Source organism: Capricornis sumatraensis, chromosome 20, assembly GCF_032405125.1.
Source record: "Capricornis sumatraensis isolate serow.1 chromosome 20, serow.2, whole genome shotgun sequence".
NCBI classification, from domain to species: Eukaryota; Metazoa; Chordata; class Mammalia; order Artiodactyla; family Bovidae; genus Capricornis; species Capricornis sumatraensis.
In genome coordinates, this window is record NC_091088.1 from 67,649,611 (window position 1) to 67,768,704 (window position 119,094).

The 119,094-nt window shown below is 55.2% G+C and overlaps 6 protein-coding genes across 15 annotated transcripts; 5 read left to right on the forward strand and 1 right to left on the reverse strand.

Annotated features, from left to right (window-relative positions):
- The first annotated feature begins 200 nt into the window (after positions 1–200).
- On the forward strand, positions 201–7,154 carry DNAAF3 (dynein axonemal assembly factor 3). The gene is made up of 11 exons (XM_068993177.1): positions 201–285; positions 548–678; positions 1,031–1,124; positions 3,845–4,002; positions 4,284–4,466; positions 4,894–5,019; positions 5,111–5,233; positions 5,532–5,661; positions 6,288–6,417; positions 6,587–6,661; positions 6,746–7,154. The coding sequence occupies exons 1-11, from the start codon at positions 201–203 to the stop codon at positions 7,152–7,154; spliced, it is 1,644 nt and encodes a 547-aa protein (XP_068849278.1).
- Positions 7,155–8,840: 1,686 nt separating this feature from the next.
- Positions 8,841–12,169, forward strand: TNNI3 (troponin I3, cardiac type). Its single transcript, XM_068992709.1, has 8 exons — positions 8,841–8,851; positions 9,151–9,166; positions 9,319–9,405; positions 9,838–9,879; positions 10,158–10,289; positions 10,670–10,759; positions 11,264–11,440; positions 12,086–12,169. The coding sequence occupies exons 1-8, from the start codon at positions 8,841–8,843 to the stop codon at positions 12,167–12,169; spliced, it is 639 nt and encodes a 212-aa protein (XP_068848810.1).
- A 4,112-nt stretch (positions 12,170–16,281) lies between these two features.
- TNNT1 (troponin T1, slow skeletal type) lies at positions 16,282–26,614 on the forward strand. Of its 9 annotated transcripts, none has more exons than XM_068993467.1 (13): positions 16,282–16,313; positions 16,421–16,434; positions 16,709–16,738; positions 16,960–16,992; positions 17,810–17,831; positions 20,056–20,119; positions 20,471–20,587; positions 20,809–20,886; positions 22,685–22,798; positions 22,952–23,061; positions 25,497–25,587; positions 25,715–25,755; positions 26,569–26,614. In XM_068993467.1, the coding sequence occupies exons 1-13, from the start codon at positions 16,282–16,284 to the stop codon at positions 26,612–26,614; spliced, it is 792 nt and encodes a 263-aa protein (XP_068849568.1). The 9 variants fall into 9 exon arrangements, with proteins under 9 accessions (XP_068849568.1, XP_068849570.1, XP_068849567.1 ...); XM_068993469.1 differs by having other exon boundaries at positions 17,813–17,831; XM_068993466.1 differs by having other exon boundaries at positions 16,712–16,738; positions 25,437–25,587.
- Positions 26,615–31,699: 5,085 nt separating this feature from the next.
- Positions 31,700–50,682, forward strand: PPP1R12C (protein phosphatase 1 regulatory subunit 12C). Of its 2 annotated transcripts, none has more exons than XM_068992118.1 (22): positions 31,700–32,038; positions 35,619–35,749; positions 35,833–35,951; positions 42,496–42,655; positions 44,935–45,079; positions 45,171–45,245; positions 46,292–46,365; positions 46,448–46,575; positions 46,664–46,737; positions 46,953–47,111; positions 47,188–47,255; positions 47,811–47,948; positions 48,116–48,206; positions 48,313–48,396; positions 48,472–48,532; positions 48,643–48,728; positions 48,815–48,861; positions 48,940–49,033; positions 49,240–49,344; positions 49,690–49,740; positions 49,905–49,955; positions 50,053–50,682. In XM_068992118.1, exons 1-22 carry the CDS (start codon positions 31,700–31,702, stop codon positions 50,137–50,139), a joined length of 2,367 nt encoding a protein of 788 aa, XP_068848219.1. In that variant the 3' UTR covers positions 50,140–50,682. The 2 variants fall into 2 exon arrangements, with proteins under 2 accessions (XP_068848219.1, XP_068848220.1); XM_068992119.1 differs by having other exon boundaries at positions 46,664–46,734; positions 48,646–48,728.
- Positions 50,683–51,930: 1,248 nt separating this feature from the next.
- Positions 51,931–63,525, reverse strand: EPS8L1 (EPS8 signaling adaptor L1). Its single transcript, XM_068993001.1, has 20 exons — positions 63,509–63,525; positions 61,560–61,600; positions 61,193–61,251; positions 60,194–60,352; positions 59,813–59,962; positions 59,218–59,300; positions 58,224–58,485; positions 57,829–57,955; positions 57,527–57,615; positions 57,352–57,426; positions 57,117–57,265; positions 55,822–55,963; positions 55,682–55,710; positions 53,628–53,757; positions 53,422–53,535; positions 53,069–53,221; positions 52,927–53,002; positions 52,571–52,751; positions 52,132–52,264; positions 51,931–52,041 (listed from the first exon to the last, which is right to left on the reverse strand). Exons 1-20 carry the CDS (start codon positions 63,523–63,525, stop codon positions 51,955–51,957), a joined length of 2,256 nt encoding a protein of 751 aa, XP_068849102.1. The 3' UTR covers positions 51,931–51,954.
- Positions 63,526–76,059: 12,534 nt separating this feature from the next.
- On the forward strand, positions 76,060–89,646 carry RDH13 (retinol dehydrogenase 13). Its single transcript, XM_068992331.1, has 7 exons — positions 76,060–76,155; positions 78,443–78,561; positions 81,316–81,471; positions 83,987–84,091; positions 85,252–85,464; positions 86,211–86,312; positions 88,133–89,646. The coding sequence occupies exons 1-7, from the start codon at positions 76,091–76,093 to the stop codon at positions 88,378–88,380; spliced, it is 1,008 nt and encodes a 335-aa protein (XP_068848432.1). The 5' UTR covers positions 76,060–76,090; the 3' UTR covers positions 88,381–89,646.
- The last annotated feature ends 29,448 nt before the right edge of the window (positions 89,647–119,094 follow it).

Consider the following 119,094-nt stretch of genomic DNA (forward strand, 5'->3'; position numbering starts at 1 on the left):
CTATGGGCAGCAGTTGAAGAGGACCCTTTGGACCTTAGCGCAGCCCCGAGCAGGGAGGAAGGGAGTGTCTCGGGTTATTTGGAAGGATAAAGGTGAGGCGGGTGTGGAAGGGGCGAGAAGTCGGGGCAGGTGCGAGGGGAAAGGGTGGGCAACGGAGACTCGATGTTTGGGGATTCCCAGGTTGTCCGGAGCGCACGGCTATGACTACGCCGGCAGGCTCGGGCACGGGCTTTGGCTCTGTGTCCTGGTGGGGCCTGTCCCCGGCAGTGGACCTGCAGGCTGAGGGTGAGTTCCCCGCTCAGGATCACAAATCTTGCGACGCAGCCGCTGCCTTCACAGCCAGGCAGACAGAGCGCTAACGTTCTCGGGCGCTCCAAGGGCGCCCTCGCCCAGTGGGCAGCCTAGATGCCTCTGTGGACTCCGAGTTCCGGAACGCTTAGAGGCACAGCTCCGGTTGAAACCTAGGCCAGGGGTGCAAGTCCTGCTGAGGGTGGCTGCAGGGGACGCTCTCCAGGCCGCAAACTCCAGCCTGCTATCATCTTATCAGGTCCTCCTGTGGATCCAGATTCTCAGGCCGAGAACCCCGAGCTAAATGTCCTGCTGTTGGGTTCAGTGGATGGGCGGCACTTGCTACGGACCTTGGCCCGGGCAGCTCTCTGGCCTCGAAGGAGGTTCCACGTGAGCTGGGATTATGGGGTCTTGGAAGGAGGAGGATGAAGATGAGAGTCCAATTTCCTGAGTCCTTGAGGGAGGAGGGAGCTGGGGACCCAGACTCCCCCCTGGGGAAGGATGGGGCTGGAGTTGGGGGCTCCTGGGTTGAAGTGGGGGAAAGTGTCTAAAGATGGGGCCTCCTGAGTAGTGACGGAAAGGAGGGTTCTGAGTGCCCACGTTTCTGTGATTGAAAGAGCAGGACTGGTGCACAAGTCTCCGGGGTCCTGTGGAAGGAGGGGGCTGAGATTTTCGACTCCTGGGTTTGCTGGGAGCCAGGGACACAGATCTCAGAATTGTTCTTCCCTGCCCATCCTTTTAGTTTTATGTGCTGGAGAATAATCTGGAAGCTGTAGCCCGACACATACTGATCTTCAGCCTAGCCCTGGAGGATCCTGAGAAGATGGGGCTGCAAGGTCAGCAGAGACCCGCCATCTGGCCCCCAGCCCCTTACCCCTCCCCGCAGGAGTTCTGGCATTCCAATGGTGAAATTAAGCACGTTGCACATTGTTCCCTATTCTATGTCTTGCTCACTCACTTGGTAGCCCTTACAGCCTCAGCTCTTCCTACCTTTGAAATGGGGCTAAAAAGGCAGCTTCTGAGAATCATTCAGAGAATTCCAGGAGATAATCCACATAAAACTCTCAGAACTGTGCTTAACACAGTGTAAGCATTCAAAACCTCCTGATGAGGGAGAAGCCCAAAAGAGATCCAGGGAGTTCCTGAGAGGTCATGAGTCCCCCGGATGTGGGGACCATTTGGCTGAGCTGAGCTCTGTCTTACCCAAAGCCTCCCTCAGGCTTGAGTCTCCCCTAGTGAGAGGTATGAACCCCAGGGAATCTGCCTGGAGGAGGCATCCTTGGAAGTGAGACTATAACGAGGAAAGGGGAGGAGGAGGATTTGAGTGGGAAATTGACTGTTTTCCAGTAATAAAAACTTCAGCTTGGTGCCTAGAGCCAATTGATCCCCCCTAGACTCAGGCAGGCTGTGTTCAAATTCGACTCTGCTTGCTGTGTGACCTTGGGCTAGTGTCTATCCCTTTCAGGGCTTCTGTTTCTACATTTATAAAATGAAGATCCTAAAAGTTCTTCCGCCATAGAATTCTTATAAGAGTTTAATGAAAAAAAAAAAAAAAGCATGGCGCCTGGCTTATGATATAGACTCCACACATATTAGCGATTATTGTTACCATGATTAAGGATGGTAGGTGTCATTAACAGCCCAGGGCTTTCAGAAGACATTGTACAGATTTCTTAATGCATCTTGTAAAGGCTCTTAAACTAGAACTTATCTAACCTAACTAAAAGTATATCGTTCTCTCTTATAAGGTTCTTAAACAACTAAGTTCAGTTCAGTTCAGTTCAGTTGCTCAGTCGTGTCTGACTCTCTGCAACCCCATGAATCGCAGCACACCAGGCCTCCCTGTACATCACCATCTCCCAGAGTTCACTCAGACTCACGTCCATCGAGTCCGTGATGCCATCCAGCCATCTCATCCTCAGTCATCCCCTACTCCTCCTGCCCCCAATCTCTCCCAGCATCAGAGTCTTTTCCAATGAGCCAGCTCTTCGCATGAGGTGGCCAAAGTACTGGAGCTTCAGCTTTAGCATCATTCCTTCCAAAGAAATCCCAGGGTTGATCTCCCTCAGAATGGACTGGTTGGATCTCCTTGCAGTCCAAGGGACTCTCAAGAGTCTTCTCCAACACCACAGTTCAAAAGCATCAATTCTTCGGTGCTCAGCCTTCTTCACAGTCCAACTCTCACATCCATACATGACTACTGGAAAAACCATAGCCTTGACTAGATGGACCTGAGTTGGCAAACTAATGTCTCTGCTTTTGAATATACTATCTAGGTTGGTCATAACTTTTCTTCCAAGGAGTGTCTTTTAATTTCATGGCTGCAGTAACCATCTGCAGTGATTTTGGAGCCCCCCAAAATAAAGTCTGACACTGTTTCTACTGTTTCCCCATCTATTTCCCATGAAGTGATGGGACCAGATGCCATGATCTTCATTTTCTGAATGTTGAGCTTTAAGCCAACTTTTTCGCTCTCCTCTTTCACTTTCATCAAGAGGCTTTTTAGCTCCTCTTCACTTTCTGCCATAAGGTGGTGTCATCTGCATATCTGAGGTTATTGATATTTCTGCCGGCAACCTTGACTCCAGCTTGTGTTTCTTCCAGTCCAGCGTTTCTCATGATGTACTCTGCATAGAAGTTAAATAAGCAGGGTGACAATATACAGCCTTGACGTACTCCTTTTCCTATTTGGAACCAGTCTGTTGTTCCATGTCCAGTTCTAACTGTTGCTTCCTGACCTGCTGCTACTAAGTCGCTTCAGTCGTGTCCGACTCTGTGCGACCCCATAGACGGCAGCCCGCCAAGCTCCCCCATCCCTGGGATTCTCCAGGCAAGAACACTGAAGTGGGTTGCCATTTCCTTCTTCAGTGCATAAAAGTGAAAGTGAAGTGGCTCAGTCGTGTCTGACTCTTAGTGACCCCATGGACTGCAGCCCACCAGGCTATTCTGTCCATGGGATTTTCCAGGCAAGAGGACTGGAGTGGGGTGCCATTGCCTTCTCCGGTCTTAGTCGTGTCCAACTGTTTGCAACGCTATGGACTGTAGCCTGCCAGTCTCCTGTGTCTGTGAGATTTCCCAAGCAAGAATATTGGAGGCGTTTGCCATTCCCTTCTCCAGGGGATCTTCCTGATCCAGGGATCATCGAACCCTGGTCTCCTGCATTAGCAGGCAGATTCTTTCCTGCTGAGCCACCGGGAAGCCCTAGTTCTGTCTTACAAGATTCTGCTAACACACACAAATCTTCATCTCCATCTCTAGATAACCTTTTTTTTTTTAACCTTTCCTTTCGTAAGGCAAGAGAAACTTGAGCAGGAAATTCAGGATTGGGGTTACCTGCGGGGCGGGGGCGTAGGAATAGGCGAGGAGACCCGGGTGAGGTGCGAGTTACTCTTCATGTTTCAGCTTTTGGGATGGATGGGGAACTTGCCTGGGTTCGCCATGTTCATTACACGACTGTGGGAGAATACCATCTCTATAAACTGGTGTCGCCGTCACGGATCTCACGTGTGGACTCACCCCTCTTCTCCCTCCATTATTTTCTCCCTACTCCCCGCAGAGAGGAGCGAGACCTTCCTGGAGGTGTGGGGGAACGCGTTGCTGCGCCCCCCGGTGGCCGCCTTCGTGCGTGCCCAGGCCGGCCGCCTGGCTCACCTGGTGCCGGAGCCCGACCGCCTGGCGGAGCAGCTGCCCTGGCTCAGCCTGGCCGCCCTCAAGGTGCCTCCGCGTGGCCTCCGACCGTCCCCGCCGGGGACCCGGGTGGCGGCTGGGCTGTCCAACAGGGTCTGCGTGGATGGAGCGGCCTGAGGGCTCCCCGGCTCCCACCGGGCCAAATGGCCCAGGGGGTGGCCTCTGCTCTCGCAGCCTCGGTCCCTTCAGCGGAGAGCTGCGAGAATCGTTCCCCACGCCCCGCTGGGGAAGGGAGGGTCAGGGGGAGACGCCACGGTCCCTGCAGCCCCCTCTCCCTCGTTCTCCCCCACACCGGCCTGGCCGCGCAGTTCCGCGAACGCGACGCCCTGGAGGCCGTGTTCCGTTTCTGGGCCGGAGGGGAGAAGGGGCCGGAGGCTTTCCCCATGAGCCGCCTGTGGGACTCGAGGCTGCGCCAGTACCTGGGCTCCCGGTACGACGCGCGGCACGGCGTCAGCGACTGGGACCTGCACATGAAGCTTCACGACCGCGGGGTGAGGGCTGCGGGCGGGGCTGGGGTCCCGGCCCCGGGGGTGGAGGAGGCGGGGCTGGGGTCCCGGTCCCGGGGTTGGAGGAGGCGGGGCTGGGGTCCCGGCCCCGGGGTTGGAGGAGGCGGGGCTGGAGTCCCCCGTCCCGGGGGTGGAGGAGGCGGGGCTGGGGTCCCGGCCCCGGGGGTGGAGGAGGCGGGGCTGGGGTCCCGGCCCCGGGGGTGGAGGAGGCGGGGCTGGGGTCCCCTGTCCCGGGGGTGGAGGAGGCGGGGCTGGGGTCCCCTGTCCTGGGGGAGGAGGAGGAAGGGCTGGGGTCCCGGTCCTGGGGGTGCAGGAAGCGAGGCTGGGGTCTCGGGTCCCGGGGGTGGAGGAGGCGGGGCTGGGGCCGGTAAGTTTCACAGAGGCCTCTTTCCTCGCTCCCCGCTCTTTCCAGGCCCGAGTCATCCATACCCGCGAGTTCAGGCGCTGGAGGGACACGGGCGTTGCCTTTGAACTCAGAGACTCCAGCGCCTATCACGTGCCCAACCGGACCCTGGCGTCCGGTCGCCTCCTGAGCCACGTGCGTGCGCCCTGGCTGCTGCTGATTCTCGCGGCTGGCGAGCCCCAGAATCCGAGTTCCCCAACATTATCCTCTCTCTCTGCTTTCCCAGCGCGGGGAGCGCGTGGCAGCGCGCGGGTATTGGGGGGACATCGCCACGGGGCCCTTCGTGGCCTTCGGCATCGAAGCGGACGACGAGACCCTCCTGAGGACCAGCAACGGGCAACCAGTCAAGGTTTGAGGCTGGAGGTGCTGGGGCCCGAGAAGGTACGCGAGGCCCCGCCCTGCCGCCCGGGCCCCGCCCCCGCCTCCAGCCGCCCCACCCGCCGCCCGGGCCCCGCCCCTTGCTACATCCACGTGACAGCCCCACCCCCTCTACTTCCCAGGCCCGGTCTGGAAATCTAAGTGCGTCCGCCAGATACCTGCTCTGGGGGTGGGGGCGTGGGAAGGGGAGCGTTCTCTAGGCCTCTCCGTGCCACCGCGGCCCTGAGGTCCTAGCTCAGCGTCTGGCCACGCCCCTTCTACCCCCAAAGACCGCATGCGAGATCACCGAGCACAACGTGGCGGAGCTCTTCCGAGAGATGGCCGCCTGGGGGCACCCGAGAGCCGCCGAGGGGGACCCGGAGCAGGTGCAGGGCGGCGGCGAGGGAAGCCTGGAGCCCGGTAAGCCGCGGACCCGGGCTGTTCCCTTGAGGTGGCAAGCGGGGCTGAGGCGCTCACATCTGGGGGAGAGCGGGACCCGGACCCTCGTCCCAGGCTTCAGGCTCCGGGTATTTGAAGTACAAGTATGGACCGGTACGGTGTCTAAAGCCTGGACAAGTGACCTCCCCTTCCCAACATCCTGTCTGTTTTTCACTCTTCTCTTTGAATTTCTCTCCCTTTTCCAACTCTTGACACCGTCCTTACCATTCTGAATTCCATTAGCAGAATTAGCAGAATTGTGATCCCACGTGCAGATATTCAGGAGGCTGAGAACATTTTAACGAGGTTCTACGTTTCAGATTATACAGCTGGAGAACCCCCCGACCCCAAATCTGGTCGTGCCTCCGTCTACCCATTACCTAGGTTGGCCCTCCCGGGTGAATTAATGACTTGTGTGGCCATGGGTCACCCACTTTCTTTTCTTCTCGTGAATCTCAGTTGCCTAGTCTGTAAAATGGGTTTCTGCCTGCCAGACCAGTCTTCCCAGAATTTTCCAGGGATCTACCCAAGAGAAAGGAAGACAAAAGGCCTGAAGACGAACGAGGAGAGTCATCTCCAAGCTTCAAGTGTCTGCCTAACCCTGCTAGTCTTCCCTTCCCCGGCAGCCCCTGCCCTGGAGCCCTTCACTGTCCACTTCCTGCCCCTTGATTCTGCCCACACCCTCCACCACAAGAGCTGCTACAAGGGACAGTTCCAGCTCCTCTACGTGGCCTGTGGGTAAGAGGACCTGGGAGGCGCCCAGATCTTCCTCACCCAACCCCTCCTCCCTCAGACCCAGGAATCTAGGCCCTCAGACCCTCCTCAATCAGTGTCCAGGTCCTCAGCCTCCCTTCTTCTCTCAGAACCTCAAAGTCCGAGCCTCAGCCTTCCCCTTTTCTCTCCACAGGATGGTCCATCTTCTCAGCCCAGAGCTGGGGGCCTGCGTGGCTCCCAGAGGACGCCTGATTGTCGAATTAGCCCAGTGAGCCAGCAGAGGGCAGGGCGGGCAACTTCCAGGCCAGGGGCGGAAAGCGGGGCCCCCTAACCCGCCGCTTCCTGGTTCCAGGTTCCTAGTGGACCTGCGGCAGGAACAGCTGCAGGCGTTCTCCAGCCGGGTCGGGGAGCTAGCACAAGCGGCTGGATTCGTCCCACAGTTGGGGGGCAAGCCCTCGGACACCTTCGCGCGCTTCTACAAGGCCGGGGACTCAGCTCCCGGCCACGAGGACCAGGCTGTGGAATCTGGGACTCCGCCCCCTGAAGTCCTGGCCCCGCCCCTTGAGGCAACCGACTGGCCCTCTGAGGACCGGACCCAGCCCCTTGAACCGGAGACCCTACCCTCTGAATCCCTCAAACTGACCTCAGAGTCTCAGGCTTCACTCTTGGAGGCTTCAGTTCTGCCCACAGGGAGTCAGGCCCCCAAATCAGAGAATCAGAATGTTCCTCCAGAGACCAAGTCCCGCATCCCCGACCTCTAAACTCCGGTCATAGAAGGAGAACACGCCTCTAGAATACTCTCGGCAGTCTCACTCGGCGCCAGCGGTGTCGCTAGCATTTCGGATTCCATTCCTGGGATTCTGTATTTATTCCTAGAATTCTAGACTGTTCTCTTGAGTTCTGCCTTTCACTCCCAGACTCTGAAAACAGCCTGGAGATCTAGCCCTGGGGCTCTGCTCAGGCCCTCTGCGTGGTCCCCTCGTCTCCAGGCGTCCCATTCCTAACTGGGGGCTGGGGTGTCGCCTCTCACAGGCTGGTCTGCCCTCAGGTGGGCCAAGTAAAGAGAGCCAAGAACTCTTCTCCAGGTGTCCGTGTCTTTCCTGCCCTCAGTCTGTCGCCAAGAATGGGAGAGGGAGGGGGTGTGGGGGGGTGAGCAAGAGGTGAATTTTTATGTGCTACCTGCTGAAGCATATTAAAAAGCAGAGACATTACTTTGCCAACAAAGGTCCGTCTAGTTAAGGCTATGGTTTTTCCAGTAGTCATGTATGGATGTGAGAGTTGGACTCAGCTTGAAGAATTGATACTTCTGAACTGTGATATTGGAGAAGACTCTTGGGAGTCCCTTGGGTTGCAACCAGTCCATCCTAAAGGAAATCAGTCCTGAATATTCATTGAAAGGATTGATGTTGAAGCTGAAACTCCAATACTTTGGCCACCTGATGCGAAGAGCTGACTCATTTGAAAAGATCCTGATGCTGTGAAAGATTGAAGGCCGGAGGAAGAAGGGGGCGACAGAGGATGAGATGGTTGGATGGCATCACCAACTCAAGGGACATGTGTTGAGTAAACTCCGGGAGTTGGTGATGGACTGGTGTGCTGCAGTCCATGGGGTCGCAAAGAGTCGGACACGACTGAGTGAATGAACTGCTGAAAGCCTGGGCACCCCACACCTGTATCCTCAAGTGAATCAGCAAACTGTACTGATTGGGTAACAGGTTTGGGTCACTGAGACTGAGCATAACACGGTGAGGAAGTTCCAGCCCTCAAGGCGACTGCAGTTTAGTGAAGGGGCGGGGCCTAGACTCCTGGGTCTGAGGGAGGAGCGCTGGGGGTCTGGACCCCCAGGTCTGAGGGAGGAGGGGTGGGGGGCCTGGACCCCCGGGTCTGAGGGAGGAGGGGTGGGGGGCCTGGACCCCCAGGTCTGAGGGAGGAGGGGTGGGGGTCCTGGAGCCCCAGGTCTGAGGGAGGAGGGGCGGGGGGCCTGGACCCCTGGGTCTGAAGGAGGAGGGGTGGGGGTCCTGGAGCCCCAGGTCTGAGGGAGGAAGGGTGCGGGGCCTGGACCCCCAGGTCTGAGGGAGGAGGGGTGGGGGGCCTGGACCCCTGGGTCTGAAGGAGGAGGGGTGGGGGGCCTGGACCCCTGGATTTGAGGGAGAAGGGGCTGGACTCCCAGGCCACCAAGGTGAAGGGGTGATCCAGCTGGAGCATGGCCCGCCCCACCCCTCACGCGCCCCGTTATCTCGAATCCTGGGCAGGGGGAGGAGGGGGCAGCAGTATATTTAGTCTCCGTCCTCGCCCTTTATCTCAGTGTCCTCAGTGAGGTTTGAGCAGACGGGACGAGACAAGTCCCAGGGACCTTCAAGGTCACTCCGGACGCTCCCTCCCTGACCCTCCAAGAGCTCCTTGCCCCCAGGGTTCTGCCTCCCTCAGCTCCTGGCCTGAGACCCAGCATGGCGGACCGGTGAGTGAGGACTGGTAACCTGGGCTCTTGAGGCCGGAGGTGGGTGGGGGGTTATCTCCCGGGTCCCTGTGAGGAGTGAGAGTTGAGAGCCTGGACTCCACTCTGAGAAGGAAGGTAAGGACAGGAAACCCGGGTGTCCGAATGAGGTGAGAGTTTGGGACTCCAACCCCTAGGAGCCGAGAATGGGGAGCTGGTAGGCCGGAACTGGGGTCAGAAGGGCCTATGGGGTCCCTGGGGACACGGACTAGACAGGACCCAGGCCCACCAGTAACCAGCTTTCTTGGTTTCTCTCCCTCCAGGAGCGGCAGCAGTACGGTGAGAGCGGGCGTGGGCTGGCCCCGCGTGCCCGGGGAGGGGGCTGCGGGAAGGGCTCTAGGGAGAGAGACTGCAGCCCTGGAGGACGGCACGGAGACGGGTTGGGGAGGCGGGGTCCCCGTGGTGACTCAGCTCCGTTCCCCCAACCCCAGGCGGGGGACTCGGTCCCCGCGCCCCCTCCTGTCCGACGCCGCTCGTCAGCCAACTACCGCGCCTACGCCACGGAGCCGCACGCCAAGGTGAGGTCGGGGGGCCAGCGAGGGCGCGGGGCCGGTCGGGGGGCGCCTTGCAGGGTTTAGATTCAGGTTCTTAGGGCACTGGCGTCCTGGGGGCCGGGGCGGAGCCAGGGCCCTCATGGGACTTTGGTTGTGGGCGGAGCCCAAGAGGCGTAAGGCCTTTATGGGACGGGCTTAGCAGAGAGCCGATGTCTGATTGGTGCGAGCTTGCCTATGGGCGGAGTCCCGCCGCCTCCGCACCTGAGAACGCTTAGAGACGGTGGGCGGAGCCTAGCTATAGGCCCCAGATTGGTGGATGGGGATGAGGGGCGTGGCTTCCCGCGGGCTGGAGTTGGAGGAGGGACTTGACTTGAGGGGGCGGGATGCTGATACTCCTCCCGCCGTCCTCCTTCGGATCTTCCTCCCTCATCCTTCCTTGCTGTCTTACCCCGGCAGAAAAAGTCTAAGATCTCCGCCTCCAGAAAACTGCAGCTGAAGGTACGGATGAGCCCGCGGAAAAGCTAGGTGTCTTCAGGGGGCGGGTCTTGGACGTTGGGGTGGGGCTTCGGGTGAGCGACTGGGCGGGGCCTGGAAAGTTTGGCAGCGGGATGGCCCTGCCAGGGAGGGCTGGGGCCCGGGAATGATGGACATCAACCTGGAGGAGGCAGGTCTCTGGAAGCCGGCGTGGGATTAGAGGGCGGGGCCGGGTGAGGGTGACTACCCCGCAGCGTCCTCATCCCAGTACTGGGCCGCGGTTCCCGGCACCCCCTCCCTAGACCCTGATGCTGCAGATTGCGAAGCAGGAACTGGAGCGGGAGGCCGAGGAGCGTCGAGGAGAGAAGGGGCGCGCTCTGAGCACACGGTGCCAGCCCCTGGAGTTGGCCGGGCTGGGCTTCGCGGAGCTCCAGGTACTGGTTCTAACCAGGGACTCCGGCCCGGCCTAGGCTCCCAGGTTCCTAGTATCCGATCTTGCGTCCCCTGGGACTCAGGGGTATACTTACGATGCCCCCACTCTTCTGCTCAGGACCTTCGGGCCCAATTTGCCAATTCTCACCCTTAGGAGTTCAGAAATGTGGCCCCCAGCTGCCTACAACCTCAAAACGCAGAGACTGGTTCCTCCAGCCCAATTCCAGTCCAGATTCTCAGAACCTCTGACTTTAGAACCTCTAAAGTTCCCCAGGGTCTGACTTCAATCTACTCCTCCAGGTCCCCAACCCCTCCTCCTTCAGACCCAGGAGTCCAAACCCTGGGGTTTCTCCTCACTACACACACCGCATTCCTCCACCAGGACTTGTGCCGAGAGCTCCACGCCCGAGTGGACAAGGTGGATGAGGAGAGATACGATGTGGAGGCGAAAGTCACTAAGAACATCACTGAGGTGGGAGGCACTGGGCAGCCTGGGTCCCTTCGGGGTAGTGTGGGATGCCTCAGGCTCTGGTCTCAGCCTGGCCCCTTGCAGCTGCTTACAGCTGCAGACACCAGGAGACGCAGGACAACTCTGTGAACCTGGCAGGGAGGGGCCAGAAGGATGAGCACAATAGAGTCAGGGATGAGCACAAAAGCCAGGAGGGGACAAAGCAGGAAATATGTTTGTGAACATTTGTGGCTGGAGCCTCAAGTGTTGGTAAGTCAGCTCAAGTGTGGGCCAGGGACCTGTGAGATGCATGTAACTGGACTGGGATGTGTCGGTGGCTTTCAGAGATGAGGCCAAGGCAAATTGGGTATCCAATTACAGGATGGGGAGCTTGGATTTCATCCTGAAGGTGGTAGAAGCCTGAACTAGGGAGAGCCTGGCTAGGGATAGGAGAGAAGTGTAGGGTGGAGAAGTGAGGTAAGCAGGAAGAGGAGGGGGGTCTCCACCTCCCTTTATGGCTTCACCCAGATCGCAGATCTGAACCAGAAGATCTTTGACCTTCGGGGCAAGTTTAAGCGGCCCACTCTGCGTAGAGTGCGGATCTCTGCAGATGCTATGATGCAGGCACTGCTGGGCGCCAGGGCTAAGGAGACCTTGGACCTGAGGGCCCACCTCAAGCAGGTGAAGAAGGAGGACACGGAGAAGGTGAGTGTGGCTCAGTCCAGGAAAGGGGGTGCTTAGGGGAGGAGATAGTGGGCAGCAATCCTAGGACCCAGCCTGAGGGCGGGTGACATTTGGAGTTGTGGGGAGAAGTATCTGGTAAGGGTCCTCCACAGGAAGTCTAAGAGGGGCACAGGAAATGCAAGAGTAAGATAGGATGTAGAAGAGAAAGACAGGGAGTGCGTTAGGGAGAAGGGAAGTGGCGAAGAAGCAGGAGGTACATGAGGGAGACAGGAAGTCCAAGAGGTAGACAGGAAGTACATGAGTGAGAGAGGAAGTGCAGGAGGGAGACAGGAAGTGCAGGAGGGAGACAGGAAGTGCAGGGAGACAGGAAGTGCAGGAGGGAGACAGGAAGTACATGAGTGAGAGAGGAAGTGCAGGAGGGAGACAGGAAGTGCAGGAGGGAGACAGGAAGTGGAGGGAGACAGGAAGTGCAGGAGGGAGACAGGAAGTACATGAGTGAGAGAGGAAGTGCAGGAGGGAGACAGGAAGTGGGGCATATTGGAAAGGATTGTCTGAGGGGACAAGAAGTATTCCAGAACCAGACCCTGGAATGGGCATCTGGAACAAGTGACCCAGCGGGCGGGAGGGCAAGTGGAAGACATGCTAACCTCTGACCCACCCCCTCAGGAAAACCGAGAGGTAGGAGACTGGCGCAAGAACATCGACGCGTTGAGTGGAATGGAAGGCCGCAAGAAGAAGTTTGAGGGCTGAGCTGGCTGCCCACTGCCCTGACCCTGGCCTAGAGGATGACCCCGAGGAATAAAGCTTCTCTCTGAGCTGGGGGTGGCTGTCTGTCTACTCCTGGGGGCGGGGCGGGCGGTTAGGTGTGAGAGAGGCTGGAGGAATCGGGGCGGGAGTGGTACCAGAGCACAGCAGGAGCAGAGTTGGGTCTCCACGTGGGAGGACACAGAGGTGCCGAGACCAAGGAGACCAGGGCCCGGAGACAGATACCCAGAGGCACAGACAGATGGAGTCAGCGGCACAGCCAGAGAGAGGCAGGCAGAGCCCCAAAGGCACAGGGGAAATAGACGCGCAGGAAGAAGTGCGCAGAAAGAGGGGATAGAGAGACAGATATACACAGTGAGACAGAGATGGGCTTACCTCGGAAGAGAGAAATAAGGACCCACAGAGAGAGACACAAAGAGGCCACACACATACACGCACGCACAAGAGCTGGGAAGCTAAAGACAGACACACAGCTGAAGACAAGGGGCTTCCTTGCTGGTCCAGTGGCTAACACGCTGTGCCCTCAATGAAGAGGGCGCAGTTCAATCCCTGGTCAGGGGACTAGATCAGGGGACTGAGGGCAGTCATACACATAAATTAAAAGAAGAGGAAGAAGACAGGAGCTGAGTCACGGACAAGTACAGGGAGACCTGTGGGACACAGACACCCCCAGACGGACACAGACACCCACAGACACAGGCTGGAGTGCAGAGACACCCACAGACGAACACAGATATCCCCAGACACAGGCTGGAGTGCAGAGACACCCCAAGACAGACACACACCCACAGACGGACACAGACACCCCCAGACACAGGCTGGAGTGCAGAGACACCCACAGACGAACACAGACACCTCCAGACACAGGCTGGAGTGCAGAGACACCCCCAGACGGACACAGACACCCACAGACACAGGCTGGAGTGCAGAGACACCCAGAGACGGACACAGACACCCCCAGACACAGGCTGGAGTGCAGAGACACCCCCAGACGGACACAGACACCCACAGACGGACACAGACACCCCCAGACACAGGCTGGAGTGCAGACACCCCCAGACACAGGCTGGAGTGCAGAGACACCCCCAGACGGACACAGACACCCCCAGACGGACACAGACACCCCCAGACACAGGCTGGAGTGCAGAGACACCCACAGACGGACACAGAGAGGCTGGAGTGCAGAGACACCCCCAGACGGACACACACCCACAGACACAGGCTGGAGTGCAGAGACACCTCAAGACGGACACAGACACCCACAGACGGACACAGACACCCACAGACGGACACAGACACCCCCAGACACAGGCTGGAGTGCAGAGACACCCACAGACGGACACAGAGAGGCTGGAGTGCAGAGACACCCACAGACACAGGCTGGAGTGCAGAGACACCCAGAGAAACGCAGAGAGAAGAACCAGCAGACAGAGTGAAGAATTCAGAGACACAGAGGTGCGGAGAGAGGCGGAAGAGAGCCCCAGAGTCAACCCCCGAGAAATAGGGAGACAGAGGCACTGCGAAGCCCAGAGGAACCCCTAGAGTTCAAGGTCGCGGCTCGCCTGGGAAAGGGGAGGGGGATACCAAAAAAGATCAGTGTCAGATGGAGGTTGGGGGGGTGAGGCCCCGCAGAGTCGGGCACCGCCCTCCCCCACCCCCTCACACACCTGCTGCCCCGCTTTAGCGCCTGTTGTCACCAGTGTGGAATCCCGGTGGCAGACAAAGGGATGGGGGTGGGGAGGGGGGACAGAGGTGGGGAGAAGCTGAGACGGACCCACACAGACCAACATAGGTGGAGAGTCACGGACACAGAGAGACAGACAAGAAACTGTGTATGTGAGGTGACTGCCCAGAGAGAGACAGACAGAAAGGGCCCCTTTCATGGAGGAGTAAAATCTCCCTTGGACTCCTTTCGTCAGTGAACCTCTTCCAAGGACCGACTGTAGGGCTGAGCCCAGTGGCTTCAGAGCACGGGGTGCCGGGGCCCTGGGAGGTGAGGAGTCCGAGGGTGACCTGACCCAGCCCGGAGTTCCTGGACAATGCTTTTGGGATGAGGGAGAGGCCTTGGAACGGCCAGGAGGTGCCTGGAACCCTAAAGTGGAGCCAAAGCGGGGGGTGGGGGTGGGGGCGGGCAGGGCCACCTCAGAGCTGGGCTGAGACTTTGAGGAAAGGAATCCTCTCCCCCTTCCCCCTCCCTGGGGCGGGGCTCAACCTCTGGCTATAAACCGGGGTGCTTCAGCCTGCACAGCAAGATTTCTCCCCACCACTCTCTCACACCTCTGCTGACCCAGACTCAGGTAACAGCCCCCCGCGATCTCCAGGGGTGTCCTCGGGGGAGGGGGCAGAGGGATGGGAGGCATGAGAGGTGAGGAGAGGCATGGAGGCACATCTGGGAATGCGGGGGGCCAGGCTCCCGGGACTGGGGATGGTGGGGCAATGTATGAGGATTTGGGGGTCATAGAATCTAGGGGTGCCCGTGTTTGGGTATCCCAGAATAGAACACCTTAGGGCCTTGGAACTCTGAGTCCGAGGGAATCTCAGAAATTGAGAGTCCCTGAGCTTGGACGGCAGACAGTCTGAGTGTCAGGACTGGGGGTCGGTGTCTGTGGATTTAGGGCTTAAAATCACAGAATCTGAGGCCTCATGGCTGGAGGTAATATAATCTGTAGTGTCATATTGGGGGTAGCAGCAATCAGGCCTCTGAATTTGGGTGTACAGATTTTTGGGGTCTCATAATCTTGAGGTTTCAGAATTTAGGTCAAGACCTAAGGGATCAAGATTTTAGAGTGTCTGGGCTCACAACCTGCAGGATCCACAGTTGGGGGCAGGGGTCTCAGAATCTGGAGATGAAAGGACTTGCTGGTTTTCAGAATTCGTCAGTTAGGATCTGTGTGTATTGGGGTTTGGGGAGGTCTCACCTGGGCACCTTGGGGATTTCAGAGATGGGGGTGCTAGTATTCAGGGCTCAGGATGAGGCCTGGGGACAGAAGCTGCTCTTGTGTGTCACTGCCCCCTCCGTGGCAGTGGATGAAGGTGAAAGGAGGTGACAGGTGGGCAGATAACCCGCCAAAGGGGAGGGGGCCCTGGGAGTGGGAGAGGACAGCGGGGGTGATTAATTCTCCCGGAACCCCCACCCCCGCCCCGCCCTCGGATACTTCTCAGGAGATGTCCTCTGTGTCACCCGATGTGACATCCCCCCAAAATAGACCCAGGGGGCGGGGCAGCTATTGTCTTCAGGCCACTGTCCCTTCCCAAATACCTTCTCCTAATCCAGACCCAGATCAGGTTCCCACGGACTTGTCATAAGACAAAAGGGGACAGCTGTGGAGAGGGGCGGGGCTGCAGCCAGGCTCGGCCCCACCTTACCCTCAGTGCCCGGATCACCGGATCAGTAGTTTGAGGAGGTGGGGGGCCAACCCCTCCTCCCTCAGACCCGGGGGTCCAGGCCCCCGGCCCCTCCTCCTCAGACCCAGGAGTCCAGGTCCCCGGTCCCTCCCCCTTCAGACCCGGGGGTCCAGGCCCCCGGCCCCTCCTCCCCAGAGCCAGGGTCCAGGTCCCCGGCCCCTCCTCCCCAGAGCCAAGGTCCAGGCCCCCGGCCCCTCCTCCTCAGACCCAGGAGTCCAGGCCCCCAGCCCCTCCCCCCTCAGACCCTGGGGTCCGGGTCCCCGGGCCCTCCTCCCCAGAGCCAGGGTCCAGGTCCCCGGCCCCTCCTCCCCAGAGCCAAGGTCCAGGCCCCCGGCCCCTCCTCCTCAGACCCAGGAGTCCAGGCCCCCAGCCCCTCCCTCCTCAGACCCTGGGGTCCGGGTCCCCGGGCCCTCCTCCCCAGAGCCAGGGTCCAGGCCCCCGGCCCCTCCTCCCCAGAGCCAAGGTCCAGGCCCCCGGCCCCTCCTCCCCAGAGCCAGGGTCCAGGTCCCCGGCCCCTCCTCCCCAGAGCCAAGGTCCAGGCCCCGGGCCCCTCCTCCTCAGACCCAGGAGTCCAGGCCCCTGGCCCCTCCCCCCTCAGGCCCGGGGGTCCAGCCCCCCAGCCCCCCGCCCTTCTGGACCGCACCCCATTCGGCCTGTTTTCTGCTGTCCGTAGGTCACACCAGGACCCCAGGATGTCGGACGCCGAAGAGCAGGAATATGAAGAGTGAGTGATGCCGGCGGGAGGGCTGGGGGCCTGGAGCGGCGGAGGCCCCTCCCGCCTCCAAGGCTCCTAATTCCCTCCCTCCCTCTTTCCTTCCCCCGGGTCCTCAGGGAGCAGCCTGAAGGTGAGTGGGGCGCGGGCTAGCCTTGGCGGGGGTGGGGTTGGGGGTGCCTTGCAGCATCTGAGCCCACTCCGCCCGAGGCCCGCGCTCCTGGTTCGCACAGCCTGTGCGTGGGAAGCGCTCTCGGGTCCATTTGCCGCGGAGGCCCCGAGGGGCCCCCCTGTCGGTCTCGGATCGGACTCGACCCGATCCCGGTTCTCCCTGTGCCCCCACCTGGCGGCCCCCACCCGTCCCCGGGACCCCTAACGCCGCGCCCTCTGTGCCCTACCCCTTGCAGAAGAGGAGGCCGCCGAGGAGGAGGAGGAAGGTGAGGCGCCGCACTCCGCAGGTCGGAGCCGGACGCAGGGCCGGGGCCGGGGCCGGGGCGGGGGCGGGCATGCTCGGCCGGGGCGCGGGCGGCCGGGCGGGCTCAGCCTCAGCTCCTCTAACAGCCTCTCCCCTCTCTCCTCTCCCCGCCCCCCGCGCCCGCGCGCGGTCGCTCCTCTCCCCGGGCCCTCAACCCCTCGCTTCTCCTGCGCCCCCTCCCAGCCCCCGAGGAGCCGGAGCCGGCGGCAGAGCGAGGTAACCGCGGCTGCTTCGCTTCCGGAGAGCGATCCCGGGGCCTCGGGGCCCCTAACTCTGCGAGGACCCGCTCCGCGCCCCGCCACCCGCGCCCGGCCCGGCCCTTTAAGCCCGGAGCGCGCTCGCGCCCTCTGCTGGCCGCGAAGGGAACCAGCCTCGCGGAGGCTTTAACCCGTTCCCTTCCGTCTTAAAGGGACCGACACCCAAGCCTTCTTCCCCAGACTGGAGGGACACGCACAGAAGGGTTGGGTGTTTGCGGAGAGGCACCCCTCCCTCCCTCTCGTCTTCGCCTGTCCCTTACTTTTCTCCTTCATATACATTCAAAGGTTGGGGCCTGGGTTGCTGTAGGGGCTAGCGGTGGTGGTGGGGTCTGGATTCCTGCGGGGAGGGGGCCGGGGACACAACTCCCGGGTCACCGAGCGAAGAGAGGGCGTGGGGCCTCCCTGCACTGCTAGGTCCTGATGGAGCAGGGTAGGAGCTCTGGGTGTGCAGGACGAGGGGCGGGGGCGGCGGTTGTCTTTTCTTTTTTTTTTGGTCTCCTTATGGTCTGGAGGTTTGGACCCCTGGGTTCCCAGCGATGGGGGAGGGGGATTCCCCCACACCAGTTCTGAATGTATATATGATGCGTGTGACCCTCTCCCTCCTAAAGGCCACCCCATTTCCCTTATCCTTTTTTACCCCCCCAACCCCTCCCCCGGAGCTGCAGGAGAAGGGAACTGGGCTTGTGGGAACCACGGCTTGGGAAGGGGCTGTGGATATGTCATGCCCACCCACTCACGAACTCTTGCTAATTATCTCTTTGTATCCCCCTCACCAGAAGAGGAGCGCCCCAAACCAAGGTGAGATCCTAGGAAGGGTGCGGGTTCCCATCACACCCCCTTAAATATATTCCCCGCCTCCAGAGACAGGGTGCAAGAGAGGCAGAGAAGGAGAGTGGGGAAACGGAAGCATAGGAAAGGACCGTGATTTCTGCAAACATTTCTGTGGAACTTTCCACTTTGGTGTTTGGCCAGAGGCAGACTCTGCCTGCCCCGTTGGTGAAATAGACCCAGACCCAGCGACTGTAGCACAGTTGTTCGATTGCTCTTTGCGACCCTGTGGACTGTAGCCCACCAGGCTCCTCTGTCCACGGGATCCTCCAGGCAAGAACACTGGAGTGGGTTGCCATGTCCTCCTCCAGGGGATCTTCCAGATCCAGGGATGGAACTCGCATCTCCTATATCTCCTGCATTGGCAGGTGGATCCTTTATCCCTGAGCCACCCGGGGAAGCCCATGGTAGCACAGAGGAGGGGACTGTCTGTGCTCTAGGCAATCAAGGAAGGCTTCCTAGGAGAGGTGATGCCTGAGAGACAAGGAGTTTGCTAGCTGAAGGAGGTATAAGGGAAGTGAGGAAGCGAGTGGTGTGTGCAAGGTCCTGTGTTTCAGGGGAGAGATACAGACACCGGAAGATCCAAACTAGGAGACCAGTGGGGCCATGAGAGCTCGCGGAGGGGAGAGAGGTGCCCTGGGGGGTGTCGTATTGGGACCAAAGCTTGGCAATCCAGGACTTCCCTGGCAGTCCTGTGGTTTTAAGACTACGCTCCCAGCGCAGGGAGTATGGGTTTGATCTGCTTGGGGAATTAAGATCCCCCGTACTGTGTAGTGCGGCTAAAAACTGAAAAAAAAAAAAAAAAAAAAACCCAAAGCTTAGAGGTGCACGGAGGCAGCAATCTGAGCATAAGAAGCAGAAATGCTTGGGGCCTCTGCGGACAGTGCGTGAATTTCACTGTGGCTATAGAGGGATGGGGCCGTGGAGGCCAGGGCACCGGGGAGCCAACGGAGGGTTTTGAGCAGAGGAAGCAGAGGGTCAGATCTGAGTGAGAGCCAGGCGCACAGGAAAGCGCAGGTGTGCTCCAGCCTCAGGAAGCCTTGTTTGAGCAGGGAAGTTCCCAGGGGTGGGTGCGGGGTGGTGTCTCAAGGGAAGGGTATGGCAGGCAGGGCAAACAGCATGTGCAAATGTCCGGGGGCATTGGGGGTGCATGGCATGGCCAGGGAACTGTGGCACGAGGTGAGGCCTAAGCTGGGGCAGAGGGCTTAGGGTAGAAAGGGACCACCCCCGAGAGAGCCCCAGGGCTCGGTGTTGTTTCGCCGTGGCGCGTGGCATGTGGGCTCTTAACTCTGAGACCAGAGATGGAGCCCCCAGCTCCTGCAGGGGGAGCAGAGGGGCTTAAGCACTGGACGTCCAGGGAAGTTCCGAGAACCCCAGGTTGGTGAGCTCAGTTAGGGCAGGGTTTGTGCAAAGACGGGAAATGTTCAGGAGACATCTGTTCACTGGTGTCTGGGGTTTGAGAAAGAGTCTGTACTGGAGACAGAAGCGAATCCTCAGTAAATGACGGCAATTAAAGTCACGGGAATGAATGACTGACCTATGAATGAATCGAATGAATCGAAGAGCAAAACTCCCACCAGGGGACAAGGAGACAGAGATGGGACAGGCAGAGAAAAGAAGCAAGTCAGGAGAAGGTACTGTCTTAGAAACCAAAGAAGAGGGCATTTCCCTGGTGGTCCGAGGGTTAAGATTCTGCCCTCCCAGTGCAGGGGGCATGGGTTCAAATCTTGGTCAGGGAACTGACCCACATACTGCACCATGCAGCTTAAAAAAAAAAAAATTAATAAAGAAAATTCTAAGAACCAGGAGAACCTCAGGGCTGGAAATCAAGGGCAGCCCCTCATAGCAGCACCACCCAATACGAATACAACGCAAGCCACGTATGTAACTGAATTATTATTTTCTGGCTAGCTGCATTTGAAAAAGTAAAGTGGGTAAAACGAATCCCAATAGCATATTTTACTCAACGCGTTGTATCCGAAATCGCATCGTTGGGACACTAAGCCATATAAACGTCCTTAGTGAAACATTTTACATTCTTTGGTTCCACCGAGTCTGTGGAACCAGAGCGTGCATCTCACTGCAGCCTGTCCGATTGGGACGGGGAGCACGGCAGGCGCTCAGGACCCACGTGAGGCTGATGCTGCCCCGCGGGAAGGTCAGGGCACTCAGCGTTTCTCTTCTGTCCGCGCAGCCGGCCCGTGGTACCTCCTCTGATCCCGCCAAAGATCCCAGAAGGGGAGCGTGTGGACTTCGATGTAAGTAACAGAAGCCCCATCCCGGGCGGGGCTGCTAGCCTGTAGGGCGCGAATTAGGAAGCGGCGCCCCCCTCTTCTTCTTCTTTTTTGTTTTTGGTCTTTTTCCTTTTTTGTGCTTGCTTTTCTACTCTCCTGGAATTGCGTCCTCACGGCCCCCTAGCGTCAGAGCAGGGTGTTCGCTGCCATCTGCTGGACATCGAGCGCACGGGCAGCCGCCTGTCCCCCGGTCAATCCCGCCAGCTCTTGCGGTCCAGGGGTCCCCCTCCTGACGCTTCTCAGAGGTGCTGCGGGGCTGGCGCCTTCTCGGGGTATCACCTGGGGATGACCAGGCTCCCGCCCCTCGTCCCCCAGGACATCCACCGGAAGCGCATGGAAAAGGACCTGCTGGAGCTGCAGACGCTCATCGACGTCCACTTTGAGCAGCGGAAGAAAGAGGAAGAGGAGCTGGTGGCGCTGAAAGAGCGCATCGTGAGTGGAGGGCGGTGGGCTTCCCCCAGTTCGCCGCTTGCCTCCCAGCCTCTGGGTCCTGGGAGATATGCAGCACGGTCGCCGTCCAGTGCAGACCCAAGGCTGAAACTTTACGGATTGCACCCAAGTTGATGCTCGTCTCCACTCCTGACCTGACCTGGGAAGGGATAAGGGGGTGCGTGGTGGTCCCTGCACCCCCTCAGCCCCTCTGCCTCCTCCAGGAGCGGCGCCGGGCGGAGAGAGCCGAGCAACAGCGCTTCAGAACAGAGAAAGAGCGAGAGCGTCAGGCCAAGCTGGCGGTGGGTGCCTCCTCTCCTCCTGGGAGCGCTTTTCCATTCGTGATTTTCTCTGTGACCCCAAGAAAGTCCGCATGCGTTGAAAGGGAGGGAAACCCCAACCCCAGCTGAATTTAGCGGAAAGAGAATTTTATTGGCTCATATAACTAAATTGCCTAAGGCAGGGGCTGCTTCAGGCATGGCTGAATCAAGGGACTTAAATACTATCACAAAGACCCAGGTTTTCTCTTTCCATCCTTTGGCCTATATTTGTGTGCACAATGTGTCCAGGAGGGTGCCTGGTATGTTCCTGGTCTGAGCCTTGAAAATCCTGACTCCCGTCAGTCTTAGGCAGGAGTGACCAAGGTCCAGTAGCAAGCTTGGCTTAAACTCCTCTTTCTCTCTGGCACAAATCCTAGGATGTTTTCAGGTTGTTTACCTGCCTTTGTGGAATGAATCACTGGCTGGTTGGGAGAGAGTGAGTAGAACGCTCCCATTGCTTTAGGCCTTGGAAACATGACCTGACTTGAAATCAGGAAAGACTCACTCAATTCTTTTTTTTTTTTTTTTTTTTCGCCGCACCTCGAGGCATGTGGGATCTTAGTTCCAGGGTTCAAACCCGTGCCTCTTGCAGAGGAAGCGCAGATTCTTAGCCACTGGACCACCAGGGAAGTCCCTCAAACCACTTTTAAAGAACAGGAATTGGGTGCTGTGGTAGACAAAGCACTGGTCTCCCGGAGGAAGGGGACCCGAGCCAAGGGATGCAGGCAGCCCCGAGAAGCTGGAAAAGGCAAGGGAGTGACTCTCCCCTCACGGCCCTAGAAGGAGGCTGTGTGCCTCGTGGCTTATCCCCCGAGACCCACTGCAGACTGACCTGCAGAAATACAAGGTGATAAACTGACATTGCTTTAAGCCACTACGTTTGCAGATTACAGCAGTTAGAGGAAGCTCATTCAGGTGGGGAATTATGGGCAAGCCCCACGCCTTGCCTGTCCCTCCAGTGGGGAAGGGCTTTGGTCGGGGCGAGCCTCTACAATGCAGACTTTCCGGATATGGTCACGCCTCAGTGAAGGCATTCTGGAGCCCCTTCCTCAGGCTCAAGGTCAAGAGCCTCTTGACTCTGCCCCCTCCCCGACTCCCATGACCAGTTACCCTCTTTGCCTCCCTGAGGACAGTCATTCTCCTCTCATGAGACTAAAGGAGAGTGAGTCTCAGAGAGGGCAGGTACCTACACGTAGGTCACACAGCAAGATCACCGCTGGCCATTGCAGGCTGGAGCATGCAGAGAAAAGCAAGCATATCCCCACCCCCACCCCCACCGCCGACCCCGCCAGGTTAAGTTTTCCTGGGGGCGGGGGCAGCATATTAAGGCTTGGAGAAGATGAAGGACTGGCCGGTGGTCACACACCCAGGCCTGGAAGGGGCAGGAGGAAGTGTTTGCATCCTTGTCTGTTCTGATATTGACCTTGTCTCTCGTGAGCTTCCCTGGTGGCTCAGATGGTAAAGAATCTACCTACAATGCAGGAGGCCGTGGTTTGATCCCTGGGTTGGGAACATCCCCTGGAGAAGAGAATGGCAACCCATCCAGTGTTCTTGCCTGGAGAATCCTATGGACAGAGGAGCCTGGAGGGCTACAGTTCACGGGGCTGCAGAGAGTCGGACATGACTGAAGCGACTAACACTCACTTTCTCATGCTTGAGTCTGATCGACCCCTGATTCACTCAGTGCAGAATCGGCCTTCCTGATGCCCCCTCAGGCGCCCTCCCCTCTCAGTCCAGCCGGGTGGGGGAGGCCCAGGGATGAACCCCATTCTTTCCACAGGAGGAGAAGATGCGGAAGGAAGAGGAAGAGGCCAAGAAGCGGGCCGAGGACGATGCCAAGAAGAAGAAGGTTCTGTCCAACATGGGTGCCCATTTTGGGGGTTACCTGGTCAAGGTGAGTTCAGCCTGCTGGGGCCTGAGGTCTGGGGTCCCGGGGAAGGCAGCTGGGGTCTGAGGAGGAGAGGCTGGGGGCCTGGACCCCCAGGTCTGAGGGAGGAGGGGCTGGGGAGCCACCCCCCACCTCATGGTGCCCCCTTCCCACCCTCAGGCAGAACAGAAGCGAGGGAAGCGCCAGACGGGGCGTGAGATGAAAGTGCGTATCCTGTCTGAGCGTAAAAAGCCTCTGAACATCGACCACATGGGAGAAGAGCAGCTCCGGTAGGCGGGAGGGGCCCGGGTGGCAGACAGGCAGATGGGCGGCCCCTGGCCCAGGTCTGAGTGGGCGGAGGCCCCGGCGCTGTGTGCAAGCGTCTCTCCCTCTCTGGGCCGTTCCCCTGTGGAGTGTCACTGATGTAGGACCTATGTTTTTGGTGCCAAGACCTGTAGAATCTGGGAGATGATAGGAAACCAGACCACAGGGCTGACCAAAACTGAGGCGATAATGTTGTTTTGATGGTGTCCCTTGGGAATTCCAAATGGGCTCCATCTTCTGCCTGAATTAAAGCCAGACACACTGGCAGCAACTTCCCAGGCAAACCTTTTCTGGTGGGAGCTCCGTCTCTCCCTTCACAGCTCACTCGGGGCACAGCCTGCCTCTCAGGATAAGCCCTCAGAGGGAAGGCCAGGGAGGGTTTTCCCTGGGGGGCCTCCTCTGTGTCTGAAGCGCCCAGGCACGCCCCTTAAAGTCAGAAACACCTGCCACCCCAGAGGCGGCGAAGCGAGGGGACTTGGAGCTCAGTACCGGAGACTGCTTGCCCGGGGTCAGAGCCGGCTCCGCCACTTAAGCGATGTGACCTCAGGCAGTTGCTGACCTCCGCTGAGCCTTGCTTTCCTCCCTGGTAAAAGGAGGCTGTGATAACAGTCTACATCACAGAGCAGAGCTCTGTCAGCGAGCAGTAGCCCCGTGTGGAGGGCTTGCAGCTCCGCGAGGTAGATGCCATTATACTATTATCCCCTCAGGCTGGAGATAACAAACCAGAACGTTAAAGCAACCAACAAACAAAAAAGGGCACAGAGGGGTTTAAGAACCTTTCCAGGGTTGCACAGCTTGCAGGCACAAGAGTGGGGATTGGAACCCAGGAAGTCTGGGGTGGTAGTCTGTGTTCTTCATCCTGTATTTACGAAGAGGCATGGTGGCTCAGACAGTAAAGCGTCTTGTCTACAGTGCAGGAGACCTGGGTTTGATCCCTGGGTTGGGAAGCTCCCCTGGAGAAGGAAATGGCAATCCACTCCAGTACTATTACCTGGAAAATCCCATGGACAGAGGAGCCTGGTAGGCTACAGTCCATGGGGTCTCGAAGAGTCGGATATGACTGAGCGACTTCACTTTCACTATGATGGTAAATGCTTCCCAAGTGGGTCTCCAGAGGCTAAAAGTCCACATCTCAACGTCTGCTCATTTCCATGGTGTAAATGCTCCCAGGACACTGATTTCAAACCCCTGCGCTCAGAGTTGGGCATGGATATTCAGAGTTGACTCCAGCCCCCTCCCTCCCAGGAAACATCGCGGGGCCTGGACTAAATAGTGTGTCAAGAATGTTCCTTTTTTTCTCCGCTCTCCACCCTACACCACACGTCTGCTCGTTGTTTGGGTCCGCTGATATTTTTGGAGGGTGTCAAGTTACTTAAGTTTTATTTATTCAATAGAGAGCGTATGATGGTCTAGAAAAATTTAAAATAAAATGCACCACAGAAGAGAGAGCATTTGAAAACCATTAGCTGGCAAAAGAAAACCATTAACTGGAAAAAGAAGACACAGAATACTAGTAAGAATAAAAAGAGTCGTAACAACTAGCTTATCAGGTGTTTACTATGTGCCAGGCACTTTATACCTGTTCTCTCATCCTCTAATGGCTCAAGGCAGTAGATTTTTTGTCAGTTCAGAATAAGCTTAGCCTTTGATAACTGAGATCCGACTATAGCAGCCTAAAACATAGAGGTTTGTTTCCTTATGTAGAAGAAATCTGTAGTCCACAGCGGGTGTGGCAATTCTACAAAACAATTCAAGACTCAGCCCCCTATTTTTCTGCTCCACTACTTTTACTCCAACATCCATCTTCCAAATCACCTCGTGGCCCAATGTGGCTGCTGGTGCTCCAGCCAGCACATCCAAGCAGCAGAAAGAAATTGCAAGGCAAGACCCACAAAGGCTCACCTGGAAGCTCCACTCAATGACCTCCTTTCATCCCACTGGCTGCCCTACCTGCAAGGGAGATTGGGGAGAGGAGTAAGAGAGCCTACTGCAAAAAGTCCCAAGGAAGAAAGGGAGAAGGGACACAGAGGGGACAACCCAGAACTTCTTCACCATTTTCTTTCTGCATTTTTCTGGAGAGGGAAAAAGGATCCTCGGGGGAGTCACTTGGCCATAGTCACAAGCCAGAGAATTCCAGATCTGGTGTTTGAACCTATGCTTTCTGACTCCAGGACTGGGGCCCTTAGCCATGCTATCATTGTCCCTTAGAGAGACAGGGACACGGAGCAGCAGGCAGAGATTTAAAGACCCCCTGCTGCGACCTGCTTTGCATATTAACAAAAGGGCCCCGAATTATTAACACACTGGCACCAGTAAAGCCAAACTCAAAGGGTTCCGTCAGCCCCTCTGGGCCTGGGGCCCGGCCTGGCTCCCTTCCCCAACAGCCCTTCTGTCTGGCCAGGGAGAAGGCCCAGGAACTGTCGGACTGGATCCACCAGCTGGAGTCAGAGAAGTTTGACCTGATGGCGAAGCTGAAGCAGCAGAAATATGAGGTGAGGCCCGTGTTTGCTGGAGGCCAGGCAGGGCTGGGGCTGGGGCTGGGGGCTCGGCTGGGGTTGGGTCGGGGCAGGGGGCGCCTCTCCCTCCAGCTCTGCCAACACGTTCCTCTGGTCTCCGCAGATCAACGTCCTGTACAACCGCATCAGCCACGCCCAGAAGTTGTAAGTGTGAACGAGCCTGTGCCCGCCACCCCTCCCTCTGACTCTCTCTCTCCTGCTGCCCTTGACTCTGAGTTTCAGCCACGACCACCCTCTCCTGGGGGCTCTGTCTTCATCCCTCTTTCTCTGGAACGTTCTCATAACCTGTCCTTTTCTCTCCATCTCCGGTTCTCTTCTGGGGTCTCAATCCCCCTTTCTATGTCCCTCTTAATCACTGGTCCTCCGGGCGGGGTGGGGGGGTGGTCTCCCCCTACACACACCCAGGGGACATCAGGGGATGTCTGGAACACGCTTGGGGAGGGTGTCCTCCTGGCCCCTGCTGGCTGGAGCTCAGGCGCTGGCTGGAGCTCAGGCGCTGGCTGGAGCTCAGGGCTGCTGTTCGGTGCCCTGCGACGCTCAGGACGGTCCCCACATGTCACTGGTCTGACGTCGAGAAGCGTGGCTTTTGCTGTTTGTTGCTCTGTCTCCCCGCCCCGCTTCCCTCCCTCTCTCCATCTTTCTGCTTCAGTTTCCATCTTTCTCTCCGCCACCCCCCCCCCCCAGCCTCCCTGGCCCTCTCTCTGTCACTGTCCCCTTCCTCCCCCCAGCTCTGTATCCATAACCATTTATCAGTGCCCACGTGAATATCCCGAGCTGGCCCAGTGATATCACCTCCTGCCTGTCCATGGGCCGGTGACGGCTAATCGTGCCACCCCAGGCAGCGAACCCCCACAAGAGCAGGCAGTGGCGGGCCTCTTCCCCTGGCAGGGAGGGCGGGGCCCATCTCAGAGGTGGGTGGGGAGGCACTCCTTCCTGACACCCCTCCTTCTCCTGCAGCCGGAAGGGGGCCGGGAAGGGCCGCGTCGGAGGCCGCTGGAAGTGAGGAGCTGGGCACAGCGCCCCCGGACCCCCTCGAGGCACCTGGGAGCCCTTGGCCTGTGTGTCCATCCGGGCTGTGCATCCATCTGGGGCTTGAAATAAATGCTCCCCCTGCAGCACGTGCTGAGTCCTGTGTTATTATGAACGCCCGGCTGGCCGTGGCGAGGCCACCAGCTCACAGCGGCTGGAGAGTCCTCTCACCAATCCTGAGGACCGTGTGTAAGGCTGACCCCTCACCCACAGCTGGTGGTCATGCAACACGGTGCACCTGCTCTGGAAAGGAGTTAACCATGTGTTACCATTTGTCATTGTTTAGTTGCTCATTTGTGTCTGAGTCTTTGCGACCCCGTGGACTGTAGCCCGCCAGGCTCCTCTGTCCATGGGATTCTCCAGGCGAGAACACTGGAGTGGGCTGCCATTTCCTTCTCCAGGGGATCTTCCTGACCCAGGGATCAAACCCACCTCTCCTGCATTGGTAGGTGCAATTCCGCCCCAAGAGAACGGAAAATCTATAGTCTCACGGACACATGTACAGGAATCTCAGCAGCAGCATAGCTCAGGATACCCAGGAGGCAAAAACAACCCAAACGGCCATCCACCGGTGAACGGATGCTAGGGAACTCTATTCAGCTGTAAAAAGGAATAAGGCTCTCACACAGCCTTCAGTGCAGATGAGTCTGCAAATCAGAATGAAGGAAGCCGGATGCAAATGGCCACACGTTGCGCGATTCCATTGATGTGAAATTTCTAGAAGGCAAATCCACAGAGGCAGGGAGCAGAGGTGGTCTCCAGAGATGCAGGAGAAGGAAGGAGTCGGGGAGGGTAATGGCTAGAAGGAATGGTGCTTCTTCTGGGGGTGATGAGAGCGTTCTGGCATTACAACCTTGTAAATAGACTAAAAATAAAACAAACCCTCTGATCACATTACTATTAATATACATATAAAGTATAACCAACAAGGACCTGCTGTCGAGCACAGGGGACTCTGCTCTGTGTATTGTAGTAGGGCAGTCCAGTAGTTAGGACTCCCGGCTGGCACTGCCAGGGTCTTGGGTTCAATCCCTGGTTGGGGAACTATGATCCCGAAAGCCACACGATGCAGCCAAACCTAACCAACCCCAAACTAACAACCTACAAGGGAAAAGAATCTGCTCGGCTTCCACCTGTGAGGTCGCAGACTGGTCCCGAGATGATTTCTGGAGCTCTGCGCCATCCCATCCGCTTCCCAGAAGGAAGGCAGGAGAAGATGAGAAGGAAGACACGGGCACCTCTTGGCCGAATCAAACCACTTTCCAAAGCCTTCCTGGACAGCCCCCACCCCGCCCTAGTCGGGCTCACTTACATCTTATCTCGACCCCGGATCGCAAAGATGACTAGGTCTCCTCTGGCTCTGGAGCCAGCTGGGTGCTTTGCTGCTCCAAACAAAAGCAGGCTTCTTGTGTTTGAGGAAGGACGCAGTAGTGATGGGCAGGCATTTGGCGGTCTCCGACCCGGTCTCCGGCCACCCACATATAGGGTCCCCGTGCCTGGAACACACTCCCAGGCTCCCCTCGGATGAAAGCCCAGAGTCTTAGGGAGGCAGATCAGCTTTGTCTGTTGGGCTTGGGTGTGTCTCTGGGTGGCTTGACATTATATAAATACAGACATAAGCCCTCCCTCTCTACCTAACCATGGTGGTGGAGACGGAGCAGGGCCACTGTAATACTGGTAATATAGAAACAAACCTCCCATGTGGGAAAGAGGAGAGAGAGAAGCACGCTGAAGTCATTGGGGAGCAGCAGAGATCTTAGGTACAGGTCTGGAAAATCTGGAAACCTGGTTCTAGATTTTGGATAAAATCCATTTTTTATAAGCACCGTGGTCCCTGACACTGCAAGGGGGAGGGCTTCTTTCCGGGCCTGTGTCCTCGGATAACCTTTGGGAAGATGCCATTCTTGAGATGGTTGTCAATTTCAAAGCCCGTTGGCATGAGTTTAAGGACACGGTGTATATGTTCGTGTGTTGAAAGTCACAGCAGGTCAGCCACGGGGTGCCTTTCTCAATATAATTCTCTCTCTTTTTAACAATTAATTAATCGGTATTTATTTTGGTTGTTCTGGCTCTTGACTGAGGCATGGGTTTCTCTAGCTACGGTTCGTGTTCTCAGTACTTGCTGTATGTGGGATCTTAGTTCCCCGACCAGGGGTCGAACCCATGTCCCTTTCACTGGGAGCATGGAGTCTTATCCACTGGACCACCAGGGAAGTCCTAACAATATTATTCTCTGTTAAATGTAAAAGGTTCCTTTGTGCAAAAACCTCTTTCAAGGTCGGTTAAAATAGAAATGAGAACTGACTTCTACTATGCTTACCCCTGTTTTCTCACAGAATAGAGGAGTCGACTTGATACTTTGTGAATGTCCTGTTGCATCCCTTTATCCAAACCATCTTTATGAGGTCAGTTTTCCTGCCTCTTTCAGCGCAAAAGGGAACATGTTATCTTTCCAAGGCTATTTTCCCCAGCTGTGAGGTTAAGCATCAACATTCCAGTGCTACTATTGAGAGAAAACAGCAGGCTTGAGAAGTGAAAAAAAAAAAAAAAGCCTTCACCGTGGAAAAGAGAAGGGCAGAAGAGAATTGTAATGAGTAACATATAAAAAGGCCTGTACAGAGCCAACGTCTGCCTACGAGACAGGCCAGGTACACCGTTGCAACAGCTCCTGGAGGCAGAGATGAAGAGATTAAGCCTAGGTCCTGGATCAGACCCCACAGTTAGGAAGTGTCAAGAGACAAGATCAAATCCAGGAATGCCTGTACCGGAGCTGGGATTCTTATCCATTGCAGTAGAGCAGAATGTGTTAAACAGAGGGTCAGGTCTAAACGCAGCAGTCGACCTAAAGATCGCTAACGAAACTTACAGTGGGAGCATGTCCCATAGTAGGTTGTGTGGGTTGAGCAGATACTCTAAACTGTGTCTCCTGTAAATAAAAATCATAAAACTATAGACATATTTACATCCCAGCTTACAGACACAATGAACACAAGCTTCCAAAAACAGTATACACCGGGCTACAGACACGACCACAAAGACACACATCACAGTTATGCACAGGTCGGGAAGACCCTCTGGAGAAGGCAGTGGCAACCCACTCCAGTACTCTTGCCTGGAGAATCCCACGGACAGAGGAGCCTGGTGGGCTACAGTCCATGGGGTTGCAAAGAGTCGGACACGACTGAGCGACTTCACTTTTCACTTTAGAGAGACACAGATAACCGAAGACACCCTAACAACATACACACCATTCAAGCTGCCTGGAGAAGAAGGTGGCTGTATACGTTGAATGGGAAGTGTGGGATTGAAAGGGCTACATATCCCCAAAGCCACCCGAACTGCTATCCCTTTTGTATCCATCCCAGTGGTCTCCAGACTTCACGGGATCTGTCCTTTATCTCTTAGCACAGGCCCAAGAACTTTAGAGTGGGTAGAGCTGATCTGACATCCCTTGGAAAACAGAACTCTTGCCTCTATACTTCAGAGCCATTCTTTGTGATTTTCGGAGAAGGCAATGGCACCCCACTCCAGTACTCTTGCCTGGAAAATTCCATGGACCGAGGAGCCTGGTAGGCTGCAGTCCGTGGGGTCGCTAGGAGTCGCACACGACTGAGCGACTTCACTTTCACTTTTCACTTTCATGCATTGGAGAAGGAAATGACAACCCACTCCAGTGTTCTTGCCTGGAGTATCCCAGGGACGGGGGAGCCTGGTGGGCTGCCATCTACGGGGTCGCACAGAGTCGGACACGACTGAAGCAACTTAGAAGCCGCAGCAGCTTTGTGATCTTTATAGGTCTTTTCTCTAGTCTCAGAGTGTTTGCTTCCTTCCCAATGAAGATTAAGGTGCAGAGTACTTAAGACGAGGCTCACATCGTGCTTTATGATGTTATGTATGAGCCAACTCCCCCTCCACGTCCATTAAAAAGTCCTCGCCTTGGACTACAAATCCCAGCATGGCTTGCGAGGACGAGCAGCCCGGACTACATTTCCCAGACTGCTCCACGTCCCAAGATGGTAGCGAGTAGAGGGGAGGGCCAGTGAAGGCTCTGAGGAACTGTTATTGCGGATCCTGCCTCTTGGGTTCCCTTCTTGATGTAATCCAGGGGTTCCATCAGGGACTTAGGGTGCTTTGGACCAACCGTACCTTTAGGGTCGTGGCCCCGAGTACTACGTTTCCCAGCGTGCCCAGCGGCCGATTGCCGTGAGCTTTGTACCGTAATTTTTACTTCCCAAGGTGCCCTGGGCGGTCACCCAGGGATTTTCTTGGTGTAAGGGTTGAGGACTCAATTTCCCATAGTATCTGGAGGTTCTCAGGACCTAGGGAATCCATTCATTTATTCATTCATTCAAAACCCTCTTCCCGATCGCGTTTTATTAGGTCTTGGCAATGGGAACAGGGATACACAAGACGACAAAAATTCCTGTCCTCCAGGGGCTTATTTCTAGTTGAAGGGATAAGACAAACCCAAAATAAGTAAGTCACATGGTATGAGGAAAGCGGTAAGGTGTATGGAAAAATGAGTTCTGTATTTTTTAGGACTCCCGGGTTATCAAGTCCGTTTCCCGCTTGGGTTCCTTGATACTGTGAACTACATTTCCCACATGCCCCGGGGCACATATCCGGCCTTTAGACTACATTTCCCAGCACCCCCCAGGGGGCATCCTCTTAATTAGATTTCCTTTTGAAACCGCTGAGCCGCGAATTTCCCAGTGTGCCTCGGGGCAGATCGAGGCCGGAATGTGGCCGAGACCGATTTCCGCTTGTGGACTCCGCTTCCCAGAGCGCCCCGCGGCCTTCTCTGAGGCTGTTGCCACGACCTCTCCCGACTGCGGACTCCATTTCCCAGCGCGCCCCGGGGCTGCGTGGTGACGTAGCGCGCCGGGCGGGTGCCGGTAGATCCTTGGGCGGCGCGGGGCTGGCGGCAGTTCCCGGCGGCCCGGGAGCTGGCGGCGGCGGCGGCGGCAGCGGCAGCGGCAGCAGCAGCAGCAGCAGCTTGGGGCTCGGTGCTCGGCGCTCGCTCGCTCGCTCGTTCGCTCACGGGCGGGCGGGCGGCGCGATGTCGGGCGAGGACGGCCCCGGGGCGGGCCCCGGGGCGGCGGCAGCAGCGGCCCGCGAGCGGCGGCGGGAGCAGCTGCGGCAGTGGGGGGCGCGGGCGGGCGCCGAGCCGGGCCCCGGGGAGCGGCGCGCCCGCACCGTGCGCTTCGAGCGCGCCGCCGAGTTTCTGGCGGCCTGCGCGGGCGGCGACCTGGACGAGGCGCGCCTGATGCTGCGCGCGGCCGACCCCGGCCCCGGCGTAGAGCTGGACCCCGCCGCAGAGCTGGACCCCGCCGCCCCGCCGCCCGCCCGCGCCGTGCTCGACTCCACCAACGCCGACGGCATCAGCGCCCTGCACCAGGTCAGCTCCCGGGTCTGCGCCGCCCGGAGCACCCTCCCTCCCCGGCCTGGAGGCACCCCGGCCGGCCCTGCTCTGCGCCGTCGTCCGCGGCGGACCCCCATTCCCCTCCGTCCCACCTGGGGCTCCCCTCTCCCGACCCTGAGCCGCTGGAGCTGACGCTGGCTTTTGCCAATCTGAGCCGCCCTTTCCTGGCCCCGAACCGTCGCTGCCGGCCTCAGCCCGGTGCATCCCCGTCTTGTCACTTCGCTGTGCTCTTTCCCGACCTTGGGGGCTCTCTGCGAGTCTCGCCCGTGCGATCGCCACCGGTGCCACCTCGACTCTGCCATCTAGAGTTGGGCCTCTCTCTTTCCTGAGTCTGTGCCCCTTGCAGCCCCACCGGTGCCTCCTGTTCCCCCATAGGTACCACTGCCCCACCCTTCCACCCCCAGCAGCATAGCATCGCCGTCCTCCCTGCCGCCCGGCCTCTCTGCGTGGGGCCGCCTGTCATCCCGGCCCGTGCCATCTGTTGCTCTCTAAGGGTGTTCTTTCCTGAGCCCCTGCCTTCGAGGCTCTGTACTCCTGAAGTGGGTGCTTCCCTGGCCCGGGTCAGCTCAGGCTGTCTCCCCTGCCCCCCTTTACCCTCATGCCCTCTGTCATTTCTCTTTCTGGGGCTGTGCCACCTCTTGCCTCCCAAGGCAAGGCCTTCTCCCAAGGGTGTCTCTCCTCCAGGAACTCCTCTCTCTCTCCTGTTGCTTTGGCCAGGCCTGCAGCATCACCCCCCCTTTTTTTCTGGGCTGACTCGAAGCACCCACCTCTTCCTGGCTTTGGGCTGCCTCTCTATCCTCTGGTCACCTTGCATTCTCTGCCTGGATCCCCTCCTGTGAATCTGGGCAGCGCCTCCCTCCCGCAGAGTGTGTCCTCTCTCCCAGCCCCCATCTTGTCACCTTCTCAAGAGATCCAGAGCCAGGTTACACCCCTCTGTCCACAGCCTGGGCCCTCGTGCCTTCCCCAGACGCGCCAACCACTGCCTTTGAGCTTCTTCTGTTCCAGAACCAGGCCCACCGTAGGCCCCACTACCAGGGTTCCCTCTGATTCGGGGTGCTCCTGTCGCCCCCCCACCCCACCCCCCTTTCTTTAGTGGGGCCATCAGGCACAGTTCACAGAGGACCCCTGTCCCCAAGGCTGTCTCCCTCCTAGTCTCCTCGAATTGGTCCAGTCCCCAACCTTCTCTTCCCTGCCGGAACCCCTAGGGTTTGGTTACTTTGGGACCCAGAGAGGACCCAGGGAAGGAAACCTGGGCAGGGAGCAGGGGGCTGCGGAGGAGGCCGGGAGGGCCCACGTGCCAGCTTCCCAGGAGGAGCAGCAGCTCAGGAAGGTAGGCCAGTCCTGAGTTCTGATCTCGGCTCCTCAAGTGAGTGGCTTTGAATGCGGGTCTTTTCTCTGTGCCTCGGGCTTCTTGCCTGTGAATGGGTTGGCAGGGACACCCTGCAGGAAGTGCCTGACGTCCAGTTGGTGGTTGCAGCCCCTGGTCCAGGTGCCATCTCTCCCCCACCGGCACCCCCAGGCCCGTGCCCTGCAGGAGCCCCAGTGTAGAGGAGGGTCCCCCTTCCTGAGGTCCCGCAGGGTCTCAGAGCTTGACACGCCCGGGACAGGGGCCTCAGGTTTCCGAGTCCCCTTCCTGCACTGCCGTCCCTGCCCCGCCTCCCCGGGGCCTTTCTGAAGGTGTTCCTGGCCCTGCCTTTCCTGCTGGGCTGCGCTCCCCAGCTTGTCCCTTGGCCCAGACCCTGCCCGGCAGAAGGCCACCCTGGGATCCCTCTCGGCCTCCTGCTATAGGCAAGAGGAAGTCACTCGCCAGGGCTCTGCGGGAGGCCTGGAGGGGATCAGGGCATCCATCTGAGGCGCAGAGAAGGGGAGTCGCCCAGCCAGTGAGCGAGCAGGGGAGCGGGGCTTTGGGTCTGGGTGTTTGCTGACCAGCTTGTGCCAGTTTGCCCAAGACTGGCCTCGTTTTAGCTCAGAAAGTCCCAGGTCCCAGGAAACCCCCGGACAGGCCCGCGGGATAGTCGCTCATGTTGTCTGGGCGAGTCCGGCAGCCGTGGTTTCTGTTCCCCCTGGAGCAGGTCCCCTGGCGTCAGCTCCCTGCTCTGGCTGTGACCCCAGGAGGTCTCACATCCCAGCCCCTACCCCTCGACAAGGTGACAAGGCCGGTATAGGCTGCCTCATCCCCAGATTACCTGGTAATTAGCAACTGGGGTCTGGGATAGGAAGGACTGTGAGCCAGGATTCTTAGGTGTAAATAGGGAGGGGGTCGGAGAGTCTAGGTTCCCTGGGTCTGAGGGGGGAGGGGCGGGGGGCCTGGACCCCCAGGTCTGAGGGGGGAGGGGCGGGGGACTTAGACCCCCAGGTCTGAGAAGGAGGGCGGGGCCTGGACCCCCGGGTCTGAGGGGGGAGGGGTGGGGGCCCTGGACCCCCAGGTCTGAGGAGGACGGTGGGGCCTGGATTCTTGGTCCCTGGCGCCCAGGACGCAGACATCTTTCGCACGGATGCCTGTGCCCGGCCAGGTCCTTGAAAGGGAAAGGCCTGTCTCCCTCCTCGCCCCCCCTCTCATCACCATGGCAACTGGTGGAAATAAACGGTGCCCAGAGTTCATCCCGTTCCCAGGGCATGTGTGGCCCCCCTTTCGCAGCCTGAGTTTCCATGACTTCATGCTCTTGGCCCTCGTAGCTTCCTCCCCTTGCTCCAGGCGGCCGGCCGTGGAGAGGTGAGGGAGTCGGAGGCTAATTCCCCTGAGGACCCAGGAGGCCAGGTCCACTCCCGTCCCTCAGCCCTGCTCAGGCCCAGTGCCCACCGCGTGTTCGCACGCGTCCCGGGCGAAACCCTTTCTCTGGCCCCGGCCTGCTGCGCTAGCGCGGGCAGGGGCTTTGGTCTCCTGGGGCTGGGATCTCTTCCTCCATCAGAGGGGATCCTGACAGCCCTCAGAGTGGGAAAGGTGCCCGTGGACGCCCCATGATGGGGGGCCCTGTGCCTCTCCTCGGGCCCAGGCCTGGGCACACCCTCTCTCAGCCGCCTTTCCCAGTGTCGGGGTCCTGGCCAGGGCCCTCACCACCGCCCCGCCCCCCCTCCCAGGTTCGCAGGGACCTGTCGACCCCGCGTGGCCTTGGGCCCCAGGGTCTGGCTGTCTCCCTACCAGGGACACGGCAGGGCGGTGGTCAGCTCTCCTGGAGAGTCTGCTGGGTCTGAGGGGGAAGGCCTGGGTCTCTTCCCTTGGGTTCAGCTCTGGGGTCCCATCCTCCATGGTGACTGGGGTGCGTCTCGTGAACAAGCATGGTTCGGGATCCCTACAGCTCCTCCTCTCTGGCCAGCTCCTCCTCTCACGGTCCCCAGTGAGCCCCAGAGGCCTGCCTGGCCTGGCCGCCGGGAAGCCAGGCTGTGCAGGGCTGGGGGTGCCCTGCGGACATGGTGCCTTCCAGGGCCCTTGGGGTCTTCCTCTGGAGCCTTGCTCGGTCGGCCCTGGGTCCCCCTCGAGGCCCTGGCAGGGTCCTGCCTTGCAAGGCACGCGGAGGGGTCCGGGGTGGTGAGGGTGACCCCCTGCCGTGCCCCCCAGGCCTGCATTGACGAGAACCTTGAGGTGGTGCGCTTCCTGGTGGAGCAGGGTGCCACAGTGAACCAGGCGGACAACGAGGGCTGGACGCCCCTCCACGTGGCCGCCTCCTGCGGTTACCTGGACATCGCCAGGTGAGGTGGGGAGGGTGGGCGGCCCGCTGGGCGTGCGGCCCGGACGCCTCCGTCCTGACCGCGGCCTGCCCCCGCCTCCCCAGGTACCTCCTGAGCCATGGGGCCAACATCGCCGCGGTCAACAGCGACGGGGACGTGCCTCTGGACCTGGCCGAGTCCGACGCCATGGAGGCGCTGCTGAAGGCCGAGATCGCCCGCCGAGGTGGGCCTGGGGCGGGGCCGGGGCTCCTGCCGTCGGGGCCTCCGTTGCCAAGGACCTGGACCCCAGGGTCTCAGTGTGGCCTGGACCGTTTAACCCGAGAAGTCACTGAGGCAGGGCTTGGCTCGTTCTCGGGCTGACGGAGGAAACTGAGTTTGGCGCTTGTCCCGGGTGATGGTGGGTCTTCTCAGGAGTTGTGCTGGGGGGTGGGGGGCAGTGGAGGAATGCCGAGTCTCCTGGGGGTCTGGTCTGCTGTGCTGGGGATCACTGCGCCCCAGGGTCCTTAACGGGGCCCAGGACCCCCTAAACTCTGTGCCTGGCCACGCTCAGTTTTCTAGGGGGAGCCTGTGTGACCGCTGGCAGGTCCCCACCTTCCCACGCTCCCTCTCACAGTCACTGATGCCCAGACTGTGGGGAGGACTCGCCCGGCTGCCCTGCGGTGGAGGGCCGGGGGGCCGCGGGTGGGAGACAGTGAGCAGCCTCGCCCCGTCCCCAGCGTGGCGTCCGGGTGGCCGTCTGTTCCTCTGAGCGGGTCTGGTGACCGCACTGCATCTGTGAGGAGGTGTGAGCGCGGGGCCGGGGGGGTCTGGAGGGCCACGGGGGAGGTGCAGGGAGGCTGCTGAAGAACGGCTGAGTGTCCGAGGCGATGCCCAGCTTGGCTGGGGCTGGGAGGGACGAGGCTCTGCCCTGGGCAGGTGGTGTGCCGGGGGCCGCGGGAGTCCCTCGAGGCGCCGCTGGTGGGCCAGCCGAGGTCCAGAGCGCTGGTTTGCTTCAGATGTAGGGAGCGAAGTGAAGCAGAGACAGAGCCGGGCTTTTCCTGCCTCCGCTTCTCCACGTCCTCACCTGGACGGCTTCACACGCTGAGCCAGGCTTCACTGGCAGTCCGATGAGGGCAGCCCCCACTGAGGCTCACCGGGGTTTCCAGCAGCCTCGTGTAGGCGCAGTTGTCTGCGTGTGCGCTTCCTTCACTCTTTAGGCGTGTGTGGGCTCGTGTTTTCTGTTTTGTCTTTTTTAGCGTAGTCACACTGAAGCCTATGTGTCTGTGAGCACATTGAGTTTGGATGATTCTGATCAGCCCCAAAGAAACCCTGGGCTGTGACCCCCAACCTCCCCTTCCCCCTCAGCCCGGGGGCCACCCATGGGCTTCGTGTGGGGGGTTTGCCTGTCCTGGACATTTTCCGTAAGTGGAATCCTGAAGTGTGGACTCCGAGTTTCCAGCTTCTTGGCGTGATCGCTTGTGCACCTCCCTCTCCGCAGGGATGGGCCTGCCCAGGTTCCCTCCCCTGGCCCCGCCGGCTGCACAGGACCAGCCTTCACCCCTCCCCTGTTTACATGGCCCCTCAGCCTGGACCTGATTGCTTGTCAGTTCTGCAGGTTTGGCAGGAACTTGCCAGCAAATTCTGCGGGGAGACGAATTCCGTCCGCCCTCTTACTGGTGATGTTAACCTTGAGCCTCATTCAGAGGACGCCCAGGTGACTCTGCCATCAAGGCATCTTCTTCCCTTTGTTGTTAAAAAGTAGCCTGCAGGGCGATGCTTGGAGGCCACTGGGGCTGGCTGATCTCTCAGGCCTCTCAATTCCTGCCAGAATTGCCCAGAGCTCTCATCACCTTCTCACGAGGGCCGAAGGTCGCGGGGGGTTGGCTTGCAGGACCAACCAGGCCCAAAGGCCTGTGATGCTACTGGGAAGACCGTCCGCTGCACTGCTGCGGGTGGGGCACAGCTGCCTCTGAAACCCGGAGGCTTCAGTGACGTGGCTCCACGGTGCCTGTCCTGATGTGAGGCCTCAAGGACTGTGCTGGGCAGAATCTGTGCTTTACCACAGTTTTAAGCAGAAGACAATTCGTGGGCCTCTGTAACTGAAGTCTAGGAGTTATGTGGTCTTCAGGCATAGCTTGATCCAGGGGCGCAGACACGGTCAGAAGCCTTCCTCCCATCTCTCTGCTGAGCTCTGTGTTGGCTTCCCTCCTAGGCTGGTTCTCTCGGTGAGGCACTTAGCGTGGCTCCCAGCAGTGCAGGCTGACCCCCTGGCGGAACTAGAGCTAGACTTCTCAGCAGCCCCAGCCCCAGCCCTCTGCCCTTAGGGCCGCCCTGGTCACAGCCTGCCCTGAGCCAGTCGTGTGGCAAGGAGGACGGTCAGGCCTGGTGACGCAGCTGCCCTTGGAGCCGGGCTGTGGGCCCCTCATGTTGGAGCCACGTGGGGTGAGGACAAGCAGGGAGGGGCCTGGACGCTGGCAGCTCCAAGCGACAGCTCCTCCCCAGACACTGTGCTCACAGCCTGGGCCTCAGGGGCCAGCCGGAGCCCAGGACCCCCTGGCCATTTTGCTCAGAAGGGCCACGGTCAGACCCACAGGGACTTGGAACTGGGCTGGAAGGAATCCCGACATCAGGACAGGGATGCGGGCTGGTTACTCTCAGAGCTGGGCAGCTTTGACAGGCAGTTCCAGTCCTGGCAAGGCCCAGCCACGGCGCTCTTTTCTCTGGCTGGCAGGCACGTGGGTGATTCTAGCCTCCGTGTGAACAGCTAGATGGACGGCATGGATTGTAGCTGGAGATCCTCACTCCCGGTGCTCCAGCAGTTCCACACCCTCCCCCTCGCGCTTCACAGTGTCGAGAGGCTGTCAGTTCAGTCACTCAGGCCTGTCCAAATCTTTGCGACCCCAGGGACTGCAGCACGCCAGGCTTCTCTGTCCATCACCAACTCCAGGCTTGCTCAGACTCATGTCCGTCGACTCGGTGATGCCATCCAAGCACCTCATCCTCTGTTGCTCCCTTCTCTTCCTGCCTTCACTCTTTCCCAGCGCCAGGGTAATTTTAAATGAGTCAGCTCTTTTTTTTCTGTTCAGGTGGTCAGAGTATTGGAGCTTCAGCATCAGTCCATCCAATGAATATTCAGGGTTGATTTCCTTTAGGATTGACTGGTTTGATCTCCTTGCAGTCCAAGGGACTCTCAAGAGTCTTCTCCAACACCACAGCTCAAAAGCATCAATTCTTTGGTGCTCAGCTTTCTTTATGGTCCAACTCTCACATCCATACATGACTACTGGGAAAACCATAGCTTTGACTAGACGGACCTTTGTTGGCAAAGTAATGTCTCTGGTTTTAATATTCTGTCTAGGTTGGTCACAGCTTTTCTTCCAAGAAGCAAGTGTCTTTCAATTTCATGGCTGCAGTCACCATCTGCAGTGATTTTGGAGCCCAGAAAAATAAAATCAGCCGCTGTTTCCCCACCTGTTTGCCATGAAGCAGCGGGACCAGATGCCATGATCTCAGTTTCTGAATGTTGAGCTTTAAGCCACCTTTTTCAGTCCTCTTTCACTTTCATCAAGAGGGTTTTTAGTTCTTTTTCACTTTCTGTGGTAAGGCTGGTGTCATCTGCATGTCTGAAGCTGTTGATATTTCTCCCGGCAATCTTGATTCCAGCTTGTGCTTCAGCCAGCCCAGCATTTTGCATGATGTACTCTGCATATAAGTTAAATAATAATAATAAGAAGTGAAATCGCTCAGTCGTGTCCGACTCTGCGACCCCGTGGACTATAGCCTACCAGGCTCCTCCATCCATGGAATTTTCCAAGCAATAGTACTGTAGTGGGTTGCCATTTCCTTCTCCAAGTTAAATAAGCAGGGTGACAATATACAGCCTTGACGTACTCCTTTTCCTATTTGGAACCAGTCTGTTCCATGTCCAGTTCTAACTGTTGCTTCCTGACCTGCACACAGATTTCTCAGGAGGCAGGTCAGGTGGTCTGGTATTCCCATCTCTTTCAGAATTTTCCATAGTTTGTTGTGATCCACATAGTCAAAGGCTTTGCATAGTCAATAAAGCAGAAGTAGATGTTTTGGGGGAGCTCTCTTGCTATTTTGATGATCCAGCGGATGTTGGCCATTTGATCTCTGGTTCCTCTGCCTTTTCTAACTCCAGCTTGAACATCAGGAAGTTCACGGTTCACGTATTGCTGAAGCCTGGCTTGGAGAATTTTGAGCATTACTTTACTAGTGTGTGAGATGAGTGCAATTTTGCGGTAGTTTGAGCATTCTTTGGCATCGCCTTTCTTTGGGATTGGAATGAAAACTGACCTTTTCCAGTCCTGTGGCCACTGCTGAGTTTTCCAAATTTGCTGGCATATTGAGTGTAGCACTTTCACAGCATCATCTTTCAGGATTTGAAATAGCTCAACTGGAATTCCATCACCTCCACTAGCTTATTCGTAGTGATGCTTCCTAAGGCCCACTTGACTTCACATTCCAGGATGTCTGGCTCTAGATGAGTGATCACACCATTGTGATTATCTGGGTCGTGAAAATCTTTTTTGTACAGTTCCTCTGTGTGTTCTTGCCACCTCTTCCTAATATCTTCTGCTTCTGTTAGGTCCAGACCATTTCTGTCCTTTATTGAGCCCATCTTTGCATGAAGTGTTCCCTTGGTATCTCTCATTTTCTTTATTATTATTATTATTAATTTTTTTAATTTTATTTTTTTACTTTACAATACTGTATTGGTTTTGCCATACATTGACATGAATCCACCACAGGTGTACATGAGTTCCCAACCCTGAACCCCCCTCCCACCACCCTCTAATTTTCTTGAAGAGATCTCTAGTCTTTCCCACTCTTGTTTTCCTCTCTTTCTTTGCACTGATCACTGAGGAAGGCTTTCTTATCTCTCCTTGCTATTCTTTGGAACTCTGCATTCAGATGGATGTATTCTGAGGGAGCTCCTCTTTCAGCTGAGAGGGTGAAGGTGGGCCAACACCAGATCCAGAAGGGATCAATCAGCAACCTGTAGATTAGTGATCGGTGATAGGCGAAACTGCCAGGGGGATATGCAAAAGAGTGGGTGTGGTCATTAGCCATTAAAACTTTATTTACAAACATAGGCTCTGTCCAGAAGAGGCAAACCCGCAGTGTCAGGAAGCGGATTAGTGGTTGTCAGGCCCTGGGGAGGGACTGCTTGATGGGGTAAGGGGTTTCCGTCTGGGGTAATGAGAAGGTTCAGGTACAGATAGATAGCGTTGATGGCGGCACATGGTGAATGTCCTAAAAGCCGCTGAATCGCAGGTTTGGTGAAGTAGATAAATCTGTGTGAACTGAACAGCTTGCTGCACGCACAGGTGCTGGTTTGCCCCCCTCCATCAGGAGTTCTGTTTATAAACACGGGCGAATCTCCACAAAAAGCAAAACTGCAGAAGGATGCATTTGAACAGGCAGGACCCTAACTGTGGCTGCAGAGAAAGGTCTGCAAACCCTGCCTTTCCCTGCCCGCGAAGTGCCTGTGTCTATAATAGGACTGAACGTAGGTGATTCCCTTTAAGGAGGTCGGGCGGGAGGGGGCGGGTCTCTGAGTCCCGAGCACTTTCCTGGCCTGCGGGTGAGCCTTCACCAGCCAGACCTTCCTGGAATAGTCCCCCTGGGACTCCCTCAGCCAGGGCACCCTGAGGCGATCCCAGCGGAGTTGAGTCCCAGTGCCCAGCTGCCAGACCCCGACAGGGTTGGCAACCTTGTAGTAAGGGTGTGCCAAGGTTCCTACTCCTGCAAGCAATTTCATGAAGGCGGCTAGCTCCGGGGCCCCCTGGTACTGCTGTGAGCTGAGCGCCGAGCAGGTGCTTCTCTGCCCGCACTGTCCAGTGGGGAGCCAGAGACAGCCACACGCACAATCAAGGATTTCCAAGAAGGCACTTTTAAAAATAGAAACAGGTGAGGTTCGTTTTAGGAGCATGGTTTACTGAACCCGAACGTCCAGGGCACTGTCATTTCTGCGTGCGATCAGTGTAAGGGACTATCCGTGAGCTGCTGCCTGCTCTTTCTACGCTTGGCAACCCGGCACGTTGGCCGTCTGCAGCCTGGCTCAGCACCTGCTCTTTGGCTGCACGGCTGCCGACCACATGCAGGACGGCTCCGCCCTCGGCCACACGTGGGCAAGTGAGCAGTTCCGCAGTGGGAAAACAGCAGACAGGAACAAAGCTCCCCGGAGGAGCACACGGCCCCTAGAGGAGATGCCCGTTTCTGACTGCCATCTCGACCGCTCTTAATGGGCAGACCACAGATTCTCAGTGATGGCTGGAAGGGACTGTTCCGCCCTCAACAGGGCTGCCTGTTCTCAATCCAGAATCGACTTCTGTTTCATGTAAAGCTTCCCCTTACCCTCGCATCAGTGAGTTCAGAGCACTTTTCCTGAAACCGAGGAGAGAGGAAGCATGCTGGCCCCTCCCCAGACGGTGCAGGGGGTGGCTGGTGAGAACGTGTCGTCGCCCCAGTGGCCTGGGCATCCTCAGTGGCTTCTGCTTGCTTTGTCCTCTCGTGAGTGATCCACGTGACAAAACACAGGAAGATGCCGGGCTAAGGATCGTATCAGTAGTGAAAGGGGAGGTGAGACCCAAGAGTGCCCCCCAGCCCCAGCAGGGACCCTCAGTGGAACCCACGGCTGCCCGTTGCGGAAGTGGCAGTGCTGGTCCCAGCTCCCCGGGGCCCCAGAGGAGCTCACACAGGCCAGGTGCCGCCCCGGGTCTCGCGGGGGGCACCCCACCTCTTACCGCTTCTGGTCCTCCCAGGTGTGGACGTGGAGGCGGCCAAACGGGCGGAGGAGGAATTGCTGCTTCACGACACAAGGTGCTGGCTGAATGGGGGCGCCATGCCCGAGGCACGGCACCCCCGCACGGGCGCCTCTGCCCTGCACGTGGCCGCCGCCAAGGGTTACATCGAAGTGATGAGGTGAGCCGGGCCTGCTCCCCTGCCCTCGCACCCGGCGCCCCGTCCCTTGTCTCCATCGTATGCCTTCCTGAGGGTTTTGTCTGTTCCCGCCCCTTTCTCACTATGCACTAAGGACATGCAGCCTTAGCTGCCCCCACCTCTTGATGTGCAGGGTTCCCACTGCCCTTCAGTTTAAGACAATTTCCAGCGTGTAATCTTCTTTGACCCAGAGGTCATTTAGAAGCGTGTCGCTAATTCACAAGTACACGGGGTTTTCTAGTCATGGTTTCATTAGAGCCGTGCTTCCCCTCATTGCACTTCGCCAATAATATTTCATTTTTTAACAAATTGAAGATTTGCAGCAGCCCTGCATTGTCAGATGACGGTGAACGTTTTTTTAGCAAAATGAAGTGTTTTTTAAGATACATACATTGGGTTTTATTTCAGACAGAATGCTATTGCACACGTAATAGACTTAAGTTTTACAGGCACTGGCGAACCGGAACAGTTCACGTGACCTGCTGTATTGCAGTAAAGCCAGCTGGTTGTCTGGAGCCAAACCCCCCATATTCCCGAGTCCCCCGTGCTCATTTCGCAGCTTAATCTTGCTGTGGTCCGGGAGCAGGTTCTCTGTGAGTCCTGATTCCTGAGATCCGTCGAGGTTTGCTTCATACCCTAGTCAGTGTCAGCCAGGAAAGAAGTGTGCTGTCAAGGACAGCGCTGTATGTAGGTTATTAGGTCAGCTTTGTACTCATGCTGTTTGAATCTTCTGTATCGCTAGTGATTCTTCCTTTTCCCATCTGCCGCTGCTGTCAGTCGCTGTGAAAGAATGTGGTGAAATGTGGTGGAATGTCTCACCATGCCTGCGGGGCTTTCCTGTCTCCCCCTGTCTTTGTGTCAGATTTCGCGCTGCAGGTTTCACGGCCGCCATTCGGTGCGCACATAGTTTAAATTGCTGCCCCGCGCGCTCCCTCTCTCTCATCCCCACCTCGGTCTGGTCCCGTTTCTGACCGCCTCACCCTTTCCTGTCAGAGTAGCTGGTTCTGCTGCTTGTCAGGCTCCCCTGCCCTCTCTTTATTTTCCCTTTATATTGAGTATGACAATGGAGTTCCGGCGAATCCCTCCATCTCTGCTCACTTCTGTGTTAATGAATTTTTAGGAAGGTTTTCCGGGGGAGCTCTTTGGTGGACTAGTGTTTAGGGTTCTGGGCTTTCACTGCTGTGGCCTGAGTTCAGTCTCCGCTCAGGGAACTGAGGTTCTGCAGGCTGCACGGAATGGTTGGAGAAGAAGGGAATGTTTTCCAGTAAGATGACCCCTGATAGCTTGGGGCTCGGCTGGCTCCTCTAATTTGGAGGTAGGGTGCCCCATCCTCTGTAGTTCCAGGCCCAGGTCCTATATGCTCTGGGCACCTGTTCATCCCAGGTCTGATCCCTGTGGCAAGGAGGATGGGACACTGTGAATGGTCAGGCCTGGTAGCGTGGCCAGCCCCGGAGGCTGTGCCCTTTTCTGCCCGAGACTTCCCCTCCTGAGTCTCAGCTGGCTGCTTCAGCTCCTGCCATTGCATCTGCATCCCACGCAGCCAGCAGGAAGGAGGAGGAGGGCCACAGGAGTGAATGTCCGTTTCTTTTAAGAGAACAATCCAGAAGTGATATACACACTTAGCGCTGACATCCCCATTTGCCAGACCCTACTCAGCTGGCCATTCCTAGCTGTGAGAGAGATTCCAGATCCCGTGGTCCATGGTGGTGGTGATCTCCTGGGAAAGGACCCTCTAAGCCGGGGTTCCGTCTTGGCACTGGCGTTTGGTCCTGATCGGTCCTTGCTGGGGGGCGGTCCTCTGCGTTGTGGGAGGTTTTGGGGCATCCTCAGCCTACCCACTGGTGCCCCCGGCACCGCCCCTACGTTGTGACGGCCAGAAACGTCTCCAGACGCCCCCTGGCGGCAGCGTCGTCCTGGCTGAGAACCGCTGCCCCGAGCCAGTGGGCTCCTGGAACCCTGCTGCCCCCACTCTGCCTTTCTCTACGCTTGGGCACTGGGGAACCCCCTCCTCCACCTCCGCCGGGGGTATTCCCGCACAGGGGAGGTGTCAGGAGTCGAGCGCTGAAGGTTCAGGGAGCAGGGTCCCGGAGGCCCCGTGATAGGCTGGGGAGGGGTCAGAGCCGGTGGCAGGAGGGTCTCCTTGCGGAGGGGCGCCTCAAGGCCCAGGCCTGTTTTCGGCCCTGTCACAGCTGGTTCTCACCATGGCCCCTGGCCCCGAGCCCCTGTCTCGGCCCTTGAACCCAGCCCTCCCCGGCCCCCAGGCTGCTCCTCCAGGCTGGCTACGACCCGGAGCTGCGTGACGGCGACGGCTGGACACCCCTGCATGCTGCGGCCCACTGGGGTGTGGAGGATGCCTGCCGCCTGCTGGCGGAGCACGGCGGGGGCATGGACTCGCTGACCCACGCGGTGAGGGCCTGGCCTGGCTCCCCGGGGCCGCAGGGCAGGAGGGCCCCCACCTCTGCCTCCTCCTCACCTGCCTTAATCCCCGCCCACCCAGGGGCAGCGTCCCTGTGACCTGGCGGACGAGGAGGTGCTGAGCCTGCTGGAGGAACTGGCCCAGAAGCAGGAGGACGTGAGTCTCCATCCGCAGTCGGGACCCGGGGCCCCCGCGGACCTGGGGAGCTGCCCTTCCCCGGCCAGTGCCGGGGCCCAGCGGGGAGCTGTGATAAGCAGCACCTCGGGGTGCCGATGGGGCTGGTCATCCCTGGGATGTCCCCGCACCAGCGCTGGGCCAGGCCTTGTCGCTGGAAAAACTCAGAAGGAAGGGGCGGACGGCTTGGATTTGGGATCTGAGTCCCAGCTCTGCCCGTGATTTGCTGCGTGAGCTCAGACCAGTCCAGTAGCCTCTCCATTTTCTCAGGAAAATGGGCAGAATACTAAACAGCGCGTGCACTTCATGAGTTACACGTGCTGTTACATGGAACATGGTCTTGAAATGAGCGGCGTATATGTTACTGACCAAAAGCATTCAGAACCCCGCCTGTCTCATAGCGCTCTGAGGTAGCAGGAATCATCTGAGGTCTCCCGGGTCAGATCCCTGTTTAAAGCTTGGCCGCGGCGACATTGAGGGAGAAGGTGGTGTTTCCGGCTTGGTGGGCTGGAGGCGCGGGGGCACGCACGTGTTGAGGGAGCTGCGCTGTGCAGAGGCTGGGAGAGGAACCAGATGGTACCCGGAGTTGGGGGGGCGGGCGGGGACAGGGGCAGACCCCAAAGGGCCTTGAGAGCCAGGCAGGAGCAGGTGAGGGGCCGGGGGCCCCCGTGGGGTTAGTGGGTGAGGCAGGGTCTCTGGGCGCTGAGGGCACAGAGGAAGCCTGAGGGCGTCTGGGGGACCTGCAGCACTTGAGGTTTGCTGAGAGGAGAGGCGGAGCCGCGGGGCCGGCTCAGGTGTGAAGACTTGGGCAGAACGCCCGCCCAGAGCGAGCTGTCGGGGAGGCAGCTGTGTCCGGGTGTGCCGGGGGTCCCGGGAGGCGGAGGCTCCAGAAGTACTCACTGGAGACCCAGGGCGCGGTGCAGACGAGTCCACAAAGCACCCGGTCCACCCCCCAGCACAGCTCTGTGAGGGACCCAGGAGGGTCTGCCCGTCCTGCCCCCCTCCCAGCAGCCCCTTCCCCCTTGCAGCTTCGGAACCAAAAGGAAGCTGCCCAGAGCCGGGGCCCGGAGTCCCAGGGGCCCTCCAGCAGCAAACACCGAAGGTAGGGAGTGGCGCCCTGCGGGAAGTGGGCTGGAGGCCCCCCAGGGCTTGGGCCCCAGCACCCACCCTCCCCTTTCCACCAGGAGCTCCGTGTGCCGTCTGAGCAGCCGCGAGAAGATCTCCCTCCAAGACCTGTCCAAGGAGCGCCGGCCTGGGGGTGCAGGGGGCACCCCCATCCGGGACGAGGACGAGGGAGAAGAAGCCCCCTCAGGTGAGGGGCCGGGGGCCTGGACCCCCGGGTCTGAGGGATGAGGAGGGGTTGATGCTTCTTCTGAGGTCTCCGTCTTCCCACCTCACAGAGCCACCCCCTGCAGAATGCAGAGCCCTCAACGGGGTCTCCTCCCCGCTGCCCTGTAGCCCTGGGAGCCCCGTGGTGAGTGGGGGCCTGGGGGTGGGGCGGGGTTGCCCCGAGCCTACCGTCAGGGCCGCGGGGTGCAGACTGCGCGCCCAGAACCCTCTGGGGCTCCTGCGGCCTCTCCCTGGCTGTTCCCGTCCCCGGCGGTAGTTTGCTGTGGTCCTTCTGGGGGCAGCATGTGAAATTCTTGAGAAGGGCCCTGTCGTAGTAACGGAGACCTTTCTCTTCTCCAGACCCCCGAGGAGGCCGCCTTCTCCAGGCGCTTTGGCCTCCAGAAGACGGGCAGCTCCGGGGCTCTGGGGCCCGCGGACTGGCGCGGAGCCGAGGGTGCTCCGGGGGCCGGGCTGCAGCGCTCCGCGTCCTCCTCGCGGCTGGAGGGTGCGTCCACTCAGGTGAGCACTGCGGGGAGGCCCGGGGAGCAGATCCTGCCCAGCGGGGAGAGTAGCTGCCTGTCTCCTCTCTCTGCAGGGCCGGGAGCCCCGTCTTGCCAGAGTCCCCCCCACCCCCTCCCAGAAGGTGCCGGAGCCCTCTTCCCCGTGAGTACAGCGGGACAGCCCCTCTGAGGTGGGGGGGAGGTCGGGGTTCCTGTCTTGTACCCGGGGTTCTCTGGGGTCTGCTCCCTGGCTCCCACCACTCCTGGCCTCAGTTTCCCTTTTGGTGCTGCAAGTAAAAGCGCCCAAGGCTGCGGTGCTCTGGCTTCCCGGGGGCCCCTGCCCCCTCTCCCGCCCTCCTCTCTGACTCAGGCCCTGTGCTGCGACCTCCCCCTTCACACCCACAGGGCTTCCTTCCTCCTGCTCAGGTCTGTTTAAATGTCAGCTTCTCTGGGAGGCCCACCACCTGCCCTGCGCTCACCCCCGCAGCGTGCGGGCACACCTCCAGGCTCCGGTCCTGCCTCGTTTTTCCCCAGACTAGCTTATCCTCTTGACATTGTGTGACCCTGTCTTCTTGTGGTTATCGTTCACGTTGCATCGTTTCTGCTCAGAGTTGACTCATGGGGCAGAGATTATTCGTTTCCTTAGCTTGCTTTGTGTGGGTGCCCACCACGTAAGGCGAGCTTGAGTAATACTTGCCAATTGAATGAATTCACACAGGTCTGAGATCTCCAGGCCTCCTCCTCCCTTGGGTAACTCCACTCCTCACCCCAGGACCCCCGAGCCCGAGTCCCCGGTGAAGCCCCATGTCCCCGTAGCCTCCGCAGCGCCCCCAGCGGACTCCCGGGACCGCCGGAGGTGAGGCGAGACCCCTGCGATACCCAGGAGTCCGGAGCTGGTGGGGGTGGACCTGGGGAAGCTGGTCTCAGGGTCCTCTGGCTGAACTCCACTCCCCCTGGGGGTGTCGGCCGTGGGACAGGACAGGGTCCAGAGGAGCCCGCTCTGAAGTCGGGCCCCTCACTCAGGACCTACCAGATGCCAGTGCGGGACGAGGAGTCTGAGTCTCAGCGGAAAGCGCGCTCTCGCCTCATGCGCCAGTCCCGGAGGTCCACGCAGGTGTGGGAGGGGCCGGACCCCGGGTCTGAGGGAGGAGGGGCCGGGGGCCTGGACCCCATCCTGAAGGGGCTGGCCCCCCCATCCCGACTGCCCGCTCCCCGTGCAGGGTGTGACCCTGACGGACCTGAAGGAAGCAGAGAAGGCCGCTGGAAAGGCCCCGGAGGCAGAGAAGTCGAGCGTGCAGAGCCTGGTGAGAGGGGTCAGGTGACCGGTCAGTGGGTGGGACGAGACGCCCTCATCCTCTGACCCCGGCCCCTCCCCACAGGACCCTTCCCGGAGACCCCGAGTCCCTGGGGTCGAGAGCACTGACGGCCCTGCCCAGAGAGGTGAGGCTGGTCTCTGGGAGGTCGTCCTCCTGGCCCGTGTTCGGTTTTCCTGGGGTTCGGGCCCAGGGACCCCTCGCCCTGCATTGGGCTGATTCCTGCCCCTCCCCCAGCAGAGGCGCCCGACGGGCAAGGGCAGGGGCCGCCCGCGGCCAGGGAGCCCCGCAGAGTCGACAAGGAGTGGAGGGGCCCTGCCGAGGTGAGGGGTGGCGCCCAGCGGGCCGCGGGTGGGCCTGGGGGCGGGCCCAGCTCTCCTCCCCGCTGAACCTCACCTCCGCCCCGCAGGGGGAGGAGGCGGAGCCAGCGCCAGCCGACCGCAGCCCAGAATCCAGGTACGGGGCGGGCAGGCCGGGTCTGGGCTGTCATGGGGCCGTGGGCGCCCCATGACGGCCTCCCCGCCCCCACCCCAGCACTCCCGAGGGCGACCCCTCATCCCGCAGGCAGCGGGATCTCAACCCAGACCCAGAGCCGGAACCGGACGAGCCGGACGGAGGCTTCAGGAAGGTTCGCGACCCCACCGTGAACGGAGTCCCCATCACTCGGCTTTGTATCCCTGCCCCGCCGTCCCCTGCCCTGGGGCCCTGCCTGACCCACCCGGGCACTCTGCGCCCTTCCGGCCTCAGCCGGGCCGCAGCCACCCACCCCCGCCCCCGCAAGTCTGCCGCGTCTCCGCCGGCGAGCCTGACGCCCTGTCCCTCCTGGGCCCGCAGCTGTACGCCGAGCTGCGCAGTGAGAACGAGCGCCTTCGCGAGGCCCTGACGGAGACCACCCTGCAGCTGGCGCAGCTCAAGGTGGACCTGGAGCGCGCCACGCAGGTGAAGAGCCGGGGCCCTGGAGGCGAGGGGTTTGTCGAGGGTGCGGGTGCCGGCTCCGGGTCTCCGGGAGGGAGGACCAGCCGGAGCGCCCAGGGCTGAGGGGCCCAGAATGGCTGGTGGGATCCTTGGGGGGAGGAGTATGGGCCACTGAGGGGGTTGGGGGCGGGGCCAATACCCCAGGGGCGGGGCCAGGGCCCGGAAGGGCAGGGCGGGGCCTGAGCAGTGCCGGGCGGTTTGAACCCGCCGCGAGTCCCGGCTGCCTTTACCCTCCTCTACTGGTCTCCCCTTTTGCCCGTGGCCTTGCGGCTGCTTGTATAACTCCCGCTCTTTTTCTGTCCTCCCCAGAAGCAGGAGCGCTTTGCAGAGAGGCCTGCCCTTCTGGAGCTGGAGAGATTCGTGAGTACGGCTGGCCAGGGTGGGACTAGAGATGTCCCGGCCTTACGAGCCCTTACGGTCTGGAGGAAGAGGTCGGCATTGACCTCTGCCCTTTCCTCGCCCCTCTCCACTATACTTGACCCCCAGTTCCCCACCCCCCCCTCACCTTCCCCTGTTTATTCCAGGAGCGCAGGGCCCTGGAGCGAAAGGCAGCTGAGCTGGAGGAGGAGCTGAAGGTGAATGCTAGCGGGGAGCTGAGTGCAGAGAGCCTTGGTCGGCCGTGGGTTCAGCCTGCCCAGGGCCACCTGGCTGACCCGTCTTCCCACCTCACAGGCCCTGTCCGACCTTCGGGCTGACAACCAGCGGCTCAAGGATGAGAACGCAGCCCTGATTCGTGTCATCAGCAAACTCTCCAAGTGACTCCGGAGGAGCCCCTCCCCTGCACCCATATTTATACAGCTGCTTCTGCCACACGCACCCCTTCCCCTGCGTGAGCACTAGTGACAGGGCTCCCGGGGGAGTCTCTGAGAAGCCATAACCTCCCCTCGGGACCTTCAGGCTGGGAGGGGAATACAGAGAGCCCAGGAGCCAAGGGGGGCCCATCAGAGGCCAGGATGGAGGCGGGAGGCCGAGCCAGGTAGGGGGACGTCGCTGAGCAGGGACTGGGGCTGGAGGTGGGACCAGGAAGGGACCGAGGACCAAGAAGCACCGAGACCAGGAACCAGGACCAGAGTGGCCGCCCAGAGGTCCCCCTCTCACGTGTGATGTCACCCTCACCACCCCTCCCGCTCCGGAACAGGGATCCGAGAATGTGCCAAGAGCCCCGCCGGCGTCGGCCAGGTGGGCCTGTATATAGGGTCCGCGTGCAATAGGGAGGGATGTCTTCTATTTTTTGCAGCCCCCTCCCCACCCGCCGTCCGGGGCAGGGGGAGAAGGTATTTTCGAGACAAAGCACAGGCACCACAAATAAAAGTCGTGAAGTTGCCACTCAGTGACTACGTCCTTGGCTGGAGGCGGGGCTCCGCTTCCTGCTGACGTGCTGCCCAGACCACAGGACCGAGCGGGTGCGGTGCTGAAGGGCGGGAAGGGGCTTCAAGAAGAGCGCTCAGTTGGAGCAAAGGCTCCCAACCAGAGCTGACGTCGTCAAAAGTTGGGTTGGCACGAAGCAGGCAGGGTCAGTCAGGCAAGGGATAGGGGCTGCGATTATTGGGCTGGGGAGCTTGGCTCTTGCCATCAGTTTTTGAAACAAATTTGCATCAGTTACCAGCATTTAAAGTTTGGGGATTAGGAATCTAATAGTACAAGCTGTTCAGTTCAGCGTGGCAACAGTCGGCTGGAGCCCAATAGGAGCCATCCTCTAAGGTTGGGCATTCATTCATTTATTCACTTGATCATTTGGGGTCCTGTTCTTGCCAGGCCCTGACCTGCCTATCGATGATGTAGTGAATGAGACAGGTAAAGATCCGATCCATTTTGGAGGAGAGTCAGGAGGCATCTAGTAACAAGTGTGTTGCACTTGGTGGTGCTGAGGGGGGAAGCAGGGGCAGCAGGGGTTAGGGAGGCTGGTGTGCACGTGGGTGTGTGGAGACGGGCAGATCCAGGATGCATGGGGGATGAGGGAGTGAGAGATGAGGTTGGAGAGGCAGGGACCAAACCATTCAGGACTAAGACGGTGACCGGGAGCCAGAAGAGGATTTTGAGCGTGGGGCGCACTGGGACACTGGATGTTCGGTCCCTCTGGAGTGAACTCAAGGACAACCCGGAGGCTGGGAGGTCAGAAGTCTGAGTTGGGCCCCCAGGGAGGGAGAGGAGGATTCAGAGGAAGAAACCAAGGAGAGTCGGGACACCTCCTGGATTCCTTTACTGTGAGGCTGTAGCTGGTGTTGAGGGGCAGGTTGGTGGCCCCTGATACCTGGGTGGAGAGAGGACAGCCGTTGACACCGCCTGCTAAGAGGAGGCTGTTTATAGACTGGGCCACACATCATAATGCACAGGGCTCCTGAACACAAGCACATCCCCTGAATTGTCTCTAAAGCCAGCTCTCGGCCAATCCGAGAGCACTCGCTCTGGAGACTCCAGCAAGGACGGGCCTCTATCTACCCGGACCGGGTAAGACCACGGCTGGAATAGCTCAGCGATCCCTAGAGGGATCTAATTCCATTGGCAAGCGCAGTCTGCAAAGTCTGATCTCCCGCGGGGCTGCCTCAAAGCTTTGAGCGGAGGGGAGGAAAAGGATCAAAAGACTTCCGTTTCCACCTCGTTTTCCATTCTCTTCTTTTGCTTCTTCATCACTGCCTCCAGTTCTGACACATTCTCTTTGTCCTGGAGGAGGGGGTGGAAATCAGGACCGTAGCCATCAGGGTCCTCAGCGCCCTCCCCGGCCCGGACCTGGGGACGAGGGTTCCGGCTCACCTCCAGCAGCGAGCGCTGCACCGTAATCTGGCTATACACGCGCGCCCCCTCCTCGGGGCTAAGCGCCCGAAACTTCTCCTTCGGCAGCGAGAATAGCTGGGCGCCACTCAGTTCTCCCAGCACCGCGATGGTCCTGAGCAGGGGCATCGAAGACATGGTCAGGCCTGCCGGCCAATCGCAGCTCGAATGTCAGCCCCACCAACCACGTCACGCCCTCCCCTAGGCCTTTGTCCAATCAGCTGCCGAAGGTTCCTGAATCCCTCTCTACCAACCATAGCGCGTCGTGGGGGAGGTTTCCGTGGTGACTCCAATCGGAGCCTAGGAAAACAGGCCAATCACAGCCTGACACCCATAGTTGCGGCCCCCGTCCTGGGCCAATCCCAGACCCCCGTGGTCTGCCACTCCCACTGGGCCGTTAGGAGTGCTTCGCCACACTCACCCTGAACTGAAGCCCTTGGCCTGTAGCCAGGCGCAGACCTCCGAGGCGCTGGAGCGCGGGTTGAGCTGCGACTCCGGGGCGCGAGGCCCAGGGGCTGCGCGGCTGGGGCCCGTGAGGCCCTGGGCCAGGCGTGCCTGCAGCTCCTCGTTGATACTGAGCATGACTATCGGGGAGAACTTCTCTACTGGCGGGAAACCAGGAGGGAGGGACGACTCAGGGCGAAGGGCCTAGAGGGTCAGGGACCTCCAGCGTTCCCGTGATGGGTCGTCGGGAACCTCCTTTTCTGAATCTCCTTCCCTCTGTCTGGAAAGCGAGGACAAGGACCGTTCCCTCGAAGGGGTGCCCCCACCACTCACCCTTCTTGCCTGAGTCCAAGTTGTTGAGGTTCTCGCAGCTGTCCCTGGGAGACCGAGCTGGAGCTGGAGCTGGAGCCTGGGTCTGCGCTAGTCCTGGAGGCAGGGCTGGCGCTGGTGGCGGAGGGGTAGCCGGATCCGGAGCCTGGGTCTGCGCTAGTCCTGGAGCCAGGGCTGGCGCTGGTGGCGGAGGGGGTGGGGGCGGAGGGGCCGGGGCCGAGGCTGATGTGGGAGGAGCGGGAGGTCCTGGGCCCGGGGCCGGTGCTGGTGGTGGAGGGGGAACGGCCATGCTCTTCTCCTAGAGAGGGGAACAAGAGGGAAGCACCTGGATCAGAGAGAGGACTGAATCACAGTCCCTACTCCTGGAGGTAAATGTCTGAATCCCCATTCACTTCCTCTTCCAGAGATTTTGACACCTTAACCCCCACGCCCCTTGTTCTCAGGATCTGACCCCCTAGTCCCTCTTCCCTCAGGACCCAGGAGTCCGCCCCGGCTCACCAGACTGCGGCCCCCCCGCGGCCCCGGGTGGGGTGTCAGGATATTGTAGGGCACGTATCCCTCCTGCCCCCTCTGGTCCTGAACCTTCCACCACTTGCGCTGGTCATCTAGGACCTGGAAGAGGTACAGTGGAGGGTTCAGAGGCTGCGTCTGTAGCGAGGGTTGGGTGGACCCCACCCTCTCGCCTCCACCGCTGCCCCTCTAACCTCCAGTATGTCCCACTCCTTGACGGACAGCTCGCTGCTGTTGCGCGCCTGGAAGTCATAATTACACAGGACCCACTTTCCCGCCGGCTCCGGCCCCTGGGGCTCAGCTTCTGGTTCCTCGTCTGGGTGACTGAGGAGAAGGGGAAGAGTTGAGGGGTAAGGAGGCAGCCAGCATCACTCTGCTGGGCCTTAGGGGTTGGTGTGAGCTGGAGTTAAAGCCAAGCAGGGGGTCAAGGCTGAGGGGAAGGGGCAGGTTAATACTGTTAACAGAGGTTTGACATTGGAATGCCAGTTTGAATACACTGCGCTCCTTTCATGCTGGGCACCATGCAGTAAGCACACGATACTAGTACTAGCATCAGCTCCGTTTTCTAGACGAGAACATTCGGGCTCAGAGAAATAAAATCACTTTCCCCAGATCATACAGCTAGAGACAGCTGCTATTTATTGAGCATCTCCTATGTACTGGGCTCATGCATAAATGATAACTCCTAAGCATAATAACAAGAGTCAACATGTACATAGCACTTACTGTATGCCAGAAACTATTCAAAGTCTGTTACATACACTAGCTGACTTGATACTGAGACAGCCCTTGGATGAACGATGAGTTTGAACCTCTTAGTGGTTCCTTCCTCCTCCCAGAGACCCAATTATTATCTCCACTTTACAGGAGAGAAACCGTGATGTAAAGGTCATAGAGAAAGAAAGAGGTATAATTACACTGGGGACTCGGGCAGGCTGGCCCGAGCTCATGTCCTGAGGAATTCCATTCTATTCGGTTGACCAAACACTGCGTTCAGGTTTTTCCACACTTTTGGGTGAACGCAGTACTTGCACTCGCCTGGGTGTGAACCTGAATGCTCCCATGACCCTAAGCTCTTTAACTGCTAGCCTGTACCACATCACAGACTTCTCTCTCTTTCAGGGAGGGATTATAGTTCTTTCCAGGTCCCCCCACAAAGAACTTAAAGTGCCAAAAAAACAAAAAAACGGTGAGTTAAAAGCTGGGGGTGTCAAGATTCAGAAGCGTAGGGAGAAGGGGATCCGCTGGACCAGGCAGCTGGCGGGAAGGTGAGCAGACCTTTAGCTCTGACACCCCAGTTAAAGGCACCTCAGCCCCATGAAGCCTACCTGTGCAAGGGAGAAGGGGATCTTCAGGGCCGAGGCGCCCCCCGTGTGAGGCTGGCAGCTCCCAGCACGCCGTCTCTGCTGAGACTCTTGCCCCAGCCCTACCCAGACCCGCCTCTGCTCCTCCACACCTGCTGCTTCCCTCTTCACATCTCACCTGGCTTCCCTCACACCTGCCCCCAACTTGCTCAGGGAATCCTGGCTCCTCTCGGCCCTTCTTCCCTGGGGGCCCCAAGAGCCTGCACCCCCACTGCTTGTTGGAACTATGGACCTGCACCCCCAGTCCTTTTCCTCCTCTGGAGACCTAGGAGCCCAGATCTCAAGCTTTAATTTCCTAAACTATTTAACGTTTAAAAGGTCTGACAGCCAGCAGGAACTAAGACCATTGCTTGAGAGCCTTGGGAAAGCGAGGGTCCAGCCTCCCAGGCTTTATCTCTCTCAGGAGCTCGGAAATAGTACCACTTTCCAACTTGCCCAGAAACTTGCCCCTTGGCCCCTGAAGTCGCAAGTCTGCTTGCCTGGCTCTCCAAGGTTCCAAGCACCAGATTGAGCTCTTCTTCAAAACCCAAATGTTCAACTTCCCAGCCCGTTCTCTCCAACACCTAGAACTCTGTCCTCATGTCCTTTCCAGGCCCTCGGAAACCAAGCCACCTTCTTCCAGATCTTTGGGGATTCAGGGGTCTCTCTCAGATTTACCCACTCCCAGCACCCTCCTCCCTTGGACCCAGAAAACTGGGGCCCTCTCCCTCCCTCCCTGATTCTCCCCCCTCTCCCTGCCCCGCTCCCTGCCTCATCACCACCTCACCCACCTTTGAAGAACCGGGAAGACAAAAAGAAAAAAGGGGGAGTGGAGTCAGCACTGGGAGCCCGCAGGACGCACCCTACCTGGACCCCACTGACCCGACTCACCCACTGACACTCACCCATTGACAGCGACCTGGGGAGCGCTTTGCTGCAGGACACGAGAGCAGTAAGTCAGGTGGGACCCTGCTTGCATCCCCGGAATTGCTGGTCTTGACCCCTACCCCCATGTCACCTGGGGGAGCTTAAGCTTTAGCCTCACCTGCTGGCGCCGTCGCTCATGCTGTAGCTGTTTCTCTACTGGGTCCTTCCAGGCACGGCCCTGTGGGTCCATGGCCGGGGGCTCCCAGCCGCTGTAGAACTCAGGTCTGTATGGGGGCCCCTCCTCTGGGGGTAGGTCCACCCTGCAACCAAGGGAGGGCCGAGGGCTCAGGGATCCTGAAGGTTTGACTTCAGACTGTCAGTCACTTCATGAAGTTTTTCCCCTTCCCTTTAGCCTTGTTCTAACCCAACAAATGTAACCTTACCTGCCCCCTCCATTTTTTTTAACTAAGACCTGCCCCTTACTCTAAGCTGCATCCATGATGTCAACTATATTTGTAAATATCCTGATTACACTCTCTTGAATTTCACCTCTGATTCCAAACTGGGTCTTCCACCCCTTTCCCCTAAGTCCAGCATCTAACTTTGCACCTGCTCCCATGAAGATGCCAGCTGTGCCCCCTTTCCAAATCCACAGACCAAACGTTTCCCAAGCCTACCTCCTCGCTATAGCCCTGCCCCATTCCTGGAAGTCCTGCCTTTTATTCCCGTTCGAGCTCTGGTTCAGTCTTTTTTTTTTTTTTTAATCATGCTACAGAAAACCTAACTACCTAACTTTAAGATTTATTTTTGCAACTTTTTTAAACAGAGAAAACAATACGCTCCTTGGGGAAAGGTGGGGGGATTGAGAATACAGGTCCTGGGTGCAAATTATGACCCCAGACCTGGAGTTGATAGGCCTGCCTAGGAGAGAAACCACTGGGCACTGCCACACCGCCAAAGGGGACAGCTGCTGTCTGAGGCTCAGCAGGCTGTTTCACACGACACTCAAGAGTTTCCTCCAATCGGATCGCGGCATTTGCCCTAGTCCCACCAATACTTCAGTTTCTTTGAAGACACCCTCTAGCTAAGCCCCACAACTACCCTTCTCTGCCAAACCCATCTTTCCAACAGCCACGCCTCTTCTTCCCAGAGCCGCCCCTAAAGCACCCCGCCTAGCCTGTCCTTCCAATCACCACACTGTCTACCTCCCAGCCTCGTCCCTAAATCACCGTGCCTCCTGCCTCCTAGCCTGTCCCTCCAATCACCACACTGTCTACCTCCCAGCCCCGCCCCAAAATCACCACGCCTCCTGCCTCCTAGCCTGTCCCTCCAATCACCACACTGTCTACCTCCCAGCCCCGCCCCTAAATCACCACACCTCCTGCCTCCTAGCCCTTTCCCTCCAATCACCACGCCCCGCCTAGCCCCGCCCCTTACGTGCCACGCCTTCCGCCCCCCAGCCCTGCCCCTTACCCGGGGTGGGTCCAAGAGTCCCCCAGCGAGGTCCAGAGCGTATTTTCACGTTGAGTGACATTGTCCCGCAGCAGCTTCACAGCCTCGGAAGTCAGATGCGGCCGCCTCACGCCGCTGGCCAACTGCGGGCCGCCCAAGGTGTCTACAATCTGGCAGGGGCGCAGGAGTGGGCAGGCAGTCAGACGGGCCTGAGGTGGACTCCTGTGCTGCAGGGCTGAGGCCGGGGGTGTCTCACCATCTGCAGAGGTCCGAACAGGAAGTGCAGCAGCTCCTGGGAGCTGGGGTTGGCGATGTTGCCGCGCAGCCGGGCCTGAGAGCCGAGGAGGTGCTGGTGTTAGTGCGTGGACAGGTGCGACTCGCTATTCCTCTCGCCCCGAGGCCCCGAGGTCCCGAGGTGGGTGCGTGCTCACCAGCAAGCTGAAGGCGTACTTGATTTTCTGAAGTATGTCAGTGTACTCGGCCCCTGAGGGTGGCTTGGCCCGCAGCTCCAGGAGGCTCTCTGTGGGTAGGAAGGCAGGCGCAGTGACGGGGGACGTGCAGACAGCATTAGGCAGGGTCAAAGAGAGAGACAGAGACCCAGTGAGGTCGCGAGGGGAAGTCAGACTGGCAGGGGGTGCAGGGGGAGACCCGGGGAGAGGGAGGATATTTGGGAGTGGCCCCGGAGGGCCAGGGAGGGGCTGTTCAGAACTGCCGCTGGATGGCGCCCCCTCACCCCCGGCCTCCTGGTGCCGGGTCCTGCGGCTGCGCTCTCGGTGCTCCAGCACACGGGTCGCCTCGGCCGACTTCTGCAGCCTGGATACGAAGCTCTCCACGTCGTCGAACACATGGTTCAGGATGTCCTGGGGGCCAGGGCAGGGGGATGCATGGGACCCCTGAATCCTAGACCCTCATCCCGCCCCGCCCCACGTCCAAAGTCCCACAAACCGAGAGCACTGGGGCACACTTAGGCCAGGCCACACCCTCCGATGCTTGACCTTGCCCCATCCTGTCACCACTGGCCACATCCCCAGAAGTCTGACCGAGGTCCCAGGACCAAGCCCTACCCCCTGACAGAAGATTCACACCTATGGTCAGTCCTGCCCCAGGCCCTCGCCCCGCTTCGCTCACCACGTCCCGCTCTGCCTGCAGACTGGCCAGGTCCGGGCCGCGGGGTCCCAGGTCCGGGAAGGCCGAGTCAGAGCTGGGGCAGACCTCCTCCTGGCTCGGCCTCCGCGTCTCCTCCGCCTCTGGGATGGGCTCCGCCTGGGGTCGCCCGCGGCCCGCGGCCGGCTGTACGGTGTGAATCGCTGCGCGGAACATCGGGCAATGCGGCAGGGGCGTGGCCTCGGCGACGGGCGAGGGGTGCTGTCGCGGCTGCATTCGCGTGGCCCTGCAGAGGCACAAGGGCAGGCAGGCTGGGAACACCGAGGGGTCCAGCGAGCAGAGAATTTCGGGGCTTCAATCTTTCGAATTGCGGTGCTGGAGAAGACTCGAGAGTCACTTGCACAGTAAGGAGATTAAACCAGTCCATCCTAAAGGCAATCAATCCTGAATATTCTTTGGAAAAACTGATACTGAAGCTGAAGCTCCAGTCCTTTGGTCACCTGATAAGAGCCGACTCATTAGAAGAGATGTTGGGAAAGATTGAAGGCAGGAGAAGGGGACGACAGAGGATGAGATGGTTGGATGGCCTCATTGACTCAAGGGACGTGAGTTTGAGCAAACTCCGGGAGACAGTGAAGGACAGGGAAGCCTGGCGTGCTGCAGTCCATGGGGTCGCAAAGAGTTGGACACGACTGAGCAGCTGAACAATAGTCCGAAACACGGTAGGCCAAAGGGGTCAAACCTAGATTCACAGCGGGAGGGGGAAATCTGATATATGGATTGGGGGGATGGGGAGCGTGCCTCTCTGGGGGGAAACTGAGGCAGAGGGAGGAAAATCCGAGGGGAGGGTAGTGCACTTGTCTGGGAGGTATAGGCGACTTGGAGAGTGTTTGACTCTAAAACTGGCTCTGCTCTAGGCTAGTGGTATCAACCGATTTCTCAGATGGAGAGACTGAGGCTCAAAGAAGGGAGCCGGCCCTCCAGAGACCTCCCCGTCATCTCTTCTCCCCTGCTTTACCTGAGTGCCGCCGCCCTGCGCTCCCCGCAGCCCGAGCGGTAGTTGTGCAGAGCTCTCTGGATTTCCTCTTGGATGGACTCCACCTGCCAAGCGCGCCGTCAGGCCACGACCCCGTCCCACCCCACCCCACCCACTGCCCGCTCAGCGCCGTGCTCCGGGACGATCTCTTGGCTCGGCCCTAGATCACGGGTAGTCAGCGCCCAAGCCCTGGGCTCACGCCCCTGCCCTAAAACTGTCCCTGCCCTCGGCCACGGCCCGCCACCACGGAGGCCCCGTCTGGGTGGTACCTCGCGCCTCGACCACACCCACACTAGTTCCGGCTGCTCTCCAGACCCCTCTCTCCGCCTTTGTGTCCGCGCTCTTAGCCTCGGTCTCCGTTCTACCCGCACCTTCCTTCAGTTCAACCTGACCACCTCCATTACAGAATTTCTTTCCAGGCCACGCCCCTTCTGGGCCCCGACCCCGCCTTTGCCCCAGGCCACGCCCCAAGAGTAGAGGGCCCGCCCCATTGGCGGGAGGGCTTCGGACCCCGCCCCCGGAATCCTCCGGGTGCCCGCCGCGCCCCGGGCTCTGGCCCCCGGTCCGGCTCGCTCACCCCGACACTCCGGCCCTGGAAGAAATGCACGTCGGGCTGCGCGCGCTCCGGCTCCTGGCACACGAGCAGCAGCAGAGGGCGTTTCTGGCCCGGGGGCCTCACCGTGTCGCACCGCACGATGGCGCTCACAGGGTAGGACTCCAGCTCCTCCTGCAGGGGTGGGGCAGCGGGTAAACTGAGGCCCAGAGCCACAGAGACTTCAGAGTGACAGGACAGCGGTGCCGGCAGAAGTAGGCGCTGCGCAGGGCAAACCCCTTCTCCCCCCGGGGGTAGGGGTCACAGATGAGCTAGTGAGGCTCAAAGAGGGGGCGACGCCCCCGGACGTCCCTAGGGCTAGGCTCTCGGTCCAGCCGTTCCTTCCACCCGTGCGCCCCGGGGCACCTTGGAGACCGGGTCCAGCAGCGTGACGTGGCTGGGAGACACTCTCAGCAGCATGTCCTGAGCCCAGATGCGGCCCTGGCTGTCCATGAGGGCCAGCTTCTGCGAGGCGTCCTCCACCGTGTGTATGGCATCCTCACCCAGGCTGAAGGTCACCAGGTGCTGGCAGGGGCCACGAAGGAAGCAGTGGGCCCCAAGATGAAGCCGGGTGGGCTGAGGAGCCCCCTGGGATCGGCCTTCCGCCCCACGACTAACCACACCTCCTCTGGGAGGCCTTCTCTGGGCACCTGCTCCACCTCCCGCAGTGCCCTTGCTGCGCCTCCCATCGGAATGACTAACACTCGGGTCTAGCTCTCCCGCAAGACCGCTTGAAGGCAGGGAATGGTCTGGGTTATATCCCATTCCTTCTAAGCACCTCTACCCCCATTAGAGCACATTTTGCTGGTACTTCTGGACCTTGTCTGACTCCCTACTTATCCAGGATGGCACCTGACTTGTCCCCACGGTCCAGGTGTCCAGCACAAGAGCTGGTCCCGAGGAGAAGTTGGCAGATGAAAGTGGAATTGAGCTCTTCCACTGAAGCTCCAGTACTTTGGGCACCTCATGCGAAGAGTTGACTCATTGGACAAGACTCTGATGCTGGGAGGGATTGGGGGCAGGAGGAAAAGGGGACGACAGAGGATGAGATGGCTGAATGGGATCACTGACTCGATGGACGTGAGTCTGAGTGAACGCCGGGAGTTGGTGATGGGCAGGGAGGCCTGGCGTGCTGCGATTCATGGGGTCGCAAAGAGTCGGACACGACTGAGCAACTGAACTGACCTGAACTGAACTGTAGACCCACGTCTGAGGCAAGGTAGAAGAGGTCCACTTTGCAGAGGAGTAAACTGAGTTCCCCAAGTTAATGCTGCTTGGAGGTCAGCTGCTTTCAACACCCCCATCTCCTCAGGCCTGCCTTTCCTCCCACAAGGCTACCCGCGGCAACACAGACCCCAGACTCACATTGACTGCATTGGTGGAAAAGTCGGACATAACCTCAGTGGAGTAGCGCTTTCTCTGTTCTGTAGGGGTGAAGGGGAACGGCTGCAGGAGACCCAGCCCCCAGCCCCTCCCCCAGACCCGGGAGACCCAGCCCCAGCCCCTCCCCCAGACCCGGGAGACCCAGCCCCAGCCCCTCCCCCAGACCCAGGAGACCCAACCCCCAGCCCCTCCCCCAGACCCGGGAGACCCAACCCCCAGCCCCTCCCCCTGATCCAGGCGGCCAGCCCCCAGCCCCTCCCCCATCAGACCCAGGGGTTTGGGTCCTCAGTTACCTCGTCCCTCAGACCTAGTTTCTCCTGGCCTAGGGTTTCCTGGCCCCTAAACTCACCATAGAGAGACTTCGCACTCTGTTTGAGAGAAGCTTCTGGGCTGTGAAGGAAAAGAGGGGTGAGAGGGGCTGGGGGAACGCTCAGCAGATCGTGGGGGTTCTGATTGCCAGGCAGAGAGCCTGCGAGAGCAGTGGGGAGCTAGGGAGGATTTTGAGCAGCAAGGCCGAGCCAGCGCTGGACTTTAATAAGACAAGCACGGCAGTGGTACTGGGTGGTGGGCGGGTGTGTGGTCTCTACTGTCACCCAGACCTGGGTTTGAATCCCCTATCAGCTCCTGCTTTACCATAAGACCCTGGTTGGGGTGAGGGAGGTGGGGAGACAATCTCTCCTGCCTCAGTTTCTCAGGGGTCAGCTCCCCACAGCCTCCATCCAGTAGGGCTGCTGGGTGAATTCAATGAGATGATGCGGTTGGAGTGTTTTGCAGACTCTCCTACAGTCGGACAGCACAGCACACACGCACTGTGTCAGTAAAGACCGTGTTCCTATCATTATTGTGATGATGCGAACGGCTTAACACACAGTAGTTGCTCAATGTTTGTTTTTTTTTTTAAAGCTGTCCTATATCACATGGCTTGCAGAATCCCAGTTCCCGGACCAGGGATTGAACCCAGGGCTTGGCAGTGAAAGCACCAAATCCTAACCACAGGCTGTGGCCACTGATGCAAAGAGCCAAGTCATTAGAAAAGAGGCTGGGAAAGATTGAGGGCAGGAGGAGAAGGGGGCGACAGAGGATGAGATGGTTGGAGGGCATCAGTGACTCAGTGGACATGAGTTGGAGCAAACTCCAGGAGTTGGTGATGGGACAGAGAGGCCTGGCGTGCTGCAGTCCATGGGGTCATAAAAGAGCTGGACATGTCTTAGTGACTGAACAACAGGTATTGGGAGTAGCTGGGAAGTTATCTTCTTCCCCTCCTACCCCCACGGGCCCTTTCCAGCCAAAACCTGTCCTCAACCTCCTCTTCAAGGTCACTTTCTGCTAGAAGAATTCTTGAATCCCCATTTCCCCAGATATAATAGAAGCTCAGAGCTTGATGGGAGTCAGGGATGAGAGCTGAAGGATGAGAAACGCTTTCAGTCAAACCTCTGCTCCTCATCCTGCTCTGGTCAGTCAAATCTCCCCACAATTTGATTACCTCTGGGCTGGAGAAATCGTTCCCTTACATCTCCCAGACACCTGCTTCCCTGCTTCTCTGTCTTTCTCCCTGGTCACTCCAGGAGACTTGACCCTTCATTATAAACAGCCCAGGGCTTCCCAGGTCATCACTTGGTAAAGAACCAGCCTGCCAATGCAGGAGACACAGGAAACTCATGTTTGATCTTCTGGATTGGGAAGATCCCCGGGAAGAAGAAATGGCAACCCACCACAGTATTCTTGCCTGGAGTATCCCATGGACAGAGGAGCCTGGCGGGCTACAGTTCATGGGGTCACAAACAGTTGGACATGACTGAGCATGCACGAACTAGGCACTAGGTCAATATTTAATAAGATAAGAATTGGGAATTCCCTGGCAGTCCAGTGGTTAGCACTCAGTGCTTTTACTGCTGGAGCAAGGGTTCAATCCCTGGTCGGGGAACTAAGATCTCACAAGCCACGCAATGTGGCCAAATAAGTTAAAAAAAAAATCAGGTTAACAAGAGCAGCCATAGTGGTTCCTATGAGCTGAGCACCTGCTGTTGATTAGACAGCCAAGTCTTGCACGTGTGTTATCCTGTCAAGCTCTCGAAATCACCCGTTTCACAGAGGAGGGACTGAGGCTTGAAGAGGTGATGTCTTTTGTTGGGGCCACACCACTGCTGAAGGCTGGCAACGGGCTTTGAACCCAGGTCTGTCTGATTGGCAGCGGGAGGGAGGCAGCTCAGAGGCTTCTGAGTGTCCAGCCCTGGGCTGCTGTAAATGCCACCTGTGGGTGTGGAGGGGGCTGGGGGCCTGGCGGACAGGGGTACTTACCCAGGGGTGGTGCTCATGGTGCTGAAAAAGGGGGCTCCTGACACCCGGAGCCCTGGAAGCTGGCAAAGGGATGAGGGCTGACGTGACCACAGGACCTTGGAATCCCGGCCTCAGCCCCTCCTCCCTCAGACCCAGATTCCATGCCCCCAGGCCCTTGCCCCTCAGACCAGGAATCTGGGCCTACAGGCCCTCCTCCCTTAGACCAGGAGTCCAGACCCCCGCCCCTCCTCCCTTAGACCAGGAGTCCAGACCCCCGCCCCTCCTCCCTCAGACCGGGGGGTCCAGACCCCCGCCCCTCCTCCCTCAGACCCGGGGGTCCAGGCCCCCGCCCCTCCTCCCTAGGACCGAGATCTCTCCCAGGCCCCCTCACCTGCCGGTCCGCCTCTGACAGGCCGAGGCGCTGAGCTCTGCTCTCCCTGCGGCCTGTCCTTCCTGTCCCTCCCAGGCCCTCCCCCCTCCGCATACCTGAGCACTCCCTCGGCACAGCCTCCTGGAGCGGCCCTGGGCGGGGCCGGGACTCCGGGACGGCGGCGGGGAGCCGGCACTCTATCTCCATCACAACAGGAGAACAGCCCCAGCAATGTGGCGTCAGAACCCCCCCTCCGACTTCTGGTGTCTCTGTGAAGCTAATCGCCACTTGCTCATGGTCAATGCGCAGAGTGGGCTTTGAACCTGGGGCCCGCCTTTCTAATCCCAGGGCTGAGGTCCATCCGTGCTCCGTGCTCACCTCCTTCTGGGGTTTCTGTCTCCACCGGTGCCCTCAGCCCCCTTCCCTCTTCGTCTGAAAACTTCCCTCGATAATTCCAATGACGATGATAGCTAAGATTCAGTGCCCAACACGACTCCAAGAGTATCACAAAATTAACAGACTCCTCTGGCATGAAATCTTTTCCCTCTGTGCCACGGTCCCCATGGACTGAGTTGTACACCCACTTCTTCCCCAAACCCAGTGAGGTTCAGTGCTGGGGTGGCTCCATTTCACAGATGAGAAAACTGAGGCTCACCAAGTCTCAGAGACTTGCTCATAGTTATGCATGCAGCAAGTGTCTTCCTAGCGTCTTGCTCCCTGCTCTGGTCTCCATGGACAGATCCCGTAGATGCCTGAGTCAGCTCAAGTCACTCCCCTCTCAAAAGACTTGGGTGGCTCCCTGTTTCTCTGGTTAGAAGAGAAGACTTTCTAGTACACCTTCTTTTGAGCTTTGAGCACCCAGGTGCCATTCTGCCTCAGGGCCTTTGCACGTGCTATGCTGTTTTCCTGGAATGCTTTTCTTGTATCCTCAGGGCTTACTCTCCCACCTTCTTCAGGTCTTTGGTTGAATAAGGTCACATCAAAGAGCCCTGGCTGGCCAGCTCTGACCCCGCCCCTCCTTCAGAGTCTCTTCTTCCTAGACCAACACTTGATTTTTCTCCAGATCATTTATCACCCTCTAACACACTGTATTGAAGTTTTTCAGTTGCTAAGTCATGTCCGACTTTTTGCGACCGCATGGACTGCAGCACGTCAGCCTTTCCTGTCCTTCACTATCTCCTGGAGTTTGCTCAAACTCATGTCCATTGTGTCAGTGATGTTATCTGACCATCTCATCCTCTGCTGTCTCCTTCTCCTCCTTCCTGCAGTCTTTCCCAGCATCAGAGTCTTTTCCAAGAAGTCAGTTCTTTGCAGCAGGTGGCCAAAGTATTGGGGTTTCAGTTTCAGCATCAGTCCTTCCAATGAATATTCAGGACTGATTTCCTTTAGGATGGAGTAGTCTGATCTCCTTGCAGTCCAGTGGACTCTCAAGAGTCTTCTCCAACACACAGTTCAAAAGCTTCAATTCTTTGGCATTCAGCTTTCTTTATGGTCCAACTCTCACATCCATACATGACTACTGGAAAAACCATAGCTTTGACTAGACGGACCTTTGTTGGTAAAGTGATGTCTCTGCTTTTTAATACTCTGTCTAAGTCGGTCATAGCTTTTCTTCCAAGGAGCAAGCATCTTTTAATTTCATAATTAAAAGATGAAATTAAACACACTGTATTACTTGCTCATTTTGTCTATTTTACGTCTCCCCCCGTTAACATGTAAACTTCACGAGGACAAAGCCTATTGCATGTTCAGTCCCCTAGTCTACCCGCTGCTTATAGAATAGGGTTTTGTGTGTAGTAAGTGCTGGAGGGACATTTGCTGAATTAATTCACTTTTACATTTGGTACACTTCTGTGCATTATTGCTCCAGTGAACGCATGCTGACCCCACAAACTATACTAAGTGAGGCTGGAAAGCAGAGACGGCACATCCTTGTCCTGGATTGATGGGGAGGAAATAACAGAGAGAAAGAGAGATAATGCATATGGTATTATGGTAAAGAGCCCAGTTGGGTGTGGATTCCAGTCCTGCTCTTGCCACTTACTCATTTTGCTAATACTTACTGTGTGCTTATATCTTCTGCTGAGTATGCAGTGTGGGTTTGTATAAACCTCACAACATCTTATGAAATGGGTTTGATCATCTCCATTTTATACAAGAAGAAACTGAGGGATATTCAAGTCATTTGTCTATGATCCCGCAGCTAAGTGTTGGAGATGGTTGAACTCAGACCACATAATTTATTTACCTTTTATTTATTCCTTTCCTTCTGGCTGGGCTGGGTCTTTGCTGCTGGGCGGGTTTTTCTCTAGTTGTGGCAACTGAGGGCTTCTCTCAAGTTGCAGTGCCTGGACTTATGTTGCCGAGCCCCAGCTCCAGGGCTCACGTGCTTAGCTGCCCCAGGGCGTGCGGGATCTTCCTGAAGCAGGGATCGAACCCGTGTCCCATGCGTTGGCTGGCGGATTCTTAACTACCCGACCAGCAGTGAAGTCCAGACATACAGTTTAGACCCGGCATCCTTTGCTGTTACTCTGTGTCACCAGCTCATGGTCTGGCCCCGTTTTAGCTGTGTGGCCCTGGGCGAATGACCTAGCCTCTCTGCGCTTCAGCACCGCCCCCACCCCCACCAACTGTAAAATGGGGATCACAGCTTTGGGAGGATGTAGGGGAGTTATGGAGAGCTCTGAGTGCTGCACCCAGGGTAAGAGAAAGGCGAGGAAGTGTTTGCAACCACATAGGTGAGGTCTTTCTTCCGCAGGTCCTACAACAGCGACGCTGAGGGTGACTTGGGAGCCCAGGAGAGGCGGTTCAGAGGGTCAAGTCAGGCTTCCTGGAGGAACGAGGGGCGGGGCGGGCGGAGCCAAACCTGAAGGGCAAGTTTGGCAGCCCCAGGTGGTCTAGAGGGTGAGGGCGGGGTGTCCCCGGCCGGGAGCCACCGAGGGGAGGGCTGACTCTCCTGCCCGCGTGCCGGCCGCTGGTGGGCGCAGACGAGCCGGCCGAGTGCGACCCCTCGCCCCGCCGCCCCGCACGCCGGGTGCCGCCGCGGGAGGGGCCCTGCACTCTTCAGTGCCCCCCTTCTGTCACTTTGCGTCCCTGCACGTCCATGCCACAAATGTTTTCTGAGCTTGGCCAGCTGTGGGGGGTGGAGTGGGGGCAGGCTGGGACTGGTGCCCCACTGATGGGGAAGACAAGTGTCGGAGTGGGGAGGCCACAGCCCCAGGTCTCAGTGGCTCTGGGCCAGGACCGACGCAGACCTGGCCGAGCCCAGCCCCTTTCTTCACGTGCAGCTGGAGGACAGTGTGGCTGTGTAGGCATTCGGCGGGGGCTGCAGTTCTGGGTTGGGGAGGACCGCCTAAGGGTCCGGACTCCCGGATCCGAGGGAGGAAGGGCTGGGGGTCCAGATCCCCGAGTCTGAGGGAAGAGGGGTGGGGTCCTGGACCCCCGGGGCCGAAGGAGGAGGGGCTGCGGCCCTGGACCCCCGGGTCTGAGAGAGAACGCGCTGGGGGTCCGGATTCCCGGGTCCGAGGGGCAAGGCGGGCGCTGCGCAGGCTCCCCCAGGCCGCCCGCCCCCCCAACCGCAGCTCCTCGGTGCTTGGGAGCAGCAGGTGAGACAGAAACCCGAGCTTCCGCCCCCGTTCAGGGCCCGGGGCCTCTTTCCTTCTTCCCCGGCCACAAAGAAGGCGCCGCCCTCTCTCCAGACCGGGACACGTGGTTCCCAAATACCATTGGACGCTCACACCCCGTCATCATCTGACTCCGTAAGTCCTGGGAGAGCCGGTGGGGGCCCTCACCTGGGGAATCCCAGAACCAAATCAACAGTGCAGAGCCTTTTATTGAGTGAGCTTTCGGGCTCTGTGGCTCTGAACTTGTCTCTGTCCCCGAACGGGGGTCGCTTGGTCGCGGGGCAACTGGACTGTTGATTGTCTCCGTTGGGTGATCCCGGAAACCAGACAGAACGCGCGCCGCAGCTTGTTAAGCCAGCATCGTCTGTCTGTGTGTCATCTCAGAAGCCACCCCTCTCTCTTCCATCACCCTCCTCTTCCATCACCCTCCTCCTCCAAGGCACGCCCCCACTTCTGTCTACCCGACGGGAGGGTTTGCCGGTGAATCCCTAGGACTAGAAGGGAGGCCAGGAAGTGGGGTCCGGCAGATTGCTGGGGCAGGGCTTATGAGTAAGATAGGAGCTGGTTATCAGGGAGATATATTTAACTTACATATTTATTAATTTACTCATTCAGTAAATGGCCCCTGAAACCCAATTTGTGCCTCACTCTTTGCCCTCAGGAAGACAGGCTGGTTGGGGAAATAGACCCTGCTGGCACTCACAGTAGGGATTCACAGTGACATACACTCTAACTGAGGCATCAACAGGGCACTGAGTGTCCCTGGAGGAGACCTTTTATTTGAACCTGTAGTGGGCATGTGAGGAGGTCAAAGAAGACTTCCCTGGTGAAGTGATAACGGGATGGGGTTCTGAAGGATGAATAGGAGTTCGCCGAGGCTGATGTTGGCAAGGATTGCTATTCCAGGCTTGGGAAGCAGCATGTGCCAAGTCCCCAAGTCATGCAGGAGCGGGTACTCGAGCACCAGTCTGGTCCAAGCACATTCTAAGTGGGGACCAACAAAACCCCTCCCTGCCTTTGTGTTCTTGTCACTCTAGTGGGTGTGGTGGGCAGACAGAAGATAAACAGGTAGGGACACACATGTGAATAAGCCTTTCAGATTGTGGGAGTCTCCGTGCAGGAAGTGAAACAAAGGTGAAGAGATGGAGTGACCCGGGGCGGGCAGGAGTGGCGACTCCTGGTGAGCTGGTCCCAGGTGGCTTCTCTGAGGAGGCGGTGCCTGGACTTGAATTTCAGGACCCAGGAATGCAGAGAGGGTTTTGGGCAGAGGGAACGCCTCGGGGAGGCTGGGCAGGTGGGGGCGTGGCTGGCTGGAGGAGATGAGCCTGGAGACAGTGTGGAGGGCTGTCCTGATGTTGGTGTTGACCATGACCGTGGCAAAGGACAGCGCGGCCAGACTCCAGCTCGAATGGGTTTGCCCCAAGCCTGAGTTTCAAGACGCTCCCTCTCTGGTTGGGGAGGTGACATGAACATGGGCAGCCCCAAAGGTGCCATAGACGGAGGCCACTCGGGCAGGGTGGCAGCTCAGAGGAGTTCTTCCCGGGGCCTAAGAGCTAAGAGGTTAGGGAAGGTTTTCCCTGAAGCCCCTGTGAGACCGGCTAGCCCACGAGCAGGGGGCGGGGAGTGACACCCAGAGGGCGAGTCTAAGAACTGCCCTCACTGGAGGAGGGAGGCTGCTGGTAAGCTGTTTATTCTCTGGGAGGGATCCAGGGTGACTGGTCTCCCGAAGCTGGAGGAACTTGGCTCTCAGGCTGGGGGGCTGGGGCGGGGGTCAGGGTGGTGATGGGAAAGGACTCCAGACAGAGTAGAGTTGGGATCTTGGGTTGGAGCAAGTGACTCCAGATTGTTCTCATTTCTTCCTGGCTACGAGGAGCATAAGCCCTGGTTGCTGCAGTAATGGCTGCTGGGAAGATGAGGTGTGAAAAGGCTTAGAACAGGTTCAGTGCTCAGCCAATGGATGGGTGTGATAGACAAAGGAATGAATCAATAACTACATGGCCGGATCCACATCCGTGACAAGGACTGGTTCTGCAGAAAGAGAGCTCTGCGCCTGCTCGCAAGGAATGGGCAGACTCAGTCCTAAGCTTCTGATTCGGGACACTTATCCATTCATTTGACAAATGGTTCTGAAGCATCTGCTCTAACCAGGCGCTGTGCCAGGGGCCAGGGAACTCAACGGCCCCAAACCTGCCCTCGTGGAGTCTACATTCTGGAGGAAAATAAAGACTTGAATGTGCAGAATGTCAGATGGTGGTCATAAAGCAGGGGAGAGGGTCCAGTGGGCGTCTCAGGGGTTTTATTGGTTGGGGAAGTCCTCACCGAGACTGTGCTGTTTCAGTGGAGACCTAAAGGGAGTCAAAATGAAAGTGTTAGTCGCTCAGTCGTGTCCTAGCCTTTGCCAGCCCACGGACTGTGGCCCACCAGGTTCTTCTGTCCGTGGGATTTCCAGGCAAGAGTACTGGAGTGAATTGCCATTTCCTCCCCCAGGGGATCTTCCCGACCAGGGACTGAACCTGCGCTCCCTGTGTCTCAGGCATCGCAGGCGGATTCTCTACCTGCGGAACCATCAGGGAAGGGAGTGAAGTGTGAGGATATCTGGAGGAGGATCTCCAGGCAGGCGCAAGGGCCAGTGCAAAGGTCCTGCAGCGGATGCTCACGCAGCAAAGCCAGTGTTTCTGGGGCAGAGGTGTAGGGCATGAAGTCAGAAAGTGATGGGGGTGCACTGTGGGTTCTCAGGATCACTGTGGGAGTCCGAAACTGACAGGTGCTAGAGTGGGGTTTTGATCAAGTTTTTATTTTTTTTTTAATTGACCTGAAATTAGCCATCTTAAAGTGAACAACTGAATACCATTTCGTACACTGACAGTGTTATGCAACCATCATATCCATCTATTCCTAAACACTTCTATCCTCTTCAAATAAAGTCTATACCCTTATTTTTATTCAGAAATTTTTTTTTGGCTGCACTGCGCAGCATATGGGATGTTGGTTCCCCAACCAGGGATTGAACCCATGTCCTCTGCATTGCAAGGTGATTCTTAACCACTGGGCCAGTAGGGAAGCCCTTGCCGTTTTCTGAGATCCCAGGGAAGTCCTCCATCTGAGCTGAGCTGTTTGTATGGTGCCTGTCTTGCTCCAGGCAAACTCACTAAGTCTCTCCTTTCTTGCCTCCCTTCCTTCTTGTCACCATTAACTCGAGTCCATGCTCCGCTCCTCCGCCCTGCTTCCCTTCCTTCCTCCAGATTATGGAGCCACGAATGTGCTGTGCTGAGCACCTGTACTAAACCAATGAAACAGGACCGATTGTCCCAGTCACTATGGGCATGTAACAAATTGCTCCAGGACCTGGTGGCTTCAGACAAGGGCCACGTTCAGTCTGTGGGTGAATCTGCCTTCTGCACAGGGCTTGGTGGCGGCGGCATGCAGGGAAGGAAAGTGAAGTTGCTCAGTTGTGTCCGATTCTTTGTGGCCCCATGGACTGCAGCCTGCCAGGGTGCCTCCATCTCCATGGGATTCTCCATGGAGCCTCCATTCTCCAAAACAGCCTCCATGCAAGAATACTGGAGTGGGTTGGCATTTTCTTCTCCAGGGGATCTTCCCCACCCTGGGCTCGAACCTGGGTCTCTCGGATTGCAGACAGGCTCCCGTCTGAGCCACCTCTGCTCTATTTGGTGAGGGTGGGGGTGGATTTGGAAGCTGGGGCGGCATCGGGACTGGAAGGACGAGCCTGGAATCATCAGGGCTCCTCCACCATCTAACCTTTTCTCTATGTGGTCTATCCAGCATGGTAGCCTCAGGGTCGCTAGACCTGTTTCTTACATGTCAGGTAAGGGCTTCAAAAATGTGCGGATAGGAAGAGAGGAGAGAGGGAGAGAGGAAGAGAGGGAGGGAGGAAGAGAGAATGAGAACAGGAATAAACTGGGTGTGATAAGCCTTCTGATGGGGGAAGCGTTCTCTCAGTACCTGGGACAGCACCCAGCGTTTGCAGGGATTTATTAGCAACATCAACAGTGATAAACGGGTGCATAGCCTACCTGGCAGCAGATATTCTGAACTCCTTGGCGCATCTGGGGATCAAACAGGAGCTCCTCAGAGGAAAGAACTTGCATGCGCTGTTCTCTTAATAATAACAACGCTACGGCCAGCAGTGCTCTGGTGTTTCCTGTGTCCTTGTCATGAACTACTTTCTGTCATCCTGCCAAACCCTGTGGCAGGCCAGCAAAATGTAGCCCAGCGCTTGTTCTTATAAATAAAGTTTTATTGGAACGCAGCCCGGCTCATTTGTTTTCATATCGTCTGTGACTGCTTCCCTGCCATAATGGCAGAGTCGTTGCAACAGGGACTGGATGGCCCCAAAAGCTGAAATTATTTTCTCTCTGGTCCTTTGCAGCAGATGTTTGTCAACCCCTGCTCTAGAGGTGGACGACATTAGGAGACCAGTTTATAGAAGAGAAGAAAAAGGGCTCACAGAGGGCGTGTTTATTAGAGGTTGAGAGAGCCAGCATCAGAACTTTTTTATTAAAAATTTCCCCCTTATTTTTAATTGTGGTAAGCTGTGCACACCATGGAATTTGCCATTTTAACCACTTTTGAATGTACAATTCTATGGCATTAATTGTGTTCACATTCTATGCACCCATCAACAAACACCATCCATCTCCAGAATTTTCTTCATCTTGGAAAATGGACAAGAACTCCAGAACAAGAAAATGCAGATGAACAAAAAGAAAAAGAAAAATCATCCTGCCTGGCAGAGATGCCAAAGGGAAGAGTAGTTTTTTAAAAAAAACTAAAAAAATATACACTTTGATATTTAAGCTTAAAAAAGAGAATCTGATCTCCCTGCCTCCCCCACCCATTGACATTTAAGGAAGAAACTCTGGATGTTGGTAAACATTTGGACTTCCTAAAGCTGTAAACAGAGTCTATCCAGGGACACGTACAGATGAATTAACTTGTACTGATAGATGTACAGGTTGATTTTATCTCTGCCAGTGTCTTGCTATTACAGAGAGACAGGGCAATGAGGAACATTTCCCCATGTGTTTCTTTCCCAATGACCTATTATTCTCGTAGCCTAAATTCTTCCAAGGGGAAGAGGTGGGTCAAAGATTGGTGTGGGTGGTTTTGCCACATATTACTGAATGACCTTTTAGGAAGGCTGTACCAACTGACACTCCCACCAGCAGGTAGGTGTACCCGTTTCACCACACCCCTGCCAACACTGGGTATTATCATTGCTTTGATTCTGCAATCTGATAAAATAGTATCTTGTCATTATCCTGATGAGTTTCTTTGATTCCCAGTAGGGCTGAGTAGTTTTATGTGTTTGTTAATTTTCTTTCTTTGCAAATTGGCCCTTATATCCTTTGCCTATGCTCCCCCCTCTTTCTGTTAGAGGTGAGACTTTTTTTTCTTATTGATTCATTAGAACTCTTTACATATGAAGGATACTAACTCTGTCACTTTGGTGGGTAAGAAGAGACAGAAGTTGACAGAGGGGAAGTCACCGCTCAAGGTACACATCTAAGAAGAGGTGGAGCAGAAATCTGAAACTAGATCTTTCTAGATCCATGCCTTGGAGTGTGTACAGCCTCTGCGGAACCTTCCCCTCTCCCACATCTTGTACACTCCATGATTCAGGAACTCTGAGTTCCCACAGTCTCAGGAAGGGGAGAAAACTTTTGCCAGACACAGCTACCCTTGCAATGCCCCAGCAGCAAACCTACACTTTGATTTGCTGTGTGGATTAAATATTTGCACAGACTAGACACTTGGTAAACAGTGCTGTGCCGTGTGTTCCACACAGCTGCTCAGTCGTGTCTGACTCTTTGCGACCCCATGGACTGTCGCCCGCCAGGCTCCTCTGTCCATGGAATTCTCCAGGCAAGAAGACTGGAGTGGGCTGCCATTTCTTTCTCCAGGGGGTCCTCTCCACCCAGGCATCGAACTCATGTCTCTTGTGTCTCCTGTATTGGCAGGTGGATTCTTTACCACTGTGCCACCAGGGAAGCCCGCACTTAATAAACAAAAGCTGGCATTATTGCCTTTTTTTTGTTTTTTAATCTTCTCTTCAGCCACATGTCTTGCCAGCTGCCTACCCCTTCAAGTCAAACCTCCTACCATCCCAAGGAACTTGCCTCACAACTTCTCATGACTCCAGTCAGTCCACTTGAACAACTCCTATTCATCCTTCAAAACCCTATTTAGGTTTTGCCTCCTCTAGGAAGTCTTTCCTGACTCCTAGCCTGATTCGCCAATCACAGATCCTGGATGCTGGCCGTAGTGTTTTCTTTGGATGCCCTGTTGTGTTTCCTGTGTCCAGTAGGGTTTTCATGACTCACTGTTGGTGCTGCTGCCCCAGAACTGCAAGTCATGTCAGCCCTCTGTGTCATAATGGAGCCAAGAGCTGATGCTTCAGAGTTTCTAGATCTTTCTCCACTCTGGCATCCCCATCTCAGAGACCAACCTGGAGCTTGCTGTCCAGGTGCTTTCATCCTGTTCCCAAGAGTTCCTGCTGTTGTTGGGGGTAGGGGCCCCCACCTACAAGACTGCTGACCTCCGGCTCCTCCATCCTGAGTGCCCTATTGACCCCCGAGCCTCTCATCTCCAGCCTTGTACATTTCTGCCACGTCCTACCCCCACTCACCAATTTTAGCTAAATAGGCATGTTTTGTCTTGTTAACAAAAAAAGGAAAAGAAAAAAAAGTTCTTGGGACATTTGGAAACAATTTATTAATCAGCTATTTGTCATTTTGAAAGTGTTCTAAAGTGTGTCTGTGGATTATTGACAAACTCAATCCAATCATAAATCAGAGTTACTTGGGTGATATACTTTTTGAAACTAAATTATGAAAATCTTTTCTGTATTTTTTTTTTTGCCTTTTAATCAGTTTTATTGCAGTGTAATTTACATGAAATGCGTGCATGCTAAATCGCTTCAGTCGTGCCCAACTCTTTGCAACCCCATGAACTGTAACCCGCCAGGCTCCTCTGTCCATGGGATTCTCCAGGCAAGAATACTGGAGTGGGTTGCTATTTCCTCCTCCAGGGGGTCTTCCCTACCCAGGGATTGATCCAGTGCCTCTTACATCTCCTGCACTGGCAGGTGAGTTTTTTTTTTTTTTTTTTTTTAATCACTAGCACCACTTGGGAAGTGTCTTACATGCAATAAAATTCAGTGAACATACTGATGAGACTTGACGAATGTATGTTGTCATGCATATAAATTCCTGTGTAATCAAGATACTCTTTCCAAAACTCCCCAAAGGTTCCCTTTGCAGTAATCACTTCCCCCACCCCCTTAACCCTTGGTAACCACTGGTCTTCATTCTCTCCCCTAGACTGTCATGTAACTGGAATCATACATATTGTACAAATAGCAATAGATCATTCCTTTTTATTAAGAAAGAGTCCGTTGTCTGAGGAGAAGGGAATGGCAACTCACTTCATGCCTGGAGAATCCCAAGGACCGAGGAGCCTGGTAGGCTACAGTCCACAGATTGCAAAGAGTCGGAAAAGACCGAGCGACTTCACTTTCACTTTCTTTCCATTGTCTGAATTTACTATAAATAACTTATTCCTTTAGCTGTTGATGGACTTATCTATTACAAAACTGGATTGCTTCCCACTTTTGATTATTTTAAGTGGGATGAGTTGAACTGCATCTCCCTTCTACCCCCACACATTTATAGATGTTGAAATCCTAATGTGCAGTAGACCTCAGAATATGATCTTATTCCGAAATAGGGTTGTTGCAGATGTATGGAATTAGGGTGACCTCATTTTGAATTAGGGTGGGCCTCTCCTCAGACTCAGAAGTTCACGCCTCCAGCCCCTCCTGCTTCAGACCCGAAGTCCACACCCCCGGCCCCTCCTCCCTCAGACCCGAAGTTTACGCCCCCATGACCTCCTTGCTCAGTACTCCAGGAATCTGGGAACCTCCCAGGCTTGCAGGTCTTGGATTCTGAGCATTGAATTTATTAAATTGTCCCAGAAAATCGACAAATAACTCGTGTATTTATGCCACTTATTTATTTGTTTTCATTGAGGTATACTTGATTTTCAGTACTACATTAGTTTCAGGTGTATAACAGTGATTCAAATTTTTAATGGATTACATTCGGTTTAAAGTTTTTATGGAATACTGGCTGTCGTCCCTGGGCTGCACAATATCGTCTCGCAGCTGTTTTGTTTTATACATAGCGAGGTCGTAGGCACACGTATTTTTAGATGAGGAAACAGGCTGATCCATTTGAAAGACAGAGGACCCAGATCCGGAAGCGACAGCTGCCTCGCTGGGATCCTGGGGTCCCTACTGCGCGGCGCTGAACTTTTAAGCGGAGCGAGTGTGACGTCATCGGAACAGCGCCTAGGCCCCGCCCCCGAGGCCCCGGCGCCGGAAACTACCATTCCCAGCAGCAGCAGCGCTCGCAGTCCGTCCCCATAGGTCTCACCCTGGAGGCCCCGCCCCGCCCCGCCCCTTCCGGAGGCGCGGGGTCCGGCGGCGCGTGCCGTTCCGCACGTGGGTCCGGGGCGGCGCGCTCCTGGTGCAGGCTCCGGGGCTCGGGGGTGCGGGCGGCTGCAGTGAGACTCCCGCTCCGGCCAGGCATGAGCCGCTACGTTCTGCCGCTGTCCGTGCTGGGCACGGCCGTGGGCGGCGCCGTGCTGCTCAAGTGAGTGCGCGCGGGTCTCAGGCGCGGTAACGGCGGGCCGGTGGGCTTGGACGGGGAGGGAGGGCCGGGTGGAGACGCCAGCTCCTCGCCCACCCAGGAGTCCTCCAGTCCACTCATCCAGCAGTGCTCCCAGAGAATGCGGGGGCAAGCCTGGGCCCCGAGCGGGCAGGTCACGGCCCAAGGTCGGCCAGAGAGAGGGGCGGATCCGGGCCCTGGTAAACGTTTTGGTCTAGTTATTTCCGGACTTTCAGTGCATTAATTCATTCATTCAGCAGATACCTACTGGGCACCTCCCGTATGTCACGTCCTGGCCCAGATGCAAGGAACGTGTATGCCATCTAAGCTCTCCTTGTCCGGAATCAGAGAAACAAGTTAGAGTGGTCCAGCTCAGTCAATGGAAAGATCGTTACTGCGTGGGATATACACGTAGGACAGTTCTTCCCTGTGGTTCCTGGGCTAATTCACTAAATAAAAACAAGACAGGGGGCTAAGGGGTGCAAACTGTTAGTTATAAAAGAAACCACAAAGAGATATTGTACAACCAGGGGAATATAGCAACTCTTTTACAGTAGATATGAATGGAATATAACCTTTAAAAGTTGTAAAGCATTATGTTGTACACCTGTACCGTATATAATATTGTATACCAACTATTCTTCAATATAAGAATCCCCCCCCCGCCCCCAACTCCAAACCAAAATACAGCAACCAAATATTCTACAGCAGCACCATTCAGTAGAACTTTCTGTGAAGATGGAAACCTTTTACATTTGCCCCGGCTATTATAAGCCATACAGTGTGACTGTTGAGCACCTAGAAATATAACCATGTTATGCTTGTAGTAACAGTATTATACTGTACACTTAAAAATTTGTTGAGACAGTAGACCTCACATTAAGTGTTCAGGATTAGCACTACGTAGTTTATTGCAGTTACACAAGAGCTGGGAGTTAGGCCAGAAAGTGATTGCAATATTGAAGTATCTTTTTTTTCCCCTCTCATAAGGGGTTGAAGGATAGACTGACTGACTGTTAATCTCTTTGCATATATACGTTTAGGCTTGTTCATCTGCTCTGTGATGAGGGTTCATTTTGAAGTTGTTCCTCCTGATCCAATGAAGTCTTTTTTGTGTAGCCGGCTGCTATCTTGTTTTTTATAAACTCCTGCTTTGTAAATATCAACCGCCTTTTTTTGGGAAGCTCTAGGAAATGGAAATAATTTTTCCTTATCATAGAAATCATTGGGAAATTCCCTGGTGGTCCAAGGGTTAGGGCTTGGCACTTTCACTGCCGGGGCCTGACTGGTCAGTCCTTCGTTGGGGAAGTAAGAACCCTCAAAGCAGAAGGCATGGTCCCCCAAAAAATTCATTGGCTGCTCTTTTTATTTTTATTCATGCTGATGTCTGTTAGTTCTGAAAAAGCTTAAAAATAATAATGAATACCAGCATGGGAAGAATAAAAGCAAGCTGAATGCCCTGGTTGGGGACAGGGAATATGAATATTTATTTTTAATTAAAAATGACCCTCTTGTCTGGAGGGGACACTGTTTCTCTGGCCAGCTTCCTGTTGGGGACATTTAGTTGTTTCCAGTATTTAGCCTCTGGAATATGGACATAGTAGCGGAATAAGGCCCTCCTGCCCTCTCCTGCACATCCTAATGGCCAGAACCCATGACTGTGTTTCCTTACTGGTCAAAGGGGACTCTGCAGATGTCATTAAGAACCTCCGTAATGGGAGATGATCACCAGGTGGCCCCAGTGTCATCACAACGGTACTCACAAGAGGGAGGCGGAAGAATCAGAGCCAGACACTTAGTGCTGCTGTTGCTGACTTTGAAGGCAGAGGAAGGGGCCACGAGCCCAGGGAGGCAGGTGGCCCTTAGAATCTGGAAAAGGCTCGGGAAGAATTCTCAATTCTCCCTTGCGCCTCCAGAAGGAACACAGCTCTGCCGACACCTCAGTTTTATCCTGTGAGACCCGTCTGGGACTCTGACCTGCAGACTCTATTGTGTGGTTTTAACCCACTGAGCTGGTGAAATGTTACAGCAGCCGTAGGGGTCGGACACGGGGTCTTTATCAGCTAACGATGGTTATGACGAGGAGGCTTCCCCACACCAGGCGGTGCTGAGTAACTACAGGGCTCCCTCGGGTTGTGTGATACTGTTCCCATCCTTCCGCTGGGGGAGCACAAGCTCAGAGCGGTCGCTTGTCTGAGATCGTAACCGCTGGGGGCACCTGCAGTGAGAGTGGACAGACAGATGGAACTGACCTCCCGTTTCCTACCTCCAGGGACTTTGTCGCCGGCGGGGCTTGTCCCAGCAAGGCCACCATTCCCGGGAAGACTGTCATTGTGACTGGTGCCAACACGGGCATTGGGAAGCAGACCGCCTTGGAGCTGGCCAAAAGAGGTGGCGTCCCGTTGGGCACCTGCTTCTCGGCGCGGGGCTCAGGCCCGAGACCTGGTGGTGGAGGATGGGATTCCCCAGGGGGGGTTAAGATCTGGTGTTAAGACCTGGTGGTGGACGGTGGGATTCCCCTGGGGGGATTAAGATCTGCTGTTAAGACCTGGTGGTGGACTGTGGGATTCCCCAGGGGGGGTTAAGATCTGGTGTTAAGACCTGGTGGTGGACGGTGGGATTCCCCTGGGGGGATTAAGATCTGCTGTTAAGACCTGGTGGTGGACTGTGGGATTCCCCTGGGGGGGTTAAGATCTGCTGTTAAGACCTGGTGGTGAACGGTGGGATTTCCCTGGGCGGGGGGTTAAGATCTGATGTTAAGACCTGGTGGTGGACGGTGGGATTCCCCTGGGGGGTTAAGATCTGGTGTTAAGACCTGGTGGTGGACGGTGGGATTCCCCTTGGGGGGTTAAGATCTGCTGTTAAGACCTGGTGGTGGACTGTGGGATTCCCCTGGGGGGGTTAAGATCTGGTGTTAAGACCTGGTGGTGGACGGTGGGATTCCCCTGGGGGGTTAAGATCTGGTGTTAAGACCTGGTGGTGGATGGTGGGATTCCCCTTGGGGGGTTAAGATCTGCTGTTAAGACCTGGTGGTGGACTGTGGGATTCCCCTGGGGGGGTTAAGATCTGGTGTTAAGACCTGGTGGTGGACGATGGGATTCCCCTGGAGGGGTTAAGATCTGGTGTTAAGACCTGGTGGTGGGTGGGAGGGGGTTTCATGTTTGGGAACACATGTAAGAATTAAAGATTTTAAAATTTAATTAAAAAAAAAAAAAAAAGACCTGGTGGTGGACGATGGGATTCCCCTGGGGGGGTTAAGGCTTCTGATTCTTCCAGTTTTGAAAGTGGCAGAAACAAATGCAGGCTGGCATAAGCCCCAAAGCCTGGTGTCCTGGAAGGGGGCGGATGGGTCCAAGGGCTCAGAGGAGCCCATGGACAGTCAGCAGTTTCTGGTTGGCTTTTTCTCTGCATCGGCCTCGCCCTCTCCTATGCTGGTTGGACTCAGTCCTGGTGACTGGGTTAGGGCCTGGGTCAGAGGTTGGGAGTAAGACTTGACTTCAGGCTCTTCCAAGCTTATTGACCAGGTCTTTAACAGGAGGAATGGCCCCTTCGATTTGGGTCTGTTTGATGTTTTTCTCATTGTAAGAGCGGGCTTATGGAGAAGTGCCCTCCTCAGCACACAGATCTCTCTGTTTAAAAAAAATTTATTTATTTTTGGCCCCACTGTGTGACATGCAGGATCTTAGTTTCCTGACCAGGGATCAAACCGTGCCCCCTGCACCGGAAGCTCGGATTCCTAACCACCAGACCACCAGGGAAGTCCCCACAGAGCTCCCTTTTGAATTTAGAATCAGTGGGGTTTCTGGGGGGACAGGCATCCCGGTTTTTGTTTGAAGAGCTGGAAGACTGGAGTTGGGAGGGAGAGGCCGGGGCAGGTGTGAGGGCTGGGGGAGGCCAGGACCTCTCCTTGGGGGGCTCCAGACACGGTGGCCAGTGAATGCGTCCCTGCTGGATCAGCCAGGCCTGAGCTGCATGTTCGCCCCGAGGTCAGAGTGATGGGGGCCGTGATGGGTGGTCCTCTGCCCCTGTGCCTCACCACATGGGATTTCCCCCACGTAGGGGCAGGTGTTCCTTTCCGGACCTGGGAGACTGGAACTTAGGCCAACACACCTACCACCATCCAAGGGCGGGCTGGCCCTGCGAGGATGGATGGAGCCCGGACTTGATGAGCTCTGTCCTGGACTGTGTGATGGGGCAGCCAGTGTGTAGGAGGCGGCTGGTCCACCCCAGGGGAGCCCCAAAGACCCACACAGCATCGTGGTTGCCCATCCTTTTCTCAGACCCTGTTTCTCCTCACTTCTCTAATTTGAAAAAAAAAACAGTTATTATTTTTTTTAATGGGTGTATTAAGATTTAATTCACACATTTAAAAATACACACTTCTGTGATTTTTAGTATATTCACAGAAATGTGCAACCATGCCTGCTCCCCATTGTAGAACATGTTTCATCACACCCGAAATACAACCTGGGTCCTCTAAGCCATCGCCCTCTTAATCTCCCATCCTCTGCAGAGCTAGGAAGCCACTGGTCTTCCTTCTGTGGATTTGCCTCTTGGGGGCGTTTCAGATTAATGGAATCATACACCGTCCTTTTACATCTGCTTTCTTTGAGTGAGCATCGTGTTTGTGAGGCTCATCCGTGGTGTAGATGTTTTGGGATTTCCTTCATTTTCATGGCTGGGTAATATTCCACTGATGCATGGACCACGTTTCCCTGAATAATTTTTTAAAAACTATTGGAGTATAGTTGATTTACAGTGTTGGGTTAGTTTCAGTTGGGCAGCAGAGTGATTCTGTTTTAAACACACATGTATCTATCCTTTTTCAAATTCTTTCCCATTCAGCTCATTACAGAATATTGATCAGAGTCCCCTGTGCTCTCCAGGAGGTCCTTGTTGGGTATCTATTTTATATACAGTAGAGTGTATATGTTAGTCCCAAACTCCCACTTTATCCCTCCCCCTCCCTGTTCATTCTTCCCTCGGTGGACATTTGGGGCGTTTCTACCTCAGCAGTGCCTCTGTGAACGTTAGAGTACATGGTTTTGTATGGACTTACTCTTCATTTATCTTGGGTACATACACTTAGGAGTGGATCTTTTTTATGTTTATTAAAAAACTTTGTTTCTCGTCTGGCTCTTTCAGGAGGCAACATCATTCTGGCCTGTCGAGACATGGAGAAGTGCGAAGCGGCGGCCAAGGAGATTCGAGGGGAGACCCTTAATCACCGCGTTAACGCCCGGCACCTGGACTTGGCCTCCCTGAAGTCCATCCGAGAGTTCGCGGCGCAGGTCACTGAAGGCAAGAGAGAGGCCGCTGGCCTTGTGAGGGAGGGCTTGCGCGGCCGGGCCGTGGCCGGGGACCGCACCGGGCAGGCCCTGGAGCCGAGTGTTGCTCACTGCCTGGTTCTGTTCAGTCTTTGGGTGAAGATTTTACACTGTTTTCCTTTCTGACATTTTCACGTTTGCATATTTGTCACTTTTGCGTGTGGGAAAGAAAAAAGAATAACATCTCGCGACATGTGGCTTTTATGTGGAATGCAGACTGTGCTTTGTTCTTTTGGCCACACTCCGTGGCTTTTAGGATGTTAGCTCCGGGCCAGGGACTGAACCTGCCCCCTGGGCAGTGAAAGCCCAGGGTCCACTGGATCGCCAGGGAGTTCCCGGAATTCAGATTTTAGTTTCCCTAAAGGTTTTTTTCTAGAAACTGAAGTCTGATTGTTTGCAGCGTTGTGTGAGTTCCTGCTGTAGAAGAATGTGAGCCCGCTGTACGTATGCATGTATCTCCATAAAGGGTCTTTCCTGGTGGCTCAGTGGTAGAGAACCCGCCTGTCAGTGCAGGAGATGTGGGTTCGATCCCTGGGTCAGGAAGATCTGCTGGAGAAGGAAATGGCAGCCCACTCCAGTTTTCTTGCTGGAGAATCCCATGGACAGAGGAGCCTGGCGGGCTACAGCCATGGGGTTGCAAAGAGTCAGACACCACTGAGCGACTCCACAGCAACAAAATCATCTCCGTAAAGTTTTGTTGACGCACAGCTGGGCCCATCGACTTCCATATTGTCTGTGGCCGTTTTAGTCCTTCAAGGGCAGGATTCAGTGGAGACAGACCAAATCGCCTGCAGAACTGAAAGTATTTGCTGCCTGGTCCTTTACAAAAGAAGGTGACCGAGTCCCACTCTCCAGGAAAACCAAGTCCTTCTGTCTGAGCTGGGCTCCTGGGAGAAGCAGAGGCCGGGAACGGGTTTGATGTGTAGGAGGCAGAGGAAGAGTTAACCAGGAGGAGAAGGGCAGAAACACCGACTCACCCACCGTTTGCTCAGGCTCTCTGGTGCTGAGGTGACTCCGGGGACACTGACCTGAGTCAAATTCAGGCTCTGTCTCTGGAGCGCCTGGGGCCGTGTCGGCCGTGAGGACCAGTGACTCACAGGGGCCCCGCAGGCACGACGCAGAGCACCAGGAGTGCCCGCCTTCTCTGCTGGGCATCTCCTGCAGAGCCAGGCGTGAGGCTGGCGTTCCCTTGCACTTCCATCTCCTTGATGGCTGACTCACTCTTCCTGCTGCTCGCCACACGGTCTCGGAACCGCTTACATATTTATTTACTTTTCGGACAGGAGCAACATTTGCAAGCTTAAACGTTCAGAAGGTGCAAACGGGGCTACAGGGAAGCATCTTCCTGGCGCCCCCGCCCCTAGCTCCCTGGCTGCTGTCCTCAGACGGGCTCACTGCTTCCCCTGCTGCACGTCCTCTGGGGGGCCGTTTATGCGGGCGTAAAGCAGACGAGGGGATGCAGCTTCCCTCGGGATTTTTGTATGAACCGCAGCCTGATACACAGCCGCTACGGCCCCTTGCTTGTTGTCCCCAGCTCTCTCCTGGAGGCCCGGGCGGGCAGGGCTTTTTCTTTTATTGCTGTGGCTGTCTTCTGTGTGTGTGTTTCTCTCCCTGCCACCGTGGGATTTGCAGGGTCTAAGTTCCCGACCAGGGGTTGCGTCCATGTGCCTTGCTGTGGAAGCGTGGGGTCCTGACCACTGAACTGCCAGGGAATTCCTGTGTGTGTTTTAAAATTTTTATTGAAATGTAATTGACTTACAACGTTCTGTTAGTTTCAGGTTTATAGCAAACTTGAATTCTGGTCTAGTTATATACACACGTGAATGTTCACAAAAATACATTTTTTTTAAGACTTTTCTATTATAGATTATTACAAGGTATTGAGTATGGTTCTCTGCTATACAGTAGGTCCTTGTTGGTTATCTATTTTATATAGAGTAACGGGCATACGTTAGCCCCAGATTCCTAATTAATCCCTCCCTCTGCACCTTGGTAACCATAAGTTTTCTGTGTCTGTGAGTCTGTTTTGTAAATAAAGTCATTAGTATCCTTTTTTTTAGATTCCATATATAAGTGAGAGGATGAGATGGTTGGATGACATCGTTGACTCAATGGACATGAGTCTGAGCAAACTCTGGGAGATAGTGAAGGACAGGGGAGCCTGGCGTGCTGCAGTCCATGTGTTCGCAAAGGCTCGGACACAAACTTAGTGCCTGAACAGTAACAACGTATAAGTGATATCATGTAATTCTGCCTTTCTCTGGCTCACTTTACCTAGTGTGATCATCTCTAGGCCCGTCCCTGTTGCTGCTAATGGCCTTATCCATTCTTTTTTATGGCCGAATAATATTCCACTGTACCGTGTCTATTTATCTGTTCCCCTGTTGATGGACACTTAGGTTGCAGAAAGTACTTTTTGAGTGGATCATAATGAAGCCGTCCTACCTGGCAGGTAATGTTACCCATTTGTCCTTACCCCCATTTTCCAGAGGAGGAGCATGTTCACATCCTGATCAACAACGCGGCCGTGATGCGGTGCCCCCACTGGACCACCGAGGACGGCTTTGAGATGCAGCTTGGCGTTAACTACCTGGGTGAGGCTGCGGGCTGAGTGGCATCGGCCCGGGATGTGGGTGGGGGCCCCCCATGGACCAGACGCAGGCTCCGGGAGGGGTCTTCCTCCGCTCTCCAAGGTGGCCGTGCGTGGGGTCACCTGGCAGCTCGGGGAGCCCCCTGTTCGTGGCTGGGCCTTCAGTCCCGGACCTTTCCTCAGCCTCTTGGCCTCTTGTCCCTCTGTCTGTCTGTCCCCCAGTGTCTGTCTGTCCTTCACTTGCTGGGTCAGTCTATCTGTTGTCACGCTGAGTCCGGCGGTAAGGCTGAGGGACGCTGGGTAGGCATCAGTCACAGGATTAGGGGCACCCTGATGACCTCGTGTGAACTTTACCACCTTCCTGTAGACCCTCTCTCTAAGTAAGGTCGCACTCCGAGGTACTGGAGGGTAGGACTTTTTTTCCCAGGGGTGTTTGGGGGGTGACATGGCTTCCCTGGTGGCTCAGGTGGTAAAGTATCTGCCTGCAGGGCAGGAGACCCGGGTTTGATCCCTGGGTGGGGAAGATCCCTTGGAGAAGGGAATGAGCAACTTAAGCACGCCCAGTTCGCCTGTAACACACATGTGCCTGTCTTCGTCCGCTGCTGGCTGGGACTGAGTCATGTGACCTGGTGGAGCTGCAGGGGAGACTGGGAAATGTAGCGTTTACTGGGCAGTCTCATGGGTAACCCAAAATTCTCACTAGAAAAGAAACGGAGAAAGGATTTTGAGAGACAGACAGCCCTCATAGAGGGCTATCACAGGACTTGGTGATAATTAGTTGTGGGGACTGTTTTGTGCATTGCAGGATTTTGTATTTTTGGGGTGCACCACAGGGCTTGTAGGTACTGTGCAGGGATTGCACCCAGGCTGCAGCAGTGAGATCCCAGCATCCTAACCACGAGGCCCCCAGGCAACTCCTGCACTGTGGGGTTTTTAGCTGCATCCCTGGCCCCACCCACTAGGTGGCAGTAGCGCTCCCATTCGGTCCTCAGCTCTGATGATGAAGATTGCCTCCAGACTTTGCCAAATGCCCCCTGGAGGGCAGAGGGGGACCTTGCTGAGAAACACAGGTTATGGAAGGAGGCCATAAGGTGATGTTCTCAGTAGGGTCCTAGCCCGGGACAGGAACTGGGGGAAAGTTGTCTTTCTGTTTCCTTCTTCCAGGCCACTTCCTTTTGACGAACTTGCTGCTGGACAAGCTGAAAGCCTCCGCCCCCTCGCGCATCATCAACGTCTCGTCCTTGGCCCACATTGCTGGGCACATAGACTTTGAGGACTTGAACTGGGAGAAGAGGAAGTATGACACGAAGGCGGCCTACTGCCAGAGCAAGCTGGCCGTCGTCGTCTCCACCAAGGAGCTGAGCCGGCGGCTTCAAGGTGCGTGTGGCTGAGCCTTGCTGGGCTCCCCTCTCCGGGGGCTCCGAGCCTGAAACGGTCCTGCCGTGACCCTGGGTGGATGGGAGGTCGAGCGGTAGCTCCAGGACAGAGCAGGCCAGCCCATGACACACTTACCACCCGCTCCCCGCCGGTGCCCGACGCGGACAGACAGTCGATGTCCGCCCTCTGCTCCTCCCAGCAGGCACCCGAGCCTTTGCTGTTCTAGGCCAGTGGAGCTTTGGCAGTATCTGGAGATGTCTGGGGAAGAGGGGCGGTTTGGGAGATGTTCCAGGCATCTCGTGGGCAGAGGCCAGGGGTGGTGCTCCACATTCTACAATGCACAGGATAAAGAATGATCCCAGCTCAGCGTCCGTAGTGCCAGAGCTGAAGAGCCTGCCCTTGCCCTTGCTTCTCAAAGAGGGTCTGATGACTGGCAGTGTGGGCTCACCTGAGCGCTTGTCATAACTGCAGCATCTCAGACCCCTCCCTGACCCACTGCTTTAGACACTAGCGGTCTGGGCTTCTCCAGCCCTCCAGGTGATGTTTGCACACTCAGGTTCAGAAGCTTTGCTCTGGGCAGCTGTGAGACAGCTGCCGTGCAAGATAAAAGCATGGATGTGAAGGTTTCAGAGCAGGAGGGTGACGGAGACTTGGGGGAGCCCCAGAGCCCAGGGCGGGCTGCACCAGCCTTCTGGGTAAGGGGTGGACCTGCTGTCTGCTTGCCTCACTCTTCCCTTCCGTCCCAGGCACGGGCGTGACTGTCAACGCCTTGCATCCCGGCGTGGCCAGGACAGAGCTGGGCAGACACACGGGCATGCACAGCTCCGCCTTCTCCAGCTTCACGCTTGGTAAGCCCCTTCTGGCCTGGGGTCCCTTAGCTGAATCCCTGTCCTCCCAACCTGGGGCCCAGGGCCCTTCCTCAGTGTACTAGGGTTCTCCAGGGACACTGAACCAAGAGGATATCCGGGGGTATTTAGAGAGATTGACTAGGAGGCTTTGGCTCATGCGTCTGTGGGGGCCTGATCTGTGTCGGAGGCCTAGGAATGCTGGCCCTGTAGTTCAGCCCAAACCCAAGGGCCTGAGGACCAGGGGAACCGCTGGTGTACGTCCCAGGCTGACTCGAAAAGCCGAGAGGGGTGGATGTCCGGGCTCAGCGTCTCACTCCCAGTTAACTTCCCAGTGCCCGCCCACCTTGGGAGGGTGGATTTCACAGACTTTACACGCACCCTCACAGACACCCCGGAAACAGTATTCTCCCTGCTCTCTGGGCATCTCGCGCTCAGTAAGCCCACACATATATTTTCTCTCTCTTTTACCTCTTGGCCGCCTTGCACGTGGGATCTTAGTTCCCCGACCAGGAATCAAACCTGTGCCGCCTGCATTGGCAGCCCCGAGTCTTAACCACTGGACCATCAGGGAAGATGCCCACACGTGAAATTAACGTCACGCTCAGAGTCTGTCTCAGGGACTATTTCTGCTTTACCCTGCATCTTCTTTTTCCCCTGAGTCTTCCCTGACTTCCCCGAAAGTCACTTTTATGTGTCTGCCCAGCCTGCCAGCCTCAGAACACCCTGGGAAACAGGCCAGAGCCTTGTGTGGTTCAGCTTTTCAGTTGTGTCTGACTCTTTGGGACCCCATGGACTGCAGCACGCCAGGCCTCCCTGTCCATCACCATCTCCCAGAGCTTGCTCAATCTCACGTCCGTTGAGTTGGTGGTGCCATCCGACCATCTCATCCTCTGTTGCCCCCTTCTCCTCCTGCCTTCAATCTTTCCCAGCATCAGGGTCTTTTCTAATGAGTTGGCTCTTCGTGTCAGGTGGTCAGAGTACTGGGGCTTCAGCTTCAGCATCAGTTCTTCCAATGACCAGTGAGAAAAGTGTTTCATAGGGGGAGGTCATGGGGCTGACTGCTTAGAGTCCAGCCATGCTTGGGATAGCTGCAGTTTCATCCCAAACTGGCTGGGCCACCCAGGGAAGGGACTTCTTTCCAAATCCCTATTTCCCTATCTGCCCAGTAAGGCTCATAGCAGTACCTGTCTCACAGTGGGGAGGACTAGATGAGGCCGCCCTTAAAAGGATCAGCACAGTGCCTGGCCCAGATTTAGGCTGCATAAATAGTGAGAGCTTTATAACTAGTGTTTGTTATCCTGGTAGACATTTTAGTTGGTGGCGGCTAGGTATCAAGAATCTTAAGCTGAGGCTGGCACTGGAGATAATACATAAAAGTTAGTTTAAGGAAAGATCGGGGTGGTGGGGGTACTTCCTTGGTGGTCTAGTAGTTAAGACTGGGCCTCCACTGCAGGGGCCACAGGTTCAATCCCTGGTCGGGGAACTAAGATCCCATATGCCATGCATGGTGCAGCCAAAAACAAAGCAAAAAGAAAGATCGGGTCAGGTGAGGACGTGGACTTTCCATTTTCCTGGGAAAAGCCAGGGGGGCTTCCTGGAGGAGGCAGCTTTCAGGCTGGTTCCTGCATTTGGAGTTGATTTGTCTGGGCAGTGCCAGGGAAGGGAGCTCCTGTGTAAGGAACCAGAGTGGCAAAGGCCTGGAGGTGAGCTCTGTGGGACTCCAGGGACCCTTCTGGCTTTGGTGGGCCCTGAGCAACCTGGGGTGAGGTGTACCTTCCTCTCTGAATGTCTGGACTGAACTCTCTGTGGACTGACTGCAGGGCCCATCTTCTGGCTGCTGGTCAAGAGCCCCCAGCTGGCAGCCCAGCCCAGCGTCTACCTGGCCGTGGCGGAGGAGTTGGAGGGCGTTTCTGGAAAGTACTTTGATGTACTCAAAGAGAAGCCTCCGGCCCCAGAAGCTGAGGATGAGGAAGTAGCCAAGAGGCTTTGGGCTGAAAGTGTCCGCCTGGTGGGCTTGGAGATCTCCCATGGATCCCATGGGGAAAGGGGACAGCCGCTCCCCAAATAACCGCTGGGAACAGGCGTGGAGGCCACCGGGCAGGCAGAGCCGCCAGGGTGGAGCAGCTCACCAAGCCTAGCTGTCATGCCCGCAGCATCCACCAGGTGGCAGTATTGACAAGGGTCCGGCTAGCCAGCGCTATGGTTTTCTCAGTAGTCATGTTTGGATGTGAGAGTTGGACCATAAAGAAGGCTGAGCACTGAGTCTTTTGAACTGTGATGCTGGAGAAGACTCTTGAGAGTCAACCAGTCCATCCTAAAGGAAATCAATCCTGAGTATTCATTGGAAGGACTGATGCTGAAGCTGAAGCCCCAACACTTTGGCCACCTGATAAGAACTGACTCATTTGAAAAGACCCTGATGCCGGGAAAGATCAAAGGCAGGAGGAGAAGGGGACGACAGGATGAGATGGTTGGATGGCATCACCGACTCGATGGACATGAGTTTGCGCAGACTCTTGGAGACGGTGAAGGACAGGAAGGCTGGTGTGCTGCAGTCCCTGGGGTTGCAGGGTCGGACCCGACCGAGCGACTGAACAAGTTGCCCGAGGGGCACTGACTGCCACGCCTGCGGCTCCCTCTGGGTGGTGGCGTTGCCTCTTCTCTGGACACGGGGATTGGCCCCAGCTGAGCCTCTGGCCCAGGGCTGGCTGGCACAGTGTGCCCTGCTGCCAGCAGGTGGGCTGGGCCAGCGGACGCCTCCTTTGGGAATCCACACCAGGAGTTTGGGGCGGTGTCACCTGCCTCTGGTGTGGCCCATGCCTGAGACAGGATGCCTGTGGGCAGGTTTGTCCGATGCCGTCGAGTGGACTCGTGGTCCGCCGCGTGACTGTGCGCACCTCCGATCTCCTCGCTCAGCCTTGGCTTCCCCAGCTGTTCGCTCATCGCGTGGGGCCGACTTCCCCCTGGCTCGGAGAACGGCAGCTGCACCCTCCCTGCTGGTGGATCTTTACTGACGACCTGCCACGTGCCAGACCCCAGCGAGGTGCTGGAGACGCCCGCAGGAACAGACCCTGTTGTCTCCGTGTCATGCTGGTGGCATCACGGGGGGTGGGGGGCAGGGAGGAACCACTGAGGAGCCCAGAGGCCCGGGACCGCGACCACACAGATCCTCCAACTTGCTCTTTAATAGGAAAAGAAACCCCAAAACTGTAACTGAGTCATTGGTTTCACTTTCTTCCTTTACGTGTGTGTGTGGCGGGGGGAGTGCTAAGGACCTGGCCCGAAAGAACTTGGATTTATTACATTTAGAAAATGGGCTCTTGACTTAACTATCAACAGGGCAGTAAACGGCTCAGAAGTTCAGACTTTTGGGGACTAAAGGGGCCCATTCCTCCTTTCACATGGTGACCGTCCTTGAGGTCTGGGTGCCTTGCGAGTTAGAAGCGGGGCTGACGCTCCGCTTGGGCACAGCATGGAGGGGACCCCACAGAGCTCAGTTATCGAGGTAAAAAGTCTCTTAACGTTAAAATGTCTAATACTTGGGAGAACTGTGCAGGCCACATCGTACGATGCACAGAAGGGCAGAGAAGGACCCTGTCCTGAATGCCATCAGTGCCGAGGGGGTGGGTGGGGAGGGGCCGCTGAAGACGCCCCAGTGCGCCATGGACACGGCGAGTGTTGCTCCTGTTCCCACGTCGGGTGGACAACGGCTGGAGGACTGGTGCGGGGTGACCAGGCCCCACCTCCCCGTCTGTGCCCGCTGTCTTCTCTGTGGGCTGCACCTGGACACTCCTTCTTTTTTTAAAGACAATGGGATTAAAAAGAAAAAATTTGGTTGTTTTGGCCTCTTTCACTTGGGAGTGAGGTTTCTCTGCCGTGGTTGCTCCGTGGCAGGTGGGATCTTAGCTCCCCGACCTGGGATCAAACCCACAGCCCCCGCTGTGGAAGCACAGACTCTTAAGCATTGGGCCACCAGGGAAGTCCTTTCTCTCGTTTTTTAAGGGCCTCTTGATATCGCTTGGCCCATCCAGACAATCCAGGATCGTCTTCCTCCTCTGACACTGGCTGTTAGGAACTTGAGCCCATCATGCCCCTTTGCCCTGTAAAGTAGAAGGTTCTGTGGATTAGAACACCTTGGGGGGGCACCCACTTTTCCACCGACACTGTTCTTTTCAAAATCCTTAAGCAAAAATCCTTTCTGCTTAAATTAAGAAGAATCAGCTTCACCAGGGTTGTTGGCAAGCAAATCAATGGAAAAAACAGATTTTTAAAATCACAATCTCCCCACTATCTGCTTTCAAAAAAAAAAAACTTGGGGTGTGTTAGCAAGAAGAGGGGTTGGAATTCAGAGTCTGATTCTACAGCCCACTCTCTTTCTGGGGGAGGGTTATAGGTCCAAATGTCCATGAGAACCTCTGACCACACGAGGATTTGTCTGTTACATACAAGCAAGCAACGTGCGGCCCACAGCTGATGCTAACCACAAACCTTCCTTCCTTTCAACCAACATCCACTTCCTTTCTGAAACTGAGAAACCCCGAAGACCACAAGCGTGGAGTCACACATCAGCTTCACCTTTGACTGCTTCTCTGAAGGCTTTGAGGTGGTTCACAAACCCAGCTACAACCTTCAGATGGACGGAAGACGATCAAACCGATCTCCAACAAGACGGCGCAAAACAAAACCCAAACCCGCAGAAGCAGCCCAGAGAGGAGGTGGTGGCAAAGTCGTGCATGGACCCAGGGCGCATCGTGGAAGGGGTGCTCGGGTGGGCTCTTCACCACGAGAGACCAGGCCGGGGTCACATCCTTCGTGCTGCCCTTTGGGCTTGGGGATTCTGTCAAGTTGGTTTGGGCTGCTGATCACAGGACATGAAGGCGTTAAGCTGACCTGACGAGTGCACACGTCCATGTGTAAAATAGATGGCTACTGGGAAGCTGCTGTGTAGACGGGGAGCTCAGCTCAGTGCTCTGTGATGACCCAGAGGGTGGGATGGGGGTGGAGGGAGGTTCAGGAGGGAGGGAATATATGTATACACATGGCTTCCCTGGGGGCTCAGCTGGTAAAGAATCTGCCTGCAATGCAGGAGACCTGGACTTGATCCCTGGTTTGGGAAGATCCCCTGGAGAAGGGAAAGGCTACCCACTCCAGTATTGTGCCCTGGAGAATTCCGTTGCAGAAAGTCGGACATGACTGAGCAACTTTCATTTCACGTGGCTGATTTGTGTTGTACAGCAGAAACTAACAAAACGTTGTAAAGCAATTATATTCCAATTAAAAATGAAACCAAACGGAGTTTAAGCTGAGCTGACCTTCACCCCAGCAAAGGCAAGAGGAATTCCATTTCACAGAAGTACAAGCCCAAGGGTGTGGCAGGCTTTGGGTTCAGTAACATCCTGAGGATTCCTCCTGCAAGACGGGGTCCAACAGTTACTGACGTCATCACAAGGCAGGGCTCTGGGGCGGGTTGAATGGATGTGCTCCCCCTAAAAGATATGTCCAGTCCTCCCCCCAATACCTGTGAATGGAGCCAATTTGAAAAAAGAGTTTAAGATTTTTTTGATGTGAAGCATTTTTAAAGTCAATGAGGAGTTCATGATCTGAGCCACAGTCAGCTCCTGGTCTTGTTTTTGCTGACTGTGTAGAGCTTCTCCATCTTTGGCTGCAAAGAATATAATAAATCTCATTTTGGTGTTGACCCTCTGGTGATGTCCATGTGTAGAGTCTTCCTTGTGTTGTTGGAAGAGGGTGTTTGCTGTGACCAGTGCGTTCTCTTGGCAAAACTCTATTAGCCTTTGTCCTGCTTCATTCTGTACTCCAAGGCCAAATTTGCCGTTACTCCAGGTATATCTTGAATTCCTGCTTTTGCATTCCAGTCTCCTGTGATGAAAAGGACATCTCTTTTGGGTGTTAGTTCTATGTTGTAGCCACGTGTTCCGGGAAACAAACTCACTCAGAAGGCCAGTGCAGGTAGTGGAGTGCAGTTCGTTACGCCGGCGGGCCCAAGGCAGGGCTCCTCTTAGCCAGGGACCCCGACCAGTTTTTGTGAAAACCTTATATACCCTAAGTGTACGTGCTCAAATCCACCTCCCCAAATTCCTTGAAACTAGTCGGGACAAGGTAAAAGATACGATCAAAGTTAGCCCATGGTTCATGTGTCACAAGATAGATGAACAGTGGACATTTATCAATCGGCCTGTGGTCATATCCCGATAAACATAGTGGAATTTACCCCTTTGTTCTGTACAGAGATAATTAGCATATTCTTTTAGGCAACGGAGAGTCCAAGTACAAGTCCTGGGGCTCTTTTATCTGGGGGTCTGGTTTCCCACTGGTCTGCCGCTTCTATAGACACCGGGCACAAAGTTCAGAGTCCACTGGGAGGGTGACCGTGCGTGCAGCCCAAAGTTTGCAGCCTGGCCTAGGGTGGAGTCCAGCTCTGCCTGTTTCCTCCTTCATCCCCCCCTCCTGATGCTCTTAACTCATATTATGAGCATCACGCATAGGGGTATTTTGCACCCTGGCTCTCCGACTGACAATTTGGGAGAATGACATCCACCTTCGGGTTACAGAGTTCATAATCCCTTGTAAAATTCAGGGTCTGCAAAGCAGAACTATCAAGGCAACTATGACAGTGGTGAATATAGTTTTCCACCCATCGCCCTTCACCCAAGATGGGACCGAAGTCCAGACAGGAATGTTTTCATCTGACAGTGGTTTTACCTGGCTTCTCATGTCATCTAAAGCAGCTGATACATTGCCAGTAAGTCAGGAATGCATACACAACATTGAGCCTTAGTTATAGCACAGGTCCCTCCTTGAGCAGCGGTGAGTGTGTCCAAAGCCATTCTAGTTTGAATTCCCGCTTTTCTCATTTGGAGTTGCTCTTCATTTAAGACTTGGACGGCTTTTGTTCTATCCAGGAGGGCCTGTTTTGTGAAATTATCAGGAACTTACTCACGATATCTGTTGTCCCTATGGAGGGCACGAATAAGGCAGCAGTATACTCATGCCACTGAAACACGGATCTTGTCCACCTGGCATGTAAATAAGGTAGATTTACCAGGGCTTGTAGGTTAGGCTTTTGTTCCACTGGCATTTATATCAGATGTAACCCCATGACCCAAGACTGTTGACTGTAGGTCTGGCTTACACCCAGAGAGCAGGGAGAGATTATGATTGTGTCCCAGAAGAGAGCAGAGTGGTTTAAAATCTTGGCGGAGTGGTGACAGCCACCAGGGAAGTCCATCCGTCACAGACAGAAGCAGAGCCCCACACGCCCAACAGTTGGAGGTATTGTGGAAGTTGGCGTAGGAATTTGCACGTTGATGAGACCAAGCAGCAGGAGTTGGTTGTGTGGCTTCATCCTCAAGGGGCTCGTCCGGGATCTTCTAAAGGATGGTCTTAGTCTCTCGAGGGTCAGCGGGGTCCCTCTGTGCAGCCCACTCCACGTTTTCTGGGTCTGCGTGGCATGCTCTCTTCACCCTCATATGATGGCTCCAAGGGACAATACCTGCAACTCTAACTGCAGTAGGGGTAGTTAGAATAACATAAGGGTCCTTTCACCAAGGGGCTAGCAAATCATGTTTCCAATCTTTGACCTATACTTGGTCACCAAGCGTAAACTCATGAATCTGTTCCCCAAGGGGGAACGGCACCCTTTCTTGTACAAACTTAGTTACCTGATTTATTACCTTACCCAGTTCCATCTGCTGTGAAATCCTATTCCCCCTTACCTGAGGCAAATTTGTTGACACCTGTTTTATTATGGGAGGGGGCCTCCCACACACGATTTCGAATGGAGAAGAGCCATGGGACTGTGGGGTCATCCTGAGTCTGAGCAGAGCCGTCAAGTCCGCCCAGGAGCAGTCAGTCTCTGATCCACTTGGAGAGTCTCTTTAATGTCCAGTTGGTTCATTCCACCATCTCAGAACTCTGGGCCTATATGCAGTGTGCAGTTTCCATTTAAAGTTTTGCTTACTTGTTGTACTAAATCCAGTGGTCATGTATGGATGTGAGAGTTGGACTGTGAAGAAAACTGAGCGCCGAAGAATTGATGCTTTTGAACTGTGGTGTTGGAGAAGACTCTTGAGAGTCCCTTGGACTGCAAGGAGATCCAACCAGTCCATTCTAAAGGAGATCAGTCCTGGGTGTTCTTTGGAAGGAATGATGCTGAAGCTGAAACTCCAATACTTTGGCCACCTCATGCAAAGAGTTGACTCATTGGAAAAGACTCTGATGCTGGGAGGGATTGGGGCAGGAGGAGAAGGAGATGACAGAGGATGAGATGGCTGGATGGCATCACCAACTTGATGGACGTGATGAGTGAACTCCAGGAGTTGGTGATGGACAGGGAGGCCTGGCGAGCTGCAATTCATGGGGTCCCAGAGTCGGACACAACTGAGCGACTGAATTGAACTGAACTGAACTGAATATACATGTAATAATACATGCACAATCACATACACCTTTATATATTTATGTGCAATTAATTATGTGTACATATATTTACATGTAATTATATATAATTTTATATACAATCAGATATATGGACTTCCCCAGTGGCTCAGCAGTAAAGAACCCACTTGCTAATGCAGGAAGTGTGGGTTCGATCCCAGGGTTGGGGAGATCCTCTGGAGGAGGGCATGGCAACCCACTCCAGTGTTCTTACCTGGAGAATCCCACAGACAGAGGAGCCTGGCGGGCTACAGTCCATGGGGTCGCAGAGAGTTGGACACGACGGAGCAGGCACGCTGCTGCTGCTGCTGCTGCTAAGTCGCTTCAGTCGTGTCCGACTCTGTGCGACCCCATAGATGGCGGCCCACCAGGCTCCCCCGTCCCTGGGACTCTCCAGGCAAGAACACTGGAGGGGGTTGCCATTTCCTTCTCCAATGCATGAAAGTGAAAAGTGAAAGTGAAGTCGCTCAGTCGTGTCCGACCCTCAGCGACCCCATGGACTGCAGCCCACCAGGCTCCTCCATCCATGGGATTCTCCAGGCAAGAGTACTGGAGTGGGCTGCCATTGCCTTCTCCGGAGCAGGCGCACACATATATACAATTACATATATTTATATGCAATTATGTATAACTGTATATTGATTGTCTTTTGAACAACATGGGTTTGAATGGCGTGGGTCCACTTACATAAGGATTTTTTTAAGTTGGGGACATTTTTATTTATCTATAGGCAATTAGTGTATCAAGTGGCTAATTAATGTATCAAGTGACTGCCAGGTGCCAAATCCCATGTGAAACTCCAGAATAGTCCTACTCAATGTCACTTATGTCTGTGGGAAAGAATTGATGATCAAAACTGTAGGAATGGAATGAAGATCAATGCTTCCTTTTTCTCTCTTTTTTTCAAGAATGAAGTCTCAGCCTCACTGTCTGTTTCTTTGCTTTTTCTTTGAGTTTCTTTCACTTTGAATATGATATACCTAAAGTTTAGGACTTGTTTTGGGGGTGTTTTGGGCATTCATTTTTTATTGAGGTATAATTGACATATCACATTATATTACATTCAGATGTTTTTCTATAAAACTTTTTTTTTCTTTATTTCTTTCTCTGACTTGGCCGCATCTTTTCACACTCACCGTTACTGCAGAGAGTCCATATCGTACGGAAGAATCGGTCTTCCAGGCCTCTTCCCGGACCCTCCCACACTGCTCTCCATCAAATTCTCAGGTCTGATGAAGGTCGGCAACACCATCCCTCATAGTTTCCTATATCAGAGTCAGTCTTTTCTAGTTGCGTGTGACCTCCTTTTTCTGGGGGAGGAGTACAATTTCTCCTTAGATGCGTGTGTGTCGTCAGTCGTGTCCGACTCTCTGTGACCCGGTGGGCTGTAGCCCCACCAGGCTCCTCTGTCCATGGGATTCTCCAGGCGGGAGTACTGGAGGGGGTCGCCATGCCCTCCTCCAGGGGATCTTCCCCACGCAGGGATCGAACCCGCGTCTCCTGTGTCTTCTGCGTTGCAGGCGGGTTCTCTCCCCGCTGGGGACGCCCTGCGGCAGAAAAGCACGTCTTCATGGCTGGGAGACCACGGCAGGGAACCCGCAGGTGACTCACGCCCAGCCCGGCGTCGTGGGGAGGGTGGAGGGGCACCGTCTCCGTCTTGTACAAGCAGCGCTTCCCCTTCTGCCGGGAAGGCGATGCGGTCAGTCGGCGGCAGGAGGTCTCCGGCCCGGGCGGCTCGGTCCGCGGTGCAGCCGTGCCGGGCGGGCTGCGCGCCGCGGGCGGTGCGGGCGGTGCGGGCCGGGCATCGCCATGTCCCCGGGCGTCCCTCTTCTGCTCGGGCTCGCTGAGCGGGCCGTCCTGTGGGAGGCTGGGGAGGGAAGAAGGCGCCGAGGAGGGCTTCGTAAGCGGGTTCCTGTGCTGGGACTCCCCTCTGTGAGGCCCCGGGACGGGGAACTGCAGAGGAGTCGCCCGCGGGCCGCGTTTCCCCGGTTCTCGGTGTGGATGTCACGCCGCGAGCTCGAGGCGTTTGGGTGTTATCGGCCGACCTCTCTCACCAAGTGTTTCTTTGTTTCAGTGTTTTCCTGGGACCAAGGGATTTGGGCACAGACTGGTGAGTGGTGCCTCCCTTCTTCTCCCAGAGAACTCCGAGTTGGGCTGCGTGGACGTGGGGGTGAACTTGTAGCCTTGTCAGAACCTCAGCCTCTCACCTGCACCATCCCCGCCTCCACACGCTTCGCTTTAATTTATTTTTATTTATTATTTGGTTGCACTGGGTCTTCGTAGCTGGGCGTAGCCTTTCTCTAGCTGCAGTGAGCGGGGGCTCCTCTCTAGCTGGGATGCTCGCGTCTCTCTGCGGCGGCTTCCCTGGTTCCCGGAGCACAGCCTCTTGGCTGCCAGGCTTCAGCGGATGTGGTCCTGGGCTCTAGAAGCGGACTCTATTTGTGGCGCACGGGCTTAGTTGCCCCTTGGCATGCGGGATCTTGCCGGACCAGGGGTGGAACCGACGCCTACTGCATTGGCGGGCGGATTCCTTACCACTGAGCCACCAGTTGTTTAGTCGCTGGGTCGTGTCCGACTCTTTGTGACCCCGTGGACTGCAGCACACCAGGCTTCTCTGTCCTTCACTGGAGCTTATTCAAACTCATGTCCATTGAGTCGCTGATGCCATCCAACCATCTCATCCTCTGTCTTCCCCTTCTCTTCCTGCCTTCAATCTTTCCCAGCATCAGGGTTTTTCAAATGAGTCAGTGCTTTGCATCAGGTGGCCAAAGTATTGGAGCTTCAGCTTCAGCATCAGTCGTTCCACTGAATGTTCAGGGTTGATTTCCTTTAGGATGGACTGGTTAGATCTCCTTGCTGACCAAGGGACTCGTAAAAGTCTTCTCCAACACCACAGGTCAAAAGAACCAATTCTTTGATGCTCAGCTTTCTTTATGGTCCTTTATTCATCACTACTGAGCCACAGGGAAGACCTTAATTTATTTTTTGTACTTTAATTCTTCAACATTTTGCCAATCTTCGGTGGAAAACCTCTTCCCCTCTCTAGAAAGCTTCCTGATCTCCAGCTATTCCCCATCGGCACAGATGAGTCAAGGAGGAAATGCTCAGGTTTTCACTCAATGCAGAAAGAGAACACAGCTGTGGTCGACATTCAGAGCGCAGACTCAGGGGAGCGGGGACATCTGCGCAGGCCCAGGTCCCCCTCTGGGTCCGGGAGTGTCACTTGCTGGGGGTACTGTGTGTCCTCTCCATCACCTGCTTCCAGGTGGCTCAGTGCTAAACAATCTGTCTGCAATGCGGGAGATGTGGGTTCGATCCCTGGGTCAGGAAGATCCCCTGGAGAAGGAAAAGGCAACGCACTTCAGTGTTCTTGCCTGAGAACTCCGTGGACAGAGGAGACTGGTGGGCTGCAGTCCACGGGGTCGCAAAGAGTCGGACATGACTTAGTAACTAAAGAACAGCAACAGTGATTGCTTCTGGCTCTCTCAGCTATGGGAGCTCTGCTCGCAAGCAAGGATCAGGAGACAGACTTGAAGTAGAATGAACATCACGATTTGCTGGTTCTGTGACCTTCTGCAAGTGATTTCCTCATTTGAGCCCCAGGTTCCTTCTTGCTGTGATGAAATTACCGGAGTTCTCTGGAGGTCCAGTGGTTAGGCGCCATTGCCATGGCCAGGCTTCAATCTCTGATTGAGGAACTGAGATCCTATAAGTGGTGCAGCACAGCCAAAAAAAAAAAAAAAAAAAAAAGAAAGAAATAATAACAGAGTGTTGCATCAGCTAAGATCCGATCCTGTCAAGCTCAGACAACAAACTTACTCAAAGTAGGCATTGTTGTTTAATGTTAACAGTTGCTAGGTAACATGTGTTGAGGTTTTCCCATCTGCCAAGTGCTATTCTCAACATTCGCACATATGATCTCATTTTAATCTTATGAATCTATCAAGGGGTAAGTTATTTTTTTCATATTCTAGATATACTGAGCCCTGGTTGTGACCTCAACATAGTACTAAGTGTTCGGCATAGGTTTTTAGTAAGTTAATTGAAATATAATTGAAGTACAATATTATAGCAATTTCAGTTGTGCCTGGTGGCTCAGCTGGTGAAGAAGTAGCCTGCAATGCAGGAGACCTGGGTTCGATCCTGGGTTGGGAAGATGGGAAGATCCCCTGGAGAAGGGACCGGCTACCTACTCTAGCACTCTGGCCTAGAGAATTCCATGGACTGTATAGAAGAGCTGGACACAACTGAGCAACTTTCACTGCCACACTGTATGATGATTGGACATTTATATGCCTTATGAAGTGATTGCCAGGATGCGTCTGGTAGCCATCGATCTCATGTAAAGCTATTACGTTGTTATTGAGCACATTCCCTGCGCTGTGTATTTCATCTCTGTATCTTTCTTTTATTCTGTAACTTAAGGTTAGTACTTCTTAATCCCCTTCAGTCATTTTGGCAGCCGCCGGGGTATTCTCCGGTTCTGTAGGTCTGCTCTTGTTTCGTTTCGTTCTTTAGATTCCACACGTGAGAGCCGGTGGCATTTGTCTTTCTCTGACTTATTGCACTTAGCCAAAAGCCCTCTAGATCCACCCATGGTGTCACAAATGTGAAACATTTTATCTTTATGATTACCTTTGGAAATGTTAGCTCATTAACCTCGGTAGTGTCGGGTCTCTGCCGCTGTGTGAGGCTTTCTCTTGTCGTGGAGCACGGGCTCTCCAGTACTGGCAGCTCGCAGGCTCAGCTGTTGTGGTGTGTGGGTTCTGCTGTTCCGAGGCATGTGGGGTCTTCCTGGAGCGTGGATGGAGTCCATGTCTCCCGCACTGGCAGGTGGGTTCTCAACCACTGAGCCACCAGGGAAGCCCAGGTGTTGTTGCTGTTCAGTCGCTCAGTCACGTCTGACTCTCTGCGACCCCAGTGACTGCAGCACGCCAGGCCTCCCTGTCCTTCACTATCTCCCGGAGCTTGCTCAAACTCGTGTCCATTGAGTTGGTGAAGCCGATCCATCTGTCTCATCCTCTGTCATCCCCTTCTCCTCCTGCCTTCAATCTTTCCCAGCATCAGGGTCTTTTCCAATGAGTCAGCTCTTTGCATCAGGTGGCCAAGGTATTGGAGTTTCAGCTTCAGCATCGGTCCTTCCAGTGAATATTTTCAGGACTGATCTCCTTTAGGATGGACTGCTTGGATCTCCTTGGAGTCCAAGGGACTCTCCAGAGTCTTCTCCAACACCACAGTTCAAAAGCATCAATTCTTCGACGCTCAGCTTTCTTTATAGTCCAACTCTCACATCCATACATGACCACTGCAAAATACAGTACCTAGTTTTGTGTGTAATCTATCTCAATATGCACAAGAGTAACAGCTGCTGTGCACTGGCTCATGTGTCTAGATTCTGTTATTGCCTCGGTTCACCAGTTTCCAAAACATCCACTAAGTTGCTTGTATATGGAAGGAGCACAGTGCTTATACAGTAAATACAATACCTGTGTCCTGAAAGGGTGACTTGGTCCAGCCAGAGACCAACCACAGATCTGTGCTGTCCTCCAACTCCTGGACCTACCTGAAGTCTACCAAAACCCTCCTGAAGAAAGATCCCTCCCCGTCGTGGCTGGGACCTCCGCCATCGGGGTCCTCCCTCTCCTCTTCCTCCCCCTCTTTTTTCTCTGCTTGCGCTGCTTTGGAGGCCAACACGGTGTGTCCTAGAAGGGGAAGGGTTCCTGGACGGGGAAGGGGTCACTGGGTGGGGGGAGTGTGGGGAGGGGCTTGGTGGGTCCCCTGCCAGGAGGGGCTCTCAGCACCGCCTCTCCGCAGGTTCCACTGATAATGAGACCAAGAGCCAGCTGGATTTTAACAGGTAGGAAAATCTGGACTCTTCCCAGTAGAAAGCGCTGTTTCTGTCTCATTCCTCAGACCCACCTTAATGCGTCTATCTCCTTTCCCTCAGCTCCAACCCTGGCATGGACTTCTCAGAAGAAAATCCGGGTAACAGGAGTGAGAAGGCAGGGGAGCCGGGCTGGGGGAAGGATGCCTTCAGGGGCAGATAGAGGCATCCCGGAAGACGCCTAGAGGCTGGGGCAGGCCTTACCGCGTGTGACGTCACTGCCCTTCCCCGCTTCCAGTCATCCATCTGAAAGCAGCTGGTGTCATTCATGGGGGCTCTGAAGAGCTCTGTGCCACTGTCCTTCCTGTCTCAGTGCAGAGAAGAAGTCAGTGAGCGTGAAGTGGTAGATAAGAAGTGATTTACTAGAAAAGGACACTTGCGAGGCTTGCAAGCGGGCAGAGAAGGGGGTACCACCCCCGAGAATTTCCTGGGCTGCAGTTTTATAATCACAGGAAAAGTGGGGAGGGGGAGAAGGCCTTCTTTGACTTTCTTGAGTAGACGTCACAGTTCCATCATCAGCTCCTCCTCCAGGTTGAGCAGGTTCCCCCGACCCCTCCCCCAGGTGCCAAGCAAGGTCGGCAGATGATTGTTCTTGTTTAATGTGTGTGGAGAGCATGTCCCATGGGTCATTAACTCCGGAGCTCCCTGGGCAGGCTGTGGGGCTCACGCCACCGCTGGTTCATTGCTGGGGGCAGCTCTCCTGCTTCTGGTGCGTGGTTCTGTTGCCAAGCAAGCCTGCTTTCTGGAGCCATCTGCTCACAGGGGTCTCCGATACTGTTTCTACCTACAGTCCCCTGGGGGACTGACTATTGAATCACCTACTTGCTCCGCTCACTCCGCCCTGTCATGGCTCTGAAATACAGATGGCTGGACTGGGTGACCAGAAGGCCCTTCCTGGAAGCCTGTCCTCTCCCCCTTCCTTGCAGACGGTGTCTCGGTGCACCTCCCGCCAGAGGAGGACAGGCAGACGGACATGCAGGTGCGCCTCCCCGGCCCCTCCCCCAGGGCTCGCCCCTCACTCTGCGTCTCCCAGGTCCACCCCGAGGAATGCCCGTGGGGCTCTTCTGAGTCCTCCGCTGAGCCGCACCAGGATTCCTTCACGGAGAGTGAGGTTTCACTCCCGTCTTGCAGCCCTGAGGATTCCTCAGTATAGCCCTGCATGGACCCGCCTTCACCTCGTCCAGAGAGCGGAGCTGGAGCTGGCTGTGTGCACTCCACGGCGCAAGGGCCCCTTAAGGAGTGTGTGAGTCATCACCTTGTGTGTGAGTGTGTGTGTGTGTGTGCACGCGTGCACCTGCCTAGCACATCTGTCTCTTTGCAACCCCATGGACTGTAGCCCACCAGGCTCCTCTGTCTACGGGGTTCTCCAGGCAGGGATACTGGAATGGGTAGCTATTCCCTTCAGCATTTCCTCCTCCAGGGGATCTTCCCAACCCAGGGATCGAACCCAAGTCTCTCGCTTTGCAGGCGGATTCTTTTACCACTGCGCAACCTGGGAAGCCCCAGTCCTCATTTTGGAGCTCCCCGAAGACTCAAGAATACAGAAGCCTTGTCAGCTGTCAAGAAATTCTGGGATATGAGAGATGGGACATTTCTTGCCGTATCAGTGAACAAAGGGTATCACAGTCACGAGCAATGACGGCCACCGCGGCTGCTGAGGTGGTGAGCCCTGAGGGCACTCAGGAAGGAAAGAACACGGCCGTCTAGCAGCCATCAGACTGCTGCCACACTGAGGGTGAGCCTGGAGCGAACTCGGGATGTGAAAACAGCAGGATCCTGGCCCCAGACAGCTGAGGCGCGCATCGAAGCAATGATTTCAGCGAGCCCAGATGCGTCCATCTTCCCATACGAAGAAAAGCGCTAAATTCCCTAACTTGGGATAGCTGGTTTTCTTTAACTGGCGGTAGCGTTCGAGGTTCAGATTATCTGCCTTTTGTTTCGAAGCTTCTTTATTACCTGCCCCCTCCCCTCGCCTCCTCTGAGCAGTTCTCTCAGGGTTACTTGGGATGCTGCTTCCCGGGCTTGAGTCCTAAGAATATCTGACGAATAAAACAAAACTCTCAACGTTTAGGCTGCGTGTGTATTTTTGGCAGACAGATGCATCACACAACTCTCAGCAGATTCCTGGTTCTCACTAGAATGGGACTAAGGAACACCTGCCTCTCAGACTCCAGTGAGGGTCAAATGAGGGCGTGCTCGAGCAGCGGGAAGCAGCTGTGCGCTGTTGTTCAGTCGCTCAGTCGGCTCCGACTCCGCGACCCCTGGGCTGCGGCACGGCAGGACTCCACTATCTTCCAGAGTTTGCGCAAACCCATGTCCATTGAGTCGGTGATGCCGTCCAACCACCTCTGTGGCCCCCTTCTCCTCCTGCCATCAATCTTTCCCAGCATCAGGGTCTTTGCATCAGTCAGTTCTTTGCATCAGGTGGACAAAGTATCGGAGCTTCAGCTTCAGCATCAGTCCTTCCAATGAATATTCAGAGTTGATTTCCTTTAGCACTGACTGGTCTGATCTCCTTGCTGTGCAAGGGATGCTGCTAAACCTCTAATGCACGGAAAAGTCCTTTCCCCTCTCTTCCCCACTCCAGCAAGAACCATCTGGTCCAAAGGAACCTATTTACAAAACAGAAATGCTCACATGGAAAACAAACGTATGGTTACCAAAGGGGACAGCAGGTGGGGGGGCGGGGATGAGCCGGGACTTTGGGATTAACATATACTTACTACCATCTATAAGACACGTAAACAGGGACCTCCCTGGCGGTCCAGCGGTTAGGGCTCCACGCTTCCACTGCAGGTGGCACAGGCTGGATCAGGGAACGAAGATCTCACATGTCACACAGTGCAGCCAGAAAAAAGGGAGGGATTACAGTAAAAAAATTGGTAAACGAGAAGGAGCTGCTGTACAGCACAGGGCACTTGACTCAATGTCCTGTATTAACAACAACCTAAAGGAAAAGAGGCTGGAAAAGAATATCTGTGTGAATATAAGAATGTGTATAGATATGCATAGCTGAATTGCTGTGTGTACGCCTGAAACTAACAACATCGCAGATGAACTATGCAAAAAGAGAGATGAAAGTGTTAGTCACTCAGTTGAGTCTAAAACTTTTCAATCCCAAGGACTGTAGCCCGCCAGGCCCCTCTGTCCATGGGATTCTCCAGGCAAGAATACTGGAGTCAGGGTGGTTGGGGCGGTTGTCAGGAAAAGGAGCTCAACTGCAAAAAAAAAAAAAAAAAAAGAATACTGGAGCGGGTTACCATTCCCTTCTCCAGGAGATCTTCCTGATCCAGGGATCAAACCCTGGTCTCCTTCACTGCAGGCAGATTCTTTACCACTGAGCCACCAGGATCCTTCAACTACACACACATATGTACTTTACATGTTTAATTATATATGTTTATAATTATAACAGAGTGGAGAGTCGCCTCTCAAGGCTGGTGCGTTCTGCCCCCGCCCCTGCAGCCCGCAGTCAGGGTTCTGCTCAGCTCATTCCAGCCATGCCCATCTTTTTCTGCTCACACTTTCTGGTTCAATGCCAGGCTCTTTCCCTCTTTGGAGCTTTAGGGCTGAATGTCTGCCCCACATCATTGCTCCAAAGAAAAGTTCACCGAAACAGTTTCATTACAGAGATCTGTCAGGTAATACTCCATATAAGCAGCTTGTTCAAAACACTTCTCCAAGTTTCCACGCATTTTACCCCACAGAGAATCTAAAATGGCAGTGACGCCCCGGCCTCCCTTGCTGAAGCCCCTAATAACTCCCGGTGTGCTCTCTGTCTCTATGAACCGCCTGCTCTGGGTGTTTCTTATAACTGGAATCGTGCTATGTATGTGTGGTCTTCTGTGTCTGCTTATGTTACTTCCCTGGGGGCTTGGACGGTAAAGAATCTGCCTGCTACGCCAGAGATCCGGGTTCAACCTCTGGAGCAGGAAACGGCAACCCACCCCAGTATTGCTGCCTGGAGAATCCCATGAACAGAGGAGCCTGGTGGGCTACAGTCCGTGGGGTCACAGAGAGTCGGGCATGAGTAAGCATATCTATCTCTCTATCTAGGTGATTCCTTGTTATAGTTTTGATTTGCATTTTGATAAGATTTCAGGATGTGGAGGCTTTTCATGTGATTTTTAAAAGAACAGTGTGAGTAAAACTGACCTCTGGAGCTTGGCCTCTTGACCCTCTGCCCTGTTTTGAATTCTTTTTCCAGGACCTGCCCTCAACATCTGTTGAGGAAAGATATTTTTTTCCTTACAGCCCCGCAGGCCTGGTGAGGATGCGTCCGTCAGCACAGCTTTCCCCGTTGCTGTTACAGAAGCAAAAGGCAGTAGCATTTCTTCACGCTCCACTGGTGGGTTTTGTTTTTGGTAATTGGTGTCCTTTTCATTATAGGGGATTGGAATACAAAAGTAGGAAGTCAAGAAACACCTGGAGTAACAGGCAAATTTGGCCTTGGAATGCGGAATGAAGCAGGGCAAAGGCTGAGTTTTGGCAAGACAATGCACTGGTCATAGCAAACACCCTCTTCCAACAACACAAGAGAAGACTCTACACATGGACATCACCAGATGGTCAACACCGAAATGAGATGTATTATATTCTTTGCAGCCAAAATGGAGAAGCTCTATACAGTCAGCAAAAACAAGACCGGGAGCTGACTGTGGCTCAGATCATGAACTCCTTATTGCCAAATTCAGATTCAAATTGAAGAAAGTGGGGAAAACCACTAGACCATTCAGGTATGACCTAAATCAAATCCCTTACGGTTATATAGTGGAAGTGAGAAATAGATTTAAGGGCCTAGATCTGATAGACAGAGTGCCTGATGAACTATGGGCAGAGGTTCGTGACATTGTACAGGAGACAGGGATCAAGACCATCCCCATGGAAAAGAAATGCAAAAAAGCAAAATGGCTGTCTGGGGAGGCCTTACAAATAGCTATGAAAAGAAGAGAGGCAAAAAGCAAAGGAGAAAAGGAAAGATATAAGCATCTGAATGCAGAGTTCCAAAAAATAGCAAGGAGAGAGAAGAAAGCCTTCCTCAGTGATCAGTGCAAAGAAATAGAGGAAAATAATAGAATGGGAAAGGCTAGAGATCTCTTCACGAAAATTAGAGATACCAAGGGAACATTTCATGCAAAGACGGGCAGAATAAAAGACAGAAACGGTATGGACCTAACAGAAGCAGAAGATATTAAGAACAGGTGGCAAGGATACACAGAAGAACTGTACAAAAAAGATCTTCACGACCCAGATAATCACAATGGTGTCATCATTCACCTACAGCCAGACATCGTGGAATGCAAAGTCAAGTGGGCCTTAGGAAGCATCGCTACAAAGAAAGCTAGTGGAGGTGATGAAATCCCCAGCTGAGCTATTTCAAGCCCTGAAAGATGATGCTGTGAAAGTGCTGCACTCAATATGTCAGCAAATTTGGAAAACTCAGCAGTGGCCACGGGACTGGAAAAGGTCAGTTTTCATTCTAATCCCAAAGAAAGGCAATGCCAAAGAATGCCCAAACTACTGCACAACTGTGCTCATCTCACATGCTAGTAAAGTAATGCTCAAAATTCTCCAAGCCAGGCTTCAGCAATATGTGAACCGTGAACTTGCAAGTGTTCAAGTTGGTTTTAGAAAAGGCAGAGGAACCAGAGATCAAATAGCCAACATCCGCTGGATCACTGAAAAGCAAGAGAGTTCTAGAAAAACATCTATTTCTGCTTTATTGACTATGCCAAAGCCTTTGACTGTGTGGATCACAATAAACTGTGGAAAATTCTGAAAGAGATGGGAATACCAGACCACCTGACCTGCTTCTTGAGAAATCTGTATGCAGGTCAGGAAGCAACAGTTAGAACTGGACATGGAACAACAGACTGGTTCCAAATAGGAAAAGGAATACGTCAAGGCTGTATATTGTCACCCTGCTTATTTAACTTATATGCAGAGTACATCATGAGAAACGCTGGGCTGGAGGAAGCACAAGCTGGAATCAAGATTGCTAGGAGAAATATCAATAACCTCAGATATGCAGATGACACCACCCTTATGGCAGAAAGCTAAGAAGTAAAGAGCCTCTTGATGAAAGTGAAAGAGGAGAGTGAAAAGTTGGCTTAAAGCTCAACATTCAGAAAACTAAGATCATGGCATCCGGTCCCATCATTTCATGGCAAATAGATGGGGAAACAGTGGAAACAGTGGCTGACTTTATTTTCCTGGGCTCCAAAATCACTGCAGATGGTGACTGCAGCCATGAAATTAAAAGACCCTTACTCCTTGGAAGGAAAGTTATGGCCAACCTAGACAGCATATTAAAAAGCAGAGACATTACTTTGCCAACAAAGGTCTGTCTAGTCAAGGCTATGGTTTTTCCAATAGTCATGTATGGATGTGAGAGTTGGACTATTAAGAAAGCTGAGTGCTGAAGAATTGATGCTTTTGAACTGTGGTGTTGGAGAAGACTCTTGAGAGTCCCTTGGACTGCAAGGAGATCCAACCCATGCATCCTAAAGGAGACCAGTCCTGGGTGTTCGTTGGAAGGACTGATGTTGAAGCTGAAACTCCAAATACTTTGGGCCACCTGATGCAAAGAGCTGACTCATTTGGAAAGACCCTGATGCTGGGAAAGAATGAAAGCAGGAGGAGAAGGGGACGACAGAGAATGAGATGGTTGGATGGCATCACTGACTCAATGGACATGAGTTTGTGTGAACTCTGGGAGTTGGTGATGGACAGGGAGGCCTGGTGTGCTGCAGTCCATGGGGTCACCAAGAGTCGGACTCGACTCTGCAGCTGAACTGAACTGAATAAGTGGAATCTCTACATTCATTCAAATGAACTGATTTGTAACCAGAAACAGACCCACAGGCTTAGAAAACCAACTTATGATTATAAAAATAAAAGACAGGAGAAGGAAGACAGTAAAAGGGTGAGTTTAACAGATACACCCTACTTATCAGATGGATAATCCAGAAGGACCTACTGTTAGCACAGGGACGTCTACTGAACACACTGAAAGAACCTGTATGGGAAAAGACCCCAAAGAAGAATAGATAACACCTCTGTGCATTACTGAATCAAGTTCCTGTTCACCTAAAACAAACGCAAGTTCAGATAGCAAATCTACTTCAACAGAAAAAAGTTACCAAAAAAAAAAAGCATTGGCTCGCGGGGCTATGCTGCCTCCTTGTGGCCACCTTTGGTAACAACAACTGTAAAACCTGGGCTGATGGACATTTAACATTACCCGGGCCTGAGGGGATGGATGTAAGGAAACCACGTGTCCTCAGCAGAAGTCCTCCGGTAGGTCTGGGGAAAAGAAAGGAAAACAGGGCAGACGGTCAAGAGGCCACTCTCCAGAGGTCAGTTTTACTCACACTTAAAAAAAAAAAATCACATGGAAACCTTTCACCACGGAATAATTTTAGAGAAATGCGAATCAAAACTAGAATAGTTATCACCTGATCAGGCAAGCCCACCCCTTGCCTTACATCCGGATAAAAATCAGAATTTAACATGATACTTACTCCCTTATTTCACGGCAGCACAATTCACAAATTCCAAGACACAGCATCAACCCAACGTCCATCAATAGAGAGATGAAGAGTACCTGGTCCATCTAGACGCTGGAATACACTCAGCCATCAAAGACAGCAACAAAAAGGCCATTAACGGCAGCACGATGGACCGAGAGATTTACCCTACTGAGAGAAGTCAGAGAGAGAAAGAGAAATATTATATCACCACTTACAGGTGGAACCTATAAATCGGTTCAAATGGACAAACTCATAAACAGAAAGAGACTCACAGACTAATAAAGCCCACCGATGATTATTTCAACAAAGGGAGGGGAAGGGAGACATTTAGAGGTTGGATTTACACATACACACTCTGCTGTGCTCAGCTGGGTCGACTCTTCGCCGCCCTGTGACTGTAGCCCGCCAGGCTCCTCTGTCCATAGGATTCTCCAGGCGAGAATACTGGAGTGGTCGCCATGCCCTCCTCAACATATACACACTGCTGCTGCTAAGTCGCTTCAAGTCGTGTCCGACTCTGTGCGACCCCAGAGACGGCAGCCCACCAGGCTCCTCTGTCCCTGGGATTCTCCAGGCAAGAATACTGGAGTGGGTTGCCATTTCCTTCTCCAATGCATGAAAGTGAAGTTGCTCAGTCGCATCTGACTCTTAGCGACCCCATGGACTGCAGCCCACCAGGCTCCTTTGTCCATGGGATTTTCCAGGCAAGAGTACTGGAGTGGGGTGCCATTAATATACACACTACTAGATATCAAAGAGACAATCCCGAAAACCCTGCTGAATAGCACAGGGCAGTCTACTGAACACACTGATAGAGCCGGCATGGGAAAGACCCCTAAAAGAACAGAACAGATACACCTCTATATAGAACTGGATCAAGTTCTTGTCAACCTAAAACGGAGCAGCAGGCATCGACTCTAATCCACAGGAAAAGAAAAACGCAATTCCCCAAAAGCGAGGAGCATGACCTCGCCGGCCCTCTCCCCGAGCGAGCGGCGGCCGGGGGCTGGGCCCCTCCCTCGACGTGAGCCTCGGGGTCGGACTCGTTGAGGGCCGATCTGCGGGGACGGTGTCCGGGCCCCTCCGCTGCACGCGGCGGCGCGGGGCACGCGGGCCGGGCGGCGGGGCCGGGGCGTGGGGGCTCGGGGGGGGGGGGTGGCCGGCGTCCCGGGAGCGCCCCCGCGTGTGGCGGTGGGGCCCGCGCTCGCTGTCCTGCCGGCCCGGCCGTGTCGCTCTCTCGGGGTCCGGCCCCGCGGCGCTCGCTGCCCGCCGTCCCCCCGCCCTGCACGGGTGTCCGCCCGCGCCCCCTCCGCTGTCCGGGGCCGTGGGTGTCGTCCCCGGCCTCCCTGCAGCTGGCGTCCCCGGGCGGAGGGCCCTCGGGCCGCGAGGCGGGGAGCTGGGCCCGGCGGGTGGCGCGAGGGCCGTGGGGGCGCGGGGACGCGGCGGGAGGGCGTTCTCCCGGGCGCCCGCGGCGCTGCGGGCTGGGGCGCGCGGGCCCCGCGAGCGGCCCGGGGCCGGCGTCCTGGGCGCCGCGGCAGCGCCCCCACCCGGTGCTGAGACCCCGGGCGCTGAGAGCCCGGGGCGGGCCGGCGGCCGACTGCGTCCGGGTGGTTTCCAGTTGCCCCGGGCCCCACCGCCTCCGCCGTCGGTGCCCCTCTCCGTCCGTCCGCCCGCCCGCCCGGTCCGTCCGTCTGGCGATCCCCGGGCCGCGCCCCGGTGCGTCTCGCTTCCCCGCCCGCCCGGCCCCGCTGCGTTGCGCGTAGCTGCCGTCTGTCCGCCGACGGCGTTGCTGGGCGAGGGGAGTCCCGGGGGCCTCGCCCGAGCGCGGGTCGGGGCCCTCGGCGGGTGGACGCGAGGGCGCGTCGGCCGTCCCCGGACCCGCGTCGGGCCCACGACGGGGGTCGCCCCCTCGCTCCTCCGCGCCGCCGCGGCGCGCGGCGCCCCTGGGGAACCGACGTGGGCGGTCGGTCGTCCTCGCCGCGGGCGGGGCGGGTGGCTCGGGCCCCCGGTGGTCGCCCTCCCCCTTCCTCACTTCGTGGGTTTCTGCTGTGGAGCATCGACCCGCGCCCGGCAGGCCCGGCTCCTCGTGCTCGCTTCTCTGGAGAAGGGCATGGCAACGCACTCCAGTATTCTTGCCTGGAGAACCCCACGGACAGAGGAGCCTGGCGGGCTACAGTCCATGGGTCACTAACACTTTGATCATTTTCACGTGGAGCAGGAAGAAATGCTGCCGCCTTGTGGCCACTTTGGGCCGCTTGTGCCCAGCAGGGCACTTACTACCTGGCAGGCCTCGGTCAGTCAGTGTGGCCAGTCAGTCGTGTCCGACTCCTTGCGACCCCATGGACCGCAGCACGCCAGGCCTCCCTGTCCATCACCAACTCCCGGGGTTTACTCAGACTCATGTCTATCGAGTCAGTGATGCCATCCAGCCATCTCATCCTCTGTCGTCCCCTTCTCCTCCTGCCCCCAATCCCTCCCAGCATCAGGGTCTTTTCGCATGAGTCAGTTCTTCACATCAGGTGGCCAAGGTATTGGAGTTTCAGCTTCAGCATCAGTCCTTCCAATGAATATTCAGGACTGATTTCCTTTAGGATGGACTGGTTGGATCTCCTTGCAGTCCAAGGGACTCTCAAGAGCCTTCTCCAGCACCACAGTTCAAAAGAATCCATTCTTTGACGCTCAGGTTTCTTTATAGTCCAACTCTCACATCCATATGTGACTACTGGAAAAACCATAGCTTTGACTAGATGGACCTTTGTTGGCAAAGCCTGCAGGGATGCAAGGAAAAAACACCTGTCCTCAAATAATGCCCTCAGTTAGGTCTTGGAAAAAGAATTTTAAACAGCAGACAGTCCAGAGGCCAATCTCCAGAGGTCTGTTTTATTCACACTGTTTTTTTTTTCTTTTTTAATCTCATGAACAGTCTCTACACCATGAAATCTTAGAGAAACCCAAATCAAAACTGCAAAGAGGCATCACCTCACATGGGTTAAATGGCCTTTGTCAGAAAGTGTACAAACAATAAGTGCTGGAGAGGGTGTGGAGAAAGGGGAACCCTCCTACACTGATGCTGTCAATGTCGATTGTTAACAGGCAGGATGGAGGTCAGGGAGGAGGTTCTTTAAACAATAAAAAGTGATTGAAGTCACCACACTTCTCCCATACAGAAAGAAGAAACTCCAAATCAATTAAAGAGCAAAATGGAAGAATGATGACTCTTTAACCCTTGATGAAAATATAGACATCATATGGTTTGACATGTATTGCAGCAATTTCCTTTTGGGTGAATTCCTATTTGAGGAAAGAAAAATAAAACAAAAGTCAACAGAAGGGACCTACTGCCCTTAAAAGCCTTACGGACTGTAGGGAAAACCTCACTGGAAGAAAAAGGTAACCCTCAGAATGGGAAATAAATGTTTGCAAATGAAGATGCCCACAAGGAATTCATCTCCAAAACAGGCAAACAGCTCATGAGCTCATTATCAAAAATATAAGGAACCCAACAGAAAAATGGGTCAAAGTTCTAAATGGATATTTCTCTAAAGAAGGCATATATATGGACATAAAGCACATGAAAAAGAAAAAAAAACCCTCAGCATCATTAATTATTGGGGCTTCCCTTGTGGCTCAGCTGGTAAAGAATCTGCCTGCAATGCAGGAGACCTGGGTTTGATCCCTGGATTGGGAAGATCCCCTGGAGAAGGGAAAGACTACCCACTCCAGTGTTCTGGCCTGGAGAATTCCATGGACTGTATAGTCTGTGGGGTTGCAAAGAGTCGGAGATGGCTTCACTAATTATTAGAGAAATGCAAATATGGAGTATTACCTGACAGATCTCTGTAATGAAATTGTTTCAGTGAACTTTTCTTTGGAGTGGTGGTGTGGGTCAGAAATATTTACACAGGAAAAGCAGCATACTCAGCCCTGAAGCCCTGATGAGGGAAAGAGCCTGGCATTGCACCCAGAAAATATGAGCAGAAAAAGATGGATACGGCTGGAATGAGCTGAGCAGAACGCTGACTGCAGACTGCAGGGGCGGGGTCAGGACACGCCAGCCTTGGGAGGCGACTCTTCACTTTCAGTTATAACCATCCAGTTCCAGTTCAGTCGCTCAGTCTGTCTGACTCTTTGCGGCCCCATGAATCGCAGCACGCCAGGCCTCCCTGTCCATCACCAGCTCTCGGAGTTTACCCAAACTCATGTCCATCGAGTCGGTGATGCCATCCAGCCATCTCATCCTCTGTCATCCCCTTCTCCTCCTGCCCCCAATCCCTCCCAGCATCAGGGGCTTTTCCAATGAGTCAACTCTTCGCATGAGGTGGCCAGAGTACTGGAGTTTTAGCTTTAGGATCATTCCTTCCAAAGAACACCCAGGACTGATCTCCTTTAGGATGGACTTGTTGGATCTCCTTGCAGTCCAAGGGACTCTCAAGAGTCTTCTCCAACACCACAGTTCAAAAGCATCAATTCTTCAGCACTCAGCTGTCTTCACAGTCTAACTTTCACATCCATACATGACCACAGGAAAAACCATAGCCTTGACTAGATGGACCTTAGTCGGCAAAGTAATGTCTCTGCTTTTCAATATGCTATCAAGGTTGGTCATAACTTTCCTTCCAAGGAGTAAGAGTCTTTTAATTTCATGGCTGCAATCACTGTCTGCAGTGATTTTGGAGCCCAGAAAAATAAAGTCTGACACTGTTTCCACTGTTTCCCCACATATTTGCCATGAAGTAATGGGACCAGATACCATGATCTTCGTTTTCTGAATGTTGAGCTTTAAGCCAACTTTTTCACTCTCCTCTTTCACTTTCATCAAGAGGCTCTTTAGTTCCTCTTCACTTTCTGCCATAAGGGTGTGTCATCTGCATATCTGAGGTTATTGATATTTCTCCTAGCAATCTTGATTCCAGCTTGTACTTCCTCCAGCCCAGCGTTTCTCATGATGTACTCTGCATATAAGTTAAATAAGTAGGGTGACAATATACAGGTATCTCTTCACTGTATTCCTTTTCCTATTTGGAACTAGTCTGTTGTTCCATGTCCAGTTCTAACTGTTGCTTCCTGACCTGCACACAGATTTCTCAGGAGGCAGGTCAGGTGGTCTGGTATTCCCATCTCTTTCAGAATTTTCCACAGTTTATTGTGATCCACACAGTCAAAGGCTTTGGCATAGTCAATAAAGCAGAAATAGATGTTTTTCTAGAACTCTCTTGCTTTTTCAATGATCCAGTGGATGTTGGCAATTTGATCTCTGGTTCTTCTGTCTTTTCTAAAACCAACTTGAACATTTGCAAGTTCACGGTTCACATATTGCTGAAGCCTGGCTTGGAGAATTTTGAGCATTACTTTACTAGCATGTGAGATGAGTGCAATTGTGCGGTAGTTTGAGCATTCTTTGGCATTGCCTTTCTTTGGGATTAGAATGAAAACTGACCTTTTCCAGTCCCGTGGCCACTGCTGAGTTTTCCAAATTTGCTGACATATTGAGTGCAGCACTTTCACAGCATCATCTTTCAGGATTTGAAACAGCTCAACTGGAATTCCATCACCTCCACTAGCTTTGTTCGTACTGATGCTTTCCAAGGCCCACTTGACTTCACATTCCAGGATGTCTGGCTCTAGGTGAGTGATCACACCATTGTGATTATCTGGGTCATGAAGCTCTTTTTCGTACAGTTCTTTTGTGTATTCTTGCCACCTCTTCTTAATATCTTCTGCTTCTGTTAGGTCCAGACCATTTCTGTCCTTTATTGAGCCCATCTTTGCATGAAATATTCCCTTGGTATCTCTAATTTTCTTGAAGAGATCTCTAGTCTTTCCCATTCTGTTGTTTTCTTCTATTTCTTTGCACTGATCGGTGAGGAAGGCTTTCTTCTCTCTCCTTGCTATTTTTTGGAACTCTGTATTCAGATGCTTATATCTTTCCTATTCTCCTTTGCTTTTTACTTCTCTTCTTCTCATAGCTGTTTGTAAGGCCTCCCCAGACAGCCATTTTGCTTTTTTGCATTTCTTTTCCTTGGGGATGGTCTTGATCCCTGTCTGCTGTACAATGTCACGAACCTCCGCCCATAGTTCATCAGGCACTCTGTCTATCAGATCTAGTACTTTAAGTATATTTCTCACTTCCACTGTATAATCATAAGGGATTTGATTTAGGTCATACCTGAATAGTCTAGTGGTTTTCCCCATTTCTTCAGTTTAAGTCTGAATTTGGCAATAAGGAGTTCATGATCTGAGCCACAGTCAGCTCCCGGTCTTGTTTTTGCTGACTATATAGAGCTTCTCCATCTTTGGCTGCAAATAATATAATCAATCTGATTTTGGTACCATAGATGTATGTAATTAAACATATAAATTATATATGTGTGTGTAGTTGAAGGATCCTGGTGGCTAAGTGGTAAAGAATCTGCCTTCAGTGAAGGAGACCAGGGTTTGATTCCTGGATTAGGAAAATCTCCTGGAGAAGGGAATGGCAACCTGCTCCAGTATTCTTTTTTTGTTTTTGTTTTTTTTTTGCAGTTGAGCTCCTTTTCCTGACAACCGCCCCAACCACCCTGACTTCAGTATTCTTCCCTGGAGAATCCCATGGACAGAGGGACCTGGCGGGCTACAGTCCTTGGGATTGAAAAGTTTCAGATTCGACTTAGTGACAAACACTTTCACTCTCTCTTTTTACATAGTTCATTTGCAATGTTGTTAGTTTCAGGCGTACCCACAGCAATTCAGCTATGCATATCTATACATATTCTTTTTTTTTAATATTTATTTATTTATTTTTTTTAAAAAAATTTATTTATTTATTTATTTATTTAAATTTTAAAATCTTTAATTCTTACATGTGTTCCCAAACATGAACCCCCCTCCCTCCTCCCACCCCATAACATCTCTGTGGGTCATCCCCATGCACCAGCCCCAAGCATGCTGTATCCTGCGTCAGACATAGACTGGCGATTCAATTCTTACATGATAGTATACATGTTAGAATGCCATTCCCCAAATCATCCCACCCTCTCCCTCTCCCTCTCCCTCTGAGTCCAAAAGTCTGTTATACACATCTGTGTCTTTTTTGCTGTATTCTTTTCCAGCCTCTTTTCCCTTTAGGTTGTTGTTGATACAGGACATTGAGTCGAGTCCCCTGTGCTGTACAGCAGCTCCTTCTCGTTTACCAATTTTTTATTGTAATCCCTCCCTTTTTCCTGGCTGCACTGTGTGACATGCGAGATCTTCGTTCCCTGATCCAGCCTGTGCCACCTGCAGTGGAAGTGTGGAGCCCTAACCGCTGGACCGCCAGGGAGGTTCCTGTTGACCTGTCTTATAGATGGTAGTAAGTATATGTTAATCCCAAAGTCCCGGCTCATCCCCGCCCCCCCACCTGCTGTCCCCTTTGGTAACCATACGTTTGTTTTCCATGTGAGCATTTCTGTTTTGTAAATAGGTTCCTTTGGACCAGGTGGTTCTCTGAAGTAGGGAGGAGAGAGCTGTCTTGTGTATTACCCACTAGGTGTCACTGGCACGATGCCCCATCCGATTGTGGGACAACCAGAAAATGTCTTCAGATGTTGCCGGATACCCCTGGGGAGTGGACAGAATCACCCCAGTCAAGAACTGTTGGGTTACATCATTCAGGGACTAAGAGGGCAAGACAGAGGTGGGTGCACAGATATCTCTTTAAAGTGCTGGAGAAGACTCTTGAGAGTCCTTGGACAGCTAGATCAAACCAGTCAATCCTCAAGGAAATCAACCCTGAATATTCATTAGAAGGACCTATGCTGAAGCTGAAACTCCAAGAGTTTGGCCACCTGATGCGAAGAGCTGACTCATTGGATAAGACCCTGATGCTGGGAAAGGTTAAAGGCAAAATGTGGGGGGGACGACAGAGGATGAGATGGTTGGATGGCATCACTGACTCAATGGACATGAATCTGAGCAAACTCTGGGAGGTAGTGAAGGACAGGAAGGCCTGGCGTGCTGCAGTCCATGGGGTCACAAAGAGTCTGACAGGACTGAAGCAACTTAGCATGCACGTAAAATCAGCACAGGAGTTAAGATAGCCCAATTAGATGAATGAAAGAGAAGCATTTTTCTCTCCCTCACTGGACAACACACACACACACACACACACACACAAGAAAGCAAGTGGCTCAAACTGGCTGTGGTAGCCACCTCCTGACCCTCCACCAAAGAGATTGTGTTAGCTTCCTCCAGCCACTGTAACAAATACCATCACCTTGATGACTTGTTCAATTGCTAAGTTGTGTTCAACTCTTTGTGACCCTATGGACTGGAGCAAGCCAGGCTTCCCTGTCCTTCACTATCTCCCATAGTCTGTCCATTGAGTTGGTGATACCATCCAACCGTCTCATCCTCTGTCATCCCCTTCTCCTCCCGCCTTCAGTCTTTCTCAGCATCAGGGTCTTTTCCAATGCGAGTCAGTTCTTCGCATCAGGTGGCCAAACTCTTGGGAGTTTCAGCTTCAGCACTGGTCTTTCCAATGAATATTCAGAGTTGATTTCCTTTAGGATTGATTGGTTTGATTGACTTGGTGACCTAGAACAACATAAATGTATTCGATCACAGTTCCAGAGGCTGGATGTCCAAACTCAAGGTGTCAGAGCCAGGGGCGGGGGTGGGATGGGGACACACTCTCAGAGGCTGATGCCTTTTGCAGCTTCTGGGGCTCCAGCCACTCCTGGGTTGGGGCTGCGTCATCCCTGCCTCTGCCCGCCCTCCCCTCATCTCCTCTTCGTCTGCCCTCTGTCTTCTCTTCTGAGGACGCTTGGAGCTAGGCTCCGCCTGGGTAGTCCAGGACAGTCTCATCTCAACACCCATACTTACATCTGCACAAACCATTTTCCGGGGACTCCCCTGGTGTCCAGTGGCTACGACTTCACCTTCCAATGCAGGGGGTGGGGATTCGATCCCTGGTCAGGGAGCTAAAACCCCACATGCCTTGGGGCCAAAAAACCAGAACACAAAAAACAGAAGCAATATTGCAACAAATTCAAAAAAGACTTTAAAAATGCTCCACATTAAAAAAAAATCTTAAAAAAACCCCTTTTTCCAAATTAGCTCCATTCACAGGTACTGGGGGGAGGACCAGACATATCGTTTAGGGGAAGCACCTCTGTTCAACCTACCACAGTGACCTGATTTGGGGTGACATCAGTAATTGTTGGACCCAAGTCTTGCAGGAGGAATCCTCAGGATGTTACTGAACCCAAAGCCCGCCACACTCCTGGGCTTGTACTTCTGTGAAATGGAATTCCTTCTGGCTTTTGCCTGGGGTGAAGGTCAGCTCAGCTTAAACCCTTTTTAAAAAACTGGAATATAATTGCTTTACAATGTGGTGTTAGTTTCTGCTGTACAACAACGCGGATCATACATACATATATCCCCTCCCTCCTGAACCTCCCTCCACCCTCATCCCACCCTCTGGGTCATCACAGAGCACTGAGCTGAGCTCTGTCTACACAGCAGCTTCCCACTAGCCATCTATTTTACACATGGTTGTGTGCACACGTCAGTTCAGCTTAACCCCTTCATGTCCCATGATCGGCAGCCCAAACCATCCCGACACAGTTCTCAAGCCCCAAAGGGCAGCATGAAGGATGACCCCGGCCTGGTCTCTCGTGGTGAAGAGCCCACCCGAGCACCCCTTCCATGGTGCACCCTGGGTCCGTGCACGACTTTGCCACCATCTCCTCTCTGGGCTGCTTCTGCGGGTTTGGGTTTTGTTTTGCGCCGTCTTGTAGATCGGTTTGATCGTCTTCCGTCCGTCTGCAGGTTGGAGCTGGGTTTGTGAACCACCTCAAAGCCTTCAGAGAAGCAGTCAAAGGTGAAGCTGATGTGTGACTCCACGCTTGTGGTCTTCGGGGTTTCTCGGTTTCAGAAAGGAAGCGGATGTTGGTTGCGAAGGTTTGTGGTTAGCATCAGCTGTGGGCCGCAGGTTGCTTGCATGTATGTAACAGACAAATCTCCGTGCAGTCAGAGGTTCTTATGGACATTAGGACCTATAACCCTCCCTCAGAAAGAGAGTGGGCTGTGGAATCAGACTCTGAATTCCAACCCCTCTTCTTGCTAACACACCCCAAGTTTTTTTTTTGAAAGCAGATAGTGGGGAGTTTGCGATTTAAAAAAATCTGTTATTTTCAGTTGATTTGCTTGCCAACAACCCTGGTGAAGCTGATTCCTCTTAAGCAGAAAGGATCTTTGCTTAAGGATTTTGTAAAGAACAGTGTGGTCAGCAGAAAAGTGGGTGCCCCTGAAGGTGTTCACATCCTAATCCACAGAACCTGCTACTTTACAGGGCAAAGGAGGAGCGAGGTGGATGATGGGTTCAAGTCCCTAACAGCCAGTGTCAAAGGAGGAAGATGATCTTGGATTGTCTGAATGGGCCAAGCAATATCAAGAGTCCTGGAGAGGACTATTGAGAGTCCCTTAGACTGCAAGGAGACCAAACCAGTCAATCGTCAAGGAAATCAACTCTGAGTATTCATCAGAAGGACTGATGCTGAAGCTGAAGCTCCAGTACTTTGGCCACCTGATGGGAACAGCCAACTCATTGGAAAAGACCCTGATGCTGGGAAAGATTGAGGGCAGGAGGAGAAGGGGGCGACAGAGGATGAGATGGTTGGATGGTATCACCGACTCAATGGACATGAATGAGTCTCAGCAACCTCTGGGAGACAGGGAAGGACAGGGAAGCCTGGCGTGCTGCAGTCCATGGGGTTGCAGAGAGTCGGACACTACTGAGCGACTGAACAACAACTTCTGCTCTGGCAGGCAGATTCTTTCCCACTGAGCCAGCAGGGAAGCCCTACCGATGTACTTTCCCCCTTTCTTTTTAATACTTTAATTTATTTGGTTGTATCAGGTCTTGGTTGCAGCCTGTGGGGTCAAGTTTCCT

Bases quoted from the DNA above. Each gene is read 5' to 3' on its own strand.
- DNAAF3 (XM_068993177.1), top strand. From the start codon at position 201: ATGACTACGCCGGCAGGCTCGGGCACGGGCTTTGGCTCTGTGTCCTGG. The intron at 286-547 runs GTGAGTTCCCCG...TCATCTTATCAG, and splicing joins AGTGGACCTGCAGGCTGAGG to GTCCTCCTGTGGATCCAGAT. The intron at 4,467-4,893 runs GTGAGGGCTGCG...CGCTCTTTCCAG, and splicing joins TGAAGCTTCACGACCGCGGG to GCCCGAGTCATCCATACCCG.
- TNNI3 (XM_068992709.1), top strand. The intron at 10,290-10,669 runs GTACTGGTTCTA...TTCCTCCACCAG, and splicing joins TGGGCTTCGCGGAGCTCCAG to GACTTGTGCCGAGAGCTCCA. The intron at 10,760-11,263 runs GTGGGAGGCACT...GGCTTCACCCAG, and splicing joins TCACTAAGAACATCACTGAG to ATCGCAGATCTGAACCAGAA.
- TNNT1 (XM_068993466.1), top strand. From the start codon at position 16,282: ATGTCGGACGCCGAAGAGCAGGAATATGAAGA. The intron at 20,120-20,470 runs GTAAGTAACAGA...CTCGTCCCCCAG, and splicing joins GGGAGCGTGTGGACTTCGAT to GACATCCACCGGAAGCGCAT. The intron at 25,588-25,714 runs GTGAGGCCCGTG...TGGTCTCCGCAG, and splicing joins TGAAGCAGCAGAAATATGAG to ATCAACGTCCTGTACAACCG.
- PPP1R12C (XM_068992118.1), top strand. From the start codon at position 31,700: ATGTCGGGCGAGGACGGCCCCGGGGCGGGCCCCGGGGCGGCGGCAGCA. The intron at 35,952-42,495 runs GTGGGCCTGGGG...TGGTCCTCCCAG, and splicing joins GGCCGAGATCGCCCGCCGAG to GTGTGGACGTGGAGGCGGCC. The intron at 46,576-46,663 runs GTGAGGGGCCGG...CCCACCTCACAG, and splicing joins GGGAGAAGAAGCCCCCTCAG to AGCCACCCCCTGCAGAATGC.
- EPS8L1 (XM_068993001.1), bottom strand. The intron at 61,252-61,559 runs GTGAGTTTAGGG...TCACCCCTACAG, and splicing joins GAGTGCGAAGTCTCTCTATG to AACAGAGAAAGCGCTACTCC. The intron at 57,616-57,828 runs GTGAGGGGGCGC...TCCTACCCACAG, and splicing joins CCGGCACCAGGAGGCCGGGG to AGAGCCTCCTGGAGCTGCGG.
- RDH13 (XM_068992331.1), top strand. From the start codon at position 76,091: ATGAGCCGCTACGTTCTGCCGCTGTCCGTGCTGGGCACGGCCGTGGGC. The intron at 78,562-81,315 runs GTGGCGTCCCGT...TGGCTCTTTCAG, and splicing joins CTTGGAGCTGGCCAAAAGAG to GAGGCAACATCATTCTGGCC. The intron at 81,472-83,986 runs GCAAGAGAGAGG...CCCATTTTCCAG, and splicing joins CGCGGCGCAGGTCACTGAAG to AGGAGGAGCATGTTCACATC.